Below are 144179 nucleotides of genomic sequence, written 5' to 3' on the forward strand. Positions count from 1 at the left end.
CATGATTGCATCCCTGGCTGGAGTCACCTCTGGGGAGAAAGACTCAGGGGAACAAGAGGCTTGCCTGAAGTTGTCTAACCTGTGTAACTGAGGCATCTAGTTTCCACAGAGCACCTCTGAAGGTTCCATGGGACCCAGACTGAGAAACTCCTGGGTGACCTTTTGCTATTTTAGCCTTGTGTGTAGTAGGTGCCCAATATATACATTTACTAAACAAATGAAGGCCTGAATGGGGTTGTGCCCCACTCCCTCACCCCTTTCCCACTCTTCTGGCCCGAAGTCCCTGTCCCCGGGGGCCTGTGTGCAGGTTGCACTGAACCTGACCCATGGTCACCTCCCAGGAGCCCCAGCTGCCCCTTGTAAAGCTCAGGATTAAAAGGGGGCGGAGAGCCCAGTTTCCTAAGAGCAGGGCACAGTGAATGCCAGTAGGACTGAGGAACTACTGTGTGCCAGGCACTGTGTGCTCACTTTAAGGCAGCTTTTCTGCTCCAAGAAGTTCTCAGTGCTTTGGGGAGATTATATGATCCAGGAATGACGTTGGTCCCCACCTGCTTGCCCTGCTCTGGCCTAGAGAGTGCCATTTCCATAGATAGACCACACCTGGGCCTCATTCCCCAGCTCCCTCCCACCTCGGTGGTGCACCTTGAGCTGGGGCAGAGGTGACTGCTGCTCCTGTGGACTGCCCAGCCCTGCCATGCCCCGTGCCTGACTCTCACTCAGGCCCTGCTCATCTTTCACAAAAGCTGGACTCTGCTAGCAGCTGACTCCTTGCACCCTGCCTTTAAAAACAGGTGCCGAGGGGAGGCTGGGGGAAGGTCAATGGGCGGGGGGGGGGGGAGGGGGAGGAGATATATGTACTACTATGTGTAATACTTTAAACAGTAAAATAAAATTTAAAAAAATAATAAAAAAATAAAAACAGGTGCCGAGTCGGAAAAACCCGGCCTCGAGGCGTTCGTTCTAATCATTTCCGTAAATATTTGTTCTACAGATTGGCAGTGTCTGGCAGTAATTAAAGCCAGGTATTTCCTGGCAAACCCATTCATTTTAGAAGCAAATTATTTCACAGATGCCAATCAAGTCAGCTGCTTATCCCAGCGTGTTTGGGGGGCATTCGGAGGTAACTCTGAAGGTGTGATGGTCTGCGCTGTGGGAATCCGAGGTCCTTGTCAAGGTGCAACAGGCAACTGAAGAGGCTGTCCGAGCCGCTCCTGTCCACCTGGAAGGGCGATGAGGCTGGGGTTTCCAGGGTTAACTAAGAGCCTTGGGCCTCCCTCAGGGTGCGGTCCCCAGGGGCCAAATCTTCCAGTGGTGGAAAAAATATGCTTCAATGACAACAATTGTGTGGGATCTGATTCTGGCCTTTTATTGCCAAAGTGCTGTTTTGTAACTGTAAATTGCAGGTGCCTGATAGCAATGCAAAACGATTCTTATCTGTGGACAGAAAGGAATTTTGCTGGAGGCACAACCCTCCCCCATGTGGAAAAGCCACTGTGGGATTCATTTGCAGGTTCCATGCATCTGTTTTTGGGATTCTCCTTTAAAGTGTAATATCCTACAGGCGTCCTCATTAATAATGAGTTAAATAAAATCTTTTACGCGTGTTCATTTCATATCTGTTAGAGTCAGAGTTTTACTTTTTGTTGAACATTATCCTTTAACACAAACTTTAGCGCATCAGAGTCAACCCCAGAGCTTCTCACACATTAGGCCTGGGGTGGGGCCCGAGAATTTGATTTCTAACAAGTACATGGGTCACACTTTGAGAACTCTGCTTTAGGCTTCCTCCAGGGCATCCCTGGGGGTGACAAGGGCTCAGTTGTGAGGGGACAGGGGGTATCTAATCTTGGGGTGTGCAGGGTGCCTCCCAGACCCCATGGAGACTCCACTCCACAGAGGCCCTAGGAGGGAACCCAGGTTGGGGAAGAGGCACAAGTTGGCCGGCTGTGTGCTTTCATCCGCGTGCAATTACCACTTGTGCCCTGAAGGTGGGGATCTTCCCAGGAGGACGTGGCCCAGGACGTGGCCCAGGAGGGGGAGGGGGAGTGTGAATTGGCGCCCCTTGGCTACCTCCCCTGGATGTTCTAGCTCTTCCTCAGGCCAGTGCCAGCCTCCTCACAGACCCTCCCTAGCCAGGGTGCACCCCATGGGCTGGTCTCTAGAACCTGGGACCCTGGGAGGGGCAGGGAGGTATCACTGTGGCTCCCCATTAGTGGGTGAGGCGTTCATGAGAATAGGGGTTTGGTTGATAGGTGGCCTGAGCAGTCTTTAAGGAGGAGTCTGAGAGGAGGGCCCTCAGCACCTGGGGCACCAGGTGTTTCTCATCCCGGGACCCCTCCCAGGCTCGTGGGTCTCTCGAGATCCCACGAGATCTGACTTTCTCTGGGAAGCGTGGTCGAGGCCGCAGCTCCTGGGGCTGGATGCACCCTTCTCGGAGCCTCCCGGCGCCCCGCTGGGTGGAAGGGGGAGCTGTGCGCTGAGCGTCTCTCCAGGGAAAAGGCCCGAGGCGCTGGCAGCCATGGGCTCTTGGGATGAATTCCAGACACCTCGCTGCCCACAGGGACAGCTGGCCCAGGATGTGCGTGAGAAGGCGGGGTTTTGTTTTTTGTGTGTGTTTATGTGTGTTTCCATGTTTGTGTCCCCTCCCCCCCACGCCCTGGCCCAAAACTTACAGCGTGAAGTGCACAAAATTGACCAAGCCTGCTCGCTCGGGATGGGTAGTTCAAGGTGCGTTTGCAGCAGCTGAGGCCTGGGTGCCGGTTAGCCGCCCCGGGTTCTGGGGGTCAGGGCTGGGATTTTGTTGTTGTTGTTTGCTTCTTTGCACCCAGCTTGTGCTGTGATAACGAGGAGACTGGCCGCGGTGGAAGGTGTCCAAGCTGGCAGCACTGGCTATTATCGGGTGGGCTTCCATTCAGTTCTGCCGTCCTGACACGTCTTATTTTCTGATGTGATAATGTAACCTTGCTGTGACCTTGGGCCTGGTGAGAGGACGCTGGGTGCCCCTGGAGCCTGTGCAGGTATCTCGGGGCTTTGGTCCCTTGGGCTCTGGGCATCCTGGGAAGTGAGAGACTCCTGGTACTTACAGGCCAGGTTCTCCCCTCTGATGGGGCCTCGGATGGGGCGGAACCTGGTTCCCCCTTGCTTGCGGGGCCCCTGGGATGAGCCTCATTCCTTGCAAGGCTCCTCAGTGAGCCACTGTCACAGTGTGACTCTGACCGTTGGGTTAGGGCTGTGGTCGGCAAACTGTGGCTCGCGCGAGCCACATGCGGCTCTTTGGCCCCTTGAGTGTGGCTCTTCCACAAAATACCACGGCCTGGGTGAGTCTATTTTGAAGAAGTGGCGTTAGAAGAAGTTTAAGAAATTTGGCTCTCAAAAGACATTTCAATCGTTGTACTGTTGATATTTGGCTCTGTTGACTGATGAGTTTCCCGACCACCGTTAGGGGAAGTTTCAAAGAGGATTTGGGTTTGTTTGATAGGTGGCAAGAACCAGTCTCGATACTGAAGGGTCTGGGGAAAGGCAACAGGACCTTTTTCTTTTTTTAATTTTTATTTTATTTTATTTTATTTTGTGTGTGTGTGTGGACATGTTTTCAATTTAGGTAAATACAAAGGAATACAATTGCTAGAACATATGGTAAGATTGTATATTTATTTTATAAGAAATTGACAAACTCTTCAAAAATGGCTGTACCATTTGCATTCCCACAAACACTGAGAGCTCCTGTTGCTGCCAAAACCAGTTTGGCTCAATGGATAGAGCTTCGGCCTGAGGACTGAGGGGTCCCAGGTTCGATTCTGGTCAAGGGCACGTACCTTGGTTGCGGGCACATCCCCAGTAGGAGGTGTGCAGGAGGCAGCTGATCGATGTTTCTCTCTCATCGATGTTTCTAACTCTCTATCCTTCTCCCTTCCTCTCTGTAAAAAATCAATAAAATATATTTTAGAAAAGAGAGTTCCTGTTGCTTCATATCCTCACTGTTGTCAGTGTTCTGGTTTTTTTTTTAATTTATTTATTTATTAAGGTATTACATATGTGTCCTTATTCCCCATTACCCCCCACCTCCCATTCATGCCCCCGCCCCCTGTTGTCTGTGTCCATTGATTAGGCTTATACGCATGCATATAAGTCTTTTGGTTGATCTCTCTCCCTTACCCCCACTGTCCCCTACCTTCCCTGAGGTTTGATGTTCTGATTGATGTTTCTCTGTCTCTGGATCTATTTTTGTTCATCAGTTTATGCTGTTCATTATATTCCACAAATGAGTGAGATCATGTGATATTTATCTTTCTCTGACTGGCTTATTTCGAGTAGCATAATGCTCTCCAGGTCCATCCATGCTGTTGCAAATGGTAAGAATTCCTTCTTTTTTTTTTTTTTTTACCGCAGCGTAGTATTCCATTGTGTAGATGTACCACAGTTTTTTAATCCACTCATCTGCTGATGGGCACCTAGGCTGTTTCCAAATCTTAGCTATGGTGAATTGTGCTGCCATGAACATAAGGGTGCATATATCCTTTCTGATTGGTGTTTCTAGTTTCTTGGGATAGATTCCTAGAAGTGGGATTACTGGGTCAAATGGGAGTTCCATTTTTAGTTTTTATTTTTATTTTTTTTTTATTTTTATTTTTTAAAATATATTTTATTGATATTTTACAGAGAGGAAGGGAGAGGGATAGAGAGCTAGAAACATCGATGAGAGAGAAACATCGATCAGCTGCCTCCTGCACACCCCCCACCGGGGATGTGCCCGCAACCCAGGTACATGCCCTTGACCGGAATCGAACCCGGGACCCCTCAGTCCGCAGGCCGACGCTCTATCCACTGAGCCAAACCGGTTTTGGCCCATTTTTAGTTTTTTGAGGAAACTCCATACTGTTCTCCACAGTGGCTGCACCAGTCTGCATTCCCACCAGCAGTGCATGAGGGCTCCTTTTTCTCCGCATCCTCGCCAGCACTTTGCATTTGTTGATTTGTTGATGATAGCCATTCTGACAGGTGTGAGATGGTACCGCATTGTTGTTCTGCTTTGCATCTCTCTGATGATTAGTGACTTTGAGCAGGTTTTCATAGCGACAGGACCTTTTTGCTAGCTGTCCATTTGGTGCTGCCCTGTAGCGAGCTTCTTGCTTTGAGAGGTCGTCTTGTTGACATGGTTGTGGTGAAATTGCTTTGAGATGGTCTCCTGAGATTAGCAGACGTGGGAGAAGGTGGGAGAGCAAGTATGGGAGGGTGGTGGAATCTATCTGTTTAGAGGTGACACAAACAGCCTGAATGGGCACATGGGCATCAAACAGAGATTCGTTATTTGGGTGGGGATTGGGGGTGAGGGGTGGCCTTAGATTTACAGGCAAATAATTATTATAAATATTTATTTGTACATATAAAGAATCCTAAATATAAAACATAGACAATAATAATTTATACATCTATGTAAAAAATAAACATGTAAGCAATTAAAAAAAAAAAAACAGGAAAAATTACCCAACCCAAACAATAGAGAAAAAACAGGTTACAAAACTAAGAAGAATAGATAAAACAATTAGAAAATTAGCAAGGATATAGAATTCAACATCATCATCATAAAAAAAAAATAACATTTTTAGAACAGTCTACCCAACAATAGCACATTCTTTTTAAGTGCCCAGGGAATATTTACCAAGATAGATCATATCCTGGGTCATAGAGTAAACCTCAACAAATTTGAAAGAATGGAAATCATACAGATTGTGGGTTGTTGTTATTTTTAGCCATAATGGATTCAAACTAGAAATAAATAATAGAAAAAATAGAAAAGTCTTAAAACACTTAGAAACTAAACAACACACTTCTAAATAAACCATGTGTCAAAGAGGAAATCTCAAGGGGAATTAAAAACAAAATGAACTAAATGACAGTGAAAATACAAACATATCAAAATGTGAGATACAGCCAAGGCAGTGCAGAGAGGGAAATTTGTAGCACCGGTTATATAAGAAAGATGTTTCAAATCAATGTAAACTCCCACCTTGAGAAACTAGACCAAAATAAGCTCAAAGCAAGCAAAACAGAGGAAATAAAGATGGGGGCAGAAATCAATGAAACTGAAAATAGAAAAATAATATATAAGAATCAGTGAAACCAAAACAGATTTTTTGAAAAGATCAATAATATTGATAAACCTCTAGCAAGATTGACAAATGTTTAAAAAGAGAGAGATGAAAAATTAACCAATATCAGGAATGAAACAGGAGTTATCACTACAGACTTTGCAGACATCAAAAGGATAATAAGGGAGTACTACACACTGGTCCAGCCGTGGGCAAACTACGGCCCGCGGGCCGGATCCGGCCCGTTCGGCTGTTCTATCCGGCCCGCGGAGCCGAAAGAGCGGAGGGTTCTCTTGCTCTCCCCTCCGCTCCTTTACTTTGAATTTATATTAGTTCACACAAACACTCCATCCATGCTTTTGTTCCGGCCCTCCGGTCCAGTTTAAGAACCCATTGTGGCCCTCGAGTCAAAAAGTTTGCCCACCCCTGCACTATTCTGTACACAAAAGTTTGACAATTTAAATGAAGTGAACTAATTTCCTCAAAAAATACAAACTGCCAAGTCTGCCCAATATGAAACAGATGGTTAGCCTTTCAACTATTAGAACTATTGAATCTGTAGTTTAAATTCTAGAAAAGAAGTTTCCAGGATGAAACGGCTTAACTGGATTACTTTGACCAACCAGCTGAAGAATTCTATTCTAGTGCTGCACAATCTCTTTCAGGAACACGTCTCAGTCATTTTTATGAACTGAGCTTTCTCCTGCTTCCAAACTGCATGATGATAGCCAACAAAGACATCTACAGACGAGTATCCCTCGTGACTATAAATGCAAACACTCTTAACCATATATTAGCAAACAATTTAGCAGTGTATAAAGTAGCTACACACCATGACTAAATGGGGTTTGTGCCACACATGTAGTGCTAGCTCATTATTTGAAAATAAATCAAGGGAATCCACTATTGTAAGTGGCTGCTGTAACAAATTAACACAAACTAGTAGCTTAAAAACACACATTTATTATCGTTGCATTCTGGACGTCTAAAATGGGTTTCACTGGCCTAACATCAGGGTGGCAATAGGGCCCTATTCCTTTCTGGAGATGTTAGGGGAGCATCTCTTTTCTCACTATTTCCAGCTGTAGAGGTTGCTGGTTCGGTGGCTCGTGGCCTCCGTTCATCTTCAGAGCCAGCAGTGGCCACTTGAGTCTTTGTTACATCTAGCTCGGTTCTTCTGCCTGTCTCTGTTACATTAAGGACACCTGGGATTGTGTTGGAACCGCCCAGATAACCCAGGATAATTTCCCCATCTCCGCGTCAGCTGATTAGCAACCTTATTTCCATCTGCAACCTTAACTCTCCTTTGCTAAGTAACCCAATGTATTCACAGGTTCCAGGGATTAGGGCCTGACCATTTTAGGGCGCCACTATTCTGCCTGTAACATCTGACCCCCAGGGCCTTTGCCCTTCCAGCGCCCCCACCTGGAGCACTGCCCAATTGCCTCATGGCCTGCTCTTGTACCTTTCAGGGTCTGGTCAAAATCCCTTCCTCAGCTGGGCTGTCCAGCTGCTGTGGGAGGCCTCTTCCCCTCTGACACTTTGTTTTCTCCAAGGCACATTCTTTATTGTGTGCTTGCTTTTTGTTTACTTGGGTTTTTTTATCTGTCTCTCTGCCCCTGCCCCCCTCATTCTGAGTCCTTGAATGGTGTGGGACATAGAGAGGCTCTCAGGGTATATTTGGTGAATTAATGAACAAATAAATGACAGTCATCTGCAAATAATGATAGCAAATTGCTGATTTTTATTTATTTTTTAATACATTTGTGTTTTTTTAAAAAAATATTTTTATTGATTTCAGAGAGGAAGGAAGAGGGAGAGAGAGAGAGAAAAACATCCATGAGGAGAGAGAATCATGGATCAGTTGCCTCCTGCAAGTCCCCCACTGGGGATCGAGCCCAAAACCCGGGCATGTGCCCTTGACCAGAATCGAACCTGGGACCTTTCAGTTCGCAGGCCGATGCTCTATCCACTGAGCCAAACCGGCCAGGGCTTGATTTTTATTTTTATGTTTGCCCCTCCTTTCTGTTTCATGTCCTAATGCATTGCCCAGAGCTTCCTCAGCACTGCTAAGGGTAATGGTGCTCGCAGGCATCCTTGTTTTGTTTGATTTAAATAGCATAGTCCCTAGGGTTTTGTCTCTAAATAGAACTTTCGTTTTTGGTTTGAAATATTAATTAAAGCACAAGGGTAATTTTAAGAAATATATATTAAGCACGTGCTTTTGCAACAAGTTTTTACTAGCCATGTTTTACCAAACATCCACTGGTCCAATACATTCATAGATTTTTCTGTTGACCCTTAGTTACATTTTGAGACAATCCCAACTTGGTTGCAGTGAATTATACTTTTTTAAAAATGAATTATACTTTTAATCCAGTATTGAATACTCTCTGTTGATACTGTATCTAGGGGCCTTGAGTCTTCAGTCCTGAGGCAGATTGGGACTTTCCTTTTCCCTCCTGTGTCCCTCCTTCTCCAGCCAGCGCTTTATCCCCTCAGCTGCCTGTGGTCTGTTGACCAGCCTTCCCTGGTGCAGGGTGGAGTCAGGTGGGCTGGGCTGAGTCACAATGGAAATATGGCAGAGTAACCCTCTGCTGTTTCGTTTCTGTTTTTTGCAGTTTTAAATGTTTCTTCGCTAGAGTCAGATCATGTCGTAGATTGGCCAAGGACCAGATTTATACTCTTGGTTGGTCTGGCACGCCCTGGGTGCAGCGGCCCCACCACAGGCACCAGCCTAGCAGAGGCAAATGATGGGGAATGGCTTGCTAATGCCATCCGTCTAGGTGTTATAACTGCCCGAAGAGGCAGGCATTTGAGAGATGACGAGATAGGGTCCAGAGAGACTGAGGCCTTGCTGAAGATGTCTCAGCTGACAAGTGTGTTTGAATGGGTGACTGACCTCACGCCTCTGCTCTTTCCACAATGCCAGACTTCTCCTTTCATCGCCGACCCCGCCCTCCCTCTGGCTGTTCAAATGGGGCAGCTATGAACAGAGACTGTCTCTCCCTCTCCCGCCCACAGGTTGTGCAGGGCGGTGCTGCCTGGCGAAGGCCCCCAGCAGGGGCAGAAAGCGAAGATCCTTTCTGGCCCATGAGCAGGAGCTGGAGCAGTCAGGGCAGTTCTTCTGGCTTCATTTCATCAGAACGAAACAAAGGAAGTGGCTAAAAGTGGAATTGGAAAAGTTTTGTTCTTAAGGGAGCCCCTTCCAAATGTAGGAGGCCCCAAAAGATGGCTGGTGGACAGGTATGGGAACAAGCAGAGCCACTTCAAGTGGATGACAGTGGATTCCTGACCCCGCCTCACCCCACACCACCACCTCCAGGAAGGAAAATCCTGGACTCAGCAGGCATTTGGGGAAATAGAGGCTCCACCACTCTTACTTGACACCCCCTTTAGTTTCTTTTGCTGTGACCCCTTTGCTCAAACAAGCAGCATCCCCATGGGCTTCAGAGATGCCGGGTCATCGGCTTGCAGCTCCGCGGCGACCCGGCCTCTGCAGCCAGTCAATGCCGGGCTCTTCTCCTTGGTGACCTTGCTGAGGAGGCTGTTCTTTTTCTGCCTAAAAAAATGCTCTTGGAATTTTGGTGGGTATTGTGTTGAACGTATAGATTGCTTCGAGTAGTATAAACATCTTAACAATATTAAATCATTCGATTAATAGGCGATCTTTCCACTTAATTGTGTTTAATTTCTTTCAGCTATGTTTTGTAGTTTTCAGTATATGTCTTCTATCTCCTTGGTCGGATTTACTCCTAAGTATTTTATTCTTTTTGATGTTGTCATAAATGGAATTGTTTTCATAATTTCCTTTTGAGATTGTTCATGCTTAGTGTATAGAAATGCTGCCATTTTGTGTGTTGATTTTGTATCCAGCAGTCTTGCTGAATTTGTTTTTTCTAACAGAGTTGTGTGTGTGTATGTGTGTAATCTTGAGGAGTTTCTACATATAAGATCATGTCATCTGCAAACAGCGATAATTTACTTCTTCCATTCTTATTTGGCTTTTTGTTGTTGTTGCCTAAGTGTTCTGGCTAAGACTCCCAACACAGTTGAACAGAAGTGGCAAGAGAAGTCTTCCTTGCCTTGTTCCTGGTCTTAGAGGAAAAACTTCATTGTGGGCCTTTCATATATGGCCTTATTATGTTGTGATAGTTTATATTTTCAGTTTGTTGATTGGGTTTTTAACAAATATTTTTATTGATTTCAGAGATAGATAGAAACATCAATGATGAGAGGAATCATTGATTGGCTGCCTCTTGCACGCCCCTACTAGGGATCGAGCCTGCAACCCAGGCATGTGCCCTTGATTGGAATCGAACCCGGGACCCTTCAGTCCGCAGGCCGATACTCTATCCACTGAGCCAAACCAGCTAGGGCAGTTTGTTGATTGTTTTTAAATCATTAAAAAGTATTGAATCTTCTCATATGCTTTTCTGTATCAATTGAGATGATTATGAGGTTTTTGTCCTTCATTTCTGTTAATGTGGTATATTACAGCAATTGATTTTTGTAGGTTGAGCCTAGCATTCCAGGAATAAATCCCACTTGGTCATGGTGTAGAATCCTTTTAATGTTTTGTTGAATTACACATTTGCTAGTATTTTGTTAAGAATTTTTGCAGCAATATTCATCAGAGACATTGGTCTATTGCAGTGGTCGGCAAACCGCGGCTCGCGAGCCACATGCGGCTTTGCCGCGGTTTGCCGCTCTGTTGACTAATGAGTTTGCCGACCACTGGTCTATTGTTTTATTTTCTTGTCTTTGTCTGGATCTGGTATCAGGGTAATGCTAGCCTGAAAGAATGAGCTTTGAAGTGTACCCTCCTCTCAAATTTTGTGGAAGAGTTTCAGGAGGATTGGTGTTACATCTTTAAATGTTTGGTAGAATTCACTTGTGAAGCACCTGGTCTTGGGCTTTTCTTTGTTGGGAACATTTTATTGTTCTTACTGACTCAATCTTCTTACTCATTAGAGGTCTGTCCAGATTTTCTGTTTCTTCATGATTTAGTCTTGGCATGTTATATGTTTCCAGGATTTTATCCATTTCTTCTATGTTATCCAATTTGTTGGTGTATAATTGTTCATAGTATTCTCGGTTGTAATGCCCTCTCTTTAATTTCTGATTTTAGTTATTTGAATCTTTTTTCTTAATCTAGCTAAGGATTTGTTATTTAGTTTATCTTTTAAAAATCTTAGTTTTGTTGATTTTTTTTTTTTTTTTTAGTTTATCTCACTCTAATATTTATTATTTCCTTTCTCCTACTACATTTGGTTTTAGGATGTTTTTTCTTCCCTTTTTCTGGTTTCTTGAGGTGTAAATTTAGGTTAACTTGAAATCTTGCTGATTTTTTATAGTACTCACTTACAGGTATACACTTCCCTCTTGGCCCTGCTTTCAGGTCATCCCGTAGGCTTGGTATGCTGTTTTAATGTTTACTTGTCTCAAAGGTATTTTCTAATTTGCCTTGTGAATTATTTGACCCATTGGTTAAGAGTGTATAATTTCCACATATTTGTGGATTTTCCAGTTTTCCTTGAGCTATTGATTTCTAATTTCCTTCCATTGTAATAAGAAAACATGCCTTGTTTGATCTTAGTCTTCTTGAGTTTGTTGACTTGTTTTGTGGCCTAACATGTGGTATATTCTAGACGAGTGTACCATGAGCACTTGAGAAGAATGTGCATTCCGCCATAATTGGAGTTTTCTGTACGTATATATGTCAAACTACTCTGTAGTGTTAAATTCTCCACTTGCTTACTGATCTTCTGTCTGGTTGTTCTATCCACTATTATAAGTGGGGAATTGAAATCTCTTACTAGTATTGTGTTGAGTCTATTTTATAGGAGAGGTAGGATGTTCATATGTAAGTTACTTCTGTGGCTTAAGTTTATATATCCCTTTTCCCCCCCTTTTTTTTCCTGGACTTTAGGGATTTTCTGTATTTCCTTGTGAACTCAGCATCTCACTTAGAAGTATATTTTTTTTGCAATTTAGCCTTTGAGTGTTTTGTAGCAGTAGAGAACTTTTTAGAAAACCTTGATGCCAAAGGGGTAACTATTTTCCATATTTCCCCCCATCGTTTTATTGAGGTTTAACTGACATACAATAAAAAGCATATATCCTAAGTACACAGCTCAATAAATTTTAAATATGTATGCATGATACCATTATCTAAATCAATTTATAGAATACTTCTACCATTCCAGAATGTTCTCTCTTGTCCCTTTTCAGTCTGTACTCATCCAGAGATTATCACCCTAGATTTGTTTTGCCTGTTTTGAGCTTGATATGTCATTTTCTTGTTCAACAAAAATTTTTAGACTTACCCTCTTATAAGCGATTCATTTTTAAAAATTGCAGACTAGTATTCCATACACCATTATTTGATTATCCATTAATTTGTTGGTGGATGCGTGGTTTCCAGTTTGGGGGTATTATTAATAAAGCTGCCAGGAATATTCTTGTACAAATCTTATTGTGTGCGTATGAACCAATTCCTCTTAGTTGTATATCTAGAAGTGGAGTCAATGAGTCACAGGTTAGGCATATACTTACCATTATAAGGAACTGACAAGCTGTTTCCCAAGGCGATTATACCCATGTACACTTCTAGTTGCTCCATATTCTCACCATTGGGCAGGTATGCAGGGCCATTTCCTTGTGGTTTCAGGTTGCGTTCCTTGAAACCTGACGTTGAGCATCTTTTCCTATGCCAATTGTGCATTTGGATAGCTTCTGTGAATTGTGTATTCAGTGCTTTATTTTTATATTGTGTTGCTTTTGCAATGCCTTTTTAGTTGTTTTTCTGCATACAAGTCCTTTGTCAGTTACATGTATTGCAAATATTTGCTCCTCAGCTGTGGCTTGCCATTTCATGTTAACAGTATCTTTTTTAGAAAAAGGGTTTAATATTGGTGACATTTATCATTTTTTTCTTTTATGGTTAATGTCTTTTGTGTCCTAACGATATCTTTGCCTACCCCAAGAGTCATGAAGATATTGTGTTCTTCTAGACTGTTTTGCCCTTCATTTAGGTCTGTGATCTGTTTTGAATAAATTGTGTACTGTGGGAAAGCACCAATGTTTTTTTCCTCATACAGATATCCAGTTACTCCAGCTTCACCTAAAGAAACTTTCCCTGTTGAATTGCTTGGTGTTTTGTTGAAGACCCAATGACCATACACATGTGTGGGTCTATTTCTGGACTCTATTAGATCTACTGATGTGTTTGTCCTAACTTTAGTACTACACTCTCTTAATCACTATAGCTTTTAAAGCAAGTCATGAAATTGAGTAGTGTAAGTCTTCCAATTTTTTCTTCAGTATTATCTTGCCTATTCTGGGTCTGGTGCATTTCCATATATATTTGCTAATTTATACAAGACAGTCTCGTTAAGACCTTGATTTCACTGAATCTATAGCTTAATTTGTGCAAAACTGAGATCTTAACATTTTGTAGTCTTTCAATCCATGAGCATAATATACTTATTGCAGTGTTCTATAGTTTCTCTCAGCAACATTTTATAGTTTTCGTAAGTTGTATACATCTCTTACTTTGAGTTATGTGACTTATATGCTGCTATTGTTTTCTGATTTCCTTTGCGAATTCTTTGCTAGTGTAGAGAGAGTACATCTAGAGTTTTGCCTCATATCCTGCAAAATGTTCTGGTAGATGTATCAAGCAAACAGTTGGTAATCTTCAAGAAATCAAATAATGGGAGCTGTGTCATATAATTAGAAATACATCTAATTTTCCAAACAGTGTAAAAAGTGATTCATTTTTGTATACCTCCTTTCACAGTTATTCCTTAGGAATATTACCTTCTGATTTTCTTTTTCCTTTGAAGACCATGTAATTCTGGAATGAACTTGCTCTTGGTATTCTTCTTGGGAGATGAGAAAGGCACATCTTTACAGAGGAACCTGTTTTTCAGTGAATGTCAAATAGGGAAAGGAGGTTATGGCCTACGTGCTGCCCTTTTTGCAGAATGGTGAACAAAGTACTTCTTTTTCTTTTTTCAAGAATGCCATAAGAACAAAGACATTAAAATACATTGGGATTGGAGTAGGGTGGATAGATTTGTGATATTTAAATTATCCTGGTCACATTTATGAATTCTTCACTGGTCAAATAATAGTCCCATCTCTTCATCCTTTGCCTTCTTTTTTCATTTATTCTTTTCTTCTCAGTTTGATTTATAACAGAGCAATTAGCATATTGCCTAACCTACAAATGGATATAATGATCAGGGACTCATTTTAACTTCAAGTAACACCAATGTAATAAGGCACAACTATTCAGGAATATTTTATATTTTCAAAGTATTTAGGAATTCTTTAATTAGAAAAATAAAGGCAATGGGGTTATCTAACAGGTTCTAAAAGTACTCATGAATTAATCACTCACATCCCCCTCTTAAAAAAACAAAACAAAACCTTAAATCACACTGCTATTAAGCTTTCTTACAGTAAGGAAGAAAACCAAGCTCTGCTAGAGTACAAAACCTGAAATTCTGAGCATGAAAATAATTTTTGATTAGACATCTGGTTTACTCAAGCACTAGGCCTACATGAAGCAGGAAAAATAATTCCATCAGTACTGCTTAATTCCAAATTTCCTGGGGACAGAATGTTGCATTCTGTACTACAGACTCACCTTAAAGCCTCCCTATGCGCTTGATACTGATGAACTTGAATGGGTATGAGAACTTTCTGTACACTGGACTTGAGTAGCTAGTGATGCAACTTTCAGAAGACACAAGCGATAGCAGTGCCTGCATTGAAAGTCTTTGATAATCAAAGAAAAGAATATCACTTAAATAAAATCTTATAAATAAAGGAAAATATATGCACTTTTGCCAATGGATTGCTTATCAGGAAAAATGTCACAATGAGATTTTCTGTCTATGAGATTAAAACTTAATTGATATTCAACTTTTAATTGATACTCAGGTTATTTTGCAGTACTAGAAAACAGAAAAAGAAAACCAACCAATTTAATATAAATTTAGGGAAGAAGTGCTGGATTAATAATATGGAATAGCTGCACTTCTTTGGCTAACTCATTTAAAAAATGCCAATTAAACATTTTCAGTCAAATTTTATTATTTTTTTTTAAAAAGCAGCAGATCATTACAATTCAAGAACCTAATCTAAATATGCACTTGACAATGAAGCACATCTGAGTATGGAGTGAAAAGTTTTCCAAAAAACCATCAAATGCATCATCTCCAAATACCCAAATAATAAATCACTTCCGCAGGCCTTTTGTAGAGTGGAATCATAAACCAAAAACTGAAGATTTATTGCTGTGAAAACAAACCTGTAGTACAGTAGATGAATCTTGGGTATTAAGCATAATCAGTTGAATCAAGTTAAGTTGAAAATCTGATAGGAAATCTGTGTGTGCATGTGAGAAAGTCTGTAAGCCAGTTGACCCAAGAGCAACTGAGATATCTAACTGTTCAGTGAGACCAGACATTATTTTAAATCTCCATTTTTGGAAGGCAATTAAAAATGACAATTCCAACAGCCCACAAACCATTATTTTAAAAATTGTAGAAAGCAATTAAAACTACGTTCAAAGAGCCTTTTTCCCCAGCTCCATTTCAGCACCCCAAGGAGAAATAAAAAAGCATCCATGACTATCACAGATGAAAACAAAATGAACGTCATTGGAATCAGTTGTTTTTCCCCACCGAGGTATAAAATCTATATAGAAATTTGATACTATACTATAACAAATTGTACTTCTCATAGTTCTGTTTTAATTTCCTTTAAACCCTGTTTAATATAGTTTTTTTTTTTTTGTAAAAATGTTTTCATGATTCTGAACCTGGTTCCAGTTCTTTTCATATATTCTTATATCAATATTTAATATACTGGCTACCAGTTCTATCTTGGAAATTCTTCATCGTGACAGCATGTCCAGCGGAAATCACTGCTGTGCTAGCAGACCCTCAGAGGTGCAGCTTTCCGGAAGCACATGTTGTTGATTGTTTCACTGTCGGAATAGTCTTTACAATGACTCTTGACGAAAGCCTCTTCAACCTTGTAAACATCAGTGTGCAGTCTCGCTACGTGGCAGGAGGCTGGTTCACGGCGCGTGAGGAGCGAGTCTAGTCTTACTGGCTGAGAACCCTCACCCTGCAGGAGGGAGCACTGTCCCCTTTTTGCTACTGAAGAATGTGGCAGAAATGTATGCTGAGGTAGCCCAGTCAACCCTTATTTTTTTCTTGTGTAAATTTGGTCTCAGAATATTTCTGGAAGGGTGACGTTGCGGAGAAGCCACTGCTGGGACCGGGCTCCACTGCAGTCTCTGATGCTGGGCACCTGGCTGTCCTCCTCCGTGGCTTTATCCAGGCACTGGTTACTGTTCACATGCTGCAGGGTCAATTTCTGAAAAGGACAGAAAAAGAGTCTTAACCTGAAAGTGGAAAACAACAAAAACATCTCAACCATCATTTTTGGTGATTATTGAATTCTTCAGTAGAAAAGGGATTTTTGTTTTTGTTTTTATACGTTATGTAAATAATAATGGAGAAAAGGCATCTATGTAAAGATAGCATTAGGAACTTTGTGGGAGGGAGAAAGGCACGGGTAAAGTGGATTACTCTGGACTTGCAGTACGATGACCTACATTCTAAGTTCTATTCTGCCATAAGCTCTCTGAGAAATTTTACGTTTCTGTGCTTCAGTTTCCTAAAAATATTATTGGATTAGCTGTTCTTAATTTAGGATCCTTAACCTATTTTCAAAAAGCTATTTCAAAATTGCTTCATTTCCCTATGATAAGGCTGTTCAAATGAATACTGTGCTTCCATGCAGGTCCTTTGGAAGACTCAAAATCATAAGGAATCGTAAGATTTATAAAGCAGTTCTTAATAAGTGGCCAACAGATACAGCTATGTACCTTCTGTCATGCTGGTTTGGGGGATACTTTTAAAAGGACAGGCCAGAGGAGAGCTAACAGGGACACACTGACTCACAGTACTGCATCCGATTCCCAGCAGCCCTGGTCAGGGTAAGGACGCCAAAGCAACTGTGTAGGAATCTGCATTGAGTGTTACCCTATAAGTGTCTACCATGTAAAGGAAATGTGAAATATGTTTACTGATATACATCTCACTTTTTACTTATGGCGCTAAGTGTCTACCATGTAAAGGAAATGTGAAATATGTTTACTGATATACATCTCACTTTTTACTTATGGCGCTATTTTAATGTAATTAACATTACAGTGGAGCTCAAAAATTCCTATTGTGCGAACTTAAAACCTAATGATGGAGTATAATACAACTATTTTAGCTTTCAGTCATTTATTCCGTATTGTGGTCAAAGTAGAAATTGGCCAAAGGCATTACAGATGTCATAATTTACTACGAACGTTGACTGTAAGTTCAGTATTACATACGTTAATTCTTATAGAACCTGGACCAGAGTCAGCATGGTTGTGGTGGTTTTTTATGCAGATGTTCTATAGTTTACTTGTTGAGAGAAAGAGCTTTGCAGTCAGACATTTCTAGAATAAATTCCAGATTTATCACATACCAACTACTGCCATGGACTGTTCTATGATGGAGATATGTTCTGAGCAATGTGTCATCAGGCAATTTCATCATTGTGTGAACATCATAGAGTGACTTACACAAACCTAGATTGTAGAGCCTATGACACTATATGGTACAGCATATCACTATAGAAAACAATACAAGATTAAGTCAAGCAGAAGAGAAATTGATACAATCAAGGAAGGAAATGTCATAAACACAGGATGTATGAGGGTGCTGCCAGTTTAAACATGACATGCTGTTTTGTAAGAAAGAGTAGACTCTATATATTGTTATACATAAACCAGTAACACAGTCATTATCAAGTATTATGTACTGTACATAATGTCTGTGTTGTAGTGTTACACCACTTGGCAGCGCAGAAGGTTTACACCAGCGTCGCCACAAATAAGTGAGAGATGTGCTGTAACGCTGGGTCACGCAATAAGAATTTTTCAGCTCCATTGTAATATGTGGTCTGTTGTATGTGGTGAATGACTGCCCCTGAACAGAAACCTCTCTGAGCCCCAGGTTCATCATCTATAAAATGGGGACAAAAATACTCAAAACTGTTATGAGTAAAGATTAAGATATGTACGGGAAGTGCTGCCTGGCTCAGAGGAAGCTCCTGATAAATGGCACTCCCGCTGGAAAAACTCAATATCCTAACAGCACCTCCCGTAGCCAGCAACGCGATCTGGCAGAACAGAGCGCTGGAGGTCCCCGTGCACACCGCTTGCTGCCCAGGCCTTGGGTCGTGTGTAAGACAAAACCCTCAGACATTCCAGAAGGCCCTGAAAAGCTTCTCTGAGTGTCAACTGTTAGTGTTAATAAAAATATACAAATTGGACACAACAAAAAATTTAGTTGGGGAATTGGTCCTCTCTCATCCCAATTTTAGAAATTATTTCACTTATTTAGTTTCATTTTAATGAACTCCTAACACAGTCACCGGTTACTGCTCCACGCTGGGTGCAGCTGAATCCACACCAGAAGGCTTACTGAGACAAGCCAACCCCTGTTTGTTTGTGTTACCTAATTGGTAGGCTGTCCTTTTTTTTTTTTTTAAATATATTTTATTGATATTTTTACAGAGAGGAAGGGAGAGGGATAGAGAGATAGAAACATCGATGAGAGAGAAACATCGATCAGCTGCCTCCTGCACACCCCCCAATGGGGATGTGCCCGCAACCAAGGTACATGCCCTTGACCGGAATTGAACCCGGGACCCTTCAGTCCGCAGGCCGACGCTCTATCCCAGGGGTGGGCAAACTTTTTGACTCGAGGGCCACAATGGATTCTTAAACTGGACCGGAGGGCCGGAACAAAAGCATGGATGGAGTTTTTGTGTGAACTAATATAAATTCAAAGTAAAGGAGCGGAGGGGAGAGCAAGAGAACCGGACAGAACAGCCGGATCCGGCCCGCGGGCCGTAGTTTGCCCACGGCTGCTCTATCCACTGAGCCAAACCGGTTTCGGCGGTAGGCTGTCCTTTTTTAATGAGCATTGGGAGGCTTTTTAAAACATTTGGGTTGTCACGATGACTATGGGATACCACTGGCATTTACTGTCTGGGGTCAGAGACTGCACATCGCAGTACTACCCAGAATGGCAGTAGCATGTATCATGGAAAACACTGGAACTGAATATTCAGGTCGTTTCCAATGGTAATTTTAACTCGGCCATTGCTATATTTAATGTTATTTTTTACTATAGTTTGACATGGTGAAGGGAGACCCAGGAATTATAAAACAGCCCTCTAGGATCTAACAATCTATAGTCGAGAAAAGACTGGTAGATAAAAAATAAACACTACAAAGAAGCAGAGCATTAGAAGGGTCAGAGACAATTATAACTAAATTATGACAGAGAGCTAACTTCTGGTAGGGATTCATGCAAGTGATGTCAAAGATGGGCCCTTAAGAATGGGTAGGATTTGTTAGGTAGAGGGAAGTGTATGATCTTAAATATTAAGTGGGAAAGTACAGGGCAAGTTCAGAGAACAGCAGGTTGGTGATGCAAGTGGATCAGAGTTTGTATATGGCACCATATAGGGAGAAAAGATGGGCAAAGTCATAACTTTGGACATCGCCATTTAAGGGATAGAATGGAAAAGCAGAGTGAGCCAAGCAAAGGAATAGAGAGAAAGCTAAGAGAAGAAACTAAACAGTAGTGTATCTAAAGCCCATGGATAAGAGGCTTGTAAACTACTACCATCAGCTCAGAAACAGCCACGAGGAGCTCCGCATCCAGAGCCGCCGGGAAACCAGGCGGAGGCAGGAGCCAGGGCTGGGAAGCAGAGGCACGAGCGCGGGCCATTCACCTGCCATCAACCAATGTACGTAGAAAGTAAAGTAGGAATAAGTCTTTCCTTACAGAGAGAAGAACACCAGGGCTTGTAAACAGAAAAAGAAGAACCAGAGAAGACATCTGGATGCTGTTTCCAGAACCGTAGAGCAAAACCACAAGTTGGGAGGTTGGTCAGACAGGAGGTGAGGGGAGAGGCTCATGTGAGTGAGGTGGGGAAGGTGAGGGGGGTTGTCACTGAACTATCCTCATGAGCCAGAGAGTTTCATTAACTGGGGCTCACCTTTACCTAAGTGTAGATTTACCAAGCCTACTTACCACTCCATTCCCCCATGTAAGCCTGTGAGCTTGACATACAGAGGGAGGGGGGCTACTTAGTGACAAGGACCCAGGCAAGGCCAGTTTCATTATCAGGGAGATTAAAACATGCTTATTTTATGCATATTGTTTTTCCCACCTGTCAATTTTTAGAGTATAAGGGCAATTTGACCTATATTCAAATTCCCCAAGAGTTCATTTTTTAGCGATAAAGTCTATAAATATACCCAACAGCACACATAATTTTATATATTTTATCTTATTCATGTACATATAACTCACCATGGGATCATACTCCCAAAGTTGGTTGCCTTTTAGGTGGTGGCATTTGAGCATTGTGACTGGGCCGTTGAGTTTGGAGACATCCAAGCAAAGGTCATCCGTCCTAATTTCTTTGTTGGCAGTGTAAGAGAAAACCTGAAAAACAAGCATGCCCACGTGTAAGCTGTCACAGTAAAGCCAGTCAGTGTTTTATACACCCAATAATCTGGGAGGGAAAACACAAATAATTCAAGAAACACAATTTTGAACTTTATTAATGTAATAGAGAATAAATGACTCAGAAAAGCTACCACTAACTTTACACAGAGGAGAGAAAAATTTCTATGTACACACTGAGTGTACTGTCACGGACTGTCATCCGTTTGCAAAAAAGGGCAAAATAAACCTCATGCACAGCAACGTAAACACAGTTCTCACAAGGGGCCTTTTCAAATGTTTCACTTTAAAATAATCATTAGAGCGAAGGCTCCCTTCTCCTAAAGGTCTTTATTATTTTCTCTTTAAAGGAAGGAAAATATTTCCTGAATGACATCATGAGATTAAATGAACAGAAAAATCTGAAAATTATCCCTTTTAAAGCTTTACTAAAATACTCACCTGATTACCTCCCATACCATGACAGTTAAAGATTCCAACTTTTTCATTCTCTTTTCTAGCCATGTTATCGAGACACTGATTTGTTTCCACATTGCGTATCTATGGGACAAAGGATAACACAAACATCAGAAGTGAAAGGGGTTAACCAGACACACAAGTACAGATACGCACACATTAAAAGCAATCTAAACTTTACTATAAAACAACCTCAGATGCATGACAAGGTAAGGGCTATGAGTTTGAGGGGTGGAGCAGCAGCAGCGGAATTCACTGTCTATCTAAAATTCTGGAGTCTAGAAAGGTCTTACTCTGATATAATGTTTGTGTTTCAGGGAGAAATCCTTGAAATTCTTATTTCCTTCTCCCCGCCCCAAGCTGTTCTTCTAGGATTTGTATTTAGTTCAATGCTCTATTTTGCCTAATAATTTAACAACTTCCTGTGGACACCATTAAGCACAAGGGCATTAATTTTGATGATTACTCTGTTGAGTTCTTAGGCTCCTCAAGGTGGATACTTTCTAATCAGAGTTTGGAGCTTGGCTTAACTGGGAGTATAATCATGGTGTGGTGCAAACACCACTCTTTTGTTAGATAACCATCAGTTACATAAAAGGAATTTAAATCAGTTATCAAAATCAGGAAGAGTATTTTAAGCAATCCCCCTTGATATGTTTATTTCCCCTGAATCATTGCAGTTTAAAAGCATATTGTAAACTAATAGACATTTGAAAGTCCTAAATCTATTCCCATGGATGTTAGCAGGTAGGCCAAAGGGAGATATATAACAAACTATACCTGTCATGTCATGTAGACAGAAAAAAAAATGTAACTAGTTTTGTGTGGTGGATAAAGTTAAAACCACAAATAAGCCATTTTTTTTTATAAGCAAATGTACAGTCTACATATTATTCCAATATCTTATAAGGCACTAACAAGCCCATATGCATTATTATAAAGATGCCAAGACATAGGTGTGAAAACTATTATTCATGGCTGTCAGGAATAGGAACTGGGATTTTGACTAAGTGAGACCTGGGCTTCAATCCAAATGACCCAAACCTCTGAGATCCATTTCCTAACAGTACCGGGGAGGTAACTGGCTCTGTGCTGGGTTAGGTAACACAACGCATCCACGTATCTATTCAGAGTCTAGCTCAGAAACAGTAACAATCTGCTATTCCTTCCATCTCAAACTCGGTTCATATAAGACAGGATTTTTCCAAGTATAATGCTGATACTTGGAAAATACAGAATGACATAAAATATACAGGCATGTTATCAAGAAGAAGATAAATTACAGGAAAGAATTTAAGAGTGGTTAATATAAGGATATTCTAGTCAAATTGTCACCTTTGTTGGATTTCTAAAAAAAAAAAAAAAGACAAAAACTAGAATTAAAAGTGAGAACCTTCTGACAAGTAAAGATGGGCTAGCTTCTGGGTTCTCCCACACTTACAGGGCTCTGTCCCATCTTTGGTATACACAGTATAGATCCACAAAAAATGCTTATTACACTATGAATTTCTTCTAGTTTTTTTCATCTTCCAAATGATACCTTGATGACTATCTTGGAAAGAGAAATGAGAGAAGTCCCCTTGTTTGGTAACACAGTACTTGAAGATTATCAGGATTTCCAATGCCAACTGAGATCCTTAATTATTAAGTCACCTCCAACTAAAAGACCGATATGCTCTAGAAAAAGAAGGGAGCTCTTCTCGTTGGAGTAGATACTCCTGAATATAAATGTGATCCTGATGTTCTCCTTAATGGAGCAGAAAATAACTACTGACAGGATGGTTGGGAATTTGATGTAATACATCCCTAAGAAAGTTGTTTTGGATTACATATTCTAAATCACTTGAGAATAAAGATGATTATGGAAGATATACAGCAGTTTATGAGTTTTTAATTTGCTGGGTTTGACAAGCAAATATGAACACCTCAACTTTAGGGCCTGTGCAGGGAGAAATTTGTGGAATGATGGCAAGATCGATGAACAGCCTCCGGTAATTGTGTTAATGTCCCCACCTTTGTCCAACAGAACTTTCTATGATGATGGAAATGTTTTGTATCTGTGCCATCCAGTATGGTAGCCACAGGTGCCTAGTGTGACTGAGGCATTGAATTTGAATTTAATTTAAACAGCCACATGTGGCTACTGGCTACAACACTGGCCGTGCAGGACTAGATGCTGACACACAGGAAAAAGTCTTCCACCTTTTGTGAGGGCTACTTGTCAGTGAGAGAAATGGTGCACAAGCCAGCTAGGAAGCTGTTACCACAGCCTGGGCCCTCAGTGGAGGCACGTGGAAGGCCCAAGTTTGGTTAGCACCTCCTGGAATTAGTAGACATCCTAGGACAGTGGTTCTCAACCTTTCTAATGCCGCGACCCTTTAATACAGTTCCTCATGTTGTGGTGACCCCAACCATAAAATTATTTCTGTTGCTGCTTCATAACTGTAATTTTGCTACTGTTAATGAATCGTAATGTAAATATCTGTGTTTTCCGATGGTCTTAGGCGACCCTGCTAGCGGTTCTCAACCTGTGGGTCGCGACAGTAGCAAAATTAGTTATTAAGCAGCAACGAAAATAATTTTATGGTTGGGGGTCACCACAACATGAACTGTATTAAAGGGTCGCGGCATTAGAAAGGTTGAAAACCACTGTCCTAGGGCCGTGGTCAGCAAACTGTGGCTCGTGAGCCACATGTGGCTCTTTGGCCCCTTGAGTGTGGCTCTTCCACAAAATACCACGGCCTGGGCGAGTCTATTTTAAAGAAGTGGCGTTAGAAGAAGTTTAAGTTTAAAAAATTTGGCTCTCAAAAGAAATTTCAATCGTTGTACTGTTGATATTTGGCTCTGTTGACTGAGTTTGCTGACCACTGTCCTAGGGGATCTAAATTATGTCAAAGGGGAAGGTTTGTAGACGAATGGTCCTTTATATAGGATTTCTTTATGACTGAATAACACCAGTCATGGAACCAGAACTGCCAATGAGCCGAGCCAAACCAAAACAGTTGTAGGCACCACGTATAACTAACTTTGAGACTGCCGGAGGGTGAGGAATTGTTAGAAGCAGGAAGTTTTCTACCTGAATCATAGCAATATCTGAACAGTGGTGATCGGGGAATTAGCTGCACTTCCAAGGTGTCTGGAGGCAGATGGGTGGAAGTGAGAGTGGGTTTGGGGATGCAGACCTGTGCATCACTCCGACCCTACCATTACACGCCACGAGACCATCGGCAGGTCGGGATTCTAAGATAGTGATGCCCCAAACCACGATCTGAACAACGGTATCTGGCCAGGTGTGAATACAAGTGCCACTGAAAGGGTTTTGCGATCAAACGTGTTTGGGAAATACTGGGTTAAACAAGTTTAAATAGGTTTCTTTGCTAAAAGACTTCTCAAAGCCTTTTACATGCTGTGACTCTTGGTAGGGAAGGGTCTGACAGTATAGGAGGATATAAAAAAACAGCATTTCCCAAACATTTTGGGCCACAAAATCCACTCCCTCTCCCCCATCCCTGCCTTCCTAACCGAGCGAGCACCCTGAGGGACAGCAGATAGCAGCATTCTTTACTCAGAAAATGGGAAATGTTGCTGTAAAAACCTCATTTTCTCACCTGTAAAACAGGGACACCAGTCTCAGGGGTGCTGAGATCTCGCAATAAGCCTAGTAGGAACTGACACATAGTAGGCCCACAATAACTGTCCGTTTCCCTTCTTTATCAACAGATCCAGCAACTCTTTAGTTCTTTCTGAAGTAGCAACTTAGGTGTACACAGCTATCTCTAAAATATTATTTTTCACTTTAGGAGTTGAAAATCATTGTGAACGCACTCATTCTTAAGAAATAGGCATGAATCAGAACTAAGTTCCTTCATTTCTACTCTAACCTCCTCCCAAATCTTGCCGTCTCCATTAGGGGGGACAACGTTAGCGGTTAGAGGATTTTTGGAATCTAGTAAAATAGAATCTGGAGACACTTTTTCAATCCTTGCCATAAGGTAAAGATTGGTTAGATGCGAGGAAGAGTATGGGATCAGTGGCTAAGGATACAGGCTCTCGAGCCAGACTGCCTGGGTTCAAATCTCGTCTCTTCTATTTTGTGGCTGTGACCTTTGCCCTGTTGTTTAAACCACTTACTTAAGCCTCAATTTACTTACTGTGAAGTGGGGAGAAGAGCACCTATATCTCATAGTGTTAATGTGAGGATAAAGAGTTAATATTTGTGAAGCAGTCACGTTGGTGCTGGACACGGAGCTCATGCTCACTGAACCTTAGAATCGTCAGATCTGCCTGGAGAAGCTACGGTTAGTCTAGAGCCGTGGTCGGCAAACTGCAGCTCGCGAGCCACATGCAGCTCTTTGGCTCCTTGAGTGTGGCTCTTCCTCAAAATACCACGGCCTGGGCGAGTCTATTTTGAAGAAGTGGCGTTAGAAGAAGTTTAAGTTTAAAAAATTTGGCTCTCAAAAGAAATTTCAATCGTACTGTTGATATTTGGCTCTGTTGACTAATGAGTTTGCCGACCACTGGTCTAGAGTCTGGCTAACCCACCAGGGGCCTGAATTCCTTGCTTTTTGTGACGGTCGTTTAGAATATTCATCTCCTGGATTAACAGCTATTAGATATCATAATGAAACACATTTATTCAGTTCCAGGTCATACAGGAGCTTAGGAGAGTTGGGCTCAGTGAAATCAGAGCCTAAGTTTACACTTTCCAATTTCCCTTCCTACTCTAAAAGCCTGTGATTCCAGGTTTCCCTGGCCCCTGAGTCTACAAAAGACCCTTGAAGGCTAGGTTCCAGGCTGTAGTGAAGGAGGCTCATGCAGGCTGAGCTATGATCACAAGCTAGAGAACGCTCCGGCCCGGAAGTCAGCTTTCATCTGCGTAGTGTGGCTTGCCATGAAGGGTATACAAGCGTAAGCCAGCTGCTTAGTTAAGAACAAGCAGGTCACTGAGGGTTAAATCTGTTCCTTATACAGAAAGCCAGCTGGCAAGAGGCAGGTAAAAGGCATTTGCTTTGGCAGTCGCCTGCTATGGGTCAGACAAGTGGTTCTTTGTAATACACCTATATTCTGGCTCAGCTAACAGTGCCCAGGTGTTGTCCAAAACTGGGTCAGTTCAAAGGGAAAGAACACCTTTTCATTCTCTATCCTAAAGGCAAGTGACAGGAACAACTGCTATGAATCTTCCCATGGCACATCACCTTCCCTGAGCCTTTCTCAACCTGAATGAGGCTACCACAAAGGGAACTGATGCTCATTAATGAGGCAAGACACTCCACATCACTTGTTTGAGGGTGAATTCCTGAAGCACAACGACATTCAGAGGTAGGGAACTTTCAGCCCTGAAGCAGCCTCAGTAACTACTAAGGACGACATGGGAGAAAACACAACCAGGTTGAAATTGCTCTAGCTCACCACCATCGGCTCCCTCTGGGATCTATTTGCTTCCACATCCTATGTTTCTAATTGACATCTTTTCCCCAAGCCCCGTCCCCAATACCTCCTCTTCCCTCTTATATGAGGAAACAAGTCATTAGAACTTCCTCACACTTCTACCACAAACCACCAGCTTCTCCCCGCAAATCTACAACTGGCCGGCACTAGCTCATTCCCTCTACCTTTTTTCCTGTACCAATGGATGAACTGCCTTCTCCCCTGCCCCCACCCCTTCCTCCCCTGTGCACTGCAGCACATCCCTCCCATCTGATTCCCACATAACTCCTGCAATCAGTGGCTTGATTTGAGCATATTCACATTTTCTTTTTTGGGTCATTTGCATTAGTACAGTTTCATCATAGCAAAAATAAACAACAAAAATTAACAACAAAAATTCTTCCTGAACCCCATATTCCCCTCCAGCTACCACCCATTGCTCTGCACTTTTTTCTGTAACAAGATTTCTTCCAAGACTTGTCCACTCATGATCTCCACTTCCTTTTTCTCCCTTGATCCTTGAAGCCATCAGGGACTTTGTTCCTACCAATCTCCATGGGACCCCTCCTGACACAGACTCCTTGATTTGACCAGACCTCTCATTAAAGAAAAGGACCTGGATTTCCCACCCACAGAGCACAGTTTGGACTGGGAGGCAGAATGGATGGCTGGGGACACTTTAAGAATACTGTGGAATAGGGCACACGTCTCTCTCACATCAAACCCTATACTATGGGCACCCATAAAGATACAAAGGCCAAACTCCAAAGCACAACTAACTGTGTTAATTATAAGCATTAAGAAGCACATTATTTCAGGTTTCAAGAAAACTTGTTGCTGAATTCTAAGAGCAATGACTAAAGGCATCATCAGAAACAAACATGCTTACCAACATTCTTTCCATCACCCCACCCAAAATGAGATTTAGAACTCACAAAGGAAAAAAAAATGAGTGTTAAAAATACAATTAATTATCAATGGTCTTGCAAGTTTCCTTGTCAGTTCTTTATAATTTATTATGTTTACTTTGAAGTTCTTCAAGTTTTGATTCAGGCTAATTAACATTAGGACATTAGCTTTAGGAGTATATGGTTTCAACTAAATGGGTCAGTTTGGTAAAATCAGAAGTCTATGGAAGACACTGATATGTTGTAACAGGAGTCCAACTATGAAAGGCTAGGGGTAGAGCATTCTTATTTTAAGAAAATACGATAAAAAAAATTAACAAGGTTTCAAGTTATGAGGTAGACTGTCAACTAATAAGAATTTTCCCACACTTATGATTATGTAATTTTAATATGAAGGTACTTCTTGTTGGATGTTTAACCTCTATTGATTTTGATACATAAGTGAGAATATAACCACATAGGATACTTTTTTTTTTTTTTTTTTTTTTACCTCTCCCAAAGAGAAATAGTGACGTGGAATCTGCGAATCAGGATAAATATTCTCTAGGTACCAAGAGAAAGGTTTGCATTGGAGTTTGTGTCTTAGACCAAGTCTTGATGCTATATCTCCATAATCTACCTTCGTAACACCTGTTAAAAGAAATGAGTGATTGAATTATTGATGTTCTATCCGTAGCATATTTCTATATCCACTTCCCAAAGTATAAAATGAGGAAATATATTAGTACACGTTTTCCAAAGAAAAATTAATGTGAGAATGGTATACATGCTAATAATAATACAAACGTAAGTTATATGGGATCAGAAAACTTTACTATGTTAAGGCAAAAACAAAAATCAAGACATTTGCCCAAATAATGTCGAGGAGGGAATGGTACACTGCTAGGCAGATTTCCAGCTCATCGAACAGCTATTCCCACAAAACTGAAGATCAGAGAAACGTCTGGAGAAAAGTCCCTGGAGGCATGCTACCACTGGGCGGGGACTGGCCTGGAGATCCTCAGCACTTCATATCAACGTTAAATGTCAAATGTCGCAGTTAGGTTACAACACACGTTAACACCTGGACTAACAGTAATTTCTACAATACTGATCTGGGTAACTTATTGTTGTTAATAATATATCAGGCATTCTGCTAAACACTTTTTTTTTCTTCAATCCTCACCCGAGGATATGCTTTTATTGATTATGAGAGAAACACTGATGTGAAAGAAACCATCGATTGGTGCCTCCTGTATGCACTCCAACCAAAGACCAAACCCACAACCTTTTTTGGTGTACGGGACAATGCTCCAACCAGCTGAGCCACCCAGCCAGGGCTGCTACGTGCTTTTTTACTGTGTGTGATTTCATTTATTTCTTACAATGATTTATGTGGGTAAGTGTTTCACCTCTGCTCAAAGCTTTTTCTACCTCTTCTTACCTCTCCTCAGAAGGCATTAGGATCAGGGACAAGCAAGTTAGTCTTGTATTTCTACAGGTAAAATAATGCTAACCTGGAGAAATTATATAGAAGAAATTCTTGAACTCATCCATCCACACTTCTGCGAGGCGTCTGTTATTTTTATTGATAATCTGTCCTGTGCCTCCTGGAAACGTGTAAGGTGTAGCTTTCCGAAACACATGTCCGACATGTGAGCAAGTAACGATCTCCAGGGTGCCTCCACATTGCCAAATCTGCACATAACACCAGAGAAGACGCGTTTTAAACACTGCTTGTTGAAAAAGAAATTTGTTCGCATCTGCTGAGTTTCATACTTGAAATTTCACAGAATCACAGGCATATAGTAGAGCCCCTGTTACATGATCTTTTTAAAACCACGCTTCCTCAGGAGCAAATCTTTCTCTAATTTTGGTTCTGATTAAACCAGAAGGTAAAGGTTAAATTCAGAAAAGATAGGCTAAAGGCTAAATACAGAAACAATAATGAGGTCTAGAGCAGTATTTTCCTAACTGCAGACCATGAGTCATAAAGGGATCATAAATTCAAATTTCATGAATTGCAACCAGTACTTGCTAACAAGGACATACTGTTTCATGAAATGTTTATGTGTCGTGTGTGTATAATGAATAATGTACTTATTAATATGGTTCACGGCCAAAAAAACTTTGACCACGGAAAAACACAGCCCAGGAATCTAAGTGGATCTCTCCTGAGTTATCCAGGGAGACTGTGACAGCACACTCTGTTGTCCTTGTAAGCAAAAAACAAAAAGGGGATAAAAGACAGATCAAGTATGGTTTCCCATGCTTATTTAATGAAATTATCCTTTTGCTTCTTTCAAAAGACAGTGTTTCCAAAAATTAAAAATCTACCAACTGCTTACAATTTAAATAGTCAGTGTGTGTACTTTTTCCCAGGATCATAAAGTGAGAAAGCTGACTAGGATCTCCAAGAGGATCGGAGTCCGAGCCTCCCCTTATATAAGCGGCAGACGTCCACTAAGGAGCAAGTGGGTTCAGATTACAGTGCAGTCGGTGTGGTTTCCACCGTTAGCTGTGTGTCTAAAACTAGATTATTTGCAGAAATACATAATGTCATTTAAATAACATGTTGACTATTTTTAGAGCTAGCTTGAATTACTTCAGTAACAGAAATTATAAACTAATAGGGAATCTTGTATAAGTTTTATAAGTAGACTATTAAAATAACTGAATTACTTGCTTAAAATAGTTTACAATGAACACTTAATAGTATCGCCAACTTTTTTATGAACTGAAGGCTCTGAAATCTGGTTGAACTCATACAAGATTCATTTTTTTTATTTAGCAATAACATGATTAAACCATATCCATACTTAAGGTTAAGTAGATTACTTTTTCAAAGGGAACTTACCCTAAAGGAAATTTCTAGGTTTTCTCCTCCCCAGATATCCATTCCAGCATCGTATGTTCCAATCTCCTGAAAGTAATCTCTGTCTATTGAAAACAGGCCTCCAGCCATGGTAGGCGTTCTGAAATTCAATCGTAATACTATACCGTTAGTTGTAACAATTTAAATTTACAATCAGTTTTTGTTTTAAAAACTTGTTTTATAACTGTTTATAATGACAGAATAAATGCTTATTCTCACACTCTTGGGGAACTTTCATAGCAGCCCCCAGGGGCTTGCTTTTTTTTTTTTTTTTTTTGCTGTGCTGTTTGGTTTTCAGACATGACCTGCACCCTGGTCAGGATGCCATAGTCCTCCTCTCCACTCCCACAAGCTCTTCCTCAGCATCCACCTGGAAACTCCTTAAATTGAAGCTATTTCTCAAAATCCTCTACACCTGAGAGTGCACGCACCTATGCCACAGTTCCTAGCAACTCTAAAAGCGGCTGTGTTAACCCACTAAACTCGTGTGAGCAACTCTCACACACCAGGTTCTAAAGGAAGGCAAATTCTGCAAAGACATAAGACTAAACAGGCTGAAAACCACAGGGCCCTTTCCCTATACCTGACTGGAACCTTTAAGGAAAGAAGATGAAGTGCAGAATAAAATCTATACATCTTTCTAAGGGGATCATCATCCTGACCGCCAAGTATGGTATATCCTTGGCAAGAGAAGGGCCTCATTCTGCAAAACATGGCCCCCGTATGCAGAACAGGTGGGAATATGGAATCAGGCAGAGACATGATAACAAAGGAGGTTTAACTAAACGACTACCAAACATTTGATTTCCTGAAGAATGAGTGGGAAGAAAAACTAGGCTCTCACTAGAAGAAAACGATGAAGTTCTAGGGAGAAAGACACCATGGAGGTCATATTTTAGGATGAATTGGGCCGCCTCTGTAACCCTAAAATGTACTAGTGAGTGTTGGCACATTGGTTTTTCCAGTAGGAATAGTTGTTTATACACACACACAAAATTAGGAATTAGTTTGATTTTAGAAGAGAAAAAGAAAGTCTAGTATTGTAGGAGTCAAAGGAACTAGGCCAACACCCAGAGTTAGCATTTAGTACAGGGGTTTCTTGACCTGGGTTTGGGGCATCGCTAAGTTTCCTAGAATTATATGCTGTATCTTTGGTATGTATATGTGCACTCCCCTCCTTAGAGGAGACATAGCATTCATCAGATTTTTCAGAGAAGTCCGTCATTTGTGAAGTGTTTAGGAACCCTTGGCTTAGATGGTGATTTGACTAGTCAGCGCAGGAGTGGGAAAATCCCTTTACTAAGAAAGAACTCAAGTGAGCCAGGGGAAGGAGGTCAGAATCACTGACACCTCTTGTGTACTCTGCCAGGACAGGGCTTGAATTCAAGGGGGGGCAGATCTGAGAAGCCCAGGATGGGGAAACCTAAAAAGCCTGCTTCTGATGGCACTCTCGATGACTACGGCAACAGCCCGTGGATGCAGCTGGGATCAATCCTGGGAAGGCTCAGAAAGCTCAGGCTCTCAGGTTAAAGAGTGTGAATAGCAGGACAATTATTATCCCTTTCTGGAAAAAAAGTCTGTATATGACCAAATGTAAAACAAAAGAAAATTCAGAAGTGCACTAATGAAAATTCATTTTTACACATATGTCAATTCTAGTCCTTTTTATATTTAAAACAAGCTTTCTAAACTTTACCAGTCAGTAAGTATCATCCAGATGGTGCTAGGCTGAATTTAAAATCTTATATTTTGGTACAAGGGCCCAGTTTTAAGTAATATTTTCACATATTAACACTTATAATTAAGGGGTAGTTTGATTTAAGATCAATATTAATATCCTTAACAACTGAATTAAAGCATAAATTCTGACTTATAGATTTGCAAAATGATGTTCATAAGGAAAGAAAGAACATATGCATGTCACCATTTCTCGTGTGCACTAGATTTGTATAAGCAAAAAATTCTAATTTTATTTTTTGCTTATACAAAAAAAACATCTCTTTGAAAGTAATGATATATGTGAAAGATGGCTCTTAACTACATATAAGGTACCCATATGTTTCATGTGTCCCAAAATACACTTATAATCCTTATGATTCCCAAAGCTTCACAATCCTCTGCCAATAACACTCTAGGGAAAATGTTTGACAATTACCTGACAGGAAGAGTCCGGTCACCTTTCCTTCTGTCCATTTCTCTTTGGGGAACAGGGTACCAGCGAAAATTGAGCTTCCAATTGAATCCCCCATAGGTCATATCAGAACCCGCCATGTACTCAAAAGTATCATCACTGATCACGTCGATGATGGGACACACCACTGTTTTCCTGAAATCAGAAAGGCAAATTTAAAAATCTTTCAAAACTTCCCTTTTTGAGGACTAATATAACAATAATACACTAAGTGTTTTCAAAATAAGAACATTTCAGAGGGAAGGGGGTGGGGGGGAGAGGTTAACCAAAGAATTTACATGCATATATGGACACAGACAATAGTGCAGTGAAGGCCTGGGGAGGAGGTGAGCAGGGTGGAGGGGGTCAATGGGGAAAAAAAAGGGGACACCTGCTATATCCTACCAAGCTAGCATCAAGACACTTTATTTATAACTTTTTTATAACCTTCCATCCCTTTTTCATTCATACTTTTACATTATTTGCCACCAAACCACCACCGTCTAGTATTTTTGCTGTAAGCATTGCTAAAAATGTTACCTCAGGCATTTTCAATGCATAATGAACTGGCCATAAAAATAAAATCACAAACAAGAGACGTTAAAACATAAGACATAAACATGAAAATATGGATACAAAAATTAAACCATTTTGTTTAAAATGTGTGTAGATTCATGGCAATACTGTGCAAATAACTGGTTTTATGTTGTGGATTTGACCTGTGGGAAATGTGGGTTCAACCCTGCGACCTCAAAGAGGGCCCTCGGCCTCTCTCTCTTCTGCTGCAGTGTGCACTAGATTTGTGTAAACAAAACATTCTCACATGCGCTAGATTTGTATAAGGATGCCCTGAATTACTGCTGTGCTTGAAAATAAGAAACCAACTCTTAGGGCAAATCACTGTCATCTGAAAGAAATGTTAACTATTTTTTAAATCTTTATTGTTGAAAGTATTATAGATGTCCCCTTTCCCCCCACTGACCTCTTCTAGCCCACACTTGCCCCCAGCCCCAGGCGAAATGCTAACTATTTTAAGACCACCATGTCTACTCGTCACTGTATAGACATGTGAGGGCTAGCTAAAATTTATATAAAAATGGGAGTTATTGCAAGAACTTTGTCAATAAGGAAATGACACCAACCAACCAAACCAAAACTGGTAAGCAGTTACCTTTTTTACTACAGTTGATTGATTTGTCAATGGAGAAATGAAATCAAACAAAAATACTCCAACCTGTCAACCAGTGATTTCATCTTTTTTATGGCAAAACTGCCTCACAGCCAATTAGTTACGCAGCAAAAATATTTTTCTTTACAGAGAAAAACAAATCATCTACAATTGAGAGCACCAATTTTTTTCTTTGCCGACCCTGACACCCTTTATTTACTTCTTTTATCGCTGTAAAACCTACACTTTTTTAAAAAAAATATATTTTATTGATATTTTACAGAGAGGAAGGGAGAGGGATAGAGAGCTAGAAACATCGATGAGAGAGAAACATCGATCAGCTGCCTCCTGCACACCTCCCACTGGGGATGTGCCTGCAACCAAGGTACATGCCCTTGACCGGAATCGAACCCGGGACCCTTCAGTCTGCAGGCCGACGCTCTATCCACTGAGCCAAACTGGTTTCGGCAAACCTACAGCTTCTTAATAATCCTGAGGAACAGAATTCATGGCATCCTTATCTTGTTCCACATCTTTTAAAAAATACTTTCAACATTTCTCCATTAACATGATGTCTGCTTGCTAAGGTTCTGTTGTTTTTAAGTTGTCCTTTCTCAGATTAGTAAATTTCCATTCTCTAATAGTTTGCCAAGTAATTTTAATTATAAATGGACCCTTCTTCTGTACCTACTGAAGTGGTCCCAGAGTTTTAATCATAGTTTCAGAAATGTGTTAATGGGGTATATTATATAAATTGGCTTTATATTAAACTAAACAAATTGGTCATGCTATGATATATATGTGTCTATATAAAATATTACACATACTAATACATATGTGTATATATAATATATATAATCATCTCCCTCTCAGTTGGACTCAGTTTGCTGGCATTGTGATATTTTTGTACTAGCATTCATGAGTAGGTTTGACTATTTTTCAACATATATCTTTTCTGGTTTTCCTGTTAAGGTTATACTAGTTTCATAAAACGAGTTGAGTTGGTCCTCTATTTTTCCATACTCTGTGTATGAATTCTTGGGAGAGATTTGTTCCCCCTGTGCCACCCATGCCAAGGTTGAAGCAGGCCCATTTTCTCTGGGGTGGTGGGATTTATTTCCCCTCCTCACTTACACTGAGGTACAGATGTCAGGGTCCTAGCTCTAGAAAGGTGTTTGCTATTCACCTTCCCACTCAGGCAGGGCCCAGGCTTTGTCTTCTGTCCTGTCTCTCTGTCTTTCAAGACAGAGGCTCAGTGTCCCCAAGTTCAGCGGAAACCGTAAAAGTGAAAGCTGGCTTTTGTATTGAACTACTCACTTGTTCTCACTTTGTTTTGAGACCTACAAAATTTCTTACTTTGCTGCCAAGTCAGTGATGCATTTAAAACTGATTTTTGTATTTTATCCAGCCTTTAGCTTTCCAGCTGGGAAAATTACTCGGGATCCCTAATCTACCACACAGCCTGAACTGGAAGCTGCTGTGATGATTTCAGCCAATCCTCTTCCTTATTTCTGTTGTCACTTCACGGTGTTTCTCTCCACGTGTCCCGGCTCCTGCTTCATCAAGGCTATGTGTTGTCTTTATGCAAGCAAATATTTCCTAAGCCAGTCACCTATTACTTCCTAAAGCTGTTGTATCTCATCGCCAATGTAGGTGCTTCCTGTTCATCTTTGAATGGGTAGAGATTGAGGTCCAGCAATTGCTAACAAACAGAATAGATGTAATGGCTGTGACATGCCCTGTGCTCCACGTGACCAATAAAAGTTTAGCCTGCTAAAATCTAAACCTCAATGTTAAGTTGACACAGATAGGTTCTAGTTCAAATTGCGATGACAAGCAGAAATTCAAGGTCTAGCAGACTGAAGAGTCAGGTGCTCTCCTGATACACAAGAACCAAGCCAGAGCCCAATAGTAGATATTTTTTAACAAATGTCTATTAAGAAAGAAGACAATCAGCCCTAACCGGTTTGGCTCAATGGACAGAGCATCGGCCTGTGGACTGAAAGGTCCCAGGTTTGATTCCGGTCAAGGGCATGTACCTTGGTTGCGGGCACATCCCCAGTAGGAGGTGTGCAGGAGGCAGCTGATCGATGTTTCTCTCTCACCAATGTTTCTAACTCTCTATCCCTCTCCCTTCCTCTCTGTAAAAAAATCAGTAAAATATATTTAAAAAGAAATAAGACCATCAGGGGCATCCACAGCGCCCAATGCTGCTCCTGTATTATCTAATATTATAGTGCTTTTCAACATGCTGTTAAGCATTTTAGGATGTAACACGTGCCGCCCCACCCCCTACTTCTTGCTGTCCTACATTTCCAGGAAAGATGTACACCAAGTATGTCAAACTCGCGGCCAGTGGTTTGCATGCCCCGTTTAATGAGTTTGACATGCTTGAACTGAGATGGGACGTCCTGCCTGCCCCAGTGTTGGCTTCACAGAGTAGAGACAAGCAAAGGGTTTTACCCTACTCTTCCTGACTTCACTGTCCATCTCTTCTGCCCCCGCTCAGTGAACAGAGTATATACACAGTATACATCCTAATCCAGCCTCATTAACAAGACAATTTGCAAACATTCCTTCCAGACTTTAGAATGTGGTCTTCATAATTAGTTTAGAGTGCTCTTTAAGGGTATCTTAAAGGAAACTTCAGAGGAAACTGTTTTTGTATTATTCACAGAGAATTTTGCAACTTACCATGCAGTTTAGGACAAACACACTAAAAACATGTTTACAGACTCCAGAAAATTACCTGTCCTGTTTGATCCTGGCTAAGAGAGGCTCCAGCCACCCCACTGTGCACTCACAGTGAGCGTCTAAGAACGTGATCACTTGGCCTTTGGACACAGCGGCTCCTTTTAACCTGGCTCTGATCAATCCAGAACGTTGTTCCATTCGAATTACATGAACTGGTACTTTCAATTTTTTCACATAACTCTCCAGAGGTCTTTTCAAAAAGTCTGAAAAATTAAAGCAGAAATAACATGAAACACTGAACTGGCTTTATCTAGATGTAAAGCAATTTTGAGCTGCAATATTCATTCAACATATATTTCCTGAGCACTTCGGTGAGGCTCCCTGACTCACAAACCCACTTTGCTATAGGGGACCTAACTGTTTATCTCCCGAGAGAAGTACCAGGGCTGCCTCTCCCTTATTACACAAGGAATCAGGAGGGAGCCTTGGAATTCAGGCTCAAAGACAGGCACGTTACCACATTTCTCTAAGCAGTTCTTAGGCTCATTGCTACTTTTTCTAGTTGTGCTTAAGGATCAGGAATAGAAAGAATATAGTTTGAGGGTATTAAATCCAGACCACAATAGAGAACAGGAACAGCATATGCAATAGCTGTTTGAGTTCAGAAAATTTTGGGATTTCTTCCAAGGTAGAAACTAATTGTCATATTGATTATTACAGTCTCTTATTAGTAGTTCTTTTATCAGGAGATAATAATGAAGTCAAGCTCGGAAGGGAAATGGTGGATTGTAATTGCAAGACCAAACAGAGATCCTTAACAGACAAGTAGGCATCAGTAGAAGCGGTTTTGAGAGGAAAGGGCAAGTGAGGAGAAAAAGGGGGAAGAGAGAAAGGGAGAGGAAGTGGTATATGAAATTAATAGCTATCCTAGAGCCATGTAGACAGAGTTATGACCCTGAGCTAAGGATGTCCTGCCTCCAAAGTACATAATTGACTTTAGAAAGCAAAGAGAATTTTTCAGATCAGGTTATTTCGTGGTATTCATGCCAGAGAAGCTATTGATGGTGGAATGGCCCAATGTCCTTCCAAGTAGGCCCCACATAGTAGGTGTGAGGATAATCTCTCTAGGGAAGAAAAAACCTGAGCTGGAACTACTAGGACTCCGATGACTAGCTTTGTCCCATAGGACTCTAATAATGGGAAGGTGACATGTCAATCAGGTGTATCTATTAAGGGGGTCTCTAAGTACTCAAAGTGGGGATCCAAAGGGATTCCTACATAATGGAGAGGGAAAGACAAATAGGAGTGAAATGATCTTGTCTGTTTAACTAGTAAGAAGACCACAATGACTCAGTATGGAAATAATTAGGGATGTGCCCCACTACACCAGACGAGCCATCATTTCCATTGCTCCAATATGTTTCCTGATATATTTGGGCTAAAAAGAGTATCTGAAAAATATCTGGAATAGAACTCCTTTCTGATCACTACTGTGATTTTATGCATCAAATCTTATGGTCAAAAAGATATACTTGGAGTAAAAACGTGAGGGGAGTGCCAATCCCAGAGGTTGTCACAAATTTTAGATACGGAAGTCTAACGCTCAGAATATTAAATGAACGGATCAAGGTGACACAGCTTGTCAAGAGGTTAATTCAAGACTCAAGAGGTTAATTCAAGATTCAAAGCCATGTCTGCCTGACTTTTTCATCCATAGCAAGAAATCCCAGCAGGAAGCTGCAGAGAGAACAACTCAGGACTGTGGACTTGCCTGATCTGACACACATTTGAATTACTGTATGTCCAGAGTCTGACAGACTCTCCTGTGGAAGGGTGTGAGCTCTGTTCTAGTACTTTACACCACTGCTGGGTGTGTTTTCAACAGTGTGTCTCCCAATAAGTTTCCCCCCAAATATCAGAGAGTTTAAAGTGCTTCAATCTAATTCCAAAATCTCACATATTTGAAGGCTATAATATTCTGTCTATAAATAAAATGAAAAATGAATGATTCTTTGGTCTGGCAGCTCAAAAAAGTTACTATTCCACAAATTTTCTTGACATCTTAGTTTGACACGTTTGTGGCTTTCATGCAATAATGTTAAGAAATAGGTGTCTTCCTAACAGCTGACATTGAGTGATGGACTCAGGGCTGGGTGGGCGACTAGTAACTATTCAAGCCTCATTTTATAAAAATGAGCACAGGGGTAAAGGGGGGAGGGGGCATGTTAGGTGACTGTGATTAGAAATTACTACTGTCATCTAAAAATAAGAGAATCATGTTGATTAGAATATCTTTATAGCTATTATCCTACAAATGGATGCCTAGGCATCTCTCTACCAGGGAGTGTGAGATTGTCAGAGAATGGGAGTGGCAGGGGACATTTCACTGCTCGTAGCAAAATCTGAGAAAGCTTAGCCAGAACTTTAGAAAGAGCAAGGAATTTAAAGTCTAATAAATCTGACTCCTAATCCCTACTAAATAAGAAACTCCCTTTCCTTTTGTGTGAAATGAGAAAAACACAATAGTCATCTTGGATGAGGAACATTCTATCAGTTCTGAGTCTTAAGATAACCAAGATGACAATTACACTAACTTCTGACATGAACTAGGGATTCATCTAGACCAGTGGTCGGCAAACTCATTAGTCAACAGAGCCAAATATCAACAGTACAACGATTGAAATTTCTTTTGAGAGCCAAATTTTTTAAACTTAAACTACTTCTAACGCCACTTCTTCAAAATAGACTCGCCCAGGCCGTGGTATTTTGTGGAAGAGCCACACTCAAGGGGGCCAAAGAGCCGCATGTGGCTCACGAGCCACAATTTGCCGACCACGGATCTAGACTATCTTTACTAGAGGCCCTATAACAGTAAAGTTATAACAGATGTGATGTACCGAGCAGTTCAGAGGTCAAGCCCTTGGTATATAAAGCTAAGCCTCGTATTCCTCATCAATAGAATAGAAATAATGATAGTCCACTTCATACTTCTTTAATAAATGGAGCTACCATCAACTCAGCAGGTTAGCTGTGAAATCAAGTGTCCTGAGGCCATGAACAGACTATGCATACTACACAATAGGAAGCTTGTACAGACAGGCCATGAAAGCAAGGATTAACGGACTGGTAGATTACTCATTCATTCATTAAATAAATCTGTGCACTAAGTAATAGGCACTGTGGGCACTGAGGAGATCATGGTGAACAAACAGACCTGGAGTGTAGAGTCTAATTGGAGGACGGGTGGGGGAACAGGAGACAAACAATTAAATCTCTAGTGAGATTTGTGGGGGAGGACAGTCTTCCAAGACATGTTCAGAATAGAAACTGATCTTGGGAGGTCAAGGAGGCCTCTCTAAAAATAACTTGATTCTGAGTAAACATCAGAGCTGTGCTGTGGGAACGGGTGGGCAGGGAATGGTTAAGATATGACTGAAGATGCGGGAAAAAGCCAGTCACAAAGGCCTTTGAGGAAAGATTCTCATTAGAGAAGTGGCATGATCAGATGTGCATGTCTGAAGGCTCGCTCTGCATGCAGCACAGCATGGGGAGGGAGTGGGGGTGGGGGTATGAGTGCATGTGAGAAGACTAGTCTATTTCACCAATCCAGGTGAGAATGATGGTGCTTGGATGTGCCTTATGAAGAGGAAAAAGCAGACTTAGAGAGTTACTTAAAAATAAAGAGCTTGTTCTGGGGTTCCTGGGCCCAATAGTTACCACCTAAACAAGAGAACCAAAGGAAATTATCCTATATAATAAAAGCCTAATATGCTAAATGTCCAGTCTTCCGTTCAACGAATCTAAGTGTAATATGCTAATGATATGCTAAGGCCGCTCAACCGCTTGCTATGACATGCACTGACCACCAGGGGGCAGACGCTCCGACTGGTAGGTTAGCTTGCTGCTGGGGTCCAGCCGATCGGGGACTGAGATGGGCCGGACATGCCCTGGAGCCCTTCCACGGTCCCACCCTGGGCCTGATCGTGCACCAGTGGGGTCCCTCAGCCTGGCCTGTGCCCTCTCACAATCAGGGCTGAGGGAACCCCCTCTCCTCCTGACTGCATGAATTTCATGCACCAGACTTCTAGTATTGGATAATTCTCAATCTGAATAGCAAGACCACAATTATAACCACAAAAACACAATGCCTAGCAGTCCCCATATATCAGAAATGGTGACCTAAGCTCCTGAGCTTTCTAGGTAGGATGATAAAGGAGAAGCAGATCCCTGCTGGGGGCGCTGGTAACAGTTAGGGACCCTGCTGAATGACTAAGAGCACCCCCCCATGTTTTCTCCTACAGATGAGGAAGGGGAAACAATAACTGACATATGTGACTTTGTCACTTTATAGACTTGTGGGCACATTTTCCTAATTAGGCCACATCCTACAGAAACTGCCTTCTCAGGCACCCAATAGAGTAACAGAGAAACCAAAGGAGGAAATGGGAAAGTAAGTCATTTTATCTGAAGAAAAATCTCTCTCCTTGAGGAATATTTAACTTAGCAAATATCAACATATGAGTAAACCAAATATAAGTCATTGGCAGTAAAGCTGTTTGTGTAGATCACTGCTTAAATGAACTTCAGGTAATTTTCTTAAAGAATTAACTCCTAGCAAACAATTATCCACCTGAGGTTTATACTTTGTCAACAATAATTATTTGTCTTAAGTGTATTCTTAATTTATAATAGCTCTCATTAATTTTTACATTAATCACATTATATATTATACTATTATTGCATGATTATAAACTGTCTCCTTAATTAGATTAGGTAGATAAACTATAAGGTATGTGAGAAAGTAGGACTATAACTTATTCTTTGTTTAAACCACTATAATCTAGCAAACTAATAAGCTTTAAATTGTTATTAATGGGCAAATTGCTCCCAATAATTAGGACATGAAATGATTAATCATGGTTATATATACATATTTAGTGTGAGCACAGGAAGGAGAAGGTATAATGTTACTAAACTATCTTAGCAGATGCAATGAAAGATTAGGCAAGAGAGTAGAAGTGATAGGTCATGAAGTTTAAGGCTAATCAAGGAAGGAAGGGAAGCCATTTTTGGTAGTTCCCTCCAAGTTTTTCTCATGTGAGTTTAGGAATATTGGGGGAATATATGACAACAATGATCCCAAATAGATGTGTGTGGGGGGCGGGGTTGTGGGGGGAGTCTGGGAAAGGCCAGATAACTCTGAACTTAACAGGTTGTTTTAATGATGGACTAAGCCAAGCCTTTCCTACATTAGCTTGTAGTGTGAAATCTCTAAGAAGGATGCAGAATAAATAATGTTGGGCCAAGGTACTTTTAATTAACACACCTTTCCAAAAAGAGTACTTCATGAAACAGTTTGAGGGATTCTAAGCTTGTGGAAAATTCTGAGATTCTTGTAAGAATAGAGTCTTATTATGAGATCAGGGTCATATACCACTTTTTCTCAGGCTCCTTCCTCATCCTTTTCTGCACCTCGCTACAGGTCATTCCTGAACTTGGAAATGAAGTGAAATGGGAAAACCTAAGCAGGATGTGGGGAACTAAGGCTCGCCATTAGGGCTTCATTTTGCCACCAGGGATACTTCCCACAGGACACAGAACTGATGGTTCTAAGACCCAGTTTCTCTCCAATGACCCGGGGCTGCAGCTTCTCACAGAGAAAATCCTAAAGTTATGTGGATTCACTATTCTGCATAAATGTCTATATTATATAGCATTATTTCTTTTTTAAAACAAGAGGAGACACAAATTAAAAGTTAATTAAAGTAATGTTTAAAGTTTCAGTGTGTAATTCTTTTTGCATATGTGAATAAGTCCAAATGCCACAAATATTTTTAGGATAAATTAGAAGTTTGTATAAAGTTACTGGGTTGAAAATGATAGCAACTAGTTTTTAAATCATTAATGACAAACGGTGTAGGATATTATTGGTGTCATAATTTAAAATTTACCTCTTTCACTGGCATCATCTACTAGAACAATTTCTTCTAGCATGTGTCTTGGTGAGCGATTTATGACACTATGGACAGTTCGCAGAAGTGTGCTCCAGGCCTCATTGTGGAAAACAATCACCACACTTGTTGTAGGAAGATTATCTGGATACACCTTTGTTTTACACCTAGAGACAAAGCAAATGCCTTTATAGAAAGTGACTGTTACAATAGCACAATGAATGAATCTAGACTAGAAGGGGCAATAGAACAATATAAACAGTGTGCTCTAGTGGTGGGACTCTTGGTAACTTTCCATTTATTGAGGTTTTGGTTAATGTTGCATGTTTAATGAATAGTACCTATTTAAAGTTATGTTTAAATAAAAATTATTCTAAAGAGGTCAACTGTATTCTTACAATTAGGCACCTCTTTCTGATGAATGTTTTCTGTTGATTCAGTTTAATGGAGAATGTACTTAAGGCTGTGTCATCATCCCAAACGGAATTTATCTCAAGAATCCAATTGGACCAAAACAAAACAAAACAAAACAACAGAACCACTAGGATCTACACAATTTAATAATCTACACAAATATATACCTTCCACAAAGGAGGAGAACTAATATTCACTGAGTATCTATGGTGTACTAGGCATTAGGCTTCCTAATAATTCTGTGAGGTGCTTGGAGCTACATTTCACAGCCAGGAGACAGACACAGCCAGGGAACAGCAGGGCCTGGCTGAGGACTCCACAGTCCATGCTCTGCTGGCCAAGCTCATAATGCTGCCTCCTCAGTACTGAAATATCAACATGCATCTTGTTTAGTAAAGACAATGTCTAGAAATGCAATCATCAGAAAGACCAAACACACTCAAATATATATGCACACAGAATCACTACCACAGTGAGCTGATGCTATTGATGGGAGTGCATTAAATACTGGAGTGGAGTTGGAGTTGACTGAAAATCCCTGTTTTTTAAAGAATGAGTCAAAACACAAGTGGTTTCATTTATGGCCCCTATGTACAACACTGATTAAAAGGTGGCCTATACAATGAGCACACTCGTTATATGTGAATGAAAGGATTACTGAGTAAACTCTAATGCAGGAAATTCACTGTATGGTCTGAGGGTTAGCTTGAGCGCCTGCCGGAGTGTTTTAGGGAATAAAGAGATTAAATTTGCTTAGGATAGTGTTCATCTCAGCAAGACTGGGCTTACCAGAGAATCCATGCAAATACCTAATAATTCAGGAATGTAGAACAACAGAAGTCCCTTGATAAATATTTTTTCTATTATTTTTCAACTGTTCAAGTCCCATTCTACTTATCCTAACCTTCTTACAGCCTGAAATGGCATTAAGAGTTGCATATGCATCATGCCACTTTATCCTTACAACAACACATAAGACAGAGGTATTATGCCAATTTTACAGATGAGGAAACAGGCTTAGCGAAGTGAATATGCACATGTAACCCATCCTCTACTCCATGTCCCTTTGAGCTAAGACTTTCAAGGTATTCTTTGTCATCCACTAAATTTAGCCTGTCACTACCACTCACCAAGGCCAAGTCTGTATTTCTTAAGATGTCTGGCTACCTGCCTGACAGTGTTTTGCAATGTTATATAATTTCTCCTCTGTGTATGCTCATTCAGGCAAGATCTAACCCAAAGAGTGAAGGCAAAGCGCACTGGTTAAGAGTGCATGTTTTGTCACGGACAGATTTCACGTGGGTCACTTATTAACCATCTTTGGTACAAACCATTTAATCTCTCCGAATTTCCCCACCTGCAAACTGGGCATGCTACTACTGTTTTGCTCATCTGCTTAAATATGATCATGTGTATAGTGCCTAGAACATAATAAACATTCAATAAATGGTATCACTTTTTAAACATCTGAGACTAAATATAGAATAAAATTGCCTTATTTGACTTGGAATTTGTCTTAAACCTGCTTTGCTAAGATCACACATTAGAAAAGTTATTCTTTTATTGTTACTTCTATTTAATGCTTCTTGACACTGGAGCAGTGTTATTCTTTCCTCCAGAAAATGTGCCCTTGGAGACGCTGCAAGCAGTAAAGGTTCTTGGCAGGCACAGGGTGACCTGGACACGGCCGGCTACACCACTGGTCCAGGCCCAGCTGAGAACAAGCGAGGCTTTTCTGGATTCAGGAAAGAGGTGAAGAGCTGCACTCTAGGGGCTGTCCCACACTCTTCATCTTTCTACCCCTGGGAACTAGTCTGAAAAGCACCCGCTGGCCAGCTCTGTCCAGCTTTAACAGAGGGATAGTTAAGTATTAATCTATTTCTCATTTAACATTTCATCGTGAATATACTTCAGAAGTCAGCGCTTAGTAAAAGAGAGTGGAGATGGGAAAGCATGCTTGGAGTCGGCTGCTCCTGAGAACTGCAGCTCACTCCCTGAATGGAGGTCTACATCGCAGGTGCCAGGAAGTATTCAAAGTACTGCAAATCCGCATGCAACCCTTGTTATTTTCCTAGGGTACAGATAAGGATCATGAGGTACAGAAAAATCAAGCAACTTGTTCAAAGCCACGGAGCCAGTAAATAGCAGAGCCAGACCTAGACCTTGCCACTATCAAGATATTAATAAGAAACTCATCTAGATACAATTCAAAAAGTGAGACAAGAATAACTATGGACTAAGAGGCTCTAGTATATACATAGGAATAGTTCCAGGTGAATAGATCAGAGGGAACAGTGATGCGGCAACATCTGAGATTATTGCTAGAACTGTCCTAGAACTGAAGAATAATACGCCTGCTCTGATCAAAAGTACACTATGTGCACGAGCATGTAGCTGAAGATAAAGCTAGGTTCCAAACTAAGAGACAGGAAAACACGAGTACTAACAGACTGGAAAATGAAAAAGGTGGTAAACAGAAAACAAGATTTACTAGGTTGAACTTTATGAAACTGTCACTTTCATAGGTCAAAAAAAGATGAATATCAACTTTGTATGGTTCAGCCTAAAAGAAGCACAACTATAACAATAGTCACAATAATTGTAGACGCATCAAATTCAAACCATTATAAACAATGACTAATAGAGGGAATTAAAAGTATAAAATCCAGCCATTTAGTAGAGATACACCTAAAACAAAATCATACAGATGGCTGAAAGTAAAGAAACAGAAAAAAAAAATAGACATACCAGAAAAATATTAAACAGACTAAAAGTGGTATAGCACTATGAAAACCAGGGGGAAAGAAAGTTAATAAAGATATAGTGAACACGGGGTTAAAAAAAAAACAAAAAACCAACACCATGAATTGTCTTAAATGCATCCAATGATGCAGCCTTGAAAGATAAACTAACAGAATGACTTAGAGAAACTGTCAAATCCACAATAAGGAAAGAGAAGGCTACTTTTCCCCAAAAAATTTCTGATAGATCGTAAAAAAAAAAAAAAAAAAAAAGATACAAGACACTCGACCTGGGTCTTCAAATAATAAACTGTAAGGGGAAAAGAAGATGGAGAGAGAACCTTCAGATTTAAGAGAGCTATCCACCAGCTGCAATGTGTAGATATTATTTGGATCCTGATACAAACACTAATAAATAAAGATACATGACATGACCAGGGAAATTTGAACACTAACTAGGTATTTCATGTTATGAAGGAATCACTGTTAATATTTTTTAGGTACGAAAATGGTACCATGGTTTTTCTTTTTTCTTCAATGAGTCCCTGTCTTTCAGAGACACATACTGTAATATTTACAATGCTAGGCCTTTGGCCTGGGACTGGGGAATCTACTTCTAACCTCACTCACCTGGCTGATCACTAAAGGCCACACACCAGAGGTCATGTCAGTGAGCTTACCCCAGAGCCAGTGATCCAAGTTAGAGTAAAAGACCAAATTGAAACCCACAGTGCATTTTATAACCTAATTCTGAAAGTGACACTCCATCACTGGTTCTGTGTTCTACTGGTCATACAGACCAACCCTAGTACAACACGGAAAGGTAGGCACAGGTATCAATACCAAGAGATGGAGATTGTCAGAGGATATCTTAGGAGACATAATACAAGACTGTTAGGAATTGCTGAAGCAGGGTAATGAATATATGAGGGTTTGTTATACTATTATCTCTATTTTTGTACCCATTTGAAATTTCCCTGATAAAATGAGGATACAAACACAGAGATGGAGCAAGAAGGTATAAAGGGCTACTTAGAGGTAGCAGCGACTGTGTGCTCCCTTCTCTCCCATAAGCTCCCAATGGTTGGCCAGGACTGTGTATTAGCAGCCTGCACGAAACAGAATCTTTTTAAGTATGAGGAGGCCTCAGCAAGCCCGAAATTCAGTGCACAAGCTTATGTATCACACCATTTAAACACTGTTCTCGACAGCTTAATTAACAACAGTCAAAAGTGGTAGCAACCCCAATGTCTACCAATATGTAAATACACTATGGTATAGTCACATTAACAAACCACTACACTGCCATGGAAAAGAATAAACTTCTGATATATACAACAACATGGATTTCAAAGACACAAAAGAATATATACTGTATGGATCCGTTTATAAAAAGTACCAAAAAAGGACAAAAATCACCTATGGTTAGAAAGGTCAAGACAAAGGCTGCCTCTCGGGGTGGGAGCACTAAAAAGGAACATGAGAGAACTCTCCGGTGATGGAAATGTTCTGCATCTTGATTTGGAAGACAGACAGGTTATTTGCATACGTAAAAATTCAGTAGCCTGTACACTTACAACTGAATAATTCACTGTGTTAAGTTGCAGAAACCTTAACAGAATCTTTTTTAGAAAGTTGATACTATGACTGTTTTGGTAATAATGAAGTTTAAAACCTCCTACCACCTTAACCTATTAAGATAAACAATTATTTTCCAAAGCCTGAAATATGTGGTCCTAATAATGCCTAATGATTGAGGTATTATTTTATCAGCATTTCATTATTTTTAAGTGGGGTAAGTAGTAAGTTAGTGATAGAGCATTCATTCCAGGAGCAGTCAACACTAATGTGCAACTGATTAGGAATTCAGAATATACTTTTCATTCAAATTAAATACTATCAGGACCATCCTGGATACTTACCCTTCTAGCCTAACATCAGGTAAAGATCTGTTGAGTGCAATCATCTCGCTTGCCATCAGGTTGAACTGATTGATTTTAAACATCTCTTTCATCTTTTCTTGATCCTCTTTAGGAATGACGACTGGTTTCCCCATTTCTCCAGGCCCTTCATGAGGCTTTTGTACTGGCTCTAAAACTAAGAATAAGGAGGAAACTTAACAATTTTAGAACAATCAATTCATGCTTCTTTTTAATAACATTTGAGTTTAAACAGTACCCTCAATGAGAGCCATTTCTGAGTTCAGGTCTCCCAGCCTGCAACAGCTCCTGGGAGCTGCCCTGTCCTCCACTTCATGCCAGGGTTATGGCTGAAGACTTTCTCACCTGCACTACTCATCTGAATCACTGCATTACCCTGGCACACCCATTCCAATATTGTTACCACATTAACCTCCCTAAAAGCATAGTCTTCACTATTATTCTCATGTTCTTCAAAAGTCCAATCTTTTCAATGTGAAATTTAACCTAACCTGCCAAACAAACCACTTGCTAGGCTCTCCACACCCCCTCCCCAGTGCTTCATCCTCAGTCAAATAGCAATTTACTCCCCCCCGCCCCACCCCCCAACAGCCTCATGATTTCTTGCTTTCGTCCCTTTGCTCACACAGCTCCTCCTCCATTGGCATCTCCTTCCCACCGGATCTCTGCACCACCTTGTCTTTCAAGGCCCAGCTAACGTGGCTTCTCTAGCTTTTCTGAATCTGTCCATTTACTACTCTTGGCTGCCACATCATTTCATCTAAGAGTTCTTATGTCTCTAACCAACTGCTACTTCTTTATTTTCTTACTAGAGGCCCAGCACACGACATTCATGCACAGTCTGTCTGAGGGAGCGGGCCTAAGCCAGCAGTCGAACATCCTCCAAAGCAGGCGTCCTCAAACTTTGGCCTGCGGGCCACATGCGGCCCGCCGAGGACATTTATCCGGCCCGCCGGGTGCCGCTGCCTGTCCTGCTTAGCAGCTGACTCGTCCCGGGCCCGCAGTGCGCATAGGAATTTGTTCATAGTTTTTTTTTTTAAACTATAGTCCGGCCCTCCAACGGTCTGAGGAACAGTGAACTGGACCCGTTTAAAAAGTTTGAGGACCTCTTTTCCAAAGGGTCCTTATGCTGCCGCGGAGGCAGGAGAGGCTCCCGCCACCACCGCCACCACCGCTGTGCTCGCCAGCAGTGAGCCTGGCTTCTGGCTGAGCGGCGGGCTCCCCCCATGTGGGACCGCAGTGACCATCAGGGGGCAGCTTCTGTGTTGAGGGTCTGCCCCCTGGTAGTCAGTGCGTCATAGCTAAGGGTCCTTCCGCGGTTCGGTCTATTTGCGTATTAGCCTTATTATATAGGATTTTTAATATTTTCTTATTTATTAAAGCTGGGGACAGTGAAACAAGGAATGGCTTAGGATAGAAGCAACAGGAAAGACCTATGCAGGGCTGCTTTGGCTCTAGAAACGCCACAGTAAAGAAGTGAGCGATAGGGGACTGCTTTAGCTCACTGAAAAGTCAGGAAAAGGGGGCCTTGGAGACAGGTTCAGGGGGTTGGCCTGAGATGGACTGCCGCTGCTCCCCCAGTTACAGGGTTCATGAAGACCCTTAGAGTTTAGGAGAGAACAGTAAAGATGCACACCTGAGAGGGAAGAAAGGTGTGGGTGTGCTTCCAAAAGGGAGAGGGCCCAATTGCTATTTCTTTTTTTTAAAAATATATTTTATTGATTTTTTACAGAGAGGAAGGGAGAGGGATAGAGAGCCAGAAACATCGATGAGAGAGGAACATCGATCAGCTGCTTTCCGCACACCCCCCACCGGGGATGTGCCCACAACCAAGGTACATGCCCCCGACCGGAATCGAACCCGGGACCCCTCAGTCCGCAGGCTGACGCTCTATCCACTGAGCCAAACCGGTTAGGGCCCAATTGCTATTTCTTACCACAATGATTGTTTAACCTGCCTTATCACACCCCACCAGGTTATGATCTCTTTTTAGCTGGGTTTTTAAAATTAACTTATAGCCGAAACCGGTTTGGCTCAGTGGATAGAGCGTCGGCCTGCGGACTGGGGGGTCCTGGGTTCGATTCCGGTCAGGGGCATGTACCTTGGTTGCGGGCACGTCCCCAGCGGGGGGTGTGCAGGAGGCAGCTGATCGATGTTTCTCTCTCATCGATGTTTCTGGCTCTCTATCCCTCTCCCTTCCTCTCTGTAAAATATCAATAAAATATATTAAAAAAAAAATTAACTTATGTACCTTCTGTGGAATTTAGCAGTGTCTTATAGGAGTTTTATAACTGTGTCCTGAACTAATATGTGAGTAAAAGTGCTCTTCAAAGTAGGTCGAAGTGAAATCCCTGAATTGATAAGCACATTATATAAGCACCATGTAAGGTGGAGCATCACGAAAGATAATGTTACGCCTTGATATAGACAGAAAGAGTATTTCAAATCCCACAATCTTATTCTTTGTTATATGCTTTTGAGATGTTAAAAACATTCCAAGAAGAATAGGTTCTAGGATGTATTAAATTTGGATAAAAGGGTGTTAAACTTCCCACCTAAAAGGGATGGATATACAATGAAGTGGGGACAATAATGGGATGAAAATTCTTGTCTGGGGCATTACTTTTTATTAATTCTTAGAATCAATTCTGATTACTTACCTGTCTCTGAAAATAAAGAGCAATCAGCAGGTTTTGGGACTGGGATCAAGAGAACGCAGCAGAGCCCTGGACCTGACAATTATCTTTAGTGCATGGCACAGGCAACAAAGAGTAAGTGAGAGACATCTAGTGGCCCTGATTTTAAGTATCCTGTGTCCTGTTCTAGTTTAAGATGATGCTTTATAGAAAAGTTAAAATGGGAACGTTTTCATGCTGCTCAGTGTTGGAGCATTGTTATACAGGACCCCATCTATAACATATTCTTCGGGGGGACGAAGGGGAGCTCTTGAATCTGATCAAGCCTCTGAACCAATTACAAATTCACAGGAAACAGGGGCACAGAAGGACATGATAAAAAATATGAAAGGATATAAATCCTGACTGTGGGAAACAAGAAAAAGAGAACCCAATTTCTTCTTCTTCAATAATAACCAAAAGAGGGGAGAGGGAGCAAAAAGAGTTATCCATGTATCCATGCCACAAGCCTAGCCTTGAATTGACAACTGTTGAAGCCAAATGATGGGTATCTGGGAATTAAAATTTCAAATTAAATTGTCTATTTTTTTCTACTTTTGTTTCTTTCCCATCATTATGAAGTAAAAAAACTCTGGCCTTGTGATCGTAAAGAATCAGGCAAAACTATACAACATACACAATCCTGCTACTGCAATATTTTACAGATTTGATCATCTGATACTTATAGTGCCCACATTATATATTTTAACTTATTGGTACACTTGAGATTTCACAGCCACATTTAAAATTACTATTAATCAAAAGTTACATGACTACTATATGACTTACAGAATCTACCAGATAAATTAAATGGACTAATTACTTTTTTTTTTTTTGGCAAAAAGGCTAGGATAAAATGTGTATAGTTAGTGAATATTTTTTACTACGAATGTATTTGCAGTATTAAAAAATCAACAACAAAGAGGATGGCAAGCATAACTTTTGTATTCTACTTACCAGTCTTTTATGTAAATTTAAAGTGAGTTCAGTGAAATTTTTGTTTAAAAGGAACTAAAATGGGGTTTGGATATCATCAATTTTCTGAACTAAAAAAAAAAATTTTTTTCTTGGCATACAATGTTATATGCCAATTATTTATAAAAATCAAATCAATGTTAGTAAGGGAGTGACTAAGGTGTTATACTATGAAAACGAAGGTATTTTATACTTCAGTTAAACTTCATTTACATGAGAATGTAGAAAAGTTTCGTGTTTTAGAAAACTTAATTATCAAGAAAACTATAGGTTTCCTCTGTATGACACCAAATAAAATTAATGTATACAAACCATATGACATAATTTTGAATGTACTTGAATAAACCTTATAAATTACTAATTTATATTTTTCTCATGGGAGTAGAATAAAGAGGTATAAGTTTACACAATAGCTATTTAGCCATCCTATGCATGATACTTCAACATTTGTAACTGTTGGAAGAACCATCAAAGAATTGTTGGAAATATGATCATCACATATAGGAAAGTAGGGATCACTATTAATCTAAAAATGTTAAAATTATATAGTATCCAAATTAGTTAACAACAAAAAACCCACAAAAAACAAAACAGTGACATACTTATCAAAATGAGTGTTTTATTATAAAACGTCCTCACCATCCCCAGCAGGAAGTCCTCTCTCCTTTTTTTCATCACATTTGTTGCATTCACTGAAGTAAAGCAGCAGGAACATATCCAAGAGTACCCAAATCAAGGAGGTGGCTAGGACCACCTTGCAATATGCAAATTTTCTCATGGCACTTTAAGTCAAATGCAAAATTTTAAAATACATATATATAAATATACAAAGACCATGAAAATGTTTCCAATCCAGTTTCATCAAAAATCACGTTCATAACCTATAGAGAGAGAAAGAAAAAATCACATTAACTTAAAAATTCAGAATGTAGAGAATTGTAAGAATAATATGCATATGAAATTTTACTATGGAGAATAAGTTTATAGATCAGACTTAGAAAAATATTTTAAACATTAAAATTGTATCAAAAATAACTCCTACAGATCAATATACAACAACCCAGCAGGAAAATAAATAAAGGATGTAACAGGCACTTTGTAGACAGTAAATCTGAATAGCCAATAAACATGTAGAAAAGTGTTCAATTCACTTTAATTAGGAAAATGCAAATTAAAACAGTGAGCTATTATATCATGTCCATCAAACACAGGAGGCTTAACTGTCTTCTATTCAATTACTGTATTACATGCTAAGGCAAAGCTAAGTCATTGACTGCCACAGGAGTTTAAGAAACCAGTGATTCCCAATTCATTTCAACTACTCACATTCAGTTCCCAAGGCCCAAAGACATATGCGTTCTCCTAGGAGCCTGTACTACAGCAGTTTATTGAGCTAATTCTTGTCCCTCTGTGCCATTGAGTCCCATCCCAAAAATGCTACAGTCACCAGCCATTCAGAAACAGACTCATGGAAATTATATTGAAAAAGAAAAGAGTATCATAAAATCTGAGACCTAGTGTTGGCTCTGACAGTAATTTTATAGACTTCCCTGATCTTTAGTTTCTATTTCCTACCCAAACTTCACACCCTCATCGGTTAAAATGTGAGAAAATGACTTGAGGAACCATCACCAAATTTGGGATAGTTTGACTAGAAACATTTCCGGCACTTAAGGAGTTCACCTTGGAGCTCTGGAGCAGCCTGGGAGTCCTCAGAGAGGTACAGAGTCATCCACTGAGCAGCTGATACCAGGCTCAAAGGCCTGTGACACTGATGATTAGGAGAGAGACTGGCCAAGTGCGTTCAGATGAGGTGTACATTCAGAGGAGGCAGATGGAGGAAACATACACTTAGCACATATGACCCACATGGAAGCCTCATGAGCATATGCTCTGAAGGCCCAGGCTGAAGTTAATGCTGCAGTCCCTTACAAGGGCAACTTTATGTATCATGTTCCATGGTGGACAGCACAGATGTATTTTCCTGAACTATGTATGGTGTCACATGGGTACTAGATTTATCAGGGTAATGACTTCATAAATTATATAAATGTCTAATCACTGGGTTGTACAGCTGAAATGAATATAGTATGTCAACTGTAACTGGAAAAAAATTATTAAGAAAAAACAGCCCTGGCTGGTTTGGTTCAGTGGATAGAGCATTGGCCTGCAGACTGAAGGGTCTTAAGTTCAATTCTAGCCAAGGGCACATGTCCGGGTTGTGAGCTCGATCCCCAGGGGGGCCGCGCGTGCAGGAGGCAGCCAATGAATGATTCTCTCTCATCATTAATGTTTCTATCTCTCTCTCCCTCTTTCTTCCTCTCTGAAATCAATAAAAGAAATATATTTAAAGAAAGAAAAACAGCCCTGGCCAGTGTGACTCAGTTACTTGGGCGTCATCCAAGTGCATCAAGAGGTTGCTGGTTCGATTCCCGGTAAAGGCACATGCCCTGGTTACAGGCTCGATCCCCAGTAGGGGGCAGCAGGTAGCAGCAGACTGATGTCGCATGAATGTTTCTCTCTTTCCCTTCCCCTCTCTCTAAAAATCAATGAACTATTCTTTAACAAAAAACAAAACAAAACAAAAACCCAGCACTCTCAGGCACCTAGACCTAGGGTCACTAACTTTGTATCTACTGACCAGGCAGAGGTCTGAGATAGGAGACTCTTCAGTAGATCTATTCATTTAATTTATAGCTGGACTCTTCCAGGAGAACTAAAAGACTCAAAAAAGGTTATAGTTATCCTCTAACACAGTAAGGAGAGCCTAGGTTATTTTATTTATATACTAATTATATTCTCCATTTGCTCCATTTCTCAAACAGAACTATAATCATTATATTCATTCATTCATTAATTCATTCAATAAACACAAACTATATAAATGTAGGGAATGTTTCAAATGCAGGGAATACAAAAGTGAACAAAATACACACTCCCTGCCCTTATAAAGTTTAGAGTTGGATATAGAAAAGCAGGCATTAGTCAGTCACATAGATGTTTCAACTGTGAAAATGCTTTGAAGGGATGTATACAGTATTATAAACATCTGTAATAGACCTGACTTTGTCAAAAAGGATTCCCTGAGGAAGACATGATTTAAGGGGAAAATAAGCATTTCAGACAGTGGGTAGCAAAGGCTCTATCTATAGCAAGAGGAACCCAACACTGAAAGGTCAGTGGATTGAAAACAAAAGAGGAAACTGAGATGAAGCTGGAGCTGGATAAAAGTGAACAGATGCCCTAACCCAGTGGTCGGCAAACTCAGTCAACAGAGCCAAATATCAACAGTACAACGATTGAAATTTCTTTTGAGAGCCAAATTTTTTAAACTTAAACTTCTTCTAATGACACTTCTTCCAAATAGACTCGCCCAGGCCGTGGTATTTTGTGGAAGAGTCACACTCAAGGGGCCAAAGAGCCGCAAGTGGCTCGCGAGCCGCAGTTTACCAACCACGGCCCTAACCGGTTTGGCTCAGTGGATAGAGCGTCGGCCTGTGGACTCAAGGGTCCCAGGTTCAATTCCAGTCAAGGGAATGTACCTTGGTTGTGGGCACATACCCAGTAGGGAGTGTGCAGGAGGCAGCTGATCGATGTTTCTCTCTCATCAATGTTTCTAACTCTCTATCCCTCTCCCTTCCTCTCTGTAAAAAAATCAGTAAAATATATTTAAAAATATTTTTTTAAAAAGTGGACAGATGTAAGATATTAAGGGACAAACTCAATGGGATTAAGGATGATTAGATGAGGGTAAAGAGGAGGAAATCCTGGCTTGTACAACTGGATAGAGTGGTGCCCATCACAGAAATGAGCTAGTAAATGAGGACCAAATTTTGGGAGGGAGGAGAATCAAGATAGGAAGAAACCTAAGCTTGATTTTGGGCATTTTGAATATGAGGTGACTTTGATACCTTCAAGGAGAGATGTTAACCTCAGTTGCTGGAAACGAAAGTTTGGGGCTCAAAGGAGGAGTCTAAGGCAAAGATATACAGACAGAAGCCCCTACTCTCATGCAACTTTGTGGGGGGAAAGAGGCTAAAAAAACATCAACACACAAAAGAACTTTTGTGGAGCATTATTTCCCTCCTACTGTGTGGGCTGGACTTAGTAACTTACTTCTACCCAACAATCCATGGTGGGAGTAATGGTGTGTGATTCGAAGGCTTGTCATGAAACACTCTCCTAGCTCTCCCTCAGATCACACACTCTGGGGAAAGCCAGCACCATGTCAGAAGGACACTTAAGGAACCCTACTGTGAGGTCCACATGGTGAGAAACTGAAGCCTGCCAACAACCAGCACTATCTTGCCAGGCATGGAAATGAACACTTTGGAAGCAGGCCCAGGCAAGCCTTCAGGTACCTGCAGCTCTAGCCAACATCTTGACTGCAACATCCTGAAAGATCCTGAGTCAATACCACTCTGCTAAGCTGTTCCTGATTCCTGATCCAAAAAATATGAGGAAATAAATATTTATTGTTTAAAGCCATTAAGTTTATCAACAGAGAATTTCAAGAGCAAACTAGGACTAGAAAGGAAATTCTTTAAACTAGAGTAAACATTTAATGATGGAAACTTCTGTAACATAAATAAGATGACTTAGGCACTCAGTTCAATCTGACATTGTACTGGAGGTCTAAGCAATAAGAAAAAAAAAGAATTAGAAAGTAAAGAGACAAAATTATCTCAGCAGATAGCATGATTTCTATACAGAAATTCTAAAAGAATCAATAGCTAAACCATTAGAGCTAATTTATGATTTCATTAATGTTGCTGAACACAAGATGAACATAACATTAATCATGGTCCTGTATGATCATAATAACTAATGAGACTATAAAAAACAAATCACATTCCAAATAGCTATAAAAACTGTAAGGTATTTGGGAACAAATTTAAACTGTGTGCAAGACATGAAGAAAATTGTGAAGCTGTTATCAAAGGATATAAAACAACATTTGACTAATGAATAGATATACCATGTTCAGGAAAAAAACCCAGCTTCTTCCAAAAATTAATCTATAAATTTAGTATAATTCTTTTTTTTTTAACTGAGGTAAAATTGACATGTAACATTATAAATTAATATAATTCGAATGAAACACAAATGAAGCTTTGGGGACTGGATTTATCATAAAGCAGAAGTATCTAAAACCATGTAGTACTCAAAAATAAGCCCATACGTGCGTGGAATACTGAAAAGGTGCTACAACAAAGCAGAGTAGAAAACTGGTACAGGGACAAACGGCTTTCCATATGGTAAAACATAAATTTAGATCCCACCTTATGCCAACAAAAGTAAATCTGTGCATAGACAATAACTGAAGCCAATGTTGTTCAAACAGAGGAGCAATTATTTTTGGCCAATCACCTACTGGCTGGCTAAGGTCAGGATGGCGACAATCCCCTAGGTTTCAATAGTATATAGGGTGTCCCCCCAAAATGTACACACACTTTAACAGCTGATAAGTCACTTCATTTTCAGTTCTTTTCAAGTTTAACTGATCTGAAATAATGGGTGAAACCAAACTAAGTTTTGAACAAAGAAAATTAATCCTAAAGTGCCACTAGACTTTTTTCGTGGGGATACATAAAAGATAAAGTTTACGGTACAAAACCAGCAACAGATAACTGAGGGCACACAAATACCAAACGAAATGGTTCTTGATGTTTGCTATTCCATTGCTTCGAGTTATCAGCAGTGCCAAAACCATCATCAGTTTGAAAACAGGCATTGACAATGAAAATTATTCATTTCTGTAGTTTCTTTTAAATTTTGAAAATGAACTGTATGTTAATAAACACTGACTTTATAATCATTCAAAGTGCATATACATTTTGGGGGCACACCTGTATTCTCCACTTCCTATAAAGTATTTAGGTCAACATTTCTGCCACTGTCTTTGAGTCAAATGATAATTAAAATTTAGTACTGAGAAGGCTTATTCACTAGCAAAAAAAAAAAAAAAAAAAAACCCAAATTTTTTTTCAAGTATTAGCATATTCTTATTCTACCTGCGTTAATAACAAAGACTTAGTAAAAACCAGTCCCAAACCCCTGCACAAGATGATGTCCACATTCCATATAGACATGGATCTTCTCTAACTCTATTTTTCAGGTGTTACCCCAAGTTTAGAGGTTGGGGGAACAGGCTTATCATTTTGGATACTAATGGTATAGACTCCTACAAAATTTACTGGCTTGACTGTTTCTATGTAGAGCACTCAATGTTTGGTATCTTAAGTGGAATGTCACTTTCTAAGGTAATAAAACTGACTTAAATTTCTAGGAATACCTTTAAAAGTTTATATTTTTTCCTAGTTATAAAAGTAATACATGTTCAATGCAAAGAACTAAGGAAACACGGAAAACCACCTATAAACCCTAATAAACACTACTACCATCAATGGCTTAAGTGTCTGTTCAGTCATTCAGAATAGATATTAGAAATATTATGTTGTAAAGTAAGTCTGTAATATCTATTTTGCCTCATTTTTGTGTCTTAAAAGCCCTTATCAGGGAGAAAAGGGATGGGTGTGACTTTAAAGGGTTAGCATAAGAGATTTTCACAGTGATGCTGTATTTTGATGTGTGTTTTTGTTAAAATTAAAATAATATGCTCAACAGGCATTTCTAACCCCTCTTCCAACCCCTGCCCCTGAGCATCATGCCTTAGGCAACATCAAATATCTTAATGGTTGCTTCAAATTAGCACTGATATTCACAGTCAAAATGCCACATATTGTTTAACACTTAAAGAATAGATATAAATGGATACAAACTGAGGTGGCTCCCTGCCCCTCATGATTCTGACCTTGGCTCTCTGTGCCCACCCTGAAGGGTTCTTCTGACACAAGACAATGACCTGGCCAGGCCAACCACAGAACCTCATCCCTGGCTTCTTGAGTCACAGAGCTAGAAGCCTGTGCATCTAGGACTGCCAACACTGCCCAGCACACAGAGAAAGCCCAACAGTATATAGGGTGTCCCCAAAAAATGTATACACACTTTTCTTTAGGCTTCTGTTATTACAGGCAGCACTGCTATGAACATTCCTGAACACTCTCTGCAGTCCAAGAGGGGGACAAGCAAAGGTATACAGATCAAGAGGCAGAGTGTCCTGTGGTGACCAAGTCCTGGACTCTTCTTTGGCTTCTGTGAATACCCAGGAGTCTTTCCTTTAATCCCCTTTTCTGCTTATGAGAGTTTCCATTGGATTCCTGACATAGCCAGAACATCTGGGGTGGCGGGGGTGGGGAAGTGGAACTTACTAGTATAGGTAAAACCAAGCAGGTCCTGGTTCATCCTTTTAGTGCCCCAAATCACAAAAACATATCAATCCTAAGTATGCAAAAAACTCATCATAGAAACAAAGGATCACAGCACAACACAGATCCACCAGCTGGCTGAAGAATAAAGAACATAACCTTGCCGAAACCGGTTTGGCTCAGTGGATAGAGCATCGGCCTGCGGACTGAAGGGTCCCGGGTTCGATTCCGGTCAAGGGCGTGTGCCTTGGTTGCGGGCACATCCCCAGTGGGGGGTGTGCAGGAGGCAGCTGATCGATGTTTCTCTCTCGTCGATGTTTCTAGCTCTCTATCCCTCTCCCTTCCTCTCTGTACAAAATCAATAAAATATATTTAAAAAAAAAAAAAGAACATAACCTTTAGTTCCCTCTCCAATCCCATCTCTTCCCCAGCTCCTCACTGCCAACCTTTATTCAGAACTCGTCACTCTACTTTTTCCTGATAGTTTTACCTCACAGTATCTCTTAACAATGCCTTGTTTACATTTATTTCTGAACTGCTTATAAATAGAAAAACCTGAGACTTGCTTTTTTTCTAACACTGTGTTCCCAAGATCCATCCATATGTTGCACATAGTAGTAGTTACTTCATTTTCATTGGCTTAGCATACCCCCGTTTATCCATTCTACTTCTAATGGACATTTGGTTCTTTTTAGGTTTCTGTTATTACAAGCAGTACTGCTATGAACATTCATGAATGTATTTCCTGGTACACACATGCAAATATATTTATTTAGGGCAGGGGCCAGCAAATTTCTTCTGCAAAAGGTCAAATAGTAAATATTTTAGGCTCTGTGGGACATCTCTGTCACAACCATTCTAATCTGGTACCACAAAAGCAGCATAAATGATATGTAAACAAGTAAATGCAACAGTATTTTAATAAAACTTTATTTAGGAACACTGAAATGTGAATGTCATATAATTTTCACATCACAAATTACAAAATATTATTTTAATTTTTTAACCATTTAAAAATTGTTTAAAAAAACCTTTAACTATGAGCCCTGATCTAGAGTATATCCTTAGGGGTATTAGGTCACAGGTTTATGCATATTTTAAATACAACTAAATATGATCAATTTGTTTTCCCAGATGGTTGAAGCAAAATGAGAGCTCTGGATGTATTATATCCTTGGCAACACTCATTGATGTCAAACTTTTTATTTTTTTACAATCTGATGTGTGTGAAGTTGGTATCTTAACGTACTTTTAATTTGCATTTCCCCACCATCTCTGACCTTACTGGCCATCCCATTTCCTCTGCCTGCTGAAGTCTTTAGTTTTTCTTCTTATTAATTTAAAATATGTTTTTATTGGTTTCAGAGAGAGGAAGGGAGAGGGAGAGATAGAAATACCAATGATGAGAGAGAATCATCCATCGGCTGCCTCCTGCACACCCCCCACTGCGGATCAAGCCCACTACATGGGCATATGCCCTGACCGGGAATTGAACTGTGACCTCCTGGTTCATAGGCCGACGCTCAACCACTGAGCCACACTGGTCAGGCTATAGCTTATCTTCTTAATAAGAGCTGTCTTTTATGGTTCACACTTTCTAAGTCTAAAATTCTTCTCTATGTAGAGACTATTTTAAAGTTTTATGCTTTAGGTTTCAGTAGAGATTGAATGTCATTTTCTTCCATGTGGATAACCAACTGTCGAGTACCATTTATGGAAAGTTCATCCTTTCCCTAATGGTGTGCAATGCCAACTTTGTTACAAACCTGGTTTCTAGGGTTCTATTTTCTGTTCCATTGGTCTATCCCTACACCACATTGATGTCTTAATTATAATAGCTTTAACATAATTCTTGGTATGAGGTAAAGCAAGCCTTGTCACCTTTCACTACTTCTTGAGGAATGCCTTGGCTACTCTTGACTCATTGGTCTTCCTTAGCTTTGCTGACCACTCAATTACTTAAAATTCCATCCACTGCAAAAGAAACCTAGTAGTTAAAATTGTCTACACAACTATGGTGGAACAATTCTACTGTTCTGAGAAAGTACATTTAAAAAATCATAAAGACCATAAAAAAGAAGTTGGTATTGAAGGAGGAATTAAACTCAAGTCTAATAGTTAAGTTCCAAGAATTTTACAAAATGAAATGATTTTCAAAATAACTTTTATGTCTACTATATTTTGTTTCTTTAAAAAAAAGTTTCAGTCTTTTACAGTCACAACTCATTACATGCTCTTTGGATATTTATTGAGTCTTGGCCAACTATGTTCCTCATACCGTGTCGGGTACTGTGTATGGTACAAGCATAAAGGCAATGATCCACACCACAGAAGCTCTTATCACACTGCTAATCACCAGTCTAAGAGACATGCCATTCACATTATAAGAGAAACATCAATTCAGCAAACTTGGCAGGAAAAAGACATCCAGATAGGGCAGTTTCTAAACAGGTTTTCTCAGAAGGCAATATAAGACACTAAACCTTCTGCAACAAGATTTTCTTTAAAGTGAATTTTTTTCTGTAATTGTTTTCTGTCTTTCCTCTACCTAAAACCTTTTATGGATTCCCCTGTTCTTCTATTTTGTTTTAAAGAACACTGTTATTGCAGGACTCAAACCTGAGAGTCCTTGCTAAAGAAAGTCTATGGTCAAATAAATTAGGGAAATGCTATGTGCTCTCTTTGCCCTGGGAGATTCATACTATATATTACGGCACTGAAGGTACTGCGAATTTCTGCAATAAGGAAACCTTAACTTTATTAACTCAGAACTTCTCATTTTCAAGCATGGAACTTTCCCCATATCCTTTGTCTTTCTTTTTTGCATAATATAAAGCAGGTTTCAAATAGCAATAAATAAAGTAGTAGAGATTGGTTTCAAATGCGGGAATCAGGCAATTTTTAAACTATGGGTTACTTTCTTTTTGAAAAACTGCTATATCTGTATATCTGCAAATTCTGTAAAAAAGAGATCCCATTCTGTTTAAAAGTCCCTCACAAAAAAGGCCTTCATGAAGTAAAGATTAATTCTGTCTAATATCTTGATTTAACCATTTTAACTTCATTATTTCTGTTTTGTTCCTTAACATAATACATATCTGGATATAATATAAACAGCTGTGGACAAAAATGGGAAATCCAAAAGTCACCATTATATAAATCCCTAAAAGAAAATATTCTACAAACTTCTCAGAAAAGTGAAATTTGTCAAATACTTCTACTATCAATTCTTTTTTTAAAATTTCGAATATCATATTCTAAAGACTGTATCAGAGCACATACTACATTCAGCAAATGCAGCCTTATCTCAGGTAGGATGCTGTGAGGAAGGAGTTAACACGGCAGGTCTGTTTTACTCAGTCCTTGCTAATCCTGGGGGAATGCCTGGAGCCACAGCAATGACTCCTGGCCAGACTGAGAACTGAACTCCTGAAAAGTTCAGCCACTGGTTAAGGATGTTAGAAGCAGTTGGTCAGGATGTACCAGGATGTTAGCAATGTTTAAAGTAATCATCAAGATTTATGATGTGTGCCTGGTATCTCTTCTAGGTTCTGAGTTTCAGTTACCAGGCTGGCCAGATGGCAGAAATGTGCCTGTGTGACCAGCTTCCTGGAAGAACTCTGGACTGTAATACTCATGTGCTTCCCTAGCCAGAGAGACATCTTGTACTTGTCTTGATCGTTCACAGCTACAGAGGAAATTGTGTCCATGTAATTCTCTTAGCAGAAAGACTTGGAAGTCTGTGCCAGATCTCTCGAGCATTCACCCATACATCTTTTTCCTGCTGTTCCTGCACTGTATCCTTTGCTGTATTAAATCTGAACCTGAGTACATGATGTTGAGTCGTGTGAGTCCTTCCAGCAAATCATGGGATCCACAAAACAAACACCATCAAAGAGTTTGATTGGCCATTACCTACTTCTCTCATTTTTCAGAAGCTAAATGATAATAATTATAATCTCCTTAAATGAATGAATCAGTGTACAGGATAAAAGTTAACAGAGTCGGCCTGAGACTGCTATCCTCAGAAAGACTTGGTTGTAAGGTTGGTCCTTGGCTGGTGTCTGGGAACTTAAATGATAAACAGTTCCCCACACCAATATAAAACTTACCTTAAAGGACAAGTGCCTAAACTATTTGTACAAACAGAATGGTTTACGCAAAACACCTGCTTTCCCTCTGGGAGCCTAAAGTTTTGGTACATGCTAGGCAGAGGGTGCCTCCATCACGAGCCCCAATAAAACACTGAGAGTCTAACGAGTTTCCCTAGTTGACAGCACTTCACTGCTGTCAAAGCTCATTGCTGGAGGAATGAAGCACATCCTGAGCTACTCCACAGAAGAGGGCTCTTGGAAGCCTGTGCCTGGTTCCTCCAGACGTCACCCCTCAACCCCTGCACTCTTTCCCTTGTTAATATTACTTTGTATCTTCTCCCTGTAATAAATCTTAGCCATTATTATGACTACTAGAGTCCCGGTGCACAAAATTCGTGCATGGGGGGGAGGTCCAATCCAGGACCCCTCAGGGGATGTCCAACTGCCAGTTTAAAAATTTTACACCTATGGGATTGGGCCTAAACTGGCAGTTGGACATCTCTCTCGCAATCCGGGACCTCTGGCTCCTAACTGCTCACCTGCCTGCCTGCCCTAACTACTCTGCCTGCCCTAACTACTCTGCCTGCCTGATCCCCCTAACTGCTCTCCCCTACCAGCCAAGTCACCCCTAACTGCCCTGCCCTGATGGCTTGGTCACCCCTAGCCACCTCTGCCTTGGCCTCCACCACTGTGGTTTTGTCTAGAAGGATGTCTGGATGGTTGTCCGGAAGACGTCTGGTCTAATTAGTATATTACCCTTTTATTTGTAGAGATAAACTGGCAGTTGGACATCCCTCTCGCAACCCAGGACCTCTGGCTCCTAACTGCTCACCTGCCTGCCTACCTGATCCCCTTAACTGCCCTCCCCTGCTGGCCAAGTCATCCCTAACTGCCCTCCCCTGCCAGCCTGGTTGCCCTTAACTGCCTCTGCCTTGGCCCACGCCACCGTGGTTTTGCCCAGAATGACATCCAGATGGTTGTCCAGAAGACATCTCGTCTAATTAGCATATTACCCTTTTATTAGTATAGATAAGCTGAATCCTGAGAGTCCCCTAGCCAATCACTGAACGTGAGGATGATCTTGGGAACCCCCAACACAATCAGCATATTAAAACTTGGTTTCAATTCCAACACGTATTATGATGATCCTATAAATATGGGCCTCTTTATTCTTCTAAATGAAAAAAATCATAACCAACTTATAGTCCCATTACACAAAATTAAATGAAGTAATGCACAACCCACTCAGATACCATAGTACACAGTCAATAAATGTGAAATAGTACTTTAGAGCACTTTCTTAGATAAAACAAAAATTGGGAACCTTTTATATCTGTACTGATGCAATGAGAATTCAAACGGCTACTTGGATTACTGAAAAGGCATACTGAAAAGACAAACTTTAACTCTCTATCTTCAACACTGGCTCTATGAGTGATTACCAGTCCACATGGCAGGATTACTGGGTAAGATCAAGCAGGTTAAACCCTATATAATCAGTATCTTTTCATTTCTAAACCTGGTCTTCATTTAGTCTTCAAATTAACCTCCCTACTGAGAAGTGAATGCACTAATTAGTACTGAGCTATGCTTGGTGGTTAAACTTCTCAAATTACTAAACTGAAATTTTAGTATAAGCCATTTTCTTGTGTGTGTATGCAGCATAAAGTACAATCAACAAAAGTTTGAAACCTTTGGAGCTGTAAGAACAAATCCTAATGTAAAAAGAAGTGGAATCCTGAAGTCATTCACTCCCAGCTATCAACTTACCCCAAAGTGGTTTTTCAAATGAATTCATATCCCAAATCCATATGTCCCACATCTCCTGTTGAAAAATAAATTTCCTATAATCAGTTCATTAAAGAATAACTCTACCCTCCCCCCTTACCTCAGCCACCCTATTCCACTGGACCAGTGGTCGACAAACTCATTAGTCAACAGAGCCAAATATCAACAGTACAACGATTGAAATTTCTTTTGAGAGCCAAATTTTTTAAACTTAAACTTCTTCTAACGCCACTTCTTTAAAATAGACTCGCCCAGGCCATGGTATTTTGTGGAAGAGCCACACTCAAGGGGCCAAAGAGCCGCATGTGGCTCGTGAGCCGCGGTTTGCCGACCACTGCACATTGGACTATACCAGCCGCACCCTCCCAGTGCTAAGCATGATGCCTGGCACACAATGCATTCAGTTAATGTCCAGTCCATGAATGAGTGAGTCAATGGATAAAGTATTATTACTGGAACCAACACCAAGCTCAATGGAAATACTTGCCTCCTCTTACAAATCTATGAGGATATTAACTTTCCAGATGGGCAAGCCAAAGACACATAAACAGCACGTGTGGCAGATATTGTTTCTGCCTTATCCCACCCTCAGACCCTATGTCTTTCAAGGCATGAGACCCCCAACTGAATTCAAGTGATCCTTATTCTTGCCAGTGCAAGTGACCAAATTTCAACCCATGGCACCTGAGAGGAAGTCTGTTGGGAAGCTTTCAGAAACAGTCATGCTCCCTCATCGAGATGCTGGAGGAAAACCTATCCTTTTCTGCCTTTGGGAATTGTTTGCATAGGATACGCAGCCATCTGAGGTCATGAGGGAAACAACACGCTGAGGATGGCAAAGTGAAACATGGAAAGCACATGGGGACCTGATGACATGGAGTCACTGAGCAGACAAACCCTGAAATCTCTATGTCTGGACCTCTTGTTAGGTCAGTTGATAAAGCCTGCATTGTTTAACCATAGTCAAAAACATCCTAAGACACCACTCTGTAACCTACAATTACTTATTTAGACAGACATCTATTCTGTGAAGGAAAAAAATGAGATGTGAATCAGTGGAGGATGCAAATTAAGGAGTCTACTTTTACAGGAGATTACTTAGAGGCAGAATTTCAATAAAAATTTAATAGCTACAAACTAGAACTTGGTATATAACATGTCCATCTTAGATATAGCATTAATCTATCACAATCACATATCCCTAATTTATTCAAACTTTAATAAATATCATCAAGCATGTGTAAGCACCATGCCAAGTAAAATCTGATGTAGATAAATGTGAAAAAAAAAACAAAAAAACCAATCCTCAGTCCTGCCCTGGCTGGTGCAGCTCAGTTGGCTGCAAGTCATCCCATGTACCAAGAGGTCACTGGTTCAATCCCAATCAGGGCACATGCCGGGGTTGCAGGCTTGATTCCTGGTAGGGAGTATGCAGGAGGCAGCCAATCGATGTTTCTCCTTTTCTCCCTCTCCCTTCTCTCTCTCAAATCAATTTTAAAAATATATTAAAAAAAAAAGACTCAGTCCCTGTCCTCAACAAGCTTGCTGTTTAGGGGGAGAGATAACAAGGCAAGTTTGTGTGGCACTTCGCTACTTACAAAACACTTTCGTATCTTTGCCACAGGTGCCAAGTGATAAGAGGCTACTGGTATAATGCACAAAGGAGTGATAGTGGTAGGGAGAATGACCGGGGAACTGATACGAGTTATGAAAAGACAAAAGGATATTTCAAGTGGACAAAACGTGAGCTAAAATAAATAGGGAGGCAGGAAAATGCATGGAGTGTCTAGGGGACCACAAACAGACAAACCGGGAGATATGGTTGAGGGGTTGAGTTCAGAACAGAGCAAATCTTGACTATCACGCTAAGGAATTTGATGAGCAATGGTCAGGGGGAGTTTACCCATGTTTGTACTTTTATCGCTTAAATATGTTGAAATAATTACAACAGAATACTATGGTTTCAGTATTCAGTTCAACCACCAACTCAGACACTAGGAAATATATTGCCACTATCAACAATGGAAACCCCCAAGGATCCTGGGGAGCAGTTTCTGGCAAGTAAAGGACCAGGCAGGAACTTCCTCCAGGCCAGGGGCCCACGCTATTTTCTGGCTATGGAGTCCTCAAAATCTCCAAGGTTTTTGTTCCGTATTTTTACCAAAACACCAACTTTAGCCCTGAGTTCTAATGGAGTTCTCTTCTTCTCAAACTATCTCTCTCTTCTTTCCTTTACCATCTTCTGAACAAGTACTCTTTATTTTCTCAACTCCACAACCCAGTGTAGTCTGGCTTCACTTCAACAAAACCGTTTGTTGATCAGTCCCTGTAATGTCCTAACTACCAAGACCAATCTCCTTTTCAGACTCATTCTACTTGATATCTCAGCCTCCTTGATTACTTTTGGAATAGGAAGGCTATAAATAAAATATAACCTCTTCTTTTCCTGGCTCCTGGAGTCACTTCTTGTCCTTCAACTTTTCTAACCATGCTTCAGTCTTCTTCACAGGCTCATTCCACTTGGTACTGACACTCTACACACCCGCCATGGAAATTCACCAGTGGTAAAGCTTCACCCGCCATGAGCCAATGGCTCCCATATCTGTATCATCTTCCTGGAACTCTCTGGTTAGACTATAAGCTCCTCCAGAATGAGAATTATGTTTTTCATACTTGAATCCTAAAAATTTTATATGGAATGTCTGAAGATAGCAGACACTCATATAAAAAACAGCATCTCCATCCCAACATTATTCTTTCTAGTTTCGTAATGCTTTCCTTTCCATTCTAACACCAAACACTAATTTATACAACATATGATAATTTATGAATTATCTTGTAAGCTTCATGAGTGCAGAGACTTTATTTTGTTTAATGCTATTATTACAGCACCTGGAATAGTACCTGACAGACACATGGTAGAAGAGTTTAAAAATTATTTGTTAAACGAATAAAAACACCAGAAAACAATGCCATGTAAGAAGGAATAATGGTGATTGAAATTAAAGCATTTTAAGGTTGCTGTGTTTAGGTATATCTAATTTACTTTAGACTTTTTAAGATCAAATATTAAAAATTAAAAGTTAATTAAGCAAAGACAATGTGAACTTAAAAATCAAAGTTGAAAAAATAAGGAATAAAAAGAACAATAAAAAAAATTTAAAATCAGAAAACCCCATAAATATAGAAAGCACAAAATAAAATGGTAGGACTAAATCTCAAAACTTAAGTAATTAAAACTTATTAATATAAAGATGTGATACACATGAAATTAGAGCGAAGGATAGAGGTGGGAGTTAAGTGGAACTACATAGTTGCAACAGACTTAAATTTTATCTGAAATAGTACAACCCAAGGCCCATTCATGATAAATAAAACAAAAACAAAGAATTTCTGGCAAATCAGAAATAGGAATGAACTTTGTTAACCTGATAAAGGATAGGAACCCCAAACCTACAGTAAACAAAATACATACTGGTGACATCTTAGAAGAGTAACCACAGAACCAGTTCAAAATTGTTCTATCCTGTTTCTAACAAGATACTGAGTTGCCTTTCAGAGGCAACAGACCAAAACCTCAAGTTATGCAGCTAAAGCATGTGCAGAAGAGAATGCTGACCTCCAGTTGCCCCCGGAACCAAAGTCTAGCCTCTCCCCGACACATAACCCCTAATCCCAGTCATGGATACAAAGGACCAGGACATGACTGAAACTTGAACACCAGAACCCCTTCAGAAGTGAAGGGTTCCTGGTGTAGGAAGATCTAGTGCTGAAGCTCCTTGCCATATCTTACCATAAATGGCCCACTTCCAAAGCCCTCCAATTAAAACTGCACAACCGATGCCCTTAAGCTTTGCCTTTAAAAACCATTGATTAAAAGCCATCAGGAAGCTTGGGTTTTAAGTAATAACTTCCTGTCTACTTGCTTGGTGATCTGCAAATAAAACAGCTTTAAATTTCTTCAATGCAAACCTCAATGTTCAGTGTTTGGCTTTGCTGTTCATTGGGTGAGTGGAACCTTGTTCATTTTGGTAATAGAAGTATTCCCTTTAAAGTTAGAAAAAAGGGAATAGCTGCCTTCTATCATTTCTTCCTGTCAAGAAGTCCTATGCAGAATAGTAAAACAAGAAAAAGAAACACACTTAAGAACCAGAAAGAAGGGAGGGAAAAAGAAATAGAAAATCCAATAAAATAAAGACAATCAGAACTAATGAGAACTTTTAGCAAGATTGCTGGATACAAGATTAACATACAAAATCCAATGGAATTCTTTTGCCAATAGTAACTAGAACTTTGTTTAGAAAGACAAAAAAAAAAGAAGAGAGGGCATGTTCACGTATGGAAGGCTTATTACAGAAAGAAGTAAATTCTCTCAATATTGACCTACCTTAATACAGTTCCAATCAAAATCTCAATGTATTTTTTTAATTGATCTTAAAGTTTAAAACTTAAAGTTGTATTGAACTTAAAGCAGATCCTAAAAATCACATGGAAGAACAAAGCGGGAAAAAACCCAATATAATTTTGAACAACAAGGTGAAAGAGCAGTGTCTACCATAAATCAAGCTATGTAATTAAGACAGTGTGATAAAATGGCAAAGATAGATTAAAAGTCCAATGAAACTGAGAGTCCAGAATCAGACCCACATGAATATACAGACTGGATATATAGATACCATTGTAATTAACCCAGTTATTAATTAACAGAAAAAGGGCAAAGGGAAAGCTGGATAATAAAGGCATACCATTTGTACAGCTTTGCCAGAAAGTTGCAGTTTAACACTCTCCAGGTCTTTTCTCATAGATCCTAGGGAAAGGGACTGGACAAAAAGGACTATATACATGCCCAGGAAAGTCTAGGTGACATTACACCTAGGAGCAGGCCACTGGCCAGATTGGGCGTGGCCACTGCAAGGGTGTCAACTCTGAGATACATAAACTCCTGAATGAAGGGAGATCCCTCTCTTGGCCCTTCTACTCTCTTGGGACTCTTGTTGCAGGGGATGTGCTGTCATGCTCCTGCATTCGCCCACGTGGCTCACGGCCACATGGACCCCATACAAAATGGATTGATGGACTAAAATTAGCCTGATGCTCTGCTGGACCCCGCTCCACCATGGAATGGAAACCTTGGACACTGGCTTTGCTTTTAACTCTGCTGAATCCCAGGCTGCAACCTTTCCGTGACTGTTTTAAGGAAAACGGGACTTTGGAAACAGTGGGATGTAATTCCATGCAATAAAGCTTTCTGTCACATCTCATCCTCCCATGGGGTCCTCCAGAAATCCTTATTCCTTTGGTACCCCAAGAACCCCACTCCCACTAGCAATGGAGAAGGGCAGTCCACTCATTTCTCTGATAACAATATGTGAGAGATGGCACTACAAATCAGTGTGAAAAGGATAGACTATTTAATAAATGTTTATCCATATGTAAGAATAAAACAAAATTCCTACTTCACACCATACAAAACACCAATTTTAAATTTTAAAATAAAATATAGGCAAATATATTCATGTCCTTGGGTAGGGAGGAATTTCTTAAATACTCAAAATGCACAAACCATAAAAAAAATGAGTAATTTCTAGTTTAATTGAAAATTAAAAAATTTTTATGCAACCCAAGACATCATAGAGAGGCAAAGATTCAAGGAAAATATCCACAATAGAAATAATCAACCAAAAATCAGAATGTATTAAAAACTTCTCCAAATCAAAACGAACAACACATAAGTGAGAAATTGCCAAAAGGTATGAATGGGCAAAGCACAAATAACTAATGAACATATAAAAACTAGAGGCTCAGTGCACAAAATCCGTGCATGGTGGGGGGGGGGTCCCCTCAGCCCAGCCTCTCTAATTCAGGACCCCTCGGGGGATATCCAACTGCCGGTTTAGGCCTGATCCTGGGGATCGGACATCCCTCTCATAAACCGGCAGTTGGACATCCGTCTCATAATCCTGTACCACTGGCTCCTAATCGCTCACCTGCCTGCCTGCCTGGTCACCCCTCACTGCCCCCCCCCCCCTGCCAGCCTAATCGCCCCCTACTGCCCCCCCCCTGCCAGCCTGGTCACCCACAACTGCACCCCTCTGCCTGCCTGGTTGGCCCTACTGCCCCCCTGCCAGCCTGGCTGCCCTCAACTGCCCCACCTGCTGGCCTGGTCACCCCCAACTGCCCTCCTGCCAGCCTGGTCGCCCCACACAGCCTGCTTGTTCAGTCATTTGGTTGTCCCTCACTAACCCCCCTGCTGGCCTGGTCGTAGGCAGCCAGCTTGTGAGGGCGTGAGGTTTAATATGCATTATTACATCTTTATTATATAGGATATGCTCGACTTCAGTAGTCTTCAGGGAAATGAATTTGACTTCATCGAATTGGCCAAACTCAAGTGTTAGTGTTACCCTAGGTAGCTAGATATCAATAAAGGGAGGAAACAAAGCGGATCAGATATTATTAAGCATAATCAACTAGGGAGCATAAGCCTGTTTGCTACACCAGGAAGCTACAGCTTCACACACACTCCAGGGGATCACAGCACTGCCCCACCTAGATTAACACCCCTGGCTTCCCGCCCTACTGTGGGGCCGAGAGGGGAGCAGAGGGAGATAAGCACATGCACAGCAGAAGCCAAACTGGCGCAGGGAGGCGCTTGACAACAGAGGCCTGTCAGTCTAACCTGGGAAAGGGATCATTGGTTAGGGGGATGGACCCATCAGAAGCCCTGAAAGCTTGGGAAGTTGATTGGTTATTTAAAAAAAAACTCCTGGTTCTTCCCAAACCCGACATAATGTAATTCCCAGGGAACAAAAAAAGAGTTCTCTCTCTCTCTTACTGGGTGACCTGTAAAAGATATATGTTTAACTTTCTTTATTAAAAAATATATTACACCTCTGATTTCAAACAAATTCTAAAATGTTACACCCATACACAACTGTTAGCCAACAGATAAAGCCAAAAATGCAAAGGCAACATATATACTTCATGAGGTGGGTAACCAGAGTAGATATCCATTAGTGAGGGACCATAGTTTGCCACCCTAAAATATGCCTTTCGGAATATTGATTTTAAGCTGGTCATTAAAACACAAGACTCAGAAAGAACCTTTAACCCTCCTCCCTTACCTGCCTACAGGAATTCCAACAGAAAAGCCTGCTTAAAGAAGGCAGCATCACCCTAACGGTGGCTGGCAGAAGGGAGAAATAGGGCAAAGCCTGTTTGTAGGACTCCCCTCTGTGTCCTATTATTTCATGTGACCCAGTAAGAATTTGTTTACCACATGCATTTGCTTTCTCATTTACCCGTGCATTCCCTACTTTCCCTTTTAACTCTCAATTGCCCAATCTGTCCTCCAGCCTCATGTGATTATGGAACCTCCACATACATATATGCATGTAATCAATTTGGACATTTTCTCTTGTTAACCTGACTCATGTTAATTTGACTATTAGTCCAGCCAGAAGAAATTAGAAAGATGGAAGGGAACTTTATTTTTCACCCCCACACTAGAAACTGGCTAACCGCACCGGGAGAGAGCAGTCACTATACTATAGCCTCCAGCATTGCTGCTGCCAGTTTGGACAACAAGCAAGACTGCAAGACACCACAGTCTCCTGGCTCTGGCCTAGGGATGAAAAGACCAAAAACAATCTGCAAACTAAATGGAAACTCTGTTGTCATTCCCTTTCCCCCATTTTCCCTTCTCCTTGCATTCCCCGGAGTTCAGTGCCATACTTTTTCTCCTCCACAACTGAATCATCTGGGGAGAGAGAAGAAAAAATATCAAAGGACAGTAAGGACCTAAGAGGAAGGTTACTTGTCTTTTACAATTGCAAAGTTGAAGGTTCTTTTGAGAATTATTTCACTTAAAACACTATGTGATGTTACTTGCATATTAACTGAAGCAGTATTTTGAAATCTAAAAAGTTTTAAATTTTGTTTGACCAAATAAAAACAGAAATTTGGGATAGGGGTAGATTTTGGCCTACGGTAATAATCTGAAATATTCAATTACCCTGTGAAAAAACAAATCCTTATTCATTTATTAGTATATTACAGAAAGACTGTGCTCCAGTTAATTATGAATTCTACTGAATAGATTTATCACAGGTACACACTGCAAAACACATACACTCTTTGTTTTCTCCTTAACTAGTCAGCCATTTGGTACATCCATTTTTGTTTTGTGGTTTTTTATTTCCTAATTTGGTTTCTCTCTTACTTAGTTTCACCTTAATGCCACTTAACTTATTTTCTTAGCTTACAACTTTAGTGGTTATTCTGCATTCTCTCCTGCTGATCTGATTCAACTTTCTGGTCCATTACCTTTTATTTCTGTGAATGGCTCTTCTAGACTCCACTCCCTCAATTCAGTCTTCCCCTAGTCTCAGATTGCTTCTGCACCGCTACTACCGTAGTTAAGATCCACACTAAATGTACCATCTCAAGTGCCTTTTTCTTGGAACTTTTTCTGCTCTTTGGGCGCAGGTTATAGGATTTGTTTACTGCTCTCAGAACCCAAAACACCACTGTGATTAGGATGTTAATAATAGAAAATTAATAAGAAATTTGTTTTTCAAGTCCCTAAAATAATACTGCTATTTAATTCACATCAGTAACTCAAAACATTTCTTCTCCATTAATTTTTAAAATTCTACCTAATTCTCAAAATTGTAATCTGCTAAAACCTCTAAACACGTGGGTTATCCCTCCTTACCTCCTTACATACACTAAACAGTTGCACATTTGTCTTTATTACCAATAGAACTATAACTAAAAGATAATTTTTTTTTGCAAACGGCATTTTTCCATTTTAGCTTTAGAAAATTTAAAAATTAAGTTCATGAGCAAAATTTTCCAACACACATATTGTGTTACAGCTTCCTTTTTATAACCATAAATTCAAGAGGAATAATTATAAAATATATGATACATTTAACATTAACAAAGAGCATACACTTTTCAATGAATATAGAATAATTTTACAGCTTTAATGAAAAGTCCTAATAGTATTGAGGGGATAGTTAATTTTAACTGTAATGGTCAGTTTTGCTTTTCTGCTGTGCTGTTAACTGTAGCACTGCCCTATACATGTTAACTGCTTGATTACTAAAACAAAAAAAGAATCTAGCAAAGCAGTCTTAAAGGAGATGAAAACTTTATCTGATCTAGCAAAATTTACTGTCTTATTATAAAGAACCATAATCTTCAGGGAGGGAGAGGTATTCTTAAAAAATGGAAAGGAGGAAAGGGAGAGAAATAATAAAATCTTGTTATTTCTTCATAAGAAGATTTTTTTCATAGAAACCAAATGTAATGTGTAGATTTGTTTGAGTTTTGAATCTACAAACCAAGTCAAATGACGCTTTTGGGACTATTGGGGAAATTTGACTATAGACTGGGTATTAGATGATATTAAGGAATTGGTTTTATCAAGATTGTGGCTACATTAAAGAAGTTCTTGTTTTTATTTTATTATTATTTTTTAATCCTCACCCAAGGACATGTTTATTTGTGGGTTTTTGTTTTTGTTTTTAGAGAGGGAAAGGGAGAGGAAGAGGGAAGAAAAGGGATAGAAAGGGAGGAGGGGAGACATTCGTTGACTGCCTCCCCCACAAGTCATGTGTGTATGTTAGTGACTAAAAAAATCCTTTGCCAATTATAAGTCTCTCCTTGCCCTAATACTATACTAATTCAATTATTAAAGTTTACATTAACTTAAAATCTGGTAGGATAAGCAGTCTTCAGAAATGTCTTGGCTATTCTTGGCCCTTTGCTTTTCCAAATAAATTTTAGAATTAACTTGTCAAGTTCCACAAAAACAAACAAATAAAACTATACCCTTCAAGGTTTTTATTAAAATAGCAATAAATTTATTAATGACAGGTTAATTGATATATTTACAAGAGATAGTCTTTTTCCCTATAACCATGATATGCCCCATATTTATTTAGGTCTTTAGTGTCTTTCAATACATCTTTACAACTTTTTATAAAAAGATCTTGGTTCCTCTTTTTATATTTATTCCTAGGCTGTTTTTTTTTTTATACTGTTGTGAAATATTTTTATTAGTTTTTATTGTGAGCTGCTAGGTTAGAGAAATAAAACTAATTTTACTGTATTGATCTTATATTCAGCAACTTGCTAACTATTATAAATCCTAAAAATGTATCTATGGACTTGAATTTTCTATGTAAGTGTTAATACTGACTCTTTTTGCTCATTCCTTACAGCCAATCCAGCCTCATAACTTTACTTGCTGTGCTAACTAGTAAGTAGCTCCAGTACAATGCTGGAGAGATGCGGTAGCAAGGAACACACTTATATTATTGCTGAGTTTTAAAGGAATATTTTCATTGTTTCATTATCACGTATGATGTTTGCTGTAGGTTTTTTTGTAGCTGTCCTTTGTCAGGTTATGAAATTTCTCTCCTATCCTTAGTGTGGGTGAGTCCGTATCCTAAAGGAGTGAATTTTAATCAATGCTTTTTCTGCATTTTTTGGGTGATATGGGTTTTTTGGGTTTTGTTTTGTTTTTCAGTTTTAATCTGTTCATGTGGATAATGACATTAATAGATTTTCTAATACAGAAACAAGCTTGCCTGCCTAGAAGAAACCCTTTGTTCAATATGCAGTATTTATACTCACTGAATTCAGCTTACCTTAATTTTTTTGGTGTTTTTTTTTCTCAATTATAGTTGACATTCAATATCAGTTTGCCTAATTATTTTTGAGAGCCTCTTGCTCCATTGCCATATTTCTCTCTCACCAATGTTTCTCTCACTCTCCCTTTCTCTCTCTCTAAAATCAAGAAAAACATTTAAATAAATAGATAAATCATATCTAATAAAAGAGTAATATGCAAATTAACCATCACTCCACTACACCCACTAGCCAGGCCCACCAGCCACACCCACCAGCCAATCAGGAGCGAGTATGCAAATCAACCCAACCAAGATGGCTGCGGCCACGGAGAGAGCAGGAGGGAGGCTTGGGTTTCCCTGGTGATGGAGGAAGCCAAGCTTTCCACACACCCTGGCCGGCCCAGGCCTCTGCTTAAGGCTACAAAGTTTCAATTATAGAAGATAAATTAATCCCAACAAAAATGGCGGCAGCCACAGAGCTGGAGAGAGCAGGAGGCTAGGGTTGCCCCCAGCGATGGAGGAAGCCAAGTTTCTGCAGCCCTGGCCTGCTTTGGCCTCCACTTAAGGCTACAAAGTTTCAATTATAGAAGATAAATAAATCCCAGATACCAGTGCCTCCGCTTGGGTCACCGGGGGGTGTGGCCGGCCTGCAAACCACCACAGGCCCCTCCCCCAGGCCACCCCACGCCTCAAGGGAACCCCCACCCTGATCCAGGACACCCTTCAGGGCAAACCAGCTGGCCCGCACCCATGCACCAGGCCTCTATCCTATCTAATAAAAGAGTAATATGCAGATTGACCATCCCTCCAACACACAAGATGGCTGCCCCCATGTGGTCAAATATCCTGCCCCCATGTGGACACAAGATGGCCACCACAAGATGGCCAGCAGGGGAGGGCAGTTGGGAGGGACCAGGCCTGCAAGGGAGGGCAGTTGGGGGCAATCAAGCCTGTAGGGGAGGGTAGTTAGGGGTGACCAGGCTGACAGAGGAGGGAAGTTGGGGGCAAACAGGCTGGCAGGGGAGCAGTTAGACATCAATCAGGCTGGCAGGGGAGTGGTTAGGGGGTGATTAGGCTGGCAGGCAGAAGCGGTTAGGGGCAATCAGGAAGGCAGGCAGGCGAGCAGTTGGGAGCCAGCAGTCCTGGATTGTGAGAGGGATGTCCGACTGCCTGTTTAGGCCCGATCCTGGTAGGCCGGATCCTGGTAGGATCGGGCCTAAACGGGCAGTCGGACATCCCTCGAGGGGTCTCAGATTGGAGAGGGTGCAGGCTGGGCTGAGGGACACACACCCCCATGCACGAATTTCGTGCACCGGGCCTCTAGTAAATAAATAATTAAATAAAGAGGATGAGGGGAAGATCATTCTCTAATGGGAAATAAAGAAGCTAAATTATTCTGCCCTCCCCTGGTACACTGCCTCACCTCAGAGAAATGAAAAGTCTGTATCTTCCAGAAAAAAAATGGGATCCAATCTAGAAACTGGTATTGCCTCTCTTGAGGACTTTTTCTAATTAACTGGTCTAAAAGTGGCTTTTAAATAAACAAGAGCTACAAAAACAATGAGGTTAATTTTAACACCTGCATTTGTTCCATGAGAGTTAACAAGTCTTGAAGCCTTCGCTGTTACACATAAAGGTGAAAGGCAGATGAGATTTTCCATTTGGTCATGATAGTGTGAGTCATTAGTGCTATCCACCAAATATAGAGTGTCCCAAAAAAATGTACACACCCATTGTGAATAATTATAAAGGCAATGTTCATTAAAATACATTTTATTTTAAAAACTGAGCTATCAGCTGTTACAGTGTGTATACGTTTTGGGGGGACACCCTATATTTCTGGTTCTCTTTGCAGGCACATGGTAGATTTGCACTTTTCCATCCCATTGAAGAATGGGTTAGGCCTTGTGATTTGCCAATGACGTGTGAACAAAATGGCATGCCTTACTTCATACAGAAGCTTTAAGAGACTGCACAATTTGCCCTGCTCTGTTTCCTTCTGGGGCAGTGCTGGCAACCTTCAAGACAGTCACGACTCCCTCAATGTGGGTCCCAGTGGGGTCCGAGGCAGAGCAGAGTCCACAGCCAACCAGTAACAGAGCCAACAAGTTGTGTTGTTTTAAGCCAGAGATCTGAGGGTTGTACGTTAGGGCAGTATAACTCATCCTACCTTGATATGTATAAATATGAATGCCTAAATATTCATAATTGTTTGACCACACCTACTAATATAAAGACTTGTTTTCAGTGTTGTAACTTCTTTGATGTTAAAAAAGATAGTATTAAATAAACTGAAACTTTAAAACAAGGGAGACCTGCTTTAGCTCCGAAGTTTAGCTGGAAAAAAAGCCTGCTGAGAAGAGCCGAATGTAAGCACTTACAGCCACTTGTTTAAAGATGGTCAAGTGTTGACAGTTGCTGAGGTGAGAAGGTGAGGATGTGGGAGTTCATGACACAGTTCTCTCTACTTCTATATGTATTTGAAAATTTTCACAACAAAAAGTTAAAGAAACAAAGAGACAAAGAACAAACTCTGAAAAATCTTAAAGAAACCAAAAAATTTTTTTAAGTGCTACTAGTTTTAAGGCCTTAGAAAGAAAAAAGTTTTAATAACACTGTTAAAAGACTTTACCAGACTCAGTGGTTAGATTGTCGGCTCAAGCACCAAAAGGTCACGGGTTCAATTCCCAGTCAAGGGCATGTATCTGGGTTGCAGGTTCGATCTCCAGCCCCAGTCTGAGCACATGCAGGAGGGAACCAATTGATGTGTCTTTCTCACATCGATGTTTCTCTCTCCTCCCTCTCCCTCCTTCCCTTCCACTCTCTCTAAAAATCAATATAAAATCCATTCTCGAGTGAGGATTAGAAAGTCTTTACCAGTACTACTTAGAGACAAGTTGTAGAAATGAAGTGTTTTGGGGCTACTAGATTATAGTAAAAAGCTGAGATGGCTCACTGGGTTTTAAAAACCATCTCTTTAAATCCTAATTAAGTTTAACCAGATACTTTTCAAGTGTTCCAAAATTAGAAAACATTTTAGATGAAAAGAACATTACAGCTCATCCAGGGCAACCCTGTTATTACCAATAGAAAATTTAGATCTGGTGACATAGCCCAGGTGTTTTTACTCTAATTCTTGCCAGGTTAGACCCTTAAAAAGAAAAAAAAGTTTTGTGATTTTACTTTAAACATCCAACAGAAGAAACCTCTCTTCCCATTGCAATTCTGCTTTATACCATCAGTTGGGATGTCATAAAGTGAACAGAAATCACACCTCAAAGTGGCTTAAACATATGGAAATTTACTGACTCACATAACTGTTAGTCCAAGAGTGGGGTGGAATTTCAGGATTGGCTTAACCTAGCAGCTCCAGCTCCATCCCTCGATGATTCTCTCAGCTCTATTACTCCCTGAGCTGGTTTCCTCCGTGGGTTTAATAATAAGATTACTGCAGCAGCTCAGGGCCTCACATTCATGTATGACAATGTCTACAGAAAGAGAGGTGGCCTCGGACAAGGAAAAAAGTCTTTTCCAGAAGCTTCTGCAAATTTTGCTCAGCCTAAAATGATAACATGCCTATTTTTAAATCAATCCTTAGCAAGGGGGAATGGGACTACCATCATTACCTTAGATTACCCTGGTCCACCACTGATGGCCACACAGCAGGGAAGGAGAGGCCACGACTGGGAGAGAACCACACAGCACTACAAGGACAGGCAGTGATCAGTAATCGACAGCCTAAAGAGCCTAACTCTTTCTGAAGTATATAAGTGTGTGTGTGTGTGTGTGAGAGTGTGTGTGTGTGAGAGAGAGAGAGAGAAAGAGAGAGAGAGAGAGAGAGAGGGAGAGAGAATCATGGTACTACCATTTTAAAATATGCACATACTCTAAAATTAATAAAATCCAAACTTATTTAAAAGTATTAACTAATCCATAGTAATTTTTTACATGGCATAGTAGGGCAATGCAGTACCAAATTACTATCTGGGTTTGTGCCTGGCTTTGATACCTACAATCAGGTAGCAGTACACCCAAGTGGTTACCTACATACATCCCAAGATTAATTGCAACAAAACAGGCAGCATGTAAAGGAATGAGATCAGGCACGGTATAAATTGTACTGAGCGTAGCACTAAGTAAATTCTAGCTATTACTTGTCTCATACAAGTAAATTACTTATGATGTGGAGAAATTTTTGATGTTGAAAAGGAGGCATTTCTTTTTGGCTGCCAAGCATCTATTTATTCTCATTTCCTAATTTTCTTGTGGAGAATTACCTCTCCAGTGCCTTATATAATCTTGCTGAGACTGTAAATTGATGAATCTCCCTTCCCACTATGAGGCCAAAAGGATTCCTGGAGGTTCTTTAAACTAAATCCCTGGTATATCTACCATGACTTACATTCAGCCAATCAGATGTGCTCTCTAGGAGTCTCATGAGCAAGTAATTTGCAAAGGTGAAAGATACAGGGGACAGTCATTCATCCCAGTGGTGACCTTCTCATCAGATCATTCTTTTTTTAAAAAAATATATTTTATTGATATTTTACAGAGAGGAAGGGAGAGGGATAGAGAGCTAGAAACATCGATGAGAGAGAAACATCGATCAGCTGCCTCCTGCACACCCCCTACTGGGGATGTGCCCGCAACCAAGGTACATGCCCTTGACCAGAATTGAACCTGGGACCCTTCAGTCTGCAGGCCAACGCTCTATCCACTGAGCAAAACCGGTTTCAGCAGATCATTCTTAAAATTCTGCTTTGCAGCTCCCCAAAGCTGCCTTAAGTTTCCACCTGTTCCTAAGCTGGGTTCCTTAGCAGTGGGGATAGTTCTGTAAGTTTCCAATTCCTTTCCAATACATTACCTCCTACTTAAATTAGAGTTGGATTCTGCTGCCTCACCCAAAGGACCCAAATAAGAAGTAAACTAAGATCAGTCCCTGGAGTACAGCATGAACGTACTGTGCTGGGACTCAAGAATGGAAGAGGGGCTCTGTGAAGATGAGAAAGGTAGGTCTTAGGAAGATGTTTCAGAAAGTTCAAGGAGAAGCCAGAAGGCTAAGATGTGATGAGAAATGGGATAAGGTTTATTCCCGTGTATGGATGTGAGGGACTACCCCAGAGGTCTGGAGAACCGTGGTGTGATGGGCAAGTTACATGGGAGGAAGAGAGCCCACCTACTTCTCACTGAAACTTTCTGCTTGGTGAAATTCTAGGGTAAGTGTTTTTATGAGACCTTTTTCAAAGAGTTCTAATATATAAAGAGTTCAAGTTCAATGCTGCTATCTATACAAGGATACAAAGGGGGAGGCCTTCCCCAGCTTACTCTCAGTCTCTGGTAGAAATTCTTTTTCCTAGTTCACTACACTTTAGCACATAGAAGGTTCAAATTCATAATGAACTTCTATTACAACTCGACAGTATTTTAAGGACAGAAATTAATCAGAGAGAACAGTATAAAAGTTATCCAGGTGGCTTATACGGGTTTAAGGTCCTCAACAATTTTTTCTAGGAATTCTATTTTTACTATCTCAGTCTACATCACTAGATCCTAGTCTACTTTGACTTGTCTACCTATTTGTATCTTCACACCCAATCTGATCAAGCTACTGCTTTTAGCTCTCTGGAGAAAATAAGTTTTTCCAATCCAGGACTCAGATACACGTTACCTGACTTCATACTTTTCTCTGCTGACATAATCTAACCCTAACCACTCTCTATATATCACACTCCCAGTGTCCTACCTTCTCCCTAAACTCTCTCCTGTTTTCCCTGATCTTCACAGCACCCCCTCTCTCCAAAACACACTTCCTTAGCTTCTTCCATTTCTCAGAATGCACTGCAAAATTAACTTAAAAAAAAAAATGCCTACCAGCAAATCACATGATGGTTTCTTTCCCCTCTAGCTCAGTAATCATATCCTATATAATAAAGAGGTACTATGCAAATTGACCGTCACTCCAACACACAAGATGGCCATCCCCATGTGGTCAAAGATGGCCACCCCATGTGAACACACGATGGCCACCACAAGATGGCCAGCAGGGGAGGACAGCTGTGGGCGATCAGGCCAGCAGAGGAGGGCAGTTGGGGGCGACCAGGCCTGCGGGGAGGACAGTTGCGGGAGGGACCCAGGCCTGCAGGGGAGGGCAGTTGGGGGGGACCAGGCCTGCAGGGGAGAGCAGTTAGGGTCGACCAGGCCAGCAGGGGAGGGCAGTTAGGGGTGACCAGGCCTGCGGGGAGGACAGTTTGGTGGGGGGAAGACCCAGGCCTGCAGGGGAGGGCAGTTAGGGGCAAGTGGTCAGGCAGGGGAGCAGTTAGGCGTCAATCAGACTGGCAGGGGAGTGGTTAAAGGGTGATCAGGCTGGCAGGCGGAAGCAGTTACGGGCAATCAGGCAGGCAGGCAGGCAAGCAGTTGGGAGCCAGCAGTCCTGGATTGTGAGAAGGGTCCCAGATTGGAGAGGGAGCAGGCTGGGCTGAGGGACACACACCCCCATGCATGAATTTCATGCACCGGGCCTCTAGTACCTTCATAATATTCTAGTTCATACACGCACGCACGCACACACACACACACACACACACACACAGACTTGAAGCTACTTTCACCTGGCCCAGAACTATCTATGACTTCCATTTATGTTAAGTAAATAAATACTAGGATGGAAGAATTACTTTTCACTGTATACCTTTTGATACTGTCAGCTTATTTTCCCACATATTACTTTTCCTATTTTTTAAAAAAACTCCCATTATTAAATAACGCAAAAAAAAGTTATACTCTACTTACTCTGTGGATAGTATTTTTATGCATGTGAACATCAGATGAGACGACAGCATCCCTAAATTCCTAATTGTTTTTGTTTAGTTTTGTTAGGAGGGTGGTGAGTGAACAGCAGCAGCTTCTTGCCATAAGTTTATGGTCAGTTTACTACACAAAACAATGCTTTTCCACTGCTGAAAGTTTAAGGGAAACCTCAAGACCTATTCCAAGCCCCTGACTTCTCAGCAAGTGGTTCTGCACGTACTTCCAGGTTCCCAGGTGACAGCATGACTAGGTTAGTCACTGCCATTTCTCACAGTCTGGGAGTTGCTGGTGAATCAGATCAGAATAGGTCAGGGCTGTAACTGAGCATCTCTGTAAGTGTGGCTGAAGTGAATCCCACGGACTCCACCCTGCCTGCTCTAAGCAAAATGGATCAATCCAAATCTTCTCACATATTATTTGATTATTTGTTAAGTATGGAGAGTGTTTTACATAGGACAGTGGTCGGCAAACTGCGGCTCATGAGCTGCGGTTTGCCGCTCTGTTGACTAATGAGTTTGCTGACCACTGACATAGGATATTTCCCATCCTATATAATAAAAGGCTAATATGCAAACAGACTGAATGGCGGAATAACCAAACAACTGAACAACCGGTCTCTATGACGTGTGCTCACCAGGGGGTGAGCGCGGAACACGGCGGGCCTTGGCAGCAGCAGGCAGAGCACGGAGCATGGCGGGCGTTACCGCAGCGGGATGGTGGAGCAGGTGAGCGGGGGCACCAGACCAAGGCAGGGTGCTGGTTGCTGTCATCAGGGCGGGCCTCTGGTGGTTACAGAAAATTCTTTGCTCCCGCACACCGTGGTCCCGCCTGGCACTTGCACCTGCCCCACCCGCAGCCAGCACTGGAGGCGCCGCTTGCACCCACTGACGGTGCTGGCCCTGCTCGCACGCACTGCTGGCGCTGACCCCAATCGCTCCATGCCGTCAGTGGGTGCAAGTGGGGCCGGCTCCATCAGCACGGGGCTGCTGGCAGACAGGGGACTGGGGGCACGGCGGGAGGGGCTGGACAGGGGTGCAGAGGATGGGCCAAGACCAGCCCCTGTGCCCACCACAGTTGCTTTCAAGGTGCACGAATTCGTGCCCTGGGCCCCTAGTAATATTATAACAGCATGATGTAATAGTTAAATTAGAATTATGGATCAGTCAAAATCTGCTACTTCATCTACATCCCACTCCCAAAAGATGTATCATTATAGTCTGAGACTTATGTTGAAGGCTCCTTCCACCTTCCCAGTATGTTGATGTCAGCACTAGATTCATCATCTTCCTCCCCACTTCCACCTACCCACCCTATTGGCTGCAACTCTTAAGCTGCCTTCTAACATAGTTATTGTCTTCAGCAGCCCAGAACCTGGTGATGTCTTCTGTCCCGGGGCCCAACACCAACTTGCCTATGGATATCTTTTTTCTTTTAATTTAATAAATCTTTATTGTTCAGATTATTACAATTGTTCCTCTTTTTTCCCCCATAGCTCCCCTCCACCCGGTTCCCACCCCACCCTCTGCCCTTACCCCCGTCCCCGTCCTCATCCATAGGTGTACGATTTTTGTCCAATCTCTTCTCACACCCCCCACACCCCTTTCTCCCCCGAGTATTGTCAGCCCACTCCCTTTCTATGCCCCTGATTCTATTATATTCACCAGTTTATTCTGTTCATCATTTTTTTATTCACTTGATTTTTAGATTCACTTGTTGATAGATATGTATTTGTTGTTCATAATGTTTATCTTTACCTTTTTCTTCTTCTTCCTCTTCTTAAAGAGTACCTTTCAGCATTTCATATAATACTGGCTTGGTGGTGATGAACTCCTTTAGCTTTTTCTTATCTGTGAAGCTCTTTATCTGACTTTCAATTCTGAATGATAGCTTTGCTGGGTAGAGTAATCTTGGTTGTAGGTTCTTGCTATTCATCACTTTGAATATTTTTTGCCACTCCCGTCTGGCCTGCATAGTTTCTGTTGAGAAATCAGCTGACAGTCGTATGGATGCTCCCTTGTAGGTAACTGTTTTTCTCTTGCTGCTTTTAATATTCTCTCTTTGTCTTTTGCTCTTGGCATTTTAATTATGAGGTGTCTTGGTGTGGTCCTCTTTGGATTCCTTTTGTTTGGGGTTCTCTGCGCTTCCTGGACTTGTAGGTCTATTTCTTTCACCAGGTGGGGGAAGTTTTCGGTCATTATTTCTTCTAATAGGTTTTCAGTATCTTGCTCTCTCTCTTCTTCTGGCACCCCCATAATTCTGATGTTGGTACGCTTGAAGTTGTCCCAGAGGCTCCTTACACTATCTTCATATTTTTGGATTCTTTTTTCTTTTTGCTTTTCCGGTTGGGTGTTTTTTGCTTCTTTGTATTTCAAATCTTTGACTTGATTATTGCGATCCTCTAGTCTGCTGTTAGATCTCTGTATAATATTTATTTCAGTCAGTGTATGCTTAATTTCTAGTTGGTCCTTTTTCATATCCTCAAGGGTCTCACTAAATTTATCGGCCTTTTCTAGGAAATTCTTGAAAAACCTTATAGCTGTGGTTTTGAACTCTATATCCAGTTGTTTGCTTTCCTCCATTTCTTTCATTTGTGATCTGTTTCTTTGTCTCTGCATTTTGGCTGCTTCCCTGAGTTGATAGAGTGGCTTTGTGTGCTAGGTGTCCTATAGGGCCCAGTGGCTCAGCCTCCCCAGTTACCTGAGGTGGACACTCTTGGTGCACCCCTTTGTGGGCTGTGTGCACATTCTTGTTGTAGTTAAGCCTTGATTGTTGTTGGTATCACTGGGAGAATTGACCTCCAGGCCAACTGGCTGTGAGAATCAACTGTGTCTACGCTGGGAGAACTTCTGTGCTGGAGACACCCTTATGAGACAAGACTTGCAAAAGTCTCTGTGCTCAGCTTGGATAGGGCAGCGTCTCAGGGCGGAGCCGACAGCATTGGTTTCCCGTCAGCCCTGCCCTAATAGGCCCCTGTGTCTCAGTGTCCCGTGGTAATCACTGCAAGCACCTCTGAGAGAAAGGCGCCCTCGAGTTCCGCCCGCTGCCAGACAATCCAGTTTCTCTCCTAATGAGTCTGGGTCCCCAGAGTCTCGCCCGGAACTGGAGTTCAGTGCAGTCAGGTGCTTTTGTCTCCCTCCCGCTTGAGAAAGCCAGCGTGTACTCAGTTGCCCGCCCTCTCCATGCTCACGCGCACCTCGGTACCTCTGCCTTCCGCAGTTCCTCTGAGTCTCAGTGTGCTTTTCTCTTTCCTGACAGTCCAGTTTCTCCCCGTATGAGTCTGGGTCCCCAGAGTCTCGCCCGGAACTGCAGTTCAGCGCAGTCGGAAGCTTTTGTCTCCCTCCCGCTTAAGAAAGCCAGCCGCGTACTCAGTTGCCAGTCCTCTCCACGCTTGCGTCTCAGTACCTCTGCCTCCTGCAGCTCCTCTGATTCTCAGTGTGCTTTTCTCTTTCCTTCTAGTTGTAGAATTTCCACTCAGCCAGCCTTCCTGTGGTTCTGGATGATGTCCGTTTTGTCTTTTAGTTGTAGTTTTGAAATTGTTGTGCGAGGCAGCAGTTTAGGTGTTTACCTATGCTGCCATCTTGGTTTCTTGCCTATGGATATCTTAAACCCACGCTTGAGTCAAAATCAAACCTAGACGCAAACCCAACCATAGTCTCTGACCATATGGTACTTAGATTCTCTCGCCCTGACAAACCTGCTCTTCTCCATCTGCTTCCTCGTCACCTTCTGTTCCCCCACCTAAGCAGGTTTCTGGCTTCATGTACTTAGCTACCAACTGAGAAGTTACACAAAATATCCCTTACCTACTGGACCTTTCAGCCTTTCAATTCCTAACCCTAGACAAGTCCCACTAACTCAGTTTTTCTGCTTCAATTTCCAGGACATTAACACCACAGAGAAAATTTTGAAACAAGGCTGGCTGAGCCCACTGTAAACCTGTACTAACTAGCCTGATGGAGCCCTTACTGTTCTTTACCATTCTTCTCCTGTACTCCCCCCTCACACCCCACTTCACACGTGCACACTCTCACTGACCACCTGAAACAGTCCTGCCCTCTGACTCTACCAAGTCTCACCTCCTCAGACTCAAGTTCCCTCACCTCACTTTCACCTCAGTCCCTCTGCTCCTCTCTGAATCCTTCCTCCTTATAGAGGATGCTCTCAACTTGTGCATTTAATTGCATCCCTTCCCAGAGCCTTGTAAGTCTTGTTCCACAAATACTCCTCTCCTCCCCTTCTCTCATCAACTCAACCAGCTCTTCCTCCCAGGGTCACTTTCAGGCCAAACTGTGCCCAGAGATGAAGATTTTGTCCCTCTCCCGCCCCCACCCAAAAGATTCCTAGAACTTGGATATTCATAGAACAATTAAAAATCAGGACATTTCACTCAAATAATCAGGATTTCTGGCTTCTCTAGTAAAATGAACAGAATCCTCTGCCAGCAGTGAGTGAGCACACCCAAACAGCAAAACCCTAGGAGCTGTCATGGTCAGCCCTGCAGTGGGGCATCTGCCATCTCCAGGGCATCACCATACCCTCTCCTTGTCCCCTGTCAGACCCACACTGACTCTCATCCATCTGGCTCCCTGACTCTCATTGGTCACACCCTAATGTTTACAAATAATTGGCTCTGAGCCTTCCTACTCTACTAGTAAAAAATATTTCCCTCAACTACCCACAATGCAAGCTACACCCTCCTCTTTCCTCCTCCCCACAATACTTTAAGGACCAGTCAGTGGTCACCACTTGCCTCCAGGCCCTCATTCCTGCCCCTTGTGGTAGATTTCTGCTGTTCCCTCTCCACTAAAACTACAGGAGCAAAGGAAGCAGTGCTGGACGGCAATGCCAGTCATTCCTCATAGGGTTTCCTCCCTTGGTGTTCCTGAGTTTGCCTTTTTAATTCTCCTACTGAGGAAATCATGTAAACCCTCCAAAGGTCAGATATCTGAAAACACCTCTGAATGCCATGCGGCCCCAAGCAGTCATCATACTCCTCCCTGTAATACTGCTATTGGCCAACTCATGTCTTGGAATTTGGGGGAGGAGGGAGAACAACAGGAAAAAGACAAAACCTGACTAGAGTCTGTCCTGCATCTCTGAAGGTAAGTACTCTGATTTATTCAACATTTACTGATCACTTCTCGGGTGGTAGTACTGGTGCTTAGGTGGCCAGTAAGAGACGGTCCCTGCCAAAGGAATTCACAGTCGGTCCAAAAGGGACACAGATGGATAAGCTGATAGTGTCAACATGATACCATGCTATGATAGAGAAAAACAGCAGCCCTCAGGGGAAGGTCAGGGACAGCAGAGCAGCTTGCTGAGAGAAACACTAGAGCCTCCTTGGCCTCACAGAGATCCACTGCCACCACTTTAGTCCAAGAGTCTCCTGATTGGTCTCCATGCCTCCCCCTTCACCCATCCTACCCTTGCCCAAATCCATTCTCCACAGGGCACAGGGGTGACCTGCTCAAAATTTCAAACAGGGCTCTCTGCTGCTCAGAACCTTTTGCTAGCACTGAGCACAGGTCCTGCATTATCTGCCCCATAATGACTTTTCTCCCTTCATCTGACTCCACCGGTGGCCTTTCAGCCTCACTGATCTCTCAGTTCCTTAAACAGAATCAGTTCTCTTCTGCCACATGGCCTCTGCACATACCCTTCTTTTTACCTGGAATCCTCTTGCCCCCACTCTTTGTATTAATGCTTTGACCTCTGGTCTCTGCTGGAATGTCATTTCCCCCATTTATGTAATTGTCTCTCCTTTTTATGCTCCATTAGGTTGTATAACTAACAAGACAGGCACCGGGTCTCTTTTGTTCACTGTGTATGAGGATGTAAAAGACTGTTTCCTCCTCTGTCCCAACCATAAACATCCCCTCAGGTCTATTTCTCAGCCCTCCTTACCACTCCCTATTTCCATCATCGCACTGCTGACTCCCAAGATGGAGTTCCACAACTATGATGCCTACAGGTTAGTTCCACCTACAGTCTCTCTTTGGCACCTGCAGCTGGACAAGTCTCAAGACACACATTCATTAATATCCTTAAACTCTCCATCTACATGTACATTAAAGCTTAATTCTGATCATAATAATCAATATTCTTATCAAAACCCTTCAACGGCTCCCTACTGCCTTCCAAATAGCGTCCATCCTCTTGTGCTTGTTATTCAAAGCCTAGCAATCTTGCCAAAACGATCCTAGCAAGTCCATCTAGTTTGGTGGGTGAGACTATGGATTCTGGGACCAGACTGTCATGTTAATACTCAGGGACAGGTGCAGATCTCAGCCTCACCACTTAGCCTCTCTGTGCTACAGTTCCTTCATCTGGACAGCGAGGATAATGGTAAGAGAATACTGTTACAAAGATTAAATTAACTAATGTAAGTAGAACACTCAGCACAGTGCCTGGCACTGGTCACTGCTATACGCACAGTGTTTTGTAGCCCCATCTCCAATTACCAATAGCCTACATTCCAGCCTCTTAGACCCAGCTCACTGTTCTGCTACTCCTCCTCCTCAAACTTTCCCTTCTGAAGCAACAGCCCACAGCAGGGGGAGCACCAGTTCATAAGCTGCCGGTATTGCATTCCCTCCACCAACTCAAGGGTGTTTCCAGTCAAAAGCTCTGCCACAAAGCTCTTCTCCAGGAGTGTTTTTCTATCTCATGCACTGAGATGACCCAAAGGTTGCTCATCAAAGGATTTCCAGCCCTGTTCAAAGACTCTTAGGCTACAATTAACCACCTCTTCTTCCCTCTACTTTCTTATTCCCCACCCAAGTTTCAGATCAGAGACCGTCTTACCACCGTTTTCAAGTCTAAGTTCTCTCATGCCCGTAATCTGGGTAAACGTTGAAACTCTCATGGGACCTCTCCCTACAACAGCCCTAATTACTTCAGGTAGTGTTTCTTTCATGGAAACACTTAAAATAATTAAAATTAATGCTGCAGTCTTATTATGAGCAAAATATGGACTTCAATTTCTGAAGTGGTCAGGCCTCCCACTGTGACAGTGCTACTACCTTCTTACCCTTTAAAAGTCACTGCTATGCATGGGGACTTGTAAAAATTGGTAAAGTGTTTATTGAGAGAAACATGCGAACTCCTAGGAATGGAAAAATGTTACAACATAGCCAGAAAATTTTCATTCACTGTTTAACCTGAAGGTCCCGGGTTCGATTCCGGTCAAGGGCACATGCCCGGGCTGCGGGCTCAATACCCAGTAGGGGGGTGCAGTAGGCAGCCGATCAATGATTCTCTCTCATCATTGATGTTCCCATCTCTCTCCCTTTCCCTTCATCTCTGAAATCAATTAAAATATATTTTTTTAAAAAGGGAAAGAGAAGTAGTAGCTATGTCAACATCAGGTAAAATGGAATTCAGAGCAAATAAAATTACTAGAGACAGAGAAGGACATTATATAATGATAAAAAGAGTACTCCACCAAAACACAACAATCTTTCATGTGTATGCACCAAACAGAGACCTGCAAAATTAGTAAAGCTAAAAATGGATTTAACTCAAAAGGAGAAACAGACAAATGCACAAATGTAGTTGAAAATTTCAAAACCCCTCCTCAACAACTGATGGACTGACTACCTGGGCAGAAAAGCAGCAAGGGTATAGAAGAACTCAACACCACCAAGGATCTAAGTGACCTTTACAGAATACTCCATTCAACAACAGCAGAAAACATATTCTATTCATGTGTCCATGGAACATATACCAAGACAGGTCATATACTGAGCTTTACATAAAGCACGCTCACCAAATTTAAAAGAACGAAATCATACAGTGTGTCCTCCAATCAGAATTAAATCAAACTGGAAACCAAAAACAGAAAGATAATAGGAAAATCTTCAAACATTTGGAAACTTAACAACTCAATTCTAATTAATCCATAAGTCCAAGAAGCCTCAAGGGAAATAAAAATATACATTGAATTGAATGAAAATTAAAATAGAGCATATCAAAATCTGTGGGACAGAGCTGAAATAGTGCTGAGAAGGAAATTTATAGTGTAAATGCCCCCGTAAATATAAATGCAAAAACTCCTTAACAAAATATTAATAAATAGAATTCAGCAATATATAAAAAGAATTATACACCATGATCAAGTGGGGTTTACTTCAGGGCTGCAAGACAGTCTCATTTCAAAAATAAATCAATCCATCATATAAATAGGCTAAAGAAGAAAAATCATGCTGTTTCCATATGTTGGGAGCAAATGGGTAAAGGGTACATGGGATCTCTCTGAATTATTTCTTATAACTGCATGTGGATCTACAATTATGTCACAAAAAGATTTAAGAAAACAAAAACAAAAAAACTGGACCTTCCCCGACTGCTCTGAGATCCATCATCCAAATGTTAACACTTCAGAACAGATCGACGCTCTTAACCTTTATTAATTCTGGCTTTGTGCTGGACTAAGTGAGGACACACAGATATAAACAGAAAATATTACCCTTACCCTCAAACACCATATGCTCAAGTAGACTGACAAACACAGGCACAAATCAACAGTGAAGACTTCATAAAGGAGATGAGATTTGAGTAAATCCTTGAGTAAGAGGTAGCATTTCCACAAGTGGAGGTGAAGAGGAGGGCATCTTGGGAAGAAATCTATGTATGTGAAACTCTAAGCGACCGAACGACTGGTCGCTATGACATGCACTGCAGGGGGGGCGGGGCGGGCCAGCCAACCTCCCACCGTCCCCCCCACCCCCGCTCCCCGCCATGCACGAATTTGTGCACTGGGCCTCTAGTCATATATAAAGACCCAGAGCTAGAAATAAGCTCAGCGCCTATGAAGAAAAAGGCACATGTGTGCTATAAAACAACAGAAAGTGTGCAGGGTGCCCAAAAGCCAGAGAGAAGAGTTCAATGTCACTCAGAGAAGCCTTTCTCACCATCCCAGCCAACCAAAAACAGCACCTCTCCCACTCATAATCTCTCCAGCACACTCTACTTTTTCTTTATAGAACTAATCACAAGTTACAATTATTATGTACTTATCTGCATGTTCATTTGTTTAGTGCTGTCCTACCCCCAGTTATCTTGAGTATTTAGCACTGGGCCTGCCACACCAGAAGCACTCAATAAAGTATTAATTGAAGGAATGAACAAATGAAAAGTATCCACTCCTACTTCTCTTCTATGCAGCTACCCCACTCCTCTTCCTCCATTATATGTCATTTCATTCACCTTGGTCCCTCTCTGATCTACTGCCAATCTCTCCCTTTTCCTTACTCCTTCTCCTCAGCCCAGCTCTTAACCCATTATAAAAATAAAAACTATATATATATATATATATATATTAAAACCGTGGTTCAGAACTGCAATGTTCTAACACTCTTCTGAATCACAACCACTTAGAAACTGGTACCCAAGAAATCTGTTACAGCAAAGTACTAAGGTTGTATGTTATTACATAAGCATAATAGATGTATATATTACATGAACAAACAAGAGCAGATAAAGAGGTCTTAGGGGTTGGTGTGGCTCAGCTGGGTGAATGTTATGCCATGTACAGAGAGGTTGCCAGTTTGATTCCTGGTCAGAGCACATGTCTGAGTTGTGGGCTCGATCCCCAATAGGGGGGGCAGGCAGAAGGCCGATTGATGATTCTCATCGATATTTCTCTCTTCCCCCTCCCTTCCTCTCCCTAAAATCAATTAAAAATTTTTTTTAAGAAATAAGAGTTATTCCTTTTGTCTTACTTTCCTGAACATGAGAGTCCTTCCCATAACTGGATGATCCTATCTGGCTGTACTCAAGGCTACTGAAGTCATGAAAAACAAGGAAAAGACATAAACTGTCACAACTAAAGACTGGGAGCCGAAACCGGTTTGGCTCAGTGGATAGCGTCGGCCTGCGGACTGAAGGGTCCCGGGTTTGATTCCGGTCAAGGGCATGTACCTTGGTTGCAGGCACATCCCCAGTGGGAGGTGTGCAGGAGGCAGCTGATAGATGTTTCTCTCTCATCGATGTTTCTAGCTCTCTATCCCTCTCCCTTCCTCTCTGTAAAATATCAATAAAATATATTTTAAAAAAAACACAAAAAACTGGGAAGCCACAATGACTAAATGCAATGTAGTACCTTGGATGGGTCCTGGAACAGAAAGTACATATTAATGGAAAAACTGGTGAAATCCAAATAGAGTCTGGAATTTAGTTAAAAATATATATGGCACTAAAAAATTATTAGGATTCAAATTTATTATTTTACCTATAATAATAAGAGTAATATGCTAATTAGACCGAATGTCCTTCCGGACGACCTTCCGGACGGAAGCCAGGGCTGCGAGGGAAGCCTGGGTCCTGGATGCCAGAGGGAAGCCGATGCCAGCAGCCGGGGGAAGGAAAGCCTACTCTTGCATGAATTTCGTGCATCAGGCCTCTAGTATTATCATAAAAGAGAAAGAGATGGGACAAGTCAGTCAGGAGTGCAACTCAGGCCAGGGTAGCTGAGGCCTGAAGCTGAAAAGCTACATACAGATCTACCTTCATTTTGCCTCTCACCTAATGCCATGAGAATTACCTTGCCTGCAATTGCTTGAGATAAACTACTAGTTTTGACTTCCTTAGCATGCTCATTCGTACAATCATGTGTTAAGGACGGGACCACATTCTGAGAAATGTGTCCTTAGGTTATTTTGTCATATGTGAGCATCACAGAGTGCACTTACACAATCCTAGGTGTTACAGCCTACTACACACCTATGCACCTATGCTATATGGTATCGTCTATGGCTCCTAGGCCACAAGCCTCTACAGCGTGTTACTGTACAAAACACGAGATGAAAACAAGCATAAGAGAAAATGATGCAATGAAGAGATGCGGTGAACACGAGATGTATGATGCTGCTGCCGTTTTAACATTCCATGCTGTTTTATAGCAAACTTTATAAGCAGAAGGAGTTCACTCTAAAATAACGATTAAAAAGATCAGTATAGTGCATACATAAGTCAGTAACATGGTCGTTTATTATCAAGTACTATGTATTGTACATAATTGTATGTGCTATACTTTTATACAACTGGCAGCACAGGTTTCCTATGCCATCATCACCACAAACATATGAATAATGTGTTGTGCAGCAATTTCCGAGGGCTATGGTAAAAGGAATCTTTCTGCTCCATTATAATCTTATGGGACCATCATCATATCTGTGGTCTGTTGTTGACTCAAACTTCCTTCCACACATAATTGTACTCAACAAGCATTTATTGAGCACCCCGTTGCTTAACAGGCACCTTGAAGTTTCTGGCACACGTGGCTGGAAAAGGAAGACAATCTCTGCTCTCATAAAGCTGATACTCTATTGGAGAAGCCAGGCATTTAACAAGTATTTGCATAAATTGTGAAAGCTCCCAAGAGTTTTACAGCCTGACTCTTAAAAGCCACACCAAACAATCCATCCGAACATTCCTCAAACCAGTTATCACCGGTGTTCTGAATAGTTTTCAATGTGAACACAAATCAGCTGAGATGGATCTACGATCTATCACCTGTGATCTGTTAAGTCACTTTAACAGATACTAATTCAGTTAATGTGGTTTGTGACCTGAGAGTCTCCATTTCTTCTAAACTCCCAGATGACAGGGCTGCTGCTGCGAATTTACCACTTTGAATTAGCAAGGCTCTGAAGTACGATGGAAACATCCCTCAAACTATCATGTAAAGTGCAAGCGCCATAAAAACAAGGGCATGTTGTCTCTCTTTTTCACCACAGTATACCCAGGACTTAAAACTGCCTCATAGAGAGGAGGCACTCAATAAATATTTACTTACTGAGTAAATAAATGCATATGTAGTCTAGACAAGCACTGATCAATAGTAGGCACTGATCAAATTTGGCTACTGAACAATTGAAATGTGGCTAGTGCGAGTGAAGAGCTGAATTTTTTTCAATTTAATTTTAATTAATTTAAGTAGCCACATGTGGTTAGTGCCTACCACAATTGACAATCCAGGTCTAGACACAGATGTGATTTAAAAAGTGCTGGATTAGTAAGGCCTAGGTTGTGAATCCCAACTCTGCTGCTTCGTCTGTGACCTGGAAAGTTACAACTTCTCAGGACCCCAACTTCTTCATCTGCGAAATGAGGAAAGACACCGCTCCCCTTTCCCCCCACCCCCCCCCTCACCCCACACACACCTCTCTGGGTTCTTGAAGGAAGAACTGTAAGTCAATGTATTAAGCATAAGGTATGATTAAGGTATCATTCTCTGCCCTCCAGAAACAGTTTACAATCACAAAGACTACTTTGCTTATTGCCCACACTTGCCAGAAAATGCGAGGCGCGGTTTGGTTGAAGGTTTGGTTAGCTCCGTGGCTTAGCTCCATGGCTTTGAGAATCAGGCCAAGGTCATAAGTTTAGAGGAGGGGGAACCCTCACTTAACAAGTTTGAACAGGTAAGAGCGGCAATGACAATGCAAGTCATCACAATTCCTGGCAAATCTTTACATGGGCATTATATTGCTTATAGAAGAGCAAATGACATTTCATTCATTCATTCTTCCAGGAAGGACCGCCACGGTACCGAACGCCCGCTACTTCCCACCCACAGACCTTTGCTATTCGAGGCCGGGTCCCCTTCGCGCGAAGAGGGCCGGGAAGCCCCCGCCCGGGGCCCGCGGGTCCTCCCCTCCCCCGCGGCGCCGATTCGGCGAGGGTCAGCCTGGCAGCGGGGCTCCAAGTCCCACACGGCCCGGCCGAACCTAGGAGCCATATTTAGCTGTATTTTTGGTCAATAAAACAAACTTCCGTCTTCTAAAGAAAAACGGTTCTAACTCAATGTCAAACTAGGACGGAAACTCGCTGCTCGCTGCAGTTGCCAGAGACGCCGCGTGGCCGGCAGTCCCCGAGTTCCCAACCCGATCCGGACCCGATGCCGAGCGCGCCCGCACCTCGGCCACAGCAGCGCCGGCCACAAAGGGACGCGGGACGCGAAAGCGGACGGGCCTCCCCAGCACCCTCTCCAGCTCCGCGCAGGCGGCCGCGGCTCCGGGAGGGCCGGGCGCCGGGGGCACTCACCTCGGTCCGCGCGGCGGCGGCGCGGGCGTTCCTCGGGGCCAGCCCGGGTGGTGGCGGCGCGGTCCCGCGGGCCGAGCGCGGGCGCTCTTCTCGAGCCGCCGTCCGCCGCGCCGCCTCCTCGGCCACTGCCCACGGCACCCCCGGCTGGCGGGCGGGCCTGGCGCGGGCCCCGCCTCCCGCTCCCGCCCCCGCGCCGGCCTCGCGGGCTGGGCGCGCTACTCCGGGTCGCGCCGCATGCGGTCGCCGCTGCCGCCACAGCCGCTCGCTCGGGGCGCCTCCGCGCGGCGGGCCGGGACGCAGGGCCACCAGCTCCGACCGCCCGGGCGTGGTCTATTCGGCGCGGCGCGCGCGGGGGAGGCGGGGGCGCCGCACTCACCCGGATGCGCCGCCTCCGCCCCTGCGGCGAGCCCACCTCGGGGCCGCGGCGCTTCCCCCGGGACCGGGGAGGTTCAGGCGTCTCGGCGCCTCCACTCCTGCCTCCCTGACAAGCAGGAAGGCGCGGACCGGGAGACTCCGTGTACGACGAGCTCGGCTTGCCGTCCGGGGCGGGTGGTCTGCACCTGAACCCGCACAGGACAAAGAGGCCGCCGCAGCAAGAAAAATCGGACTCGCGCCGCTGCACGTCGAGTAGATCGCGGGTTGGGAGGAAATGAAGTGCCCTCACCGCGCGGAGGAGGCCCTCGGACCGACCGCGGCCCGAGCTCAGGGCAGCTCCTGACCCGGGTGGGGCCGCCCGTGGCAGCGAGGCGGACCTGGAGCTGGAGGACTGTCGGAGGCGCCTTGGCCGGCCCTGCTGAGCCCTGCACCCGGCGCCCGGGATGCTGGAGGTCCAGGACCCGGGGTGGGCGGTGAGAGGGGAGGCCACGAGCGGCACTGGCACCGCCGGAAGGCGATTCCAGTCCTCGGGGGACTAAAAGGCCCGGTCGCCTGCAGAGGGGGGCAGTTTGGGGAAGCGTTTCCTGCTCCGAGAGGGGCCCTTCCACTGTGCGCACGTGGGAAACACTCCTCTTTGGTACTGATTCCATCCATACCTAGTTGTGTCTTACCCCGATGGGAAGACCCAACCCTGGCCCTCATCACTCACACTAGCCATAACCAACTGTTCTAATAAATTGTCTACTTAAGCCATTCAGTGGTTTATGTGTCTGCTTGCCAGCCAAGACTGGAATGATAAGAGACTAGTGTTTAAAATGTTATTTAAATTCAGTTAAATGTTATTTTATTTTTAAATAAATGCTGTGTGTTTTCCACACAGCCTGTGCCTGTAAGCAAAACGTGTTACCAAAGATGATCTATGGAATTTTTCTATCCTGTTTTGTGCTTAATACATTTTCCAAGTATTGCAAAATAAAAGTAAAAAGTTGCTTTTTAAAAGTACTTATATAATATTTTGAAACAAAGTGAATCATTGACCTGTTAATGTACCACAAGGAAACTTCACTTTGAAGTCTGTGTCTCTTAAAATTACCCATCTAAGTAAGAAATACCATATCTCAGGGGGCAAGAAATTTGCAAATCACATATAAGATAAAGGACTTGCATTAAGAACATATAAAGAACTCTTACAACTCAATAAGACTAATCAATTGAAAAGGACAAAAGATTTGACTAGATATTTTTTAAAAAGCAAATATTTAAATGGCGAAAATAGCATGAAAAGATGCTCATCATATTAGTCACTAGCAAAACGCAAATCAGAACCACAATGAGATAGCGACTTACCCACTACAATGGCTGCAAAAAAAAAAAAAAAAAGACTGAAAAAAATTTTGGGTGAGGAGATAGAGAAATTAGAACCCTCATACATCGCTGGTGGGAATATGAAATGGTACATCCACTTTGGAAAAATTTGTTAGATTCTTAAAAAGTTATAGAAGTACCATATGATCCAACAATTCCACTCCTAAGTATATACCCCAAAAAAAATGTGCATAAAACACATACATATATAGTTATAGCAGCATTATTCATAGTACCCCCAAAGTGGAAACAATCCACATGTGAGGCACCTGGTGAATGGATAGATAAAATGTGATATATCCATACGATGGAACGCTATTCAGCAATAAAACAATGAAATAGTAATAGCAGATACAACTTAGAGGAACCTCAAAAACATTAAGCTAAGTGAAAGAAGCCTGTTGCAGAAGAGCACATGTTGTATGATTCTATTTATATGGAATGTCTAGAAAAAGCAAATCTATACAGACAGTTGATTAGTGGTTGCCTAGGGCTGATGGGAATAGAGAGACTACAGAGGGGCACAGAGATCTTTTTGGAGTGATGGGAATACACTACAATTAGATTGTGGTAATGGTGACAGGACTATAGACTTACTGAACATCATTGAATTGTGTACTTGGAACTAGTGAATTTTATGGTATGTAAACTTTACCTCAAAATATTTGGAGGAGAGAAGGGATCTATATGCCATTAGTAGCCCAGGATAATAGTACCTTATCTAGTTGGAACTAGTTCTTTGCAATAAAATTTTTTAAATCCTTCTAAAACAAATGGAAAAATTGTGTGCTGGTAGCACAGTACAAGGAAATAAAATGTACTTTTTGCAACTGGTTGTTTAACCAAGCACAATTACTCTTCCACATCTCACTCAAGTCTATTTCCTATTTATTCAAAAATGTATCTTCACTTTACTAAAAGAATTGGAAATGGGGTAGAAATGGTAAGCATGTCTGAAAATAGGAAAAGAACAACGGGGTGGCGCAGAGGTGTAAGGGCTTAGATTGGGAATCCAAAGTAAGGACAATGACAATCTTTCCCAAAGTTATTCTAGTTTCCGTTGGCCCCGTGCCCTGACCCACGGACTTCCTCTAGTGCAGGTGTGCTTCAGCGGGAACACTGCCTTTGGGCTGGGTAACGGTATGATTTATAATTTGTTTCCATGACTATGGATTTTTATGATATCTATGATTTTACCATGAAAGAATTTAATCCCTTGAAGATTAATTATGGAGACACATTGAAGGTGGACTATCCCACAGGAAGTAGTCAACCGGCCCTGATGCTTCTTCACTACAGCCCCTGAGAAGCAAACACAGAGCTGCTCTTTCGGGTGAGCGATTATCTCCCTTCATTGTTTCTATCAGGCCCTCTTTAAAATTATGGTTATTTGAATAATACTAATATTCTTCTACCTTGTGAATAAGAACTAGTTGTTTGTCCCCACTTAGCTAGAAAGCAAGAGAATAGTGCCTTGGCTTGATTGGTTATAATGGGGGATGTGGGAGATTGCCTAGGGCAGGGTAAACTGCCCAAGAATAATTGACCCACCTGGTAGGTGGGAGGAGGAGAGAAGGGATCTGTTAAGCAGAATTGTGGGTCAAAAATGCTGACCGGATGAGGAAGAACAGAAGAAGGTGACATTGAAGAACAGAAGAAGGTGGGTTGGCAAACAAACCCACACAGGAGTCAGTGGTCGTCATGCAGAACACATAGATGCTATTATTATATGATTTTTTTTACTCCTTGTTTTTGCTTTTGCCAACCTAAGACCTGACAGCCCTGCCTTGGGACTGAAGCCTCAGGAACCTGGGTGCCCTTCCTCCTCTCCCAGCTCTCCTGCCCACAACACAACATCATTTGTGCCTTATCATATTGTCATGACCACGGCACTGCTCTAACACCCAGCAGCAAGAGGGGCAAATTGAAGGGAGGCAGGCGCTTGGTCCACTTATCCATTGGGTGGTGATCATGGGTAAGGTCAGGCAGGGAGGGTATATTGGCATAGGGAGGGCAGTCCTTGGGCTGGGGCTGAAGGTGGATCAAAAACAGGAAGATACCTTGCTTGGAATCTAGTGATAAGAACAGTACATTGTAGGTATTTGTGAGGGGTGGGCAGGTAATGGTCACTAATAGGTGTAGTACTATACAGGATAGTTATATCTAAAAGCCCATGGCAGTGTGGCTCAGTGGTTGAGCATCTACCTATGAATCAGGAGGTCACGGTTCGATTCCCAGTCAGGGCACATGCCTGGGTTGCAGGCTCAATTCCCATGCCTGGGTTGCAGGCTCAATTCCCAGTGTGGGATGTGCAGAAAGCAGCAGATTGGTGATTCTCTCTCATCATTGATGTTGCTATTTCTCCCTCTCCCTTCTTGTCTCTGAAAACAATGAAAACATATTTAAAAAAAAAATTTTTTTTTAAATAAAAGTTTTCTAGGATACCTCTTTCCCAACCCTTTGGCTCTAGAAAGCAAGCCTTTCTTGGAGATTTTTTTCCTTTATATTTTACTAGAGGCCCGGTGCATGAAATTCATGCATGGGGGGGGGGGCGGTGTCCCTCAGCCCAGCCTGCACCCTCTTCAATCTGGGACCCCTTGAGGGCAGTCGGACATCCCTCTCACAATCCAGGGCTGCTGGCTCCCAACCGCTCGCCGGCCTGCCTGCCTGATTGCCCCTTACTGCGTCTGTCTGCCAGCCTGACCACTCCCTAAACACTCCCCTGTCAACCTGATCGATGCCTAACTGCTCCACTGCCAGCCCAATTGCCCCTAACTGTCCTCCCCTGCCAGCCTGGTCACCCCTAACTGTTCTCCCCTGCAGGCTTAGTCGCCTCCAACTGCCCGCCCCTGCAGGCCTGATTGCCCCCAACTGCCCTCTCCTGCATGCTTGGTCCCCCCCAACTTCCCTCCCCTGCAGGCCTGGGTACCCCCCCAACTGCCCTCCTCTGAAGGCCTGGTCCCTCCCAACTGCCCTCCCCTGCAGGCCTGGTCCCTCCCAACTGCCCTCCCCTGCTGGCCTGGTCCCTCCCAACTGCCCTCCCCCGCTGGTCAACTTGTGGCAGCCATCTTGTGTCCACACGGGGGCAGCCATCTTTGACCACATGGGGGTAGCCATCTTGTGTGTTGGAGTGATGATAATTTGCATATTACTCTTTTATTAGATAGGATTTTAAAAAGAAGAAAGTTGGCTGAAACCGGTTTGGCTCAGTGGATAGAGCGTCAGCCTGCAGACTGAAGGGTCCCGGGTTCGATTCCGGTCAAGGGCATGTACCTTGGTTGCGGGCACATCCCCAGTGGGAGGTGTGCAGGAGGCAGCTGATCGATGTTTCTCTCTCATCGATGTTTCTAGCTCTCTATCCCTCTCCCTTCCTCTCTGTAAAATATCAATAAAATATATTAAAAAAAAAAAAGAAGAAGAAAGTTGGCAGAAATGAACCTAAGAAACTGAAAATAAAAGTCAGACAAGTCTTCAATATGATATATATATATGGTAATTTTATGGAAAGCAGGAGTCAGAATAGAAGGAAAATCTAAGGTACAAAACTCAAGGACAATGAAAGCAAGTCTTGGTGGGTGTTAGATTTGGGCCGTCATTACTCAAAAGGAAATCAAATGGCCTGGACCTGAAATTAAGAGAACTGAAGAGATGATAGGTTCTTAGTTCAAAAGAGATGCTATAGAGTAATCTGACCAAAAGTTTAACTATGAGTGAACACGAATTAATGCTATGGTTAGATGGCATTTAGGGAGACTCAATAAAACCGTTCTAAGTAGCACAAGTCTTTTCCAGCTAATAGTGGCTTTTAGAGATTTATAAAGTAGGTTTTCTTGGCCTTCTCTTTCCCCAAGTAATATCTTTCTAGTCCTACAGGGCACCAGTCTATCGAAATAATGATTCTACATATTTCTAGTAAGGGAGTGAAACGCTGCTTTTTATAAATTTAGGCCCAAGGGATGTAGTAAGAGAAGCCACCTGACTAATAGCAATACCTTGGCAGATGCCAGAACACATGCCTAAATGACCCTTGAGATATTTCTGCTTTAGCTCTGAGGACTGTTTTTATCCAGTGCAATCTGTCCTACACAGCCCTGTTATATTGGTCTTCCTAAAACACCTAGTTCATGAAGCCAGTCTCTGTCTGCACACATTAGTCAAGCATTCCAGGCTCGTCACCGCCTGGTCCCATTCCACCAGTCCCAGACCTCTTGCCCACAGCTCACCCGTAATTCTCTGCTCCAGCCACACCACCACTTCACTCTCGTATTTGTCATGCTATTTGTTCCTTCTTTGCCCACTTTTCTCCACTTATTTTAAGCCTTAAGGTTTCTGTTCTAGTGTAATTTTCTCTACCTACCACAACCTCTTCAGTCAGGTTGATATTTTCTTTCTTCTAAATTCCTATAATTTAATCACCCGTAGCATTTTATTTTCCAACACAAATTAGCTGCCTTATCATATTGTTGTTATAATGTTTCATGTGTTTAAGGCTTATATTACCTCCTGGATGGTATGCACTGTACCTGCACATTTAAATATAAAAGTAATACATACATATGATTAAGAGTCAAATGGGACAGGAAGGTGTGAAACAAAAACTTTAGTTCTCTCCCCCAAGGATATCACCAAAACTACCTTTAACTAACTCTGTTTCGTGGTTGTCACCTTTACCTCTCCTGGTGGATATCTCCCTGACTCTAAATAATATACTTATAGTTCCAATTTCTAATTTATCAGCTTTAGAGAGTGTGTTTGTCAATTTTGCTGCCATTAAAACAACCCCCAATAAGTGTTTATAACAATAAACACATATTGCAATGTATAACAGTAAACACATACTGCAAGCTCACAAGTCATTGGCTGCCTCAGTGCTGACTTGGCTAGGTGTGGCTCCGTGTGTCTTCTCATTTCGGACTTGGGCTAAAGAAGTGATCATTATTTGGGGTGTGCTCTCCCCATGGCAAAGGGCCATAGCTGAAGAGAAGCCACAGAAACACATGATACTTCTGAAAGCCTCTGTTCAGAACTAGCCTCTGTCACTTCCACCCACATTCCATTGTTCAAAATAATTCACACCGCCAAGCCCAGAATCAATGGGGGCAGGGATGATACTACAGATATATGCCCCACCAGGAGGCATAGCAGAAATCATATGACAATGAGTGTGAATGTACAATCTATTACAGAGAGAGAGAGAGCAGAGTTGGAAACAATGATGCAATCTATCACATAAGTTTCTATTGATTCTCACTTATCAAAAATAAGGAATTGAGCCTATTAACATTACCTCTATCTCTTCTCAAAGTTTTGTTAGAGGCTTATATCATCTTATAAGTAGTTTCTCTGCTTAGTTTATAACCTTAAATTATACAGAGAAAGTACTTTCTTGATCATTCAGCTTCAAACAGTATCTCTCAAACCTTTATAATAAAAAAGGAAGATATGTACATTCTTATACTTTCATACCCTCTCTTCCCTTTCCATCTCATAACTCATACATTGTGAAGGTTTACAACCTTTCCTTTCTGTTTTGGAACTATAATTAAGTTGTCTATGCTCTGTATATACTAGTAAGTTGAGTCAAAAAAAAACACTAAATCCAATAAAGGACACCTAAAATACTATAATTGTGTACTATTAAAACACTACTATTTTCTGCAGAATCAAGAAATGTAGTTGGACTTGTAAAGAAGGAAATTAAACTCTTTTTCTAAATATATGTAGCTCAAAACCAAGTTACATCATTCATTACCCTCATGTGTTATTCTGAACCATGCTACATGTAATTTGTTTTATATAGGCCCTGATTTTGCTATAGAGCTTTTTGGTTTGCATGGAGTTTCAAGGAACAAAATTATTTCTCAGAGAGCTTCAATCTATGGGACATTTGTACTCCAGCTTAAAGAATGGCTTATTTAAAAAAAAAAAAAAAAAAAAAAAAACTTCAGAGAGGGAGAGATACAAACATCAACAATGAGAGAGAATCATTGATTGGCTGCCTCCTGCACACCCCCTACTGGGGATTGAGTCCCCAACCCAGGCATGTGCCCTTGACTGGAATTGAACCTGGGACCCTTCAGTCCAAAGGCCAATGATGAGCCAAACCAGCTAGGGCTGAAGAATGAATTCTTAAATGGCTCCTACATAATGTTTCTTAATAAACCAGATTGAACTCAGTCATTTGTTTTGTGTCTGATGGGATTATAAAGAGGAGAAGTTATTTATTTTTGCACCTAGTGGTAAATATATATATTTAATTAATATTGCTTTTTAATTCTTTATTGTTTAAAGTATTACATGTCTCCTCCCCCCCCCCCCCGCACTGATCTCTCCCCAGCCATTCCCAACCCCCAGCATATGGCCTCACCCCCCGCTCCTACTGTGTGTGTTCATGGGTTATGCTTATATGCATGCATACAAGTCCTTTGGTTGCTCTCTTATCGCTCCCCTCTGCCCCCAACCCCCCCCCACCCCCCAATCTTCCCTCTGAGGTTGGTCGGTCTGTTCAATGCTTCTATGTCTCTGGATCTATTTTTGTTCATCAGTTTATGTTGTTCATTATTAGTGGTAAAAATATTAAGTTCAGTGATTGTGAGGAGGGAACAAAGTCAAGCCATTTCTTTGCTCTGTTTCTTCTTTAAAGTTCCCTTTTCTACGAGCCCTTCTCCTATCATTTAAAAACAATTTTTAAATAAATATTTCAAATTATATTATAAGAGGCCATTAATTTAGTAAATGACATAGAAGTTGAAATGAATTATTTTCATTTCTTCTTTTGGCCTGTCCTGTACTTGATCACATCTACAATGAGCTACTTGCTGGCTTGGTTTGTCCTTTTGAGACCATTGCTATACTTTCCTTTAGGATCATAGAACGCACATCCCCTAACCTAGGTATCTACACCAGCAAGGAGAATAAAACCATGATCATTTTTGTCTTTTTCTTGTACGTACACTCGTAGATCACCTGGACTACTGGGGCCAAATTCCTGCTGTCACAGTGAGTAATGACAGGATCTCCTTTCAAAGTGTATGAGGATAAATGAGAGATGATTGGGAATAAAGAGTCAAGATGGTCTAAAAAAAAAAATAAAGTGAGAATACCATCTCCAAATGTCCTTATAATCTCTATGTCTACAATAAAATAAAACAAGGTGAAAGCTGTAGGGGTGGGGGGATTGAGCAAAAAAGAAAAGAAAAGAGAGAAAACTCACGGACATAGACAACAGTGTGGTCATTGCCTGGGGAAAGGGGAAGGAGGGAGGAGGAGGAGCGTATAGGGGCAATAAATGTAATGGGTGGAGACTAGACTTGGGGTGGTGAACACACAACATAGTGTACCGATGACATGTTGTAGAATTGTGCACCTGAAACCTGTATAATTTTGTCAACCAGTGTCACCCCAATACATTCAATAAAAAAGGGGGAAAACAGTAAATTAAAAAAACACAAAGGATATTCTAGAGAAATTAATATTTTAAAGCACAGAAAAAGAGCCCTCTTCTTTTCTACTAAAGCCTTGAGATACTGTAAATTTGTGTTCCTCAGTCCTTAGTATGATTCAGAGTTCCTTGGAGATGCTTGTTAAAAATACGACTCTCTGAGCCCCACCCTGGAAGTATCTCGGAGCAGGTAGAACTGGCTCTCCCCACTGCAAGTACCGAGATCTTCCAGAAAAAAATTTGTGATTTTTGGATAGAATCATCTATCAGGTAAAAACCTGAGTATCTGTATTGCGAAACAACAGCTGAATGTTACTGCCAAACAGTTGCCACCCACCCCACCCTCAGAAGGTGTTGCCATATTCTCAAGGCCTTGCACTATTTATCTTTCTTTGCGTATCTATTAGTAACTCAGACAACTAACTGTTATTGACTAAGTTAAATGAGATAGCACAGTACAATTTCCTTTTGGGAGTTTTCTCAACATAACCCTCCTCCGACAAATGGTTGGAAGACAAATCTTACAACAGAGGAAATTGACATCCTAACAATGGACGTGATTGTGTACATATACATTCTAAACAATGCATACACTCTTACATATATATATATACACACACACACACACACACACATATGTGCACCAGACTTTTTACTTTAGACATAAGAAGTCTTAATGAGGTGGGAATGTCACAGCTTTCTTTCTGATACATGACTAGTCAGGAAATCTAGCCATGAGAGAAACTATGTTCACCAAGTCCTATCCTTCCTGTGGTGTTTTAATGTCCTCCCTGGCATACGGACCAATCGGTCATTATTTCAGATTTGAGTTTCTCAAGGGATGGGGAATCAGTGGCTCTAGGAGTTACTCATTCCACTTTTGTTATAGCTTCCTGAGAAATTCCTTCCCTACATCTACAGGAAATCTTAAACATCTATTTTGTCTGATATTAATACAGTTACACCACCAATTTTTTTGTTTTGGCATTTTCCCCATCCTTTCATTTTCAACCCTCTGTGCCTTATGTTTTAGGTATGTCTTGAAAATGTCATATAACGAGATGTTTAAACATCTGTGCAGCAAAATTTGTCTTTGAAACTGAGTTTATTCTATTTAGAATTATATTTGAATTTATTTCTACTACTTATTTTATACTTTCTATTTGTCCGATCTTACTATTTTTGTTTCTTTTTCCTTTCTTGTCTTTTAAAAATTTATCCTGCTTCTCCTTCACTTTATTTTTACTCTCTAGTATTTGTAGATTATATACACTATTTCTATTTCTTCTAGAAAATTTAATGTTTAAATTTACTGACAGTTTTATTAATTGTTTTTTGCTAACACTTTCTTCTTATATCTAAGCTCTTCTCTTTGAGATCTTTTGCTACTGCCTGAAATACAACTTTTAGCATTAACATTAAAAAGGATCTGTTGGCCCTAGCCAGTTTGGCTCAGTGGTTGGAGCACTGGGTCCGATTCCTGTCAAGGGCATGTACCTTGGTTGCAGACTCAATCCCTGGTCTTGGTCAGGGCGCATGTGTTTCTCTCTCTCTGTCTCTCTCCCTACCTTCTACTCTCTCTAAAAATCAATGGAAAAATATCCTCAGGTGAGGATTAAACAAACAAACAAACAAAAGATCTGTTTGTAACAAACTGTTTCTGTTTGTCAGATGACATCTTTATTTCATCTTGATTCTTGACAGTTTCAATGCAAATACAATCCCAGATTAATAGTTGTTTCACCACATTAAAGACAGCATTCCACTGTTTCCTGGCTTCCATTGCCACGATTGAGAAATTACTTTTAAGTCAAGTTTTTATTTATTAATAAGTAACCTGACTTTTGTTCCTGGCTGCTTTTTAAAGAACTTTTAATTGTGAAAAAATAACAGATTTACAGGAAGATGCAAAAATAGTACAGAAAGGCCCTTTATACCTTCCCCCAGTTTTCCCCAATGGTTACAGCTTACATAACTATAGAACAATATCAAAAGGAGGAAATTGATATTGGTTCGATGCCTATGCATAGTTCTGTGTCATTTTATTATATGTGTAGATCTTGTAAGGACCACATGTTTCAAGACACAGAATTGTTCCATCGTGACAAAAATCTTCCTTGTGCTTCCCCTTATAGGCACACCCAAGCCCCCTACATCCTTAACCTCTGGCAACCATTAATCTTTTCTCCATCTCTCTCTATTTTTTATTTTATTTTTTAAGTGTTATGCAAATGGAATCATATTATGCGCCATGGACAGAATTGTATTCCCTTGTATATTGAAGCCTTAACCCTGATGTGACTGTGTTTGGAGATGAGGCCTTTAGGAGGTAGTTAAGGTTAAATGAGGTCATGAGGATGGGGCCCTACTCTAATAAAATTGAATGTCCTTACACAAAGAGACACCAGGGATCTGTCTCTTGCTTGTGTATTCTCTCTTTCTCTCCCCGCCTCCCCGCCCTCGCCCCCGGCTCCATGTGAGTATTCAATGAGAAGGCAGCCAGCAGCAAGCCAAGAGGCCTCATCAGAAACCAACCCTGCTGGAATTAAGACTTCTAGCCTCCCAAACTGTGGGAAATACATTTCTGTTGGTTAAGCCATTGGGTCTATGACATTTTCTTATGGTAGCCCTAAAGGACTAATGTTCTTATGTGACATTTGGAGATTTTTTTTTCCCCCACACAGCATAACATTTTTGAAATCCATCCAAGTTGTTGGGTGTATCAATAGTTCATTTATATTGTGGAGAAGCCTTCTACCTGACTGCTTTTAGGAGCTTTGATTTGTCTTTGGTGTTCTGCAGATTAACTATGATGTGCCTAGGTGCTAATTTCTTTTCTTTTTTTCCCTAATTATCTTAGAATTTGTTCTGATTCCTGAATCTGAGAATTGATGCCATTAATCAGTTTTGGGAAATACTTAGCCATTATCTCTTCTGATATGGCCTTTCTCCATCCTTTCTTTTCTTTCCTTCTAGTAGTCTAATTGGACATCACATTTGATGTTCTCACTCTATCCTCCATGACTCAACTTTTCTTGTACATTTTCCATCTCTTGTATCTTTTTGTTGTATTCTGGGTCATCTTCAGATTGCTATTCCAGTTCAGTTATTCCCTCCAGTAGTTTTTCCCACAACTATTGAGTTTTTAATATCAATTATAATTCCTATAAGCAACTTTATTATAATATAATTCATAAGTCAAAAAGTTCACCCTTTTAAGGTGCACAAATTTATATATTTTTGTCTTTTCCAGTATTTTTGAAAAAATAATTGACATATAATACTGTATAAGTTTAAGGCATACAGCTTGATGTTTTGATTTACATATATTACAAATGATTACCACAATAGGTTCAGCTAACATCCTTCTTCTCATATAGATACAGTAAGAATAAAAGAAAGAAGAAAAGAAAAAAGAAAAAATATATTTTCTCCCTGTGATGAAAACTTTTAGGATTTATGAAGTGTACGAATTTAGTGTTTCTTAGTATAGTTATAGAGTTGTGCATCTACCAGCATTATCAATGTCCAGAACATTGTCATCACCTCAGAAAGAAACTCCATACCCATCAGCAGTCACTCTACTTTCCCTTCTCCTCCCAATTCCTGGGAACCACTAATCTACTTTCTGTCTCTACAGATTTGCCTGTTATGGGCATTTCATATGAATGGAAACCTTCAACATGTGGCCTTTTGTGTCTGACTTTTTTTCACTTAGCATAATTTGTTTCAAGGTTCATTCATGTTGTATCGGTACTTCATTCCGTTTTATTGGGAAATAATATTCCATTGTACGTACCATATTCCACACCACCTTTTGTTAACCACTCACCAGTTGATAGACATTTGAGCAGTTTCCACTTTTTGGCTATTACGAATAATGCTGCTATGAAAATTCATGTACAAGTTTTTGTGTGGACATATGTTTTCAATTCTCTTGGTTATATACCTAGGAATAGAGTTACTGGGTTATGTGGTAACTCTTGTTTAATAATCTAAGGAACTACTGGACTGTTTTCCAAAGTGGCTGGATAATCTTATATTCCCACCAGCAATGCATGGGAGTTCCAATTTTCCTACATCCTTGCCAGCACCTTTTATTTCCATCTTTTTTATTATGGCCATCCTAGTGGGTGTGGAGTGGTAGTGTCTCATTATGGTTTTGATTAAAAATTTCCTAATGACTAATGAGGTTGAGTATTTTTATATGTGCTAATTGGTACATGTCTTCTTTTGGGAAAATGTCTAGTCAAATGCTTTGTCCATTTTTTTTAAAAAAATGGGTTATTTGTCTTTATTGTTGAGTTGTAAGAGATTTTTATATTTTCCAAATATAAGTCCCTTATCAGATATATAATTTACAAATATATTTCCCATTCTGTGGGTTCTCTTTTCACTTTCTTAAGGGAGTCTATTGAAGAACGAATTTCTTAGTTTTGGTGAAGTCCAATTTATCTACTTTTTCAGTTGTTGCTTATGCTTTTCACGTCATATCTAAGAAACTGTTGCCTAACCCAGGGTCACAAAAACTTGCTCCTCTGTTTTCTTATAAGAGTTTTATAGTTTTAACTCTTACATTTAGGTTTTAAATCCATTCTGAGTTAATATGCGTATATGGTATGAAAAAAAGTCCAAATTCATTCTTTTACATGTGAATATACAGTTGGCCCAGAACAAATTTCTGTAAAGATTATTCTTTCTTCCCCTGAATTGTCCTGATGTCTCTTATAGACTAAATGTTTGTGTTGCCCCCCATGCCCAAATTCATATGTTGAAATTCTAACCTCTGATGTGAGGTTAGAGACTCCAGAGAGCTTTTGAATCTGTAGATTGCTTTAGGTAGTATGAAGATAGGTCTTGAATTTTAGCTTTCTGTTCATGGTGTCCTGAAGTGCCACCCAATGAAAGCTCAAGGTCACCAGGGCTAGGCAGGTGGCCTCCAGAGGAAAGCCAACCCCAGAGCTATCTTTCCCACTTGGATTTCAACTTTCATTTTACTTTTGACTTGTGAGGCTTTTTAAAAAATCTTTTTAAAAAATTGATTTGAGAAAGAGAGAAACATCAATTTGCTGTTCCGCACATTCATGCATTCATTGGTTGACTCTTATATGTGCCCTGACCAGGGATCGAACCTGCAACCTTGGCATATGAAGAGGACACTCTAACCAATTGAATGACCCAGCCAGGGCTTGTGGAGGCTTTTTTACTGCAAGTTCGGTGATGCACTTATAAATACATATATTTTAAATTTGTGTTCAGCAGGTTTAGTTTGTTTCTTTAGGAGAGTTATTTAAGGTATGTAGTAAATCATACTGCTCATGTTACCCATTAGTTCTCAGAAGCACAGCAACTTCTACAATTCAGAGAAAGAACATATTAAAAAGTTGCTACTTTTGACTACTTCCTTGATGCATCTCACAATCTGAACAGATATCTCTTTAAGAAAGTGCTTGTGATTCTCATCCTTAGCTCCTCCACTATTTTGTCCACCCAGTCTCCCTGACATCAAGGTCTCAGGTCAGCAAGACAAAGTTCCCAAAGCAGAGAGCAGCAGGAAGAACCAATACATAAGAGTAAGTAACAGGAACAGAGTGGCATGTAAAAAGTCAGAAGCAGGAGGTTAGTCAGATAAGACAGAGGAGTGAAAGGTGAGCATCAGAGCAAGGGACCGTGGCTGCGTAGAGTGCCACAGGATGGCCGTCCAGTACTTGAGGTCAGTTTCATGTCCCCACTTCTTCAAGCTGTGCCTCTGTATCTTTCACATTGCAGCATGAGAACAGCCGCTTTGAATGTTGCTAGCAGAGCCAAATCTCCCATGGCAAACACTGTCCCTCTATTAATGCAATCAGTCAGAGCTGCTTCAGCTTTGCCCTGTTGACTCATTTTGAATCATCATCTAAAACGTCACAATTCTTCTCCATACCTAATACTAATTCATATCTCCCCCTTTTCTTATCTTACTGGGTGGGTGTAGTTTTTTTTTTAAGTCTGAGTGCATGAGCACACATTTATCACATTACTTTGTTAGTTTTATCCTGCCATTCTAGCCTGCAAGAACTTTTAGTCCTGATTCTGTCCACGTTAGAATTTACTGGTTTTTCTTGTCATCTGACAACTTGCTGAGTACTTCACTATCTATTCATCCAAATCACAGATAAAATATTTAGCTAGATCAGGCTTACCTCTTGAAATGTGCTTCCATGCTGATGTTGATGCATTACCCAATACCCTATGGGTATGATTGTTCAACCAGTTATTAATGAACCTTGTTGTACTTGTACTAAGAACAAATCTGCATGGATGTCATGTATGTTCTTGTCAGTAGCCTTGCTACAAGTGCATGTTTTGTTGACCCACCAGTATAGCAACCATCTCAAAAGAGTGAATCCAAGACCAGTTCAATAAGACTTGTTCTTGGTACAACCATTTTAGAGCCTAGCAATCTCTGCAGCCTTTTTCAGGTGACTCACCAACATCCTTTTATTAATCAATCCTAGAAAATAACCCAAGAGTGCTTGTAACTCACCAGTTTGGGGTTTATGGACCATTCTTTCCTCTTTTGAAGATAAAAACATTTAAATCTATTGAAATCATGTAGCCTACCTGGTTGAGCTCTTAAATACTACATTAAGTAGGCAGCTGTAAAAGGAGGCCTAAAATACAGGTCTTAAGCAAACTAGAAGTCTATTTCTCTCTCAAATAAAAACTGGGTAAGCACATCTGGTTGTTACGGCAGCTTTATAATAACCAGGGACTCGGTGTCCTTCTGTCCTGCTGTTCTGGCATTTTAACAGGCTGCTTCTATCTGACATTTAAGATGGCTTCTCTCACTTCTTCACTTGAGCTAGTGGAAAGACAGAAAGGAAGAAAGGGGAGAGCATGTTTTTTTAAAAAAGATTTTTTTATTATTGATTTTGAGAGAGAGGGAGAGAGAAAGAGAAAACAAACAAACCACCATTGATGTGAAACATCAATCTGCTGCCTCCTGCACGCCCCCTACCAGGGATCAAGACCACAACCTGAGCATGTGCCCTTACCAGGAATCAAACCAGCAACCTTTTGGTACATGGGATGTTGCCCAACCAACTGAGCCACACTGGCCAAGGCATGTTCTTTTATTTAATGTGAACAACCCAGAAAGTTCAGACATCACTTTGGCTTTTATTTCATTGGTCATGACTTAATCACATTGCCACATCTAGCTGAAAGGGAGGCTGGGAAATAACCATCTTCATTTTGGGTAACCAAGGACCTAGAGTGACCAACTCATCCTGGTTTACCCAAGTCTTTTCCAGTAGCAGTACTGAAAGTCCTGCATCCTGGGCAAACAGGGAGATTGGTTACCCTATATCTAGCTAAGATTTGGAAGTTCTAAAGAAAAAAAGAGGGAAATGGTTATTGGTAGACCACTAGGTCATTTCCTCAATTTTCATTTTGTCTTATGGATCTACTATTTATTCCTATATGTGAGGCTGCCTTTCCTCCTTTGAGCCTGAAGAGTTTTCTCCTTGAAATAGAGGACTAAAGCAAAGTAGGTGTTATAGAATCTGCATTGTCCTTATTATCAGTCAACACTGCATCTATTATCCACTCTTCCTTCTCTTGCCTCTGAACATTTATTTGTCTCTTTTGCTGATCTTGGATTTTTTTTTAAAGTCACTTAGAAAACAATATATGAGAATGGCTCTGAAGCACACAAATAAGTGCTTAATGTCACCAATAATCAGAAAAATGAATCCCTCAATGACATTCCTATACATCTATAGAGTAATTGAACTCTAAAAGACTGATAATAGCAAGTATGGGTGAGAATGTGGTGCAACTGCCACCTCTCATACACTGCTGTTGAGAATATAAATGGTACACTACTTTGGAAGACAGTTTGACAGTATCTTTAAAAGTTAAACACACCTACAATATGACCCAGCCATTCCACGCTTAAGAATTTGCCCAAGAAAAATGAAAGCTTATATTTCTACAAAGACTTGGTCATGAATACTCACAGCAAATTTATTTGTAATACCCATAAGCCTGTAAACAAACCAAATATCCCTCATCATGTGAATGTATAAACAAATTGTGGTATATCCATACAATAGGATACTCCTCATCAATACAAAGCAACAAACCATTGATTTACAAAACAACATAGATTAATTTCAAAATATTACATTGAGTAAAAGAAGCCAAACCCCTCACCCCCCCCCCCCAAAAGAGTATATGATCCCATTTCGTGTATGATGCCATTTGTATAAATTCTGCAAAATGTAAGCTAACATATACTGACAGAAACAGATCAGAGGTCACCTAGGGAAAGGGGAAGAAGGAGAGCTGGATTATAAAAGGACACAGGACATTTTTAAGGATGATAGAAATAAATGGTCAGTACTTTGACTTGGTGCTGCTTAATTTTACGCATTAAATATGTGTAGGTTACACCTAAGCAAAGTAGTTTTAAGAAAGTGAACTGTTTTTGGCAAAACTAAGATATAGTGTTAGAAATCACGATAGTAGCCTTGGCCAGGGATGGGGTTCGGGGTATGCAATGATTAAAAGGAGCCATGAGGTTTGTGGAGATGCTGGCTGTGTCCTGTTTTTTGATCTGGGTGCTTATTATATAGGTGTGTTCCTTTTGTGAAAACGAGTTGAGCAATACAGTTGTGATTGTTGTGCTCTGGGGTATGTATGCTGTAGTTAAATAGTGTTTACTAAGAAAAAAATCAAGCCTCTTTTGGGCTTTGTTCTTCCTGATGTGTTCTTACACATCTGTCTAACTGTGCAAAGTCACCCTTGGTTCTGCTCCCTTCTTTCCCTCTTCTGTGCGTGTTCTCAAAAAGACTGTGCTTTCAGAGAATAATAGCTTTCTCACAGGTATGTCCTTATTTAGTCACTGGAACAATTTGAGATGATGTACATGTGGTTGGAATAGAAAAGACATTTGAGATTGTAGACTCTAAGCTCCTTGAGAGCATGTGTTGGATTCCAACATCTAGACCAGTTTCTGACACACTATATGTGCTTGATAAATATATTCACTTCATGAAGGTCACTGCACATTTTCTTGGTATGTTACTTGACATATGTTTCTTTTGAATAAAGTAAGCTCTTCCATCATATTCTATTTTTAAATTTTATCATACCAGCCTGGCTGGGTAGCTCAGTTGGGTGGAGCATCATCCGATACACCAAGGTTCAAGAGTTCAATCCCCAGTCAGGCCACATACAAGAATCAACCAATGAGTGTATAAATAAGTGGAACAACAAATTGATTATTCTCTCTCTCTCTTTCTCTCCCCCTCTCTTTCTCTTTCAAAATATCAAGTAAATAAAAATGTAAAAAATATTTTATCATATCTGTCTTATTTTATTAAAACTGTACACTTCCCTTATTGGCTTTTCCCTGGCTGTTGGGGAAACTGAGGCTGTAATTATTTTGTTTCTCAACTACTTTCCTCATGAGAATCACTGGGAACCTCCTGCCTTCTTATTTTTCTTTCTATGCCATATTTGCTTTTTTCTCTCCATCCTCATCCGTATTTTGTCTAAAAATCTCTAAGGTACTACTTAAACTTTTCTCACACATGTCTAGGTTACTTTATCTATTTATTGTTTAACATTAAGATTTATTCTACACAGTAGACTTTTGAATCACTTTAGTTTTCATCTTTGTACATCTCTTTATTTTAAAAAACACACAACAAAAAATACACTTGATTTTAAAAATTCTCCTGAGCAGCTCAGCTAATCTCTGTTCTGCCCTATCTTTGCGGGATCCACTTCCTCTCTAGTTAGGAAAATTCTCATTTTGGCCCATTATGTTAAGGTCCAGAATGATAAATGCCCCCGTGCCATCTGTTATAAAACCAGTCCCCTTCTTTATTTCTTTCCCTGAGTCCCATAGACAGCTTGCAAGAAGCAGCAACAATACCATGTGTACTCCTTAGGGCTTCTGTCTCCTGCCTAATAATTTACAAATAGTAAAAAATGTTTCTGTTCTCTTTTAAGCAGGGCCACTTGTCTTTCTGTAAGTCAGCACCTGGGGACATCTGTGAGTGGGTTTGAGTTAATGTTCACTCAACTCGGTGCCATATAAGAAGGCAGCACAGGTCACTGATCATGCCTGTATCCACTAATTCATTCTATCTATCTATCATCTATCTATCTATCTATCTATCTATCTATCTATCTATCTATCTATCTAATCTTTCCATCCATCCATCCATCCATCCATCCATCCATCCATCCATCCATCCATGTTTCCATTCCAGAAGGTTGTATAGATTCTCATTCAGTTGTATTTCTCCAATACTATACTGGTTCTTCACTTTTTCTTCTCTGCTACTTTTTTGTTCTAGACAACAATATTTTGATTCAAGGTTTATTTCTATTCAACTCCTCAGAATCTTTCATTTCCTACTTTCTTTTCTTTCTGGAGTGTATATTATTTCTTCCAATGGGTCTAGGAATTTTACCTCTTCTGTCACGTGGCATCAGAATAATATTAAATCATTCTTTAATAGTGGGCAGGGAAAATATGAATTTGGAAACATGAGTATGTCTATTAAGAAAGGAATCGACCTCTGATGGAGGGGAAATGAGGAAGCGATCTCATGACTCTTTGTTTATTCAGGTGCAGTAAAAAAATGCCTCAGCTCCAGAGTATGTCCAATGTTTGTGAGTTAGACAGCTCATTTCAAAGCTGGCCCAGGTGGACCAGGATCAAAGGTCCATGCAGACGGCATTCTGCTGTACTCTGCGTTTCCTCCCGACGTCATTCACACTTTGCTTATTGTCACTCAAGGTCCAAGGAGATAAGCACTCTCTCAGAAGCGTTACAGAGCTGGTCTTTGTCTTTTAAAATGAACCACTGAGTCCTAGCTGGTTTTGCCTCATGCGTAGAGCGCCGGCCTGTGGACTGAAGGGTCCCGGGTTCAATTCTGGTCAAGGGCACATGCCGGGATTGTGGGCTCGATCCCCAGTGGGGGGCATGCAGGAGGCAGCTGATCAATGATTCTCTCTCATCATTGATGTTTCTATCTCTCCCTCTCCCTTCCTCTCTGAAATCAATAAAAATATATTAAAAAGAAAAAAAGAAACCGAGTCATGAATGGAGAGAATGCATTGTTACTGTCTCTGAGGCCTGGTCTACTTGCCTTGTCATGGCTTATTGACTTTAGCCGAGACTCTCTTGCTTAACCTTCTTCTGTCTGGGTTTCTGTCATGAGTGTCCAAAAGGCCTGGAGCAGCTTGTGTGCCCCTTCTGCCCGTGGGTTCCCAGTCACTGACAGCCCTTGTTAATAACAGGACTCCTGGGAAGGTGGGTTCAGATCTGGGTCCTCCAACCCTGCAGGCCTGAATTTGGCAGCTCAGACAGAAGGGAGGAGAGAAAAGTAGGCGGCTCACCAAATAGTTCAGACACAGAAATAGTGGCTGCTTCTCTAGCCTCCTGGCCAAGGTCAACCTGGTAAACAAAGCAGTCAGCAGCTATAAAAAGCAAAGTGAGAACAGTTCACAAGCTTTTAGCAGATCCCTACATGAAGGAGCGTTGTGGTGACAAACCCATCTGAAAAATGTATTCATCTTATACCTGTACCTGGGTAGCCTTTGACCAACATCTTCCCATTTTCTCCATGAAATTCTTACTAATTTTTGAGCAAGAGCCTCTGCATATTTCACCCTGGGTCCCACAAATGATGTAGCTGGTCTCGTGAAGGCTCAGATGTGGCGATTTGGAGTCCAGTGGTGGCTGGAAGTGAAGCGCAGGCCTGGCAGTAGGGAAAGTAAGTGACCAGCAAAGGCTGAGCTGTAGGCCCTTCCCCCTCTGCCCTGCCCTGTCTCCACAACACAAGTAACCTCACATTTAATATCTCTCCTTGCCCCAGTTTTGTTTTGTTTTTAATACATTTTTTATTGACTTCAGAAAGGAAGGAAGAGGGGGAGAGAGAGAGAGAGAGAAGCATCAATGTTGAGAGAGAGTCATTGATCGGCTGTCTTCTGCACACCCCCTACTGGAGATTGAGCCTGCAACCTAGTCATGTGACCTGACTGGGAATGGAACTGTGACCTCCTGGTTCAAAGGTTGACCCTCGACCACTAAGCCATGCCAGCCGGGCCATACCCCAGTTTTTATACTAACTTTCCCCAACTTTTATCACCTTATTTGGGTTGAAGAAATTCCTACCCTTTACCATTTACTCCACCATGTTCTTTGATTCCAATAACCCTGTTATTGCATGTCCCTCCCATCAACCCCCATTCTTTTCATATGTTTTGTGGCTGGGTTTGTCACCACTCCTCCTTCTTCATACTTATTGATGGAGTTACTTCTGGACAAACTGAATGGTTCAAAGAAAAGGGGTCTATAAATTTCTAGAAAACTTTGAAAGTAACCCACAGAAAGGCCCCCAACACTCTATAATAAAGCCCATCTTTCCAGGACTCTGAAGTTTTAGTTAGCTCTTAAATAGAAATAGTCCCTTCCAGTCAAGGAAGGTCTCATGAAAGTCAGATTGCAAAACAAATAGGAGGGGAGGAAAGGAACCCGGAGAAAGCAGAGACAATAGAGAAAACTGTAGAAGCTTAAACAAAAATAACATTCTCAAAAAGTTAGAAGAGGACATCTCACTCTGAAATAAAAACAGGAGTCTATAAAAAAGAGGAATAATCAGGGAACAAGAAAGGGCACTTAGAAATTTAAAATATGGTATAACTATAATATCAAAATTTAATAGACTGCATAGAAGAAGAAATTGAAAAAATCTCCAAGAAGGTGAATTAAAAAGAAAAAAATATGCAAATCAGAAAGGTAGGAGAAATAATATGAGAAAAATAGAGGATTAACATAAGAATCCAAGATCTTCTAATAAAAATTCTAGGTGGCTCAATTGGTTGGAGCACTGTCTGATACACCAAAAGGTTGAGGGTTCGATTTCCGGTCAGGGCACATACCTAGGTTGCAGGTTCGATTCCTGGAGGCGTGCATGGGAGGCAACCAATCAATGTTTCTGTTTCAGATTGATGGTTCTTTCTCTCTTTCCCCCTTCCTCTCTTTCTGAAATCAATAAAAAACATATCCGTAGTGAGGATTTTAAAAAATGTAGTGGTTGAATACATATATATATATATATATATATATATATATATATATATTAGTTGGGTTGAAGAAATTCCTACCCTCCTACTCTCTCTCTCTTTCTCTCTCTCTCTATCTATCTATCTATCTAATAAAGAGGGAATGTGCTAATTGACTGTCACATCCTCACAAAAAGGCGGCACCCACAGCCAATAAGGAGGGAATATGCTAATTGACTGCCATGCCCTCAAAGATGCCGGTGCCCACAGCCACAAAATGGTGGAGCCCAATTCCCTCAGTCCCGCTGGGGTGGCAGGTTCACAGCACGGCCGGGCCCGCCCCCAGGTGGGTCTGGTTGCTCCGTGCGCCTGCCTTCAGAGTCCCCCAGTCCCCTCAGCCTCCCAGCCACCCAGGGCCGGCCTGAGGTGCAGGCAAGCCTCAGATGGCAGCTGCCCAGCCACCCAGAGCCACCCGAGGCTCAGGTAATCAGGGCCAGCCAAGGCTTTGCGCTGCCGGCAGTGGCAGCAGCAGAAGTGTGATGGGGGTGTCACCTTCCCCTGATCACTGAGTCGCCTCCTGCCCCTGAGGGCTCCCGACTGTGAGAGGGGGCAGGCCGGGCTGGGGACCCCCCCTCCAGTGCATGAATTTTCATGCATCGGGCCTCTAATATATATAAATTTATATATATATATATATATATATATATATATATATATATATGATATCACAATCTACCTTGAAATAATAATCTAGCACTTCCTGTTTAGTGTAATGATTCTACAACCATATATTTTCATGTTTTTCCTCCCACCCCTCATGTTATTTTGTCACGTTTTGTTTTACATATACTTTAAACATATAATAAATACATCACTACTATTTTGCGTTATGCAGTAAGTTTTGTCTTAGAGTAATTAAAAACAAGGAAAAAAAGAACCTTATTTTACTTTAATTTATTCCATTTCTAGTTCTTATTTGTGTAGATCCAAGTTTCTGTCTGTTGTATTTGCTTGGCTTGAAGAACTACCTTTAATGTTTCTTGTAGAGTAGTTCTGCTGGCCATGAATTTCTGCAGTGCATGTTATCTGAGAAAGTATTTCTTTCTTTTCTTTTTCTCCCACTTCTAATAAAGATATTCTTGCTGAGTATAGAATTCAGGGTTGAAAGCTTTCTCTTTCAGCACTTTAAAGATGTCACTCCATTATCTTATGAGAAATCTGCTTTAAAACTTATTTTTGTTCTTCTGTATGTAATGTTGACCTTAAGATTTCCTCATTCTTTTGTTTTAATAATTTGAATATGATATGCCCCCCCCCCCTCCATCCTCTCTCTTTCTCTCTCTGTTATTTGTTTGTTTGTTTTGGTATGTGTCCAGCTTGGTGTTTCTGAGTTTCTTAGATCTGTGAGCTAGCGTTAGTGCAGGGGTTGGAAGTAACATACATAGGCGTTGGACTGGGTTTGAGGTGAGTGGTGGCTATAGTTACCTTCAGTGTACCACAAGCTGAAAATTCCAGTAAGGACACTTTGTGTTTAGGATGAGGGTTGGTTTATCTGTTCGATATCTCCAACCCTGAGCTTTAGGTCAGTTGACCATTTCATTTCTCTCCTATTCCTCTCCTATATTCTACTACTTGTTATTTAAAACCTTTAACTTGGTAGTGGGGGCATAGAGCCTAGATTTAGGCATGCACCATGTCTCTGGGATGGGGGTGAGATGAGGAACTTTCCCAGTTTTCCTGGCCTTTTCCTGGCTGCAGTTGTGAGCTCTGAACAATCCTGTCCCGCCTCAGGCAGGGATTTCTTTCCCAGTGGCAATGGGTTTTCACCAATGCCCTAAGGAGGCAGTGCTTGTTGTCCTCATCCCCTTCCCCCCACTCCACACACACACACACACACACACACACACACACACACACATTAAGGCTTTTATTTCATCTGAGAGATTGAGGGGGAAAAGATCTAGGCCAAATGTCTTGCCTCTCTCACAAGGGCTGCTATAGCAGACAGAGTTGTGATATGTACTACAGATTAGATAAAGGTATTATGTTAATATTAAATATCCTGAACTCAATAGCTACAGTAGTTATATAAAAAATAACCATATTCTTAGGAAATCAACACCAAAAAATTAATAGGTAAAGGGGCGCAAGGCATGTGGCCTACTCTCAAATGATTCTGAATAGATATAGCTAGATAGAGAATGACAAAACAAATGTCTCCAAATGTTAAGAGTACAAAAGAGTTTTCTGCGTCATATAACTGCAACATTTCTGAAAAATCAAAGCTATGTCAGAATAAAACGTTTGTTTCACCCAGGATGTAGAGGGCTGGAAGGAGCATCACTCCTATTCTTAAAACAAGAGGAGGCTGACTAACTTCAAAGTCAAAGCTTTTCTGAAGCCAACTGGAGAGCTTAAGTTGCACAGTAACCAAATAGGAGAGACAAGCACCTGCAGGGAGAGGGCCACTCCCTTACATGGGGTGGGTGGACCGAGTACACACCTGGAAGAAGAATTCAGCTGAAGTAGTTGATGTATTGGTGAGTTGATGGGACAGTGTTGAAACTTGCTATCATTCAGGTGATTCTTTCAGTCGAGGTCCCAATTAAACTACAAAGAATCTAGAACTCTGGCTAGAAACAGCAGCACAGACACTCCACGGAAGGGACAATAGGAGAGCTTTATTGTCAGAACCTGGCTGTGAGGAGAGAGCTCTGGGCAGGAACTGAGACTTTCTGTCAGGAGGTACAGCCAGCTGAGATAACCCCATAGGGAGGGGAAAAAATACCTGGAATTCACTCTCTTCCTTCCTCATTCTAATCTCTTGCTGGTCCCTCCCCTTTGGCTGAGCTCTGAAAGCCAGGGAGCTGGTTGACTTGGGTTGCCTGGCGGGAGGGGCGGGGAGGGGGGTGGGCAGGCTGGAGAAAGGAGCCAGCAGAAGCTTTCTATTACACCTACCAAGCTGGCAGGTGGGAAACAGCCGAAAAGCACAGGAATTAGGTGATGTTTTGAGTCTGCTGATTTTTAACCATATGCCTTTGGGCAAACTCCTTTTCTTTCTGATCCTATTTGTGCATTTATAAATACTAAGAGCAGGATGGTTGTGGGTTTTTAATGAGAAAAAACATGTACGTAAAGTGACTGGTCCAGACTTAACCTCCAAAAACTGGAAACTTAAGAAAAATCACAGTAATCATTACTCTGAGTATAACTCACCTGGCCAGCATAGCTCAGTGTTTGGGTGTTGACCTATGAATCAGTAGGTCAAGGTTGAGTTCCTGGTCACACCACATGGCCCAGTTGTGGGCTCCATCCCCAGCATGGGGCATGCATGAGGTCACCGATCATTGAGTATTTACATGGTCTTACCTTTCAACCCAGTAAATTTCACTTCTAGGAAATTATCTTGAGCAGATAATCATTTTAAGAGTACATAATGTGGTGGTTTATAAACTTGGCTCTGCAGTCAGAGTTCGAGACTGAAATTCCAGCTCTGTCACTAAATATTCATATGACTTTGGGAAGTTACTTAACTTCTCTCAGCCTCCCTTTATCCTTCTATGAAATGGGAATGAAAATGTTCCCTGCTGGATAGTTCTTATGAGAACATATGTGAAAACTTAACACTGACCCACATGAATACATAACAATAAGTATTAGTACTTTTATTTACAGTAGTAGAAAATAGGGGACAACCTAAATATCTAAAAATTGAAAATGGTGCATTTATTAAATAAAATAGTATGCACTCATTAAAAATGTTTTAGGAGACTATCTTCATGACCCAAGGTTTTTAAAAACAGGACACAAAAAGCTTAAACCAGAAAAGAAAAGATGAATATATTGAACTTCATTAAAATTAAGAACTTTCGGAGGAAACCAAGATGGCGGCATAAGTAAACACCTGAAATTGCTGCCTCGCATAACCACTTCAAAACTACAACTAAAAGACAAAACAGACATCATCCAGAACCACAGGAAGGCTGGCTGAGTGGAAATTCTACAACTAGAAGGAAAGAGAAAAGCACACTAAAACTCAGAGGAGGTGCGGAAGTAAAGTGCAGAGGTACGGAGGCACGGGCGTGGAAAGGGCTGGCAACTGAGGACGCGGTTGTCTTTCTCAATTGGGAGGGAGACACAAGCTCCCAACTGCTCTGAACTCCAGTTCCGGGTGAGACTCTGGGGACCTGGACTCATATGGGGAGAAACTGGACTCTCTGGCATCGGGCAGAACTCGAGGGTGGCTTTCTCTCAGAGGTGCTTGCAGCAATTTACCTTGGGACACTGAGACCCGGGGGCCTCTTAAGGCAGGGCCGAGGATCAGCCATAGCTGTTTGCTTCGCCCTGTTAATTCCCTGAGACCCCGCCCCACCCAAGCTGTGCTCAGAGGCTTTTGCATATGAACGACCTGGCCCTTTGCAATCTAAAATTAACTAACAAACTGCAGCTGGGTCAGAGAGACCCAGAACATCCAAAAGAAGGCCCAAGGCCCTGCAGCAGCTTGCATTGCTTCACAGCTGCGCCTCATCTGGGCACCTCCAAAACCCAAACTAAGAAGAGGAATCTGCAGATCTTTCCATAGTTCCTGCTGGGTGTCCTCAGGCAGAGGCTAATTTAGCACCTCCCTGGAGATCCAAGAGCCAGTGTACACAGTGGTCAGAGTGGACCATCCAGATTACAACTCCTCAGATCCATAAGGGATACACTCAGGGGGCAAACTCAGCACCAAAGCCCCACTGAAGCAAGTCTTACCCCATAAGGGTGTCTCTAGCACAGAAGTTCTCCCATTGTAGACACAGCTGATTCTCACAGCCAATTGGCCTGGAGGCCAATTCCTCCCAGTGATACCAACAACAATTAAGGCTTAACTACAACAAGACTGTGCACACAGCCCATAAAGGGGTGCACCAAGAATGTCCACCTCAGGTAACTGGGGAGGCTGAGCCACTGGGCCCTATAGGACACCTAGCACACAAAGCCACTCCATCAACTCAGGGAAGCAGCCAAAATGCAGAGACAAAGAAACAGGTCACAAATGGAGGAAAGCAAACTACTGGATATAGAGTTCAAAACCACAGTTATAAGGTTTTTCAAGAATTTTCTAGAAACCGCTGATAAATTTAGTGAGACCCTCGAGGACATGAAAAAGGACCAACTAGAAATTAAGCATACACTGACTGAAATAAAAAATAATATACAGAGATCCAACAGCAGACTAGAGGATCGCAAGAATCAAGTCAAAGATTTGAAATACAAAGAAGCAAAAAACACCCAATCGGAAAAGCAAAAAGAAAAAAGAATCCAAAAATATGAAGATAGTGTAAGGAGCCTCTGGGACAACTTCAAGCGTACCAACATCAGAATTATGGGGGTGCCAGAAGAAGAGAGAGAGCAAGATATTGAAAACCTATTTGAAGAAATAATGACAGAAAACTTCCCCCACCTGGTGAAAGAAATAGACTTATAAGTCCAGGAAGCGCAGAGAACCCCAAACAAAAGGAATCCAAAGAGGACCACACCAAGACACATCATAATTAAAATGCCAAGAGCAAAAGACAAAGAGAGAATATTAAAAGCAGCAAGAGAAAAACAGTTATCTACAAGGGAGTACCCATACGGTTGTCAGCTGATTTCTCAACAGAAACTATGCAGGCCAGAAGGGAGTGGCAAGAAATATTCAAAGTGATGAATAGCAAGAACCTACAACCAAGATTACTTTACCCAGCAAAGCTATTATTCAAAATTGAAGGTCAGATAAAGAGCATCACAGATAAGAAAAAGCTAAAGGAGTTCATCACCGCCAAGCCAGTATTATATGAAATGCTGAAAGGTATTCTTTAAGAAGAGGAAGAAGAAGAAAAAGGTAAAGATAAACATTATGAACAACAAATACATGTCTATCAACAAGTGAATCTAAAAATCAAGTGAATAAAAAATTATGATGAACAGAATAAACTGGTGAATATAATAGAATCAGGAGCATAGAAAGGGAGTGGACTGACAATTCTCGGGGGGAAGGGGGTGTAGGGTGTGCGGGAAGAGACTGGACAAAAATCGTACATCTATAGATGAGGACGGGGGGATGGTAAGGGCAAAGGGTGGGGTGGGAACCGGGTGGAGGGGAGCTATGGGGGGAAAAAAGAGGAACAACTGTAATAATCTGAACAATAAAGATTTATAAAAAAAAATAAAAATAAATAAAATTAAGAACTTTCATTCATCAAAAAACACCATTAAGAGAGTGAAACAGCAACTACAGATGGGAGACCTGTGTCCAGAATATAACATCAAGAATGACAAATAAATAAGAAGAAGGTAGACAATCCATAGGAAAATAGTCAAAAGATCCAAACAGACACTTCACAAAAAGGATATCCAAGTTGAAATGTTGCTCAACATCTTTAGTCACCAGGAAAATGCAAACTAAAACAACAATGGGAAACCACTACATACTTAGGAGAATTATTCAAATGAAAAGATTGACTATACCAAATATTGCTGAGAACCGGAATAACTGGAACTCTCATATGATGCTGGTGGGAGGGTAGATTGATTACCACTTTGCATAATGATTTGGCAATATCTACCAAAGTTAAGCATAGATTTATCACATAATAAAGCAATTCTACTCCTGGATATATACCCAACAGAAATGCATGCTTATGTCTGAAAAGAGGTACAAAAATGCTAGTAGTAGCTTTACTCATAACAGCCCCAAATTAAAACACACACACACATATGCCTCTACATAATAAAAATAAATGTTGATACAATGAGATACTGGAACACTAAGAAATGTGGATAAATCTCAAAGAGCTAATATTTAGTGAAAGAAGTCAGCTCTGAAAAAGCACTTGCAATATGGCTCCTCTTAAATCAAGCTCAAGAACAGGCAAAACTGGAGGGGCCAAACGGGAGCCTTCTGAAGTTTGGAAATATTTTATATATACATCTGGTTATGTGGGTGTGTACCTATGCCGAAGTTCATCAATCTGTACACTTAAGTTTTGTGTACTCACTGAGTATAAGAAATACCCCAAAAGAGAAGTATTTTTTTAAAAAAATAAGAAAAAATGATGTTTACAAGGAATTTTAATATCATGCAGAAAAGATTGGTATGATGCCAAGTCAGAATCAAAATACTATATAGAGAATAATCGCAACATTACTTTAAACATGTAAATGAAAGATTGGAAGAAAATACACGGAAAGGTTAATAATGGGTCTTTCTGAGGGTGGGATTATGTGTTTTCTTTATGTTTTTCTGTGTCTTTGAAACTTTCTCCGATGAACATGTATTACCTTTATAATTAGGAAAAATTATCTCAAAATATTAAAATGCCTTTTAAAATTTGAAAGCCAGAAATTAGAAGGAAAGAAATAGCCTGGCAAAACAGCATTTATCCTAAGTGTTTATTATTTCTCTAATTGCCTTATTTTGAGGCTTTAGATAGAAATTAAAACTAGGTCATATATTCAACAACTTTGAATTGGTTAATTTTCTCTCATTCTTTTACATCGTAGGCAAAAATCATAGGAATAAATGGATCTATAGTTAAGTAGTTAAATATATTTGAGACCAAAAGGATTTTATTTTGCATTTTTTATTAGATGTGCTCTTGTTTCATTTTGGTTATTAATGTGTAAAGCTGAATTAAAGAGACCTTTGCTTTTAAACATTTCAATGGCGTTCCCATCTGTTAATGAAAACTCGTGTCTCCCCCTTACTTTTGAGGGCTTGAGTTCTGAGTACTCATTACTTTGAGGTTAAGTGAAAATTGTGACTGGAGAAAGCACCCTATCTGAGGAATTCCCAGCCTGCCAGGTCCCAGTGGACCCTGCCTGGAGCAATGTACTCATTCTTATGTGGTTATCTTACTTCTTACTCAAACTATGTTTCAAATAAATCAGGGCTTATAACAGAGTCTGCCATACCTGTGGTGGCCATAAAACCCAACCCTAGGCTGGTCTGTCTTGCATTGTTTTTCTGCTAACTATCTCTCCTCAGCCACAAACTCAGGCCCCCCAGGCTAGAGAAAAAGGACTTCCATCACTAAAACTATAGCAAGAAGACATTAAGGACAGTAGAGGGTTCAGGCAGCAGTCTTGCTGTCCAGCTGCTGTCTTCTAACAGTCTTTGATACATTCAACAAGCAATTATTGGGCCCTCTTTTTCCAGGCACTGTACCAGATCAGTGTCATCGATTAAATCATATCCTCCCAAAATTCATATATTAAAGTCCTAACTCCCAGTACCTCAGAATATGGCTGTATTTAGAGTAAAAATTACTTTATGGAGGTAATTAAGTTAAAGGAGGTCATTAGGGTGGGCTCTAATCCAATACAACTGGTGTCCTTGTAAGAAAAGGAAGATTTGGATATAAACACCAACAGAGGGAAGATGATGTGAAGACACTGGAAGGAAACAACCATATATATCAATTAAGGAGTGGCCTGGGACAGATCTTTCTTTATGACCGTTCGAAGGAACCAATCCTGCTGACACCTTGACCTTGACTTTCAGATTCCAGAACTGTGAGAAAAATAGACATTCATCCTTCTTTATTTCTTAGATTTATATCCATAAAATTGTTGTGTGCAAGTGTATATGGTTCTATGAGTTTTAACACATGTACAGATTCATGTAACCACCAAAACAATCATAATAGAAACAGTTCCATCATCCCAGAGAACTTGCTCGGCTGCTTCTTTGTAGTCAAATCTTCCCTTACCCTAACTTCTTGCAACCACTTCTCTCTTCTCCTGGTAGGTATAAATTTAACAAGGTCCCCATGACCTTTGTCCTGTGGTGTTACACCCTAAGTCATCTCCTCCATCGTGGGTGGGGACATGACCTGTGACTTACTTCCAGCCAATAGAATATGGCCAAGGTCACTTTCTTGGGTAGGTTGTGTTACATAGCAAACGTCAGTCCCCTGATTATACTGTATATAATAAAAGGCTAATATGCAAATTGTCCCTTCGGGAGTTCGACTACTCGATATGACGTGCGCTGACCACCAGGGGGTGGCGTGGAACGAAGGAAGGCCCCGATCAGCCCTGATTGCCAGCCAGGCCTAGGGACCCTGCCCATGTATAACTTTCATGCACTGGGCCGCTAGTTGTTATATAAGACACTGTCCTAGCAGACTGGAGCAAGAGAAACTCTTCTGCTGGCCTGGAAGAAGCAAACAATTCTGTGTAACTGCCTAGGAAAAGGCCATGTGGCAGGAAACTGGGCAGCCCTAGAACCTGAGGCTGGCCTCCAGCCAATAGCCAGTAAGAAGCCAGGCACTCAATCATAGAGCTGCAAATGAATTCTGCCAACAACTTGGATGAGATTCTTACCTAGCTGAGCCTTCAGATGAGAGCAGCCTGGCTGATACGTTGATTGTAGCTTGTGAGATCCTGAGTAAAGGACCCTGTCAAGCTGAGCTCTGACTCCTGATCCACAGAAACTGGGAGATGATCCATGTGTATTGTTTTAAGCTACTAAGTTTGTGGGACTTTATTATGAAGCAATAGAAAACGAATACACCTCCTTATAGTGTTGCCTTTTCCAGATGCTGTATTAATGGACTCGCGCACCATGTAAACTTTTGAAGTGAGCTCTTTTCACTTAGCATAATACCGCAAATTCATATACTAGTATATCAAAAGCCATTACTCATTCTGGTTTCAATTAAAATGGCATAAGCACCCTTTACCCTGTTATTCCCATTTTTGACTAAAAATGACAGCCAAAATATCTGAAGGTGCTTTAGAGGGTGGAGGGGAAATGGTAGCGGGAAGATTGAAGAGGAAAGCCAAAAGTCCAAATAAGATTGATTCATAGGTGAGTTTCCCATATTGTTCCCCTCCTACTATGTTCCCCGGGGTCTATAATCAAAAGGAGACTGAAACCCAGAACTGTGCTCCAGAGGTGGAGAGAAAGAACTCCAAGAAAAGCACTCTATTTCTGGTCTGAGAATGGAAAGGGGAACCATAAACATAGAAAGAATAGAGGAACTTCTTGTTTTTAGTTATTTCCATTCTCTCCACCTAACCTTCCAGGCAGCCCTATGGTGGTGGTAGTGACAGCAACGTCAGCAGAAGCTGAACAGGCACCTAAAACTCTGAGGGAAGGGAACCCTTCTCTCTGACCAAAGAGACTGTGGTCCCAAGAGCTCTGGAGAATTTGCATTGCTTTTTATCTCTGTCTGTCCTCTCCCGTTCTGGCTTTGGAGATAGACATAGCAATATGCCACGGAGTAGGAAACTGCGACTTCAGCTTTCTAGCCAGAAGGCTAGAACAGGTCCCTAGGGCCAGAAAATGTCACAGTGATCATGGTATAAAGGAAACTCAAAGAGCAATACAATAAAGTTGTATGTGAACCTTGGTTCATTCCTGAGCTACAGATTCAAAGATCTGACCCTAGGCAGCATAGCAAAAGCTTTGAGGATTAAACTATAGCCCAGATTTCACTGGAAGGTAGGTACATAAAACATCTGAATAGCACTTTAAAAACTGAAAAAACTACCCTGACTGGGTGGCTCTGTTGATAGGAGCATTGCCTCGTACACCAAAAGGTTTTCAGTTTGATTCCTAGTCGGGGCATATACCTAGGTTGGTGGGTTCAATCCCGGTTGGGGCACATATGAGAGGCAACCGATCAATGTTTCTCTCTCACATCACTGTTTCTCTCCTCCCCTTCCTCTCTTTCTAAAATCAATAAAAACGTATCCTTGGGCAAAGATTAAAAAAAAATTTTTTTAACCCCCAAAACTGGAAAACTGAACTGACATTAAAAGCACAACTCACTGAAGGCAGCCATTGCCTGCTAAAACAAAATCAATACTCTCCCTAGGAATTAAACAGGACCTAGAGTCTCAAAACAATATTTAAAATGCTCCAAATGAAGAAGCAGGAAAATCTCAACAACTCACAAGGATAAAGATAATGAACAGACACCAACCCCAAGACGACACATAGGATTTGTGACCTTGTGCTCGGCCAGGGCCTGGAGGGGATGCTGAGTTCTGGGTGTCATTATGGAAGGAGTTTTCACAAGCTTCTGCCTGACCCATGTGGCCAGTTTCCTGGGGCAGGTTTCTGGTTTGCTCCTGGGGAACTAATGGTCCCACCTGAAACATTTTCCTACTCAGTATTCACAGTTCAGTGGCTGTCAGTGCCTTTCTGCATCAGTACAAATTCAACTTGTCTAACCCCTCACTAAATAGGACAGGTACACTCCACGGAGAAAGCTGTACTACTAATATATTTGGAATTAACTAAATTGATGACATTATATCTAAAATTATTCAAAATAGATCAAAATGGTTTAAAAGAGATATGGCTGTTTAAGCACATTTAAGGCTCTGGCCAGGGTTGCTCAGTGATTAGAGTGTTGGCTGATACACCAAAAGAGTCATGGGTTCGATTCCCAGTCAAGGGCACACATCTGGGTTGCTGGTTCGATCCCCAGCCTAGTCAGGGTGCATGCAGGAGGCCACCAATTGATGTGTCTCTTACACATCAATGTTTCTATCTCTTTCTTTCCCTCTCCCTTCCTCCCTCCTTTACACACTCTCTAAAAAATCAGTGGAAAAATATCCTCAAGTAAGGATTAACAAAAAAAAGAAGAAGAAAATAAAGAAAAGAAAACATTTAAGGATATAAGAGAACCTGGAGTGGGAGTTTTGCTCAAACTGACAGTGGTAAGTGAGGAAGGACAAGATGTAGAATGCAGCTTTCCTATTAAAAATACAGGAGAGAAGTGACTCTGAACAACCTTAGTAGCTGTGGGTTGCCATGGTAACGCAGGAAAACTGATCTGAATTAGGAGGCAGTCATACAGGTTGGACCTTACCAGAGGAAAAGGAGATCAGTGGGTGAAGGGAAAGGGGGAGAGGAGAGAGGTGTAGGGAAGGAGAGGAAGAGGAGGGGAATGGGGCCTCATAAAGGGAGGAGGAAAGGAAGGGAGAGGAGGGGTTCAGGACCCTATCTAGGTAGGGAGAGCTCCCTCCAGGTTTTTCTCTTCTTCATCTTTTTTTTTTTTTTTTTTTTTTTTTTTTTTAAATTCTATCACTAAGACTGGTATTGAACTGGCAGGTGAGGTTGTTCTCTGTGTCTTGGATTCAGTCCCTCACTCACTCAGCCAGTAGTGGCTGCTGTGGCAGTCAGGGCTGCTGCCAGGGCCTGGGACAGGAGTGCCCGTCAGCCTCTCAGCTTCTCCCCTGAGTCACTGGCAGCCTGGATCTGGGCTGGTGTCAACTAAGTGCTGGCCTACAGTTCTGGAAGGCTCTCATTCAGAAGCCGCCTGGAGGGCGTAGGTTTGTTTTGAGCTTTAGAAAAGATAAACCAAACAAGATGTAGAAAGATATGGTAAAAGTATTTCCAATCTTCTAAAAGCAAAAGGAACATAAGGCCAGTTACCACCGAAATAGCTGCTGGGCTGAGGGGGACATAGAGTAGGAGGAAAGGAAAGGAGATAAAACAGTCTCTCAAGAATGCTATTGCCAGGTCAGGTCTAAAGCGGTGAAAGACAAAAACCAGATCACTTGTGTTCAAGACCCAGATCTGCTACTTGCTAGCAAGGTGGGACCTTAGCAAATTACTTAATTCTTGATGCTTCAGTTTTCTCATCTGTAAAAAAGGAAGAGTAGTTGTTCCTATATTACAGAGTTGCTGAGAGGTTTAAAAAGGATAAAGTGTTAAAATACAATAAGCACTCAATACCCAATGACCCATGACTTGATATGTTATTGCCATAATCCATCTGGGGACCCACAATCAGGCCCTTGGCGATCAGGCAGGATGTCACTGAGCCTATTGAGGAGGCCAGGGGTCAGTGCCTTTGTCCTTCAACTACATAGGCTGATGTACCAATGGTGAAATATATGGTACTTAGCATCTGGCTGCGCAGAGTTTTGTTACCTGTGATGGAGTTAAATGATTATACCATTTATTTATTCTTGTTTTCTTAACAAAAGTTCAATCTGTTTAAGAAAACATGAACTTACAGCCTTGGAAAATTATAAATTCCTGCAAGTGGAAGAGGTCAATAGTAACTCAGTGAATTTATTCAGGAAAATGACTTCTAGGTCATGTGTCTCAGCACCAAGGTGCTCTCCAACTAACCTCTCTTCTTTTTTAACTTAAGCCAAAAGATGGTCAGATATGTTCTGATGCTTGTCACAGCTCCAGACCAGAGCCCTCTGAGCACCAGGATCAGGGCTTGACTCCTAGTCCCCAGCACACCACCAGGCATGTGTTAGGTGTTCAATAAACATTTAATACATGGATAACGGAATGATCAAATGTGCAAGATTTCACCTCCATAGGGTGCATCTCTTTAATATTGGCATTAGGGTTCTCAGGTTCCCTAAGCTAGAAATCAAAAGGGAACCCCGGCCCTAGCTGGCTTGGCTCAGTGGATAGAGCATCAGCCTGTGGACTGAAGGGTCCTGGGTTTGATTCTAGTGAAGGGCACATGTCTAGGTTGCAGTCTCAATCCCTGGTAGGGGGCAGCCAATGAATGATTCTCTCTCATCATTGATGTTTTTATCTCTCCCTCTCCCTTCCTCTCTGAAGTCAATAAAAATATATTTTTTTAAAAAAGGAACCCCAGAGAAATTTCCAGACAGATTTTATTAAGCTTACTAGAGGCATGATGCACAAAATTCTGCAAGAGTAGGCCTTCCTTCCCTCCGGCCACCGGCAGGTACCTGGGACCCAGGCTTCTCTCATAGCCCTGGCTTCATCCGGAAGGTCGTCCAAAAGGACATCTGGTCTAATTAGCATATTACGCTTTTATTATTATAGATGCTCGAGCTGTTCCAAAGCAGTGCTGTTTTCACAGCCATGCTGTGTTACCATTGAGCTGCTGGCACTAAATAAAGTTTCCTTCTACACTGAACCCATAATTGGACATTCCTGTTGGCATTAAATTGGTACCAACAACCATCGGTTGACACTATTTTTTTTAAAAAAATATATTTTGTTGATTTTTTACAGAGAGGAAGGGAGAGGGATAGAGAGTTAGAAACAGCCATCGGTTGACACTATTTTTTTAAAAAATATATATTTTATTGATTTTTTACAGAGAAGAAGGGAGAGGGATAGAGAGTTAGAGTTAGAGGGATAGAGAGTTAGAAGGGAGAGGGATAGAGAGTTAGAGAGAGAAACATCGATCAGCTGCCTCCTGCACACCTCCTACTGGGGATGTGCCCGCAACCAAGGTACATGCCCTTGACCGGAATCGAACCTGGGATCTTTCAGTCTGCAGGCTGATGCTCTATCCACTAGGCCAAACCAGCTAGGGCCGGTTGACACTATTGACAGATAAAAAAATAAACATTTATTTTAGATAGACGATAGATTTATTATAAGGAATTGGCTCCTGAGGTTATGGAGCTGAAAAGTCTCAAGATCTGCAGTCAGCAAGCTGGGACTCAGGAAGAGCGGATGGTGTAAGCCAGTCTGATGGTGGAAGCTGCAATCTGAAAGCCTGCTGGCTGGAGACCCAAGAGCCGATGTTTCTGTTTGAGTCCAAAGGCAGGTTTTTTTCCCCCTAGTCACTGGAGGGTCAGCCTTTTTGTTCCATTCAGGCCTTCCACCGCTTGGATTATGTCCACCCTCATGGGGGGAGGAGGAGCCATCTGCATTACTCAGTCTGCTGATTCAGATGTTAATCTTACTCAGAAATACCCTCACAGACACACCCAGAATTATGTTTGATCAAATATCTAGGGATCCATGGCCCAGTCACACTGACACATAGAATTAATTATCACACGGGGTTCAATGTTGGCTAAAGACCTAAAGAAAGGTCCGGATGCAGCCAGCAACGGAAGGTGTAGACCAGTGAAAACAGATGTCGAAACAGGAAGGACCCAGCGTGGCCACTGCAGCCCTGTGTCTATTGCCTTTGCCCTGGAGCACTGTGTTCCTATTTTTGAAAGTTCTTAATAGGGGGAAGTTCTGTGCAGGACCACATGAGAGGTGGAACCTAAGTGCTGGGTTAAAGCACTCTCTGCTCAGCCAGCTAGATATGGGGCCTTGGAAGCAAAGGGAGTCTTTGAGGCCAGAAACCAGAGGCTCTTTCTTAAGGGCTCTTTGCCCAGACCACACAATGGGAAGAGGCTAAAGGAAGTCACTTGGAAAATCTGCACAGGAATTGGGACATGACCCAGGAGGGTCAAGGTCGTCCAGGCTGGTTGGTGCCACATTCAGGGCTAGCTTCAGTGGTCTGCGACCTGGGCAGTAAACACAGGGTCCATGCATAAGCGGCTAATGTTTGATTGAATACTCTGCTGTCACTGTCTTGAAAGTCTTAGTAGTTCTGAACAGGAGGGTCTTGCATTGTCAATTTGTACTGGGCCTCACATATGATGTAGCCTGTCCTGGCCATGTGGTCTGCAGCCCTAGCTGGGGAAACCCATGCTAGACTTAGAGAAACAGACTGAGTTAAAATGGACCCACGAGACCCCTTGGTCCGGACACATTGCCGGCACAGCACACCTGGCCACTTCAGATCAGGCTGGCTTAGAACCGGGCAATTAAGGACTTTCTTTGCAATTAGATTATACTAGTAAATTTAAAAATAGAAAGGTCAGCCCCTCCTTCCCCTAAACATGAACCTTGTGTGTGGCTCTCCTCCATGCCAGAGTTGGGGAGACACATGGGGGGGTGGGTGTTAAGGGTGGCGTGGAGCCAGAAGATGGTCCCTGGACAGAGGCGGGGAGGAAACTGGCTCCGGGAAGTCCTAGAGGAGAAACGTGTGGGTTGCTCTGACTTGCCAGGAATTCCATTACAATTTTCCACATCCCCTCGCCCCCCACGTTGTACTTGCTTTATGCCCAGCATAAGTCTTCAAGCTGCAGGAAATAGCAGCATTCAAGCATTAATGGAGAATTTTCAAGTACCTGTATTAAGTTAGTGAATGTACTATTACTTGGTCACTCTTAACATATATTTTTCCTGTTTGGCTTCATACTTTGTAACAGTATTGTTTTCTACTGGTTTGCATATGTATAACCGATTCCTTTTAGCATGGTTTTTACGTAAAACGGATCTCTAACCTACCTGCAAATCTGCTTTTGTAACACAACTTGTTGGTAAGCTGTGCATGCTTAAATTTAGTAGAATACTGTTTTTGCAGTCCCCAAAATAGTCACAAAACAAGAATAGCCTAAATATATCCTTAGGAGAATTACAGAGGTAACCAGTCTCCAGAGGGGCCTCAGTAATTAGCAGATGACGACTGGGAATATTCTGGGTAGAGTGGCTTTATGCAGTTTTCAGAGTTTCTGTTTCATTTCAGGCCATGCAATCACATTTGACTCCATGCCACTTGTGTGAGGTTGCTGAAACAAGCTACTGGTGTCTATTTTGAAAACCAAAGCCTTGGATAGAGATGTCCTGACTAGTCTAAAGGCCATATATGAGCTGAAGGAATTGTCTGACCCTGTTCGCCTGAGGATGTGAGGAAGCTAATGTTGCCTTCTGGCTCAAGTAGCCCTCCTCTTTACCATTCTGATCTCTGATTATTTTTGGTTTTGACCTCTTTATCTGGGCTAAGGTTTTGCAAGAATAATCTCTACACATTTTTTCCTTCCTGCGTTTTCCATTTTTTCAGCCTCCTGTCTGGGCTGGGGTTGGCCCTGGCTCATTTCCCCTTGGGAAGGATGAGCAGGCGGTTGAGTAGAGTAACCTCTAAGTCAGACTGACTTTATCCTCCCGAAGTCTATGCTCTTAGATCAGACATAGATAGTCTGGAATAAACACGGAGTAAGAAGCATTCCCTCAGGGTAGACAGTCTCCTGGGGCTGAAGAAAATTGAGTAGGTCTATTGAGCAGGCTGGCCTGCTGGGGTGCAAACAGGGAATGGCTTTATTTTACTGAAGTTGCATTGCCTATTTCTGACTCATCAACATCTCAGCCTCACTTTTACTTTGAGAGTTGTAAACACCCAGTGCCATTTAATTTAAAACATCACCCTCCTCCCATTCTAACCCTCAAGCTCTCCCCTTCTCTCTGCTCAGGGAAGCTTCGCAGCATCCCAGGGAAGAGATGGTGTGGTGGTTCCCTGCTCTCCCTCCTCCTCCACCTCTCAGTCTGCTCCAGCAGCAAGGAAAGGTTACCTCTCTCTCTGGTTACTGAAAACTCTTCTCCTTCAGTGAACTCTCCCATTTAAAAGTCTGTCCTCCTCTTTCATCTGGGCATGAAGCTGAAGGCTCCTCTCGGACAGAGTTGATTACGTGCGTGTCCTGTAGCAGGAGCTGGGGGAAGAAATTTCATGAAAGAATGAGGCAACTTTGCGAGAGGAAGCACACAAGGGGGAAAGGTGAGAATGGGAAGAGGAAGGGCAGAGCTGCTATTTCACAGTCTGCCCGTAACTCGCCAGGTGAGGAGGACTCAGCGGTAAAAAAGCCAGCTGGTCTGGCCAGCCACAGGGGAGTGGCCAGGAGGGCTGAGGGCTAAGGATGATGGCACTGGGTCATCATGAAGGCATGTGTTCATTTGTTAGTGCCCAGCTGTGAACCTGGGCAGGTGGGAGTGAGATTTCCATTGTTCTCAGAAATAGTACCCGGTCAGGTCTTTGAAGGAGACAAACCTTTAATTGAGGAATCACGAACCATTATATTCCATGTCTGGGAACAAACACTGGTCCTATTAGCTGCTTCAGATAATGGGGAGCTGCGGTGGCTGGGTTAGTCCACCCCTCGGTGTGACCAGTCCTCCTGCCATACCTGGCATGGTTTTAAGAAGGTGTGTCACTTCTGAACTTGTGACAGTTGTGCCCTTTAGGGTGAGGTGGATCTAAGATGTGAATCTTGAGAGCTTTAACTCTAGAAAACCATGAAGAATAAAACAATGTTTTGATGCTCTTTAGTTGTTGTTTTAAATAAAAATCCAGCCAGGATGAACAAATGGTAATTGCCTTAGCTCTTGTTATCATCAGCAACCATAGCCCTAGTGGTCTAATATCAACCCTTTTCTGGGTTTTGGGGTCCCCTTGTCTCTAAAGAAGCTGAAAATGCCAGATCCGCATTCTCCAAGTCTCTTTTGTGCTTGGGCCTGAGCACAGGTCACAGGCTCTATCGCCCAAGGCCCAGCCCAGACTTTGATGTAGTGGAGTGTTGCAGACAGGAGGCTGGCAGAGGCGGCAGGTGTGTGTTGCCAAGCAGCGAGGTGGCTTGCCCACAGTGGCCCGAGCACTGCCTTGCCCTTGGCTGCTTTTGGATCAGGACTGTTCTGCCAGCTCAGCCTTGCTGCCTGGAAAAAAATAACACCAGTCTGGGGCCAAGAACTCTTCTTGCACATCTCGCTCACTCATTCCCCACGCCCCCTTCCTAAGCTTTTAGCCAGTCAGAGGCCTTGCTCCCGTCAATCTCAGCACTGAAAGCAGTGCATCCATGGCACACATGTTTGCATCTTGGTGTTTTGCGTCACCCACAGCTGGTCCTGCGCCTGGCACAGGGAGACACCAGAAAGTATGTGATGAATGGAGCACTTCTCATGAAAGTCACAAAATGAGCCAAGACCTTCCGAGATGAAAGTGGTCTCGGAGATCAGCACTGTTTCTGTAATGAGGACTTCATTCCAGAACAAGGGCACGCTTCACTTGGGGTTTCACGTGAGTGTGATTTCTGCCATAGTTCACTGCCTCGCCTCTTGCTCGGGGCGTTCATTTGGCAAACGCAGTTATTTATTAGACAGTTCAATGAAAACTTCCTTGATCATTTAGAATATTTGGAACGCTCATCTGCTGCTGGTGGGAAGATGAATTGATACAATTACTTAGCAAAACTTTGGCAGTATTTAGTAAGCCATAGCCTATGACCCAACAAATGTGTATATATGTGCACCAAAGATAGTAAAATTTTCAATGCTGCTTAATTCAACAGAGCCAAAGGACCCCGAGAACAATCTAAATGTTGAGCAGAAGAATGGACACGTTATGGTACACTGTCACAATGAAAAACTATGCAGCAATAAAAATGAAGCAGTATTACATGACACAAAACGAGTCTCACCGAAGAAGACAGACACAAAAGGAACACAGTGTGCATGATTGCATTTTAGAAACTTCAGAACGAATCTCTAGTGTTAGAAGCCAAGACTGTGGTAAACTGTGGGGAGTAGAAAGGATTGGCAATGGGCTTAAAACAGGGGCTTTTAAGGTGCTGATGACATTCTGTTTCTTGACCTGGGTTACCAATATGCTTACTTTGTAAAATTCATCTGATGGTACACTTATGATTTGTGTACTCTTTGTATGTAAGCTATGCTTAAAAAAAAACATTTGTTTTTAAAAAAATCTCTGAAAACTCCTGTAAACAAGATAGTTAACTCTTTTATTTTACTTTTTTCTTTTTGTTACACATAGGTTTTATTATGATGGGATTTACTATGAATCCCCTTAAAACTGATACACTTGGGTCATAGAGTCTACAAAAATCAGTGCATGTACTTAATTTTTTCCACTTCACTGTATTGTCGGACATTTTAAGTGATTCCTTTAGTCAAATAAAGAATCCTCTCCATATTATTTTATAATATAATCAAGTCCCTTCTTAAAATTGCATTTTCAAGTGTGAGGCTTCCTCCAAGCAGGGATTCTTAAGCTTTGGGGAGATTTTGAGTCCTTTGAGAATCTGGTGACAGCCACGTGGGCTCTCCCCGGAAGAGTGCACAGATTCACATATGCACAGAAGATGGCATCAAATTCAAGGGCTGTGAACCGAAGACAAAGATCAGAAAAGAAACTGGCCCTGATGAGGCTTTGTTGCCATTGTAAGGGCTTTGATGTCCATTCTGAGTCAGATAGGAGGCCAGAGAAGGTTTTTATTTGTTTTTTTTTTTAATTTTTATTGAATTTATTGGGTTTCAAGTGTACAATTCTATAATACATCATCTATATATTGTATTGTGTGTTCACTGCTCAAAGTCAAGTCTTCTTCTGTCACTCTTTTTTTCTTTTTTTTATTGAATCTTTATTGTTCAGATTATTACAGTTTTCCTCTTTTTTCCCCCCATAGCTCCCCTCTACCCGGTTTCCACCCCACCCCCTAACCTTACCCCCCCCCCCACTGTCCTCATCCATAGGTGTATGATTTTTGTCCAGTCTCTTCCCGCACCTCCCCACACTCCTTTCCCCCCTGAGAATTGTCAGTCCACTCCCTTTCTATGCCCCTGATTCTATTATATTCACCAGATTATTCTGTTCATCAGATTTTTTATTCACTTGATTTTTAGATTCACTTATTGATAGATATGTATTTGTTGTTCATAATTTTTATCTTTACCTTTTTCTTCTACTTTCTCTTCTTAAAGAATACCTTTCAGCATTTCATATAATACAGGCTTGGCGGTGATGAACTCCTTTAGCTTTTTCTTATCTGTGAAGCTCTTTATCTGACCTTCAATTCTGAATGATAGCTTTGCTGGGTAAAGTAATCTTGGTTGTAGGTTCTTGCTATTCATCACTTTGAATATTTCTTGCCACTCCCTTCTGGCCTGCATAGTTTCTGTTGAGAAATCAGCTGACAATCGTATGGGTACTCCCTTGTAGATAACTGTTTTTCTCTTGCTGCTTTTAATATTCTCTCTTTGTCTTTTGCTCTTGGCATTTTAATTATGATGTGTCTTGGTGTGGTCCTCTTTGGATTCCTTTTGTTTGGGGTTCTCTGCACTTTCTGGACTTGTAAGTCTATTTCTTTCACCAGGTGGAGGAAGTTTTTGGTCATTATTTCTTCAAATAGGTTTTCATTATCTTGCTCTCTCTCTTCTTCTGGCACCCCCATAATTTGGATGTTGGTACGCTTGAAGTTGTCCCAGAGGCTCCTTACACTATCTTCATATTTTTGGATTCTTTTTTCTTTTTGCTTTTCCGGCTGGGTGTTTTTTGCTTCTTTGTATTTCAAATCTTTGACTTGATTCTTGCGATCCTCTAGTCTGCTGTTGGATCTCTGTATATTATTTTTTATTTCAGTCAGTGTATGCTTAATTTCTAGTTGGTCCTTTTTCATATCCTCAAGGGTCTCACTAAATTTATCAGTGGTTTCTAGAAAATTCTTGAAAAACCTTATAACAGTGGTTTTGAACTCTATACCCCATAGTTTGTTTTCCTCCATTTCTTTCATTTGTGATCTATTTCTTTGTCTCCGCATTTTGGCTGCTTCCCTGAGTTGATGGAGTGGCTTTGTGTGCTAGGTGTCCTATAGGGCCCAGTGGCTCAGCCTCCCCAGTTACCTGAGGTGGACACTCTTGGTGCACTCCTTTGTGGGCTGTATGCACAGTCTTGTTGTAGTTAAGCCTTGATTGTTGTTGGTATCACTGGGAGGAATTGACCTCCAGGGCAACTGGCTGTGAGGATCAGCTGTGTCTGGGAGAACTTCTGTGCTGGAGAGTCTTCTGTCACTCTTTATCCCCCTTTACCCTCTTCTATCTCCCCCACTGTCCTTCTCCTCTGGTAATCACCATACTGTTGTCTGTGTCTGTTTTTTTTTTTTTTTTTTTGCTTTATCCCTTCACCTTTTCCACCCAGCCCCCCAATGCCCTTTCCCTCAGTCTGTTTGGATAATTCATTTTAGAGATTAAAAAACTGAGGCTAGCCCTAACCAGTTTGGCTCAGTGGATAGAGCATTGGCCTATAGACTGAAGGGTCCCAGGTTCGATTCCGGTCAAGGGCATGTACTGTGGTTGAGGGCACATCCCCAGTAGAGGGTGTGCAGGAGGCAGCTGATTGATGTTTCTCTCTCATTGATGTTTCTAACTCTATCCCTCTCCCTTCCTCTCTGTAAAAAAAAAAAACACACCCAAAAAAACTGAGACTAATAAGAGTTTAAAAAAAGTCCTTGATCACCCAACGAAATCTCCCAAAGCCCAAACACATGTCCTGACCCCTGGACACCCACCCTGTTCCCCCAGGGCCTCACTCATGGGCAACTGTGATGGTTTTAGCTATACTGCTAATATCTTTGGAGATCTGTCACTTTTGTCTACAGCATATTAAAAACAGAACACCTGCTCAGTACTTATAAGGGAGAGATACCTAAAGCCAACTCTTTAATGACAAAATGAAAATCAGAAGGCAATAACTCAAACTACCTATTGGTCCAGGGCCATTTAGTGTAGGAAAAATGCCATAGACAAGGCTATAACTCATGAGAACCTCCTTGCTGAAGGCAGGTGGAGAACCAAATAGGTCACTTCAGAAAGAGCTCCACCACGAGGTCAAAGTTGCGAAAGTGAACACAAGCTAAGGTGAGAGGCCAGAAGCCACTCTGCACACAGATCCAGGGGCTGGGCTCAGAGGAGCTCTGGCAAGCACCAGGCCAGGCTGAGGCACAGCCCCCCAAGAGCCCTGAGAGAAGTGGATGGAAACCGGGCAGCTAGACTTGGTCAGAAACCACTCAACATTCAAGTGCCCCAGTGAGAGTTAAAAAGGACAGATAAAGAGGTCAGTCACAGGGCATGGTAAGGCGTTTGAGACTTCATAGATAATGAATACTTTTCTAAAACTTTTGTGACCAAAATCACACATTTCACTTCTTGCCTTTCCAAACATTGGCAGGCAGAGCCTCATCACCAAGCTGGGTTTCCTTGGACAAGGCAGAGGGTGGGGCTTTTGTGTCCCACAGGCCTCTGGGCCTCTCTGGTGTCCTACCAGGAAAGAAGGTTGCCGAAACCGGTTTGGCTCAGTGGATAGAGCGTCAGCCTGCGGACTGAAAGGTCCCAGGTTTGATTCCGGTCAAGGGCATGTACCTTGGTTGCAGGCACATCCCCAGTAGGAGGTGTGCAGGAGGCAGCTGATCGATGTTTCTTTCTCATCGATGTTTCTAACTCTCTATTCCTGTCTGTAAAAAAATCAATAAAATACATTTTAAAAAAAAAAAGAAAGAAAGAAGGTGGCTGACACTATCCCTTTGCTCAAAATGGGTCACCCTCCCTCTGCCCCACCCCTGTCCCCAGGGATGGGCACACTCTGGGAGCTGGACTGGTTGGTTCAGCTGCCTCTGGACAGGACCAGCAAGGTCTTGTGAGGATGTGAGTGAAGGGCGCTCTAGAGGAGGCCTCAGCTTCTCAGTCTTTTGAGGATTTCTTTGTGAGCTTAGAAAGCAAGCCTCCATATCACCCCTGTTTTATTCCACAACAAAACTGACCCCGAAGCTTTTGGACTGACTTTCTCCAGTACCATCTCAAAGGACAAGCACGGCTGATGGAAACGAAATGTCATGTGTGAATAGAATCAAAGGCAAATCAACAACATAGCAGCGGAGTTAGGAGCCACGACCCAGGAGGAAAAATGGAAGCAGGCTGGTCATTGAAGAAGGCAGGTGTTGTCCCAGCCTGGGGATTAGCAAATTTGAGGTTTGGGGAGAGCAAAATAGGGCGGGCATCTCAGAGAACGGAGAATTATAGTAATTATTCTTGTTTCCTTTCTTTATGATATGCACAATGAGTAAGTATTAAAATGGTCATTCATTTTAAGTAATGGGTGGGGCCTCTGGTAAGAGAGGAGGGAAAGAGTGCTAGGAGGAGGGTTCCCCAGGTGGGTAGCAAGGATTAGGAAAATACCATCCTGGGAGCAAAATCTTGGCTCTCAGAGTGAAAGGTAAGGACCCCATTATTTGGAAAGACCTTTGTCAGCATTTTGGGGCCATATTGGTAATGCTGATTTAGTGTTTACATAACAGGCATGGGTTTAAGAAGTGATTCCAGTAAGCAAGAGGGTCCTTAACACTAGTTTCTCTCACTCAGACTTTGCAAAGCAATAGTAACTGTTGAGGTCAAAATTCAGAGAGAAGACTGCATGAGCCTGGCCCCAGGTGTGGGTGTGAAAGAGGCTCAATGCCAACACGAGGGGCTACCATCATGCTGTAGCTGATGTCAACACTGCTTCCTGGATTGAGCTATGCCCAACCCACCCAAGTGTACACAGGCAGCCATGCCAGGCCATCAGCACTGCCAGTACGTTTCTCACAGGTTCCTTCTTACCCCTCTCTTAAACGTTGGCTTTTCCAAGCTTACCTATGACCCTTCCCAAGCCTCTGCCCCCTTTCCTCCACCTAGCAGGTGATCCTCCCTCTACCTTTACTTAGAAAGCCGGGCTCACATAAACCTCCTGCCACCTCATCAAAAAATGGGCCTCCACCTGGGCCCACCTTTTCCTGTCCCACCCCAGCTTCAAGGGAAGCAGGATCTCCCTGCCCCTCAACTCATGCTCTTCATCGGATGCCTTCTCAGGACTTGACCCCAGTAACAGGCGGGTCCCTCGCCTGCACAAAAGGGCCCTCTTCTGTCATGCCCTTCTGTACCAAGCAAGGGGTCTGTGGAGACCAGGACACACAACCATCCGGTGCCCCAACCCCTCCTTCTAGAACTTCCTCTGGGTACTGGGGACTCCAGAATCTCCTGCCCAAATAGCTCTGTGCCTGCTTCCAGAGTCTCTGTGGGCCTTGTCTCTGGGTTTGATGTGTACACCCCTAGGCCCAAGGTGTGGTAAAGAGGAGGCTGTTTGTGAGGTTGGGTAGAAGATGGATGAAGTTGGATGTTTGGGTTGGGATGCGCACACATGTACAAACATGTCACTTCATAATGTCCAGTGGAGCAAGGGGTGAACGAGAGGGTGGCCAGGCACTGGAATGGCTCTCCCATGCTACCACATCTGGAGCAGAACTCCAGGGATTCTGGGAATTCTTAATCCAACTCTGGCCTTCTGCATTATGGGGGTATGTTTGCCAAGATAGAAAGGTAGAACCTATTTTATTTTACAGTCTAATAGCTTGATTTTACTTTTAAATATTAAGACACATTAGTATTTTTGGCCTGGGCCCTGCAAATATTAGGGCCCAGGCCAGCCCCCACTGGCCCAAGCTCTCTCCTTCCAGACAAGGATTGTTTAAATAATGAGGCACTCAGCAGTTCATCAATGAGTGCTTGAAATACCCCCAAAACTGTGACAAAGAAACTGTCTCTGCCCAAATGAGCCTACGATCCACAGGTACTTACCACGTGGTATAGGAAGGTCTGGGATGGAAGAAGCAGGCTGCTGTGAGCATATGCTTGTAGGGACATTTCACTGGGCTGTCTGTGGGAACAGAGACCAGAGAAGGTTCCTGAGAGATGATATCTAAAGAACAAGGAGGGGTTACACCCCCCAGGGCAAGTGCTGCTCTCATACTCTGGAGAGGATGCAATGATCTCCTAGGGCCGTGGTTGGCAAACTGCGGCTCGCGAGCCGCATGCAGCTCTTTGGCCCCTTGAGTGTGGCTCTTCCACAAAATACCACGGCCTGGTATTGGCTCTGTTGACTAATGAGTTTGCCGACCACTGTCCTAGGGGCTCCATCAGCTTCTCACTGCAGTGGGTTTGTTTGGGGCCACATGTCTCCCTAGTTCAAAGCATGCACACCTGCTGCCTCTTGCAGTGGCTGTGAGTGGGGAATTTTGAGGGTCTTTATTGCAGCTTCTAGGTTTCTTCATATCATCCACGAGTTCTATACCAACTGATTGTATAGTGAGCAATTACTATCATACTTTAGGCAAGTTATCAAGAGATGACAGGGAGTTTGTCTTCCACCCAGTAGCAGCATGATCCCAGATATCCACAGTGTTTCCTGAGATTTTTGAGAGACAATAAAATAGGTGCTTTATGCCTCAGATGATACAGGGTAACTTAACAAGCATATTATTCTTTCCTTATCATTAAATCTTAACTGGGATCAAGACTGGCTGAGGCTGCTTAATTGGCAAGCCCCAGTGAGGGCATCAGCAGCGTTTGCCAAAGGAAGTGTGGCATAGGTGAGGGACACAGGAGCAGCAGGCACCACCGTGGAGGCCAGAGAGGAAGTACAACATGCCTGAGACAAGTTCTCAGGAATAACTGGGGAGGGGACTCAGGGAAGGCTTAGGTCCCGCCTCAACACATAAGTCAGCAGAATATGGATCTTCAGCATTAATTTATCTTCACCAATAGACATGGAAACATGTGAGTTACACATGCAGCCTTTGCATGTGCCAAGACTGAGCAGTGACTGGTGCTGCCACGGTGGATGTGGAACAGGTTTCTACCAAGCCCAAAGCTTTTGCTCCCTTGAGTGGATGTCCTGCATTTCTCTCTCCTTGCTGCTATCATCTGTTGGTGCTCCTCCACTCAGTCCTTGATGACTCTGGCAACTGCCCACAAGGAGTTTATGTTCAGCTGGGAAGAAAAATATAATTTCTCTCACCCCCTGCTATACTGGGGGCTCTCCGAGAGCAGGGAGTGTTCTGTTTTGTTTATCCTTGTCTCCATCCCCAGGGTGTGACATATAACAGGCAATCAGTAGGTACTGTGAGACTGAGACTAATGGGAACAGGGAACAAGGGGTTTTAACAAAATCAGAGGGATAGTGAAGGCTGAAAAATAGCATGTTAGCCAAGGCTAGGAAGGGTGAGTGGAAGTAAATGAGACCAGAATGGGTGGCATTGGGAGAAAAGCAGTTTTCACACAGGAGGAGCCCTGTGTCAAGGCCCTGAGGAAAGAGGGAGCACAGCTGGTTGGTGGAAGTGATAAAAGTGAAAACTGAACTGCAATACAAGAGCTGGGCGAGAGGCAAGGTTAGAGAGATGGACAGGTCCCTGAAAGCCTTTGAAACCATGTTATGGACATTGGACTTCAGTCTAGGATCACAGGAAGCCACTGAGGGGTTTCAAGTAGAGGGCATGATCTGAATATGCACATTTGCATCATGTGGGATTGCACATGGTGACTGGTTTGGAGGGACCAAAGGGAGAAATGTGGAGACAAATAAGATGATATGAGTGTCCAAGAGAGAGATGATAGTGGCTGGAATAGGGTTATGACATGCAGGTGGATGAAGGGGAGGAGTCAAGGATGATTCCCAGGGTTTTGGTTTGAATAACTGGTAGATAATAGTGACATTTACAGAGATAGGAAACACTGAAGGAGGAACATGTTTTAGAGAAGCAAGGAGGATGAAGAATTCTGTTTTTGCCAGGCTGTGTGAGATACCTGTAAACGTGAGTTTATATCTGGGTGGGGGGAATTTACATCTGGATATGCATCTCTGGAGAAAGACCCAGATAAGAGAAGCAAATCCGAAAGTGGTCTGCATTTAGATGGTCCCTGAGGTCCATGAGTTGGTGAAATGATTGGAAAGAGTATGGATTGGAATGGACAGAGGGCCTTTGATCAAGCACCAGGGGACTCTAAATGT

The 144179-nt window shown here is 41.7% G+C and overlaps 1 protein-coding gene across 2 annotated transcripts; it reads right to left on the bottom strand.

The window, feature by feature from the left end:
• Positions 1–14410: 14410 nt before the first annotated feature.
• GALNT1 (polypeptide N-acetylgalactosaminyltransferase 1) lies at positions 14411–94860 on the bottom strand. 2 transcript variants are annotated; one of them, XM_080683152.1, is made up of 13 exons: positions 94719–94860; positions 64210–64264; positions 51717–51958; positions 47410–47584; positions 42333–42499; positions 36437–36644; positions 32505–32675; positions 30332–30449; positions 28992–29172; positions 27986–28125; positions 21146–21244; positions 20549–20683; positions 14411–16490 (listed from the first exon to the last, which is right to left on the bottom strand). In XM_080683152.1, the coding sequence occupies exons 3-13, from the start codon at positions 51853–51855 to the stop codon at positions 16344–16346; spliced, it is 1680 nt and encodes a 559-aa protein (XP_080539278.1). In that variant the 5' UTR covers positions 51856–51958; positions 64210–64264; positions 94719–94860; the 3' UTR covers positions 14411–16343. The 2 variants fall into 2 exon arrangements, with proteins under 2 accessions (XP_080539278.1, XP_080539279.1); XM_080683153.1 differs by lacking the exon at positions 64210–64264.
• Between the last annotated feature and the right edge of the window lie 49319 nt (positions 94861–144179).

This window comes from Plecotus auritus (genome assembly GCF_963455305.1).
Source record: "Plecotus auritus genome assembly, chromosome: 8".
NCBI classification, from domain to species: Eukaryota; Metazoa; Chordata; class Mammalia; order Chiroptera; family Vespertilionidae; genus Plecotus; species Plecotus auritus.

Bases quoted from the DNA above. Each gene is read 5' to 3' on its own strand.
- GALNT1 (XM_080683153.1), bottom strand. From the start codon at position 51,855: ATGAGAAAATTTGCATATTGCAAGGTGGTCCTAGCCACCTCCTTGATT. The intron at 28,126-28,991 runs GTTAGCATTATT...TTCTTTTAACAG, and splicing joins CTTCTATATAATTTCTCCAG to GTGTTACGAAGGTAGATTAT. The intron at 20,684-21,145 runs GTGAGTATTTTA...CTTGTTTTTCAG, and splicing joins ATGGTATGGGAGGTAATCAG to GTTTTCTCTTACACTGCCAA.